This window comes from Mesoplodon mirus, assembly GCF_964341445.2.
Source record: "Mesoplodon mirus genome assembly, chromosome: 2".
Classification (NCBI taxonomy): Eukaryota; Metazoa; Chordata; class Mammalia; order Artiodactyla; family Ziphiidae; genus Mesoplodon; species Mesoplodon mirus.
Genome location: NC_138977.1, coordinates 204,833,107 through 204,975,627, shown reverse-complemented (window position 1 = coordinate 204,975,627; position 142,521 = coordinate 204,833,107). Strand labels below are relative to the sequence as shown.

Sequence of the window (142,521 nt, the reverse complement as noted above, 5' to 3'; positions counted from 1 at the left end):
ATCCAATGCACACCCTGGGAGATGCACACAAAAAGGCTGAGCCTCCAGGAGAGGTGGGAGCCCAGAGTCACAGTGACCGCAGCAGAGTCGGGACCAGAGCCCAGCTCTCCAAGACCCCTCAGCCACCGCTCCCTTTCCTCTCACCACCCCTCCTTTTCTTCCCCTGCCGCCTCTCCATGCCCCCTCCCCTCGGCTCACTGCCCCGGCCTCTGCAGTTAGCCGCTTCCCCAGAAGCCTTGGGAGATCCCCAGACCGTAGGCCACTTCCAGCCACATTCATCAGCCCTCACCCCAGCCAGCTCGCAGCCCCACCTCCACCAGCTCCGAGGCCCAAGGCGCCCAGCACAGCAGAGCGGTCTGAGAGCCAGGGAGCCAGGAGCCCTGCATGCTACACCTCCAGCTGCTTCGATCCACCCTGTGGCTCTGGGCAGGTGCCCTCTCCTATCCGAGCCTCAGTTCCTTCCCGTAAAAGGGCAGAATTGAACAATACGACTCCAAACCATCTCCATCCCGGAGGCACTGGGTGTGGCTGGTGTCCTAGGGCCAACCTCTGTGCCACAGACACCTTGGTGACCTTTGGAGGGGCCACTCAGGCCACACCCTGGGGAGAGGGTGCAGCAGGGCCTCCCCAAAACCCCACTGCCTCCCAGTGAAAAAGAATGAATTTCATTCCAAATAAGGGAACTTAGAGCAAAGTTCCCTGCCACGGCCCAGTTCCGGCTGGTTTATGTTAGCTGGACAAGACTAAACAGACCTTCACAGTCTCAGTATTAAGCACTAAAAATGAAAAAAACGACTGTTTGTCTCTGTACCATGGGGTGAGGGAGAGGTCGGTGCTCCCCTAAGGCCCCCGGAGAGGCTCAGCAGACTTGGGGGTGCCGGCCTCCTGGTGGTGTGGGTGTTTGAGGAGAGGCCCTGGGGAGGACAAGGGTTTCAACAGGCAGCAATGTGCAGCAGGCGCAGGGTGACGGCGCCAAGGGGCCTGGGGTGGAGGGGGCACGAGGCCCTGCGTTTCTGCAGAGGGGGGACTGTAGAGGGGAACCAGACAACGAGAACGTGGAGAGGGGGAGAGAGAGAGAGAAACGAGGAGAAGGAGTGATGCGGTCAGCGACAAGAAGACCCTGGAAGACTGCTCCTTACCACCGCCTCCCCCGCCAGGACCAGGAGACCGGCGGGGGGGACCCCACCACTTTCTGGATAATGCAGCACCTGATCCCAGAGGCTCCACCTGCGTCCTGCAGTGTGGACACCACAAACCTGAGATAAGAATTTAATTATTTACCAAACAGAGAAGCCTGAAGCACGACTGCCTTCCTGTTTTCCCACAGGCTCCCTCCAGACACACATGCCTTTTAGCCTGACTCGGCAGGGCCTGCCCCTCCAGCCCTCCGTTACTGGGGCCAGCTCCTTTTACAAAGTGCCTTGCCACTGCGGTCTGACAACCCCGGGTGGCAGGCATCACAGTTCCCATCTTAGAAGTAGCACTTGGGGAGTGACGTGTCCTGCTCAAGGTCTTTCGTCTGTGGGTGGCACAGCTAGGATCAGCGGTGCCCACAGCTTCTGAATCCATCTTCAGCCTGACAGTCAAGGCCTCCGCACGTACAGGCCACACTGTCATTGGTCAGCCTTGCTTTATTGCCCACACACAGGCAGCTCTGTCTGCTCCATCTGATTCCTGCCCACCCCGCAAGAGCTAGCCCGTCTCTATCAACACTTCCCTGCCATTCTTCAAAGCAAATCCCTCCTTCTGGAAGCCCTCCCTGACTCCACTCAGCCTAACTGACCACCCTCCTCTACTGTGACCTACCTCAGCCCCCGTGATCAGCTCCACAAGCACAAGGAGGGCAGGAATCGTGTCTGTCCCCAGAGGCTGGCACGAGGCCTGGTACCTGGGAGGCACCCAAAGAACATCTGTGCCATCAGGGAATGAACGAATGAACCAACGTTTCCATAGTGCTCTCACCTTCTCTTGCCTTTGCCCGAGAGCCTGGTTTGCAGGAAATGGCATTTCGACAAAGAAAAGAAAGTGGGGCTGTAGCAGCAGCCCTGAAGAGCCCATAGAAGAAAAGTCTGAATTCCCGAGAATCAGCCCATTCTTGCATTCATTTCAAAATATTTGTCAAGTGCCCACTGTGTGAGCCAGGCACTGGCGGCAGCGATACAATGGTGAGTAAGCCAGGCAGTAACAGATGCTAACAAGGAAACAGGCCCTGACAGCCAGTGTGATCAGTGCCATGAGGGGAACGCAGGCCAGCAGTAGGAGGGGATACAGAGGCTATCTAATCTAGCCAGAGTGTTCAGGGAAGGCTTCCTGGTGGAAGTGATGTCTAAGCTGGGAACTGATGACTGAGCCTAATGATGGCAACAATAACTAATATTTATTGTGCATTTATTACTAGTCAAGCTTTACCTCCAATAAAGAACTGGGGTGTGGAGAAGTGAAGCATCTGGCTCCAGGTGGCTCAGGAAGCAAAGTCTGACCCCAGAGCCTGAGCCTCAAGCAACCTGCCTGCCTCCCCTCCCTCCTCACATCTGAGGTATGACCGACTGGCCCAGGTCCCTCCAGATGCCCTGAGGGAACTCCAGAGGCCTGCTGGATGGCACCAGAGTTCAATGTCTGGGTTGGGATTCCACAGCCCAGTGGGACCCCCAGGCCTCTAAGCTTTCCATGTACCATGTACCTCTGGGCCAGGCCCAGAGAGTGGGGCTTGAGGGTCCCTGCAGACCCAGATAGAGCTACCCCTACATCCCCGGGACATACTTGGTAGTAGAGAAAACTCCATCTTCTCAGGTTTCCTGAGTTTCCTGGCCACAGGAGAAGGGCTCCTTCCCAAAGGAGAATTTCTTCTGAAACACTAGAGAATTTGCCCCCCAAGCTGGAAACTCCCTGCTGGTCTTATTCTGACAGCTCTGCAACATTCACCGCTGGCCCCCATTGGACAGAAAAGAGGAAGACCTCTAAGACCAGAAAGTCCACCTGCAACGGGGCAGATGGGGGCTAGGAGGTCACCAGCAACAACCCCTCTGCATCCCAGCCATCCTGCAGAGCACAAGGGAGAGAGCAAGACCCCTTCAGATCACAGATCATGTCTCCCTGCACCAGCCAGGATGCGTGTGAGCTGGCCCGCTAGGGAGGGAAGCCGCTGGCCCAGCCCAGCCTCGCTCCTGCCTGCCAGAGCTACGCACCAAGCCCCAGGGACCCAGATTTAACATATCCCACTCCACGTGGGCTCCCTCTCCCCAGGGGCTCCTCAGCACAAGTTAAGATCCAATTGGCACTAACTGGACCAAGCTGGCAGTGCCCAGGGTGGCTTGAGTGCTGTCATCATGGATTTGACTCACAGAGCGATGGCTGTCGGGGCCTCTGGAGCCCACCATTAGTGTCATTTTGGGAGGATCAAGCAAGCTTGGGTGGTGCTTTGTGAGTCAACACCACGGCCTGGCCAAGCTTTCAGCTAGAGACCTCGAGCTTTCAAGTGATTTATTCTCTGTCTCACATCCAGGCAAGGGCTGGAATCCAGCCTCCTGATCATCAGTGTATTGGTCCATTCCTCTGCCGGTGGTCCCAGAAAGTCTTCCCTGGAAACAGAAGTGGGTTTGAGTTCTTCCCTTCCTCCCAAGGGCAAAAGACTTCCCAACTGTTAGTAAATAAAACCCCAAGCCCAAGAAGGGAACTTCAACCCAATCGTAGAATATGGAGCCCCCAAATAGACTCTTGGCCCCAAAAATCAGTGCTCAACTGCAATCAAGAATCCTGAACCCTGAAGTAAAACTCCTCCTAGGAATAAGATTCTCACCCCAGCATGCAACTCAGACCCCCAAGACAGATGCATCAATACCAAGCCAAAATCTTGTCTGCAGAAATGGCAGCTTCACCCCTAAAATAGAACCTTTTATCCTGGGAACTAACCCTTAGCACCAGACAGCAAATCCCCACTTTCAGAACAGGCCCTGAATCTTAGGAAATTCTGTTCTCAAAGCCAATCCAGACTCCTCTTATATTTTGTTTCTTTAACACAACCTCAACTTGGGACCAGACAAGGAAACCCAAACTCCCTAAAACGGTTTCCTTCACATTTTGCAGTAGAAGAACCTGAGGACTCTCATGCAACAGGAGCCCCAGTTTTCAGGAGGGCTGCCCTCTGATGCAGAAACTTCCATGTAAGTGGCATCCTGGTCACTCATAGCCTCGTCCCACCACTTCCTCCATCCTCTTGGCTCCAAACCAGGGTCTGCGTGTCTGGCTGTTCTCAGCTCCAGAGGATCTGCCAGGCCCGGGCCGGGAAAGCGGAAACCCCCTGTGCATCTCTCAGGCACTGGCTAGGTTCTCTCTGCCCTGAAAAGAGGAGTTTTCCTTATTCTTTATTGGTCTGTTCAGATTTTTTTCTTCATGATTCAATCTTGGTAGGTTGTATGTTTCTAGGAATTAATCCATTTCTTCTAGGTTATCCAACTTGTTGGCATATCACTGTTCACAGTGTTCTCTTATGATTCTTTGTATTTATGTGGTATCAGTTGCAATGTCTCCTCTTTCATAAATGGTTCAATTTATTTGAGACTTCTCTCTTTTTTTTCTTAGTCTAGATAAAGGTTTGTCAATTTTGTTTATCTTTTTTTTTTTTGGTACGCGGGCCTCTCACTGTTGTGGCCTCTCCCGTTGCGGAGCACAGGCTCTGGACGCGCAGGCTCAGCGGCCATGGCTCATGGGCCCAGCCGCTCCACAGCATGTGGGATCCTCCCAGACCGGGGCACGAACCCACGTCCCCTGCATCAGCAGGCGGACTCCCAACCACTGCGCCACCAGGGAAGCCCCTGTTTATCTTTTTTAAAAAACAACACTTAGGGGCCTCCCTGGTGGCGCAGTGGTTGAGAGTCCGCCTGCCGATGCAGGGGACGCGGGTCCGTGCCCAGGTCCGGGAAGATCCCATATGCCGCGGAGCGGCTGGGCCCGTGAGCCATGGCCGCTGGGCCTGCGCGTCCGGAGCCTGTGCTCCGCAACGGGAGAGGCCACAGCAGTGAGAGGCCCGCATACCGCAAAAAAAGAAAAAAAAAAACAAAAAAAAAACAACACTTAGCTTTGTTGATCTTTTCTACTGTCTTTCCAACTTTCATTTATTTTCTTCCTTCTACTAACTTTGGGCTTAGTTTGTTCTTTCTCTAGTTCCTTGAGGTTGTTTATTTGAGATCATTCTTTTTTCTTAATGTGAACATTTATCACTATAAGCTTCCCTCTTAGAGCTGCTTGTGCTGCATCCCATAACATTCCATTGGTATGTTGTGTCTCCATTTTCATTTGTCTCAAGATTTTTTAAATTTCCCTTTTGATTGTTCAGAAGCACTCTGTTCAACCTCCAAATATGTGTGAATTTTCCCAATTTCCTCCTGTAATTGATTTCTAGTTTCATACCATTGTGGTCAGAAAAGATAACTGATATAATTTCAGTCTTCTTCAATATGTTAAGACTTGTTTTGTGGCTAACATATGATCTATCCTTGAGAATTTTCTGTGTGCACATAAGAAGAAGAATGTGTAGTTTGCTACTTTTGATGGAATATTCTGTATGCCTGTTAGGTCCATTTGGTCTAAGGTGTAGTTCAAGCCCAATATGTCCACACTGATTTTCTGTCTGGATGATCTACCCATTGTTGAAAGTGGAGAGGACTTCCCTGGTGGTCCACTGGTTAAAATTCCACGCTTCCAATACAGGGGGCGTGGGTTCGATCCCTGGTCGGGGAACTAAGATCCCATATGCTACGTGGCAAGGCCAAAAAAAAAAAAAGAAAGTGGAGAATTGAAGTCCCCTATTATTATAGTATTGCTATCTATTTCTCCCTTCAGATCTCCTTCAGAGTACTTGCTTTACATATTTATGTGCTCTGATGTAGGGTATATATATATTTACTATAGTTATTTCCTCTTGATGAATTGATCCCTTTATATTATCTGATATAAGTACAACTACCCCTGTACTCTTTTGGTTTCCATTTGCCCGAAATATCTTTTTCCACCTCTTCACTTACAGCTTATGTGTCCTTAGAGCTGAAGTGAGTCTCTTAGAGTTGGGTAATTTGTTGGGCCTCGTTTTTTGTTTTTTTTTTTTGATCCATTCAGTTACTTTATGTCTTTTTTGTTGTTGTTGTTGTTATCTTCTCTTAGGGATCCCTGTCCTGTGCTTCCTGACATCCACTGTCTGAAAAATCATTGTTTCTTTCTTTTTTTTTTTATTGGAGTATAATTGCTTTACAATGGTGTGTTAGTTTCTGCTTTATAACAAAGTGAATCAGTTATACATATACATATGTTCCCATATCCCTTCCCTCTTGCGTCTCCCTCCCATGTTCCCTATCCCACCCCTCCACGTGGTCACAAAGCACCCAGCTGATCTCCCTGTGCTATGCGGCTGCTTCCCACTGTCTATCTACCTTACGTTTGGTACTGTATGTATGTCCATGCCTCTCTCTCGCTTTGTCACGGCTTACCCTTCCCCCTCCCCATATCCTCAAATCCATTCTCTAGTAGGTCTGTGTCTTTATTCCTGTCTTACCCCTAGGTTCTTCATGACATTTTTTTTCTTAAATTCCATATATATGTGTCAGCATACAGTATTTGTCTTTCTCTTTCTGACTTACTTCACTCTGTATGACAGACTCTAGGTCCATCCACCTCATTACAAATAGCTCAATTTCATTTCTTTTTATGGCTGAGTAATATTCCATTGTATATATGTGCCACATCTTCCTTATCCATTCATCCGATGATGGACACTTAGGTTGTTTCCATCTCCGGGCTATTGTGAATAGAGCTGCAATGAACATTTTGGTACATGACTCTTTTTGAATTATGGTTTTCTCAGGGTATATGCCCAGTAGTGGGATTGCTGGGCCATATGGTAGTTCTATTTGTAGTTTTTTAAGGAACCTCCACACTGTTCTCCATAGTGGCTGTACCAATGCACATTCCCACCAGCAGTGCAAGAGTGTTCCCTTTTCTCCACACGCTCTCCAGCATTTATTGTTTCTAGATTTTTTGATGATGGCCATTCTGACTGGTGTGAGATGATATCTCATTGTAGTTCTGATTTGTATTTCTCTAATGATTAATGATGTTGAGCATTCTTTCATGTGTTTGTTGGCAGTCTGTATATCTTCTTTGGAGAAATGTCTCTTTAGGTCTTCTGCCCATTTTGGGATTGGGTTGTTTGTTTTTTTGTTATTGAGCTACAAGAGCTGCTTGTAAATTTTGGAGATTAATCCTTTGTCAGTTGCTTCATTTGCAAATATTTTCACCCATTCTGAGGGTTGCCTTTTGGTCTTGTTTATGGTTTCCTTTGCTGTGCAAAAGCTTTGAAGTTTCATTAGGTCCCATTTGTTTATTTTTGTTTTTATTTCCATTTCTCTAGGAGGTGGGTCAAAAAGGATCTTGCTGTGATTGACTCTATGTCTTTTGATTGGATAATTTAGACTATGTTTAAAGTAATTATTGATAGATAAGGACTTATTGCCATTTTATTCATTGTTTTCTGGATATTTTGCACATCCTTTGTTCTTTTCTTCTTCTATTACTGTCTTCCTTTGTGACTGGATGCCAAAGTGGTATGTTTTGATCCCTTTCTCATTATCTTCTGTGTATCTACTATTGGTTTTTGCTTTGTAGTTACAATGAGGTTTACATAAAACATAGTTACAACCATCTATTTTAAGCTGAAAACAACTTAATTTTGTTAACATACAAAAGCTCAACACTTTTACTCCCTCTCCCAACATTTTATGTTTTTGATGTCACAGTTTACATCTTTTTTATTATATATCCACTAACCAATTATTGTAGTTATAGCTATTTTTAATTCTTTTGTCTTTTAACCTTTATATTAGAGTTATAAGTGATTTACACACCACCATTACAATATTAGAATATCCTGGATTAGACCATATATTTACATTTACCAGGAAGTTTTACACTTTCATGTTTTCATGTTACTAGTTAGTATCCTTTCTTTTCAGCTTAAAGAACTCCTTTAGCATTTCTTGTGAGGTAGGTTTAGTAGTTATGAACTCCTTCAGCTTCTGTTTGTCTGGGAATGTCTGTATCTCACCTTCAACTCTGAAGGACAGCTTTTCTGGGTAAAGTATTCTTATATCTCCTAAAAATAAAAGTCCAGGACCAGATGGCTTCACTGGTGAATTCTACCAAACATTTAAAGAATTAATACCAATCCTTCTCAAACTCCTCCCAAAAAATGAAGAGGAGGGAACAGTTCCAAATTCATTTTATAAGGTCAGCATTACCCTGTTACCAAGGCCATACAAGGATACTACAAGAAAAGAAAATTACAGGCCAATATCCCTGGTGAAGATAGATGCAAAAATCCTCAACAAAATATTAGCAAGCCAAATTCAACAACACACTAAAAGAATCATACACCATGATCAAGTGAGATTTATCCCTAGGATGCAAGGATGGTTCAACATATGTAAATTAACAAATGTCATATAACATATTAACAAAATAAAGGCTAAAATCATATGAGCATCAGTCACAGATGCATAAAGAGCATTTGATAAAATTCAACATCTTTTCATGATAAACACTCTCCACAAATTAGGTACAGATGGAATGTACCTCAACATAATAAAGGTCAAATATAACAAGCCCACAGCTAACATCATACTAATAGTGATCAGAAGCAAGAGAAGGATGTCCTCTATTGCCACTTCAACATATTCATCATAGTACTGGAAGTCCTAGCCAGAGCAATTAGGCAAGAAAAAGAACTAAAAGGCATCCAAATCAGAAAGGACAAAGCAAAATTGTCTCTGTTTGCAGATGACACAATCTTGTATACAGAAAACTCTAATAGACTCCATCAAAAAACTGTTAGAATTGATAAATGAACTCAGTAAAGTTGCAGGATACAAAATCAACATACAAAAGTCAGTTGTGTTTCTATACACTAACAACAAACTATCTGAAATAGAAATTAAGAAACCAAACCCATTTACAAGAGCATCAGAAAGAATAAAATACTTAGGGGTAAATTTAGCCAAATCCTTACATCTGTACAAGGAAAACTATAAACTATTGATTAAAGAAATTGAAGAAGATAAAAATAAATGCAAAGATATCCCATGTCCATGGATTGAAAGAATTAATATTGTTAAAATGTCTATACCACCCAAAGCAATCTACAGATTCAATGCAATCCCTATAAAAATTCTAATGGCATTTTCCACAAATATAAAAAAAATCTCAAAATTTGTATGAGACCACAAAAGACCCTGAATGGCTAAAGTAATCTTGAGCAAGAAGAACAAAGCTGAAGGCATCACATTTCCTGATTTCAGACTATACTACAAAGCTATAATAATCAAAACAGTATGCTATTAGCATAAAAAACAGACATATAGATCAATGCAGTAGAATAGACAGCACAGAAATAAACCCACAGATATATGGTCACCTAATCTTCAACAAAGGTGCCAAGAATATACAATGGGTAAAGGATAGTCTCTTCAATAAAAGGTGCTGGAAAAACTGGATATCCACATGCAAAATAATTAAATAGACCCTCATCGCACACCATGTACAAATATCAACTCAAAATGAATTAAAGACCTAAATGTAAGACCTGAAACCATAAAATTCTTAGAAGAAAACATAAGCGGAAAGCTCCTTGCCATTGATCTTAGCAATGATTTTTGGGGTTTGACACTCAAAGCAGAAGCAACAAAAGAAAAAATAAACAAGTGAGACTACATCAAACTAAAAAGGTTTTGCACAGCAAGGGAAAAACTCAACAAAATGAAAAGGCACCCTATGGAATGGGAGAAAATATTTGCAAGCCATATATCTGATAAGGGGCTAATTTCCAAAAAAATTAAAAACTCTTACAACTCAATAGCAATAAATAAATAAATAAATAAATAACTCAATTGAAAAATGGTCAAGGGACCTGAATAGTCATTTTTCCAAAGAAGAAATACAAATGGCCAGCAGCTACATGAAAAGATGCTCAGCATCACTAATCATCAGGGAAATGCAAATCAAAACCACAATGAGATATCACCTAACCCTTGTTAGGACGTCTATAATCAAAAAGACAAGAGATAACAAATATTGATGAGGATGTGGAGAAAAGGGAACCCTTGTCATTCTTGGTGGGAATGTAAATTGATACAGCCATTTTGGAAAATAGTATGGAGATTCCTCAAGAAATTAAAAATAGAATTATCATATGACCCAACAGTCCCACTTCTGGGTATATACCCAAAGGAAACGAAATCACTATCTTGAGGAGATATTTATACATCCATGTTCATTGCCACGTTATTCACAACAGCCAAGATACGGTAACAACCTAAGTGTCTGTGGATGGATGAATGGATAAAGAAAATATGGTATATATGTATATATATACAATGGAATATTATTCAGTCATAAAAAGAAGGAAATCTTGCTATTTGGGGAAACATGAGTGAACATGGAGGGCCTTATACTAAGTGAAATAAGCCAGAGAAAAGACATAGAAAGATAAATACCATACAGTAGCACTTACACGTGGAATCCAAAAAAATGAGGGGGTGTTGAATTAAAAGAAATAGAGAGTAGAATGGTGGTTGACAAGGACTAGGGGTGGGGGAAATGAGGAAATGTTGGTTAAAAGATACAAACTTTCAGTTATAAGATAAATAAGTTCTGAGTATATAGTATACAGCATGGTGACTATGGTTCCTAATACTTGTATACTTGAAATTTGTTAAGAGTAGATCTTAGGCATTCTCAATAACAACAATGAAAAAATTAACTACGTGAGGTGATGAATGTGTTAATGAACTTGGTTGCAGGAATCATTTCACTATATATATATATATATATATATATATATATATATATATATATATATATACCTAATCATCACGTTGTACACTTTAAGTGCATTACAATTTTATTTGTCAATTATACAACAGTAAAGATGGTGGGAAAAAAGAGGCTGTTTCCTGCAAACAACTGGAGTGTGGGGCCAGGGATAGAACCTGTTGCCTCAGGCAGGGATGGGCAATCTATTGGGTCCAAGCTCTGCCTTCATGCCTGGAAGCTAAAGGAGAGTCCAGGGGGCTCCAGGCAGGAAGAGGCCCTGGCTGGTACTACTGGGATCAGGATGGGGTTCTTCATGCACTCCAGTCTAGCCTGAGAGCCAGGGTCAAGAATGGGTATTAACCTAATGTTGATTCTGGGCCCATGAAGAGGCCCAGAAAGAGGCTGGAACAGGACTCAGAAATACAGACTTTCATAATCCTGTGACAACCTGGGCCTCAGTTTCTCCTCTGTAAAGTGGGGCTATGAATCCTGGTCATGGGACCCCAATGAGAGCCCAGAGGAGGAAGCAGGAGGGAATTGTTTGAGGATATTCAAATGCAAGGTTCACAGCTCTGGGAAGTCTCCAAGCTCAGGGCAAAGACAAAGAGCTTTTTTTTCTCTCCTCTTTTCCCCTTTCCCACCCGCTGCCTCATTTCTCAGCCATTTTTCCTCATTCTCTTTTACTCTATGGCCATCCATCCAGTCCTTCCTGCTTTCCCTTCCCTTGACAGTTTAATAATTTAATAAGTACTGAGCCCCAGGGTGAGGGTCTGGGGCTTTGATCTCAACTGTGGGAAAACCAGAGCAGCCTTGGCCTGTCTGGGCTGATTTATGGCCACCTGTTACAGTTTGTGTGTGTATGCTGGGGGAATTGGCACCCACGGGGAGCAAGGAGCCACCTGAGAAAGTTTGGCTAGGTTAGGACTGAAGGCCCTGGCTCGGAGGCCTGCAGAGGCCAGATGCACATCACAACACAGGTGTCAGGGCCCCACCTCTGTCCACCTGGGAGCCACCTGTGACAGGCAGAGGGGACATTAATTATCGATGATGTCCCGGGGGGTAGGGTGGAGCCAAGAGCTCAGGGCCAGCCCTGCCCTGCTTACCTGTCTCTCCTCGTGGCTCTAAGACCTCAAGGCCTTGGGTGGGACACAGCTCTCAGGGGAACACTCACACATCAGCATGCTCACCCCCGACCTTCCAAGAGGCCCACCCTCTCAGTGTGTAGCCAAGCTCCTCCAAGCCAAGCCACCTGGATGCCTCACTGACCACTGCCCCAGAAGTCAGAATCCTCTGACACATGTCAGTACAAGTAGTCCCTCTACATCTCCCTCTGCACCTTCAAATCTTCAAGTCGACCTTCTAAAGGATTCCCCAAATCAGTCTACTTGCCTGGCTGCTCACCGCCCTGCCCAGTAGAAGCCACACCTCTCCTCCACTGGAAGACTGCAGCAGCCTCCTGCCTGGCCCTCCCCTGCCCCTCTCTTGCCCCAGAGTTTTCTAAGGCATCTAAAAGATCCTGTCACTCTTCCTTTTAAAGCCCTTCAATAGTTCCCCTCGGGACAGCACACATCACAATTGGCACGATCATTCGTCCCCCTCGGGTGTCCCTCTGGAATTAACCTCTGCCAAATCCTGAGAGCATCATCCAGCAATGTCAGAGCCTTGAGACCTCATTAGCACCTGGTCCAATCCAGCTGTATGACCTTGGACAAGTCACTTCCCCTCTCCAGGGCTGAGCACTCCAGATCTGAGCTGAGAAAGGAGGTAGGACAAAATGACCTCTGATTTGGGTCTGATGTTGGAAGTCAGTGGCCACCACCACTTCCACCAGCCCCATGCACACACCTGACCACCTGCCAGTCCTCTCCCTTCACGGAGAATATATTCAAAGGGAGCATTTGCTGGGAAGAGCAGGGTAAAAAAAGGAAAGGAAAGCAGACACAGAGAAGAAAGGCTCCAGGGCCTTTCTGTCGCTACGGACTGATGTCTGAATTGGATGAGCGATTCATGGGCCATGAGCACCTCAAGGGCAGAGACGATGCCCAGTACTCACCTCCCAATTCTCCATGCCCAGCACCAGGCCCAGCACAGAGGGAACTGACACATGACGTGAATCAGCTGGAGCATCCTCTCAGTTTCACTCAACTCTCATCAGGGCAAAGTGCCTCCTCTCCTCACTCTCAGGGGCACCTGGACACCCCCACCTGGACACACACACTGTCCCATTCCGTGGAGAAGATCAGCCTTTCAGTAGATGCCAGGGAGAGGCTGGGGCAAGCCAAGGGGAAAGGTGAAGGGGAAAGTCAGGAGCATGTGGAAGTGCCACCATCCTAATCATAAGACAGCACCTTCCCCTGGCAATGTTCTCCCTTTCCTGTCCCCACCCCAACCTCTGGAGCAGCCAGCATGGCATTCTGGGGCGAGAGAGGCCAAGAAGGCCATCCAGAAAAGCCAGTAGACATACTTCCCTCCCCTCTCCCATCATCCCAAGAGGGTCCTCTCTCCTCCTCCTGCCTCCCCCCGACACAGACAGCCTGTGGGACCAGCAACTTGCCTCCATGGACAGAGAGGCAAGGAAGTGGCCACTTAATGATTTTCTGCTGAAAGTTCCGTGGCCTGGAAGGCTGGGATGACACAGCCGGGACTCAGCCCCTGAGTCAGCAGCAGCGGTGAGCCAACACTCAGCTCCATCTTCAACAGGGGATTGTGCCAGGCCCCTTCCAGGAACAGCCTTCAATGCGCCCTCCACACCCAGCTCAGTGCTCTCAACTAGGAGTGGTACTGCCCCCTCTGGGGTGCTTTTAAAAATATGGGAAGAGTTATTTATTTTTTTTAATGACAGTGACATTTAAGCTGGCCAGTGACATTTAATAGTCAGGGATGCTACAGGGAGATCAGCTCGGTGCTTTGTGACCACCTGGGGGGGGGATAGGGAGGGTGGGAGGGAGGCACAAGAGGGAGGAGATATGGGGATATATGTGTGCGTATAGCTGATTCACTTAGTTATAAAGCAGAAATGAACACACCATTGTAAAGCAATTATACTCCAATAAAGATGTTAAAAAAAAAAAAAGAGTGGGGCTTCCCTGGTGGCGCAGTGGTTGAGAGTCCGCCTGCCGATGCAGGGGACACAAGTTCGTGCCCCAGTCTGGGAGGATCCCACATGCCACGGAGCGGCCGGGCGTGTGAGCCATGGCCGCTGAGCCTGCGCGTCCAGAGCCTGTGCTCCGCAACGGAAGAGGCCACAGCAGTGAGAGGCCCGCGTACCGCAAAAAATAAATAAATAAATAAATAAATAAATAAATAAAGAGTGGATATATGTATATGTATAGCTGATTCACTTTGTTATACAGCAGAAACTAACACACCATTGTAAAGCAATTATACTCCTATAAAGATGTTAAAGAAAAGAGTGAATATATGTATAACTGATTCACTTTGCTGTACTGCTGAAACTAACACAACATTGTAAATCAACTATACTCCAATAAAAAATTTTTTAAAAGAATTAAAAAAATAAAAATAATTTTTTAAAAAATCAGGGATGCTAAATGAATAGTTCCACAGCCAACATGGCAGGAGCACCCCCAGGAACATGAAGCCAACCCCTACTCATTTTCAGGTGACTTCCCTGGTCATTTCACTTCCCAGACCCCCAAGACCAGGTCAAGTTCCCCCCAAGTTCCCTGATCTTCTGTTTCACAACGCTTATTCAAATGTAACTGCTTGGGTAAGGAACTAAAGAAAGAGTTGACAGAACAGTTAAAGTAGTGCCCCCGCCTCAAGAAGGTAGAGCATAACTCTCTGCCCCTTAGTGTGGGCTGCACATAGGACTTCCTTCCAAAGAGCGCAATATGGGGAGAAAAGTGCACCTTTAACTTTACAGTGGAGAAACCTGACAAGCACTCCCTCAGCCTGTGATCAAGGTCAGCATTCACAGTGATAAATCAGGTTGAGAACACACACCGTTGATATAATGCAACTAAAACGGCACTTCACCTCTGTGGTCTTTCTCTCCAAAACCTATAACCACAGTCTAATCATGAGAACAGCAGAAAAATCCCAGTGAAAGGACAGTCTACAAAATACCTAACCAACACTCCTCAAAACTGTCAAGGTCATCAAAAGCAAGGAACGTGAGAAATTGTCACAACCAAGAGGAGCATAAGAAAACACAACTATATATATATAAAATGTGGCAGCTAAAAATATACTGTGGTATCCTGGATGGGATCCTAGTATAGAAAAAGAACATGAAGGAAAACTGAGGAAATCGGAGTAAAGTATAGACATTAGTTAATAACCACGTATCAGTATTGGTACGTTAATGTCACAAATGTTCCATACACATGTAAGATGCTAATAATGGAGGAAACTGGACATGGGCTATGTGAAAACTCTATTTTGCAATAATTCTGTAAATCTAAAACTGTTCTAAATGAAAAGGGGTTTTTTGGGGGTTTTTTAGTGGTAGCGCCAAAGTCAGAGAGATCTTGGCTAGAATCCCAGCTCTAACTCATACCAGCCACACGACCTTGGGCAAATTACTTAACCTCGTTAAGCCTCAGTTTATAAATGGGGCTAATAATCATACTTACTTCACATGGTTGTTTTAAAGGTTAAATGAGATAATAGGTGAAAAGAGCTTAGCACAGTTTCTATCTAGCACATAACATGTTAGTAATTATTATCATACTCTGATGCATTTGTTCATTTGCCATTTTTGTTCCCTGCTCCATGGAGGGAAAGCTCCATGGCAGCGAGCCCTCATCCTTTTGTTTTCCACCGTATCCTCACGCCTAGGAGAACGGCTGGCTCATCACTGATGCTTAGCATGTTTGTTAAACAACAGAATGAGCCTCTGCATCAGAGCATCCCTGGAACCCCAACTCTCACCCTGGGAGAACTTCAGTTCCGGAGCCCAGCACAGAGCCCAGCCTACTCCAGAGCTGCAGCTAGAGCACAGAGAAAGCCAAAGACTCCCACCTGCCTGCCTGGGACTCTTCCTCTTCTTCTAGCCCTGCTTTTCTCTTTGCCCTGCCCCCCACAGGCATCAGCACCTGCTCATTTCCCAAAGCAGCAGGATCTGGGTAACGACCTCTGATAAACATCTTTTAATAAACCCTGTAGCGGGATCTGTCATCCAGAAGCTATATTCTCCCCCCTTCCCACCCTCACCCCCATCTCCTCCCACTTCCTGGGCTGGCCCATTAGTGCCTCTGGTCTCACCAGGCAGGCCCCCAGGCCCCCAGGGCCTCTGGACTCTGGCTTGCTGGGGAATGGCCAACAGGCTGCCTGGGCTATTCCATAAGCCTGACCTTCACCACAGGCCTGCAGTCTCAGTGGCCTGGTCTGGCCTGGCTCTACCTGTGCCACCCAGCCTGACCGCTGGCCAGTCCACTTCCCTCCAGCCCTGCAGGCAGTTTTCCCAGGCGTTACCAAGGAGACCACTGCATCCTGCCCAGGGTTGCCAAAGCAACCAGATCAGGGGGAAGCAGCCTCCAGTCCCTGGGTGTGCAGGACCAGGAGTGAGAGAGTCACAAACCAACAGGAAATAGGCCCAGGCAGCTGGCATACCCAGATGGAGGCATCCCTGGCATTGCCTGGGCAGTGCCCCACTCCTGTCCTCCTTCCTCCTGCCTTTTCCTCCTTTTGTTACTGCCCTTGCCCGTACTGTCACCATCTTGCCCTCTGTGATTTAGAGCCAATGCCTGGGCCTAAATGTGCACATCTTGGAAGTGGGCACATGCCATTTCGGAAGTGGGCACATGCCATCTCAGAGGGTCAGGGAAAAGAAAGCCCCAATATGCAGAAATTCCCCCCAAGGCCAATTTTCTCCCTCATGGGCTTTGGTGTCCTAGATAGAAATCTCAGCTCTGCCATTTCCTAGTTTATTGTTTCTGGACAGCATTCTTAATATGCATGAGTCTCAGTTTTTGCACCTATAAAATGGGAATAATAATACCTACTTCACATTTATTGAGAGATTAAATGAATTAATCTATGTGAATGAACCTAGCATAGTGCCCAGCATCAGGACTTGTACTTCTTAAAAATCCATGGGCTTCCCTGGTGGCGCAGTGGTTGAGGGTCCTCCTGCCAGTGCAGGGAGCACGGGTTCGTGCCCCGGCCCGGGAGGATCCCACATGCCGCGGAGCAGCTGGGCCCGTGAGCCATGGCCGCTGGGCCTGCGCGTCCGGAGCCTGTGCTCCGCAACGGGAGAGGCCATAGCAGTGAGAGGCCCGCGTAACGCCAAAAAAAAAAAAAAAAAAAATCCTTTTTTTTTTTCCTGATGTGCAATAGCCCTGCTGACCATAGCCATTGGTCAGAAATGCTTCCAGATTCACCCATGGGAAAGCCTAGATGAGGTCGTCAACTTGGCTGGCCCACCCAGCCCTTTCAGCTTGGCCTAGGACAGAAGCCCTGTAGCTCCATTAACCTCCCAGCAGCTCAGATGCTTCATTCCCTCCTCCCCCCTCCTCTGCTGATGCTGCTGTTTAAAGGAAATCACTACACTCCTCTGCTCAAAAGCCACCCATAGCTCCCACTGCCCACAGGATCAATCTAAACTCATCCTGGAATCCAAGGCCCTGCAAGATCTGGCATCAGTCTGTCTTCAAAGATTGATCCGTTCATCTCCCCACTGGGGGGTCTCACATTCCAGGTGAGAGGGACCACTCACTGTCTCTGTCAACACCTTGCATTTTCCTGCCTCCGTGCCTTTGCTGCCATGCCCTCACCAAGATGCCCTTGAAAAGGTCCATTCCAATTCTCCATCCAACTTCAGGTTCCCCTCCTCTGAGAAGCCTGATCTCACCAACTCCCAAGAGTGCCAGAGTGGGTCTGTTCTGAGGCCCTACAGCCTTGCTAAGTCTCAGACTTTGAGGTATATCAGCATGAGCTGGGGCTCTTGTTAAACACGTAGGTTTGGGAGCCCCATCCCCAAGGTATTCTGAGACAGTAGATCTGGCCTGGGGGCTGGGAACCTGCATTTTAGATGTGCTTTCACGCTGATGCTAATGCTGATGCAGGCAGTAGAAAAACCTCACTGTGAGAAACACTGGCCCAAAGGAACAGAAAGTTCCCTTGAAAGTGTCTGATGACTGGCTGTTGGGTCTACATGGCTACAAACCCTACAGAGGAGGTGGAAGGGGCAGGCGTTGGGAAGGAGCATCAGGAACCCCATGGTACTCCCTTTCCCTCCTTCGGGGCCCTGTCCAGAGGCCAGGACATTGCTCCCCAGTTCCTTTCCTACTATGGAAGACAGAGCCCAAGAGTGAATTCTATAAGGGCAAGATATATAGTGGTCAACTCTAAAGTCAGACAGACCTGGGTTTGAATTCCAGCTCCATCAGTTACTAACTGTGTGGTCTGGGATTAGTCACTTAACCTCTCTGAGCCTTTCTTTCCCCATATATTAAATGGTGACAATGATACCTCCCCCTCAGTAGGTTGTCAGTAGGATATTAATAGAAATAATCTACATGGAAGTACTTGGCACACAGTAACCACCCAACACATGGTGGTTGTTATAAATATTATTTTTTATGATTAACAATATAGGGTTGTTAATATTCATTCAGGTCAGACTGAATGAAAACCCAACAGGGTGTTCAGGACAGATGCTCCAGGTTCAACATGGGGGCTGTCTCAGCCCAGCTTCTCTGAAGTCCTGCGGGGGCAGAGGAGGCCACCAGCCCCCACCCCTTCACAGCGCCAGGTCTGTCTGCTGCATTGCTGGGAGCAGAGAGATGGATGAGCTCACCTAACCTGCAAGTGTCATGGCAACTACGGGAGGAGCCCAGACAAGGGCTGTGGGAATATCTGTGGGTTGGCCAAAGAATGGAGGCCTTGAATTTCCGATTATGGCAGGCTGGGTCATGACATTGAAGACTGTTGATAGGGGACGGGTGAGATGAAAGGCATACTTTAGGAGGATCCCTCTGGCATCAAAGGAGGAATGGGAGGCAAAGAAGCCAGCTACTGCAAGATCTGGGAGGAGGACCCAGATCAGGAAAGTAGCAGCAAGGTTGTGAAGGCTGGAAAATGGTTAGGCCCTTGTCCTAGGAGAATGCATCCCCCACCCCTGGCCTCAGGGAGCAGTGAGGAGATTCAGGGTCTGCAGAAAGTTCCTGTAGCTCACTCCGGTCCACCTCAAAGAATCAAAACTCCTTGGCCAACCTTAGAAGCTCCTCCCTCTGCCTGCCGGGAGCCTCAGCCACCATGGAAAAGAGACTCTGAAGACAACAGGTGTCTGGCTGGTGTCACACCCAACCAAAGCTGGACGGAGACAACCTCCCTACATCTGTCACAACCAGTGGCTTTGTGAAATGTCCAATTCAAAAGCACCAGCTTTGAAAAGATGGAAGGTTCACTCCTTGGTATATACCCCAAAGAACTGAAAACAGGTGTTCAAACAAAAACTTATACACAGATCTTCACAGCACAAAAGTCCCAATAATCAAAAGGTGGAACAATCCAAATATCCATCAAAAATATCCATCAACTGGCAAGTGGATCAGCAAAATGTGGCATATCTATTTCAGCCACAGAAAGGAAAGACGATACATATTACAACACGGATGAGCCCTGAAAACATTACGCTAAGTGAAAGAAATCAGACTCAAAAGAACAAATATAGTATGATTCCATCTATATGAAATGTCCAGTATAGGCAAATGCTTAGAGGCAGAAAGTAGATTAGTGGTTGCCAGGGATTCAGGGGAGGGAGTAATAAGGAGTGACTGCTTAATGGGTACAGGCTTCCCTTTTGGGGTGATGAAAATGTTCCGGAACTAGACAGAGGTGGTGGTTGCACAACATTGTGAATGTACTAAATGCCAGTTAATTGTACACTTTAAAACGTTAAAATTGTGAATTGTATGTTATGTGAATTTTACCACAATAAAAAAAAACAATGATAGGAGGTGGCCTATCCAACCCCCATCTATGGGTGACCACTGGGACTGAGCTGTCCTCTCCATAGGCTTTCCTAGTTACCTTTCCCCCAACACTTAGCACCAAGCAGGCAGGCACTCAGAAAGAGATGGGAAAAGAGGAAGATCTTCATTCTCTGTGTTTGTCTCCATGACACATGAATCCCCTACCCCAGTCACCCTGTGCCCATCACTGAGAATATATACACACACTCACTCATCCCACCTCCAAGCCTTTGCTGCACGTCCCTTGCCCTACGCTCCTGTCCACAACCTAGGACTCCCGCTGCACCCCTTGCCATCGATCCAACTTCTACAGTTCCTTCCATGTCCAGCTCAAATTCTTCCCTGACCCCCCATTTCTGACCTCTGCCCACACATATCTGGGATTTCAACAATCCAACCAAGCATTTGATTCCATTCCTTCCCTCAGCCCTACCTTATCAAGTAGATCTTCATTCTGTGAATCTACAGAGATGTCATGAGCCCTCACCTCTGACCCAGGTACATGGCAGCTCCTCATAACTGTCTGTTGGTCCTAATCCCAGAGCTATACCTTGGACCTCTCCCGTGGACACTCCTAGACCAACACTGTTCAGACCCCAGTGGGAATCACCAGCAGTGGAGTGAGGTCAGTGTGTCTTCAGGAAGAAGACCAAAGTCTACCACCTGACAGGTGATGGACGAGCCTCATTTCATGTCAGCCTGACAGCCAGACCAATCTTAGATCTCTAATGAGTCTCAGGGTCCCTGTTAGGCCAGGACCTTTCCAGTTGTTTTAATTAAAATGGTGAGAAATCAATAGATTGCAATTATGGAAGGAGAAAAAAAAATCGAGAGTTCCCTGCCTCCCACCAGCAAATTTCTGGATGGACACTGATAAGAATCAGAGCTGAATTCTGAGTGAGTACAAAGCTGTCCCAGCAGAACTCAGGGTGGACAGTCTTAGAATCACAACCAGTATCAAGGTCATACCAATAAAATGGGGATGGAATTCTGGATGACCACTGATGTATCAGAGAAGACTCCTAGGTCAATATTGATACAGTTAGAAAGGAACTTGGAGTGAACATTAAAACAATCACAGGGGCTTCCCTGGTGGCACAGTGGTTGAGAGTCCGCCTGCCGAGGCAGGGGACACGGGTTCGTGCCCCGGTCCGGGAAGATCCCACATGCCGCGGAGCAGCTGGGCCTGTGAGCCATGGCCGCTGAGCCTGCACGTCCGGAGCCTGTGCTCCACGACGGGAGAGGCCACAACAGTGAGAGGCCCGCGTACCGCAAAAAAAAAAAAAAAAAAAAAAAAAAAAAAAAAAAAAAATCACAGAATAAAACTGATGGCTCTGTTAGGATGGGGAAAAGTCAGGCTGAGAAGCAGGATCAGGGGACCCTGGATGAAGGAACCCATAGGCAGCCTTCACGGCATGCTCTGATCCTTCATGTCAGGCTTGGAAGGAGAAGAACCAAATTCTCATGGCCACCTAGGTGTGTCGTTAGGGACAGAGGAGAGTGGATTCTGGTAAGTTGAGCCTGAAGGGAGATGGGCAGTGGGAGGGAGACTGCTGGCAGGGAGAATTTCTCCACCATTTACTCCCACTGAATAAGAACTGATCTCTGTAAACCAGGGAGACAGCAAAAAGGGGCTTTCCGGGCTTCCCTGGTGGCACAGTGGTTGAGAGTCCGCCTGCCGAAGCAGGGGACACGGGTTCATGCCCCGGTCCAGGAAGATCCCACATGCCGTGGAGCGGCTGGGCCCGTGAGCCATGGCCGTTGAGCCTGCGCGTCCGGAGCCTGTGCTCCGCAACGGGAGAGGCCACAGCAGTGAGAGGCCCGCGTACCACAAAAAAAAGGGGGGGGCTTTCCCAGGCCAGATAGGTGGGGATTCAGGCAGAGGAGGAGGCTAGGATGGGAGCAGGGACATGGGAGGGCCTCAGACCCTCTCCTGCTCACCCTCCCTTGCCAAAGACCCCAGCCACAGACACCTCACATCCCCACAATCCCAAACTTTAGGTTAAAAGGGGTGCAGTTATGGAGGTCTTCTCTGGGCTTCCCTAGGGTCATGGATGGAGCACAGCCTTCTTGGGGCAGTTGCTGAGCATTCAAGCACCAAGTCAACTCACTGGTCCCCAGCTAACCCCTGCCCTTGAAGGACTTAGTCTGGCTTTGCCACCTTCTCTTGACTGACCCACTGAGTAACTGGTCAATTCACTCTCCCTTTCCCTCATTCTTCTCCCTTGTAAGGGAGGACATTGAACTGGTTCAATGTCCTGGTTCAACCACGGGTTCCTCCATCATTAGAAATCTGTTTTCAACGCTCAGAAACAGTCTTCATACATCTAATACTTACAGCTGATTTCTGATTATAAAAAATAATACTTGTTTATTGTAGAAATTTTAGAAAAGAGCAGAATATAAAAAAGAAAAGAAAACATCTTATGTGATCTCATTACCCAGAGGAAACAACTGTTAACCTTTGAGAAACTTTCTTTCAAGGGCTGTTTGATTTTTTTTGCATTCATAACATTTTAACAAAATTGGGCTCTTACAGTCTACACAACTTTGTATGCTGCTTTTTACAACTGTCATTATGCTGCTGTGGGCACTTTCCCAAGTGATCAAATATTCTTCAAAAATATTATTTTAAAGATTGCATAATACTCCACCAAGAGGATCCACCACGATTTCAGTGCATTTAGGTTGTTTTCCTAGTATAAACAACACTACCATGAGTATCCTAGGCCTAGCACATAAGTGTTTGCCTGCATTTCCATTTTCTCAGGATCAATTCTTCAGGTGGAATCACAAGGTCAATGAAGATGATATTTTAAAAGGTCTTGACAGGTACCGCCATATTAATTTCCAGAAAGACACAACAAACCCGTTGATTTTCCTGAGCCAAGTGAGAGCTGAAGTTCTGAAAGGGTTGGAGTTAGAATGCAGGACGGCGGTCCCGCCTCTCCTCCTCTCCCCCACTCCTGAAGGTTAACCGTCCAGCAAAAGAGAGGACAGAACTCCAAGTCAGAAGATACAGGTCTGCAGCCTAGTTCTGCTCTCTGGCTTTGGGAACGTGAAACAAGCATTGGTTCTCCTCAACTGTCACATGGGCATGATTAGCTCTGAGGACTCCCCAGAGCAGTCTCCTTGCCCACTTGAAAAGGTATTTGTGAAAGTTCTTTGTAAACTTCAATGCTTTGTCAAAGGGCATTACTGGTATCCTTCTCATAACCTGGGGGTCAGTGGGGGTGGGTCTCAAGAAGTGGGCTGTTCTTTGTGAAAGCCCAAGGGCTTCCCTTCCTGACTCTTAGCCATCAGAATGCCCAGCCAGTGCTGGCTGGTTTTGAGGGTGAAAGAAAAGGAGCTTCCCGAAGGGAATCTGTGGGCTCTGAGGGCCTGGGAGGATCCAGGTGTGTCTTCCAAAGGTCAGAGACAGCACTGAAGAGTTAAAGCCAAGAATAGAGCTTGGGGCCTCCCTGAGGGTGCTGGGTGGATCGAGGGACTTGGAAGGCAAAGACCTTCTCGGTAAATGTTACTCTGTCTCAAGGCTCCCAGCCCCTCCTTTCTAGAGTTCCAACTGGACATCTAGCCTCTGGGGAACCAGAAACCAACCTGATTCAGTGGATACAAAAAGTCAGTAGCTGCAGAGGACTCCAGAGGCCACTGGCTCTGGCCCCTTCTTCCAGGCTGTTGTTCATCTGTCCTGGATTTTTAAGACCCTCCAATCGGAAATACAACTAGTGCTTCCAGCAACACCTCTCCAGCCATGGGCAGATGAAAAAGGAGACAATGGTGCTTCCCTTGGGAAGCACAACTGGCTGGCCTAAGCATCCTGCCACACTCCCCTACCCACCTGGCAAATGCCCTTCCTCACCCCTGCACGCTCGCCTAGCATCATGGCCTGAGGGGACTCCAGTGACGTTTCTGGTGCTGGCTGGGAGAACTGCGTAGACCCCACGCAACACCATCCTCCCTGATTTTCACCGTCATCACCAGCAGGCCCCCACCTCCAGCGCACCTCCTTGGCCGAGGTGCATCTCCCATCTCCAAATACGCACAACAGGTGGCACCTGCCCGGCCTCGCCAGCCACACCTCTCCACCTCTCCCTGCCCCTCCGCCTGCGCCCCAGTCCTCCAGCTGCGCCCGGCCCCGGCGGTGCCTTACCTTTGAGGTTTTGGGGGTGACCCCGCGGCGCCCGGCTCGGGTTTCCTCTAGGCAGAGAGGGGATACTGGAGAAGTTGTTACCCATGGCATCCGGCCCCAGGGGGTTCGGCGCTCGCGGGGGGCAGGCGAGGCTGAGCAGCAGAGGAGGTACGGTGTGCAAGTGTGTGCGCGCCCGGGCGCGCGCGCCGCCGGGGGAGGGCCCTGGTGGGGCTGCGGCAGGGGGCGGGCAGGCCCTCCCTCTCCTGCCTGCCCGCCGCGGGGCCCTCTACCTGCCTGCCATTTTCCGCGGCGGGCGCGCCCCTGGGCCGGGGCTGGCGGCGCCCGGGGTTCCCCTCGTCCTCCCGCTGGCGCTCGGGTTCTGGCTGGTGGCGGGCGGCGCGGTGGCTCCGGCGCGCTCCCCCGGGGCCATAGAGTCAGGGCTCCCGGCGCGGGCGCTCAGCGGCTCGGCCTGCCCGGAGTCTCGGCGGTTCGGCGCCGGCTGGGTCCCCGCCCGCGGGAACGGCCGAGGCTGCGACGTGAGTGGCGCCCTTCCGCCGGCGGCTCGGCATGGAGCGGGGCTCCGAGGAGCGCGGGGTGCGCTGGGCGCTGCCGCGGTAGTGGGTCTCCCAGGGCCGCCACGCTTCAGCCCCCGCGGGGTCTCTCGCGCAACCGCCGCCCCCGCCCCCAGCAGTCGCCAGGATTCCCTCGCTCCGGTTGTTATGGTGACAGCTGCGCCGGTGAATGAGCGTCTTAGTGACACGCGCGCGCCCGCTCAGCCAGATGTGGCCCCTGGTGCTCCGCGTTCCCGGCTGCCACTAGTCCTCCGCGGCCCGAGGGGGGCGGGGGGGGCGGTCCCTGGGCCCGAGTTGGGGTCAAATATCCGGCAGAGATTGAGGCTCCAGAGGTTGGGTTTATTCCTCTCATGGACAGTGGAACTTGGTCCTGAAAACAAGAGAAACCGTACAGCAAGAACGGTGAGCTCCCTGAGTGCCAGGCCCCGGGCGAGGTAGCCCTAAGTTCCAATTTCTCTAGCACCAGGTTCAGCGCCCGGCACATAGTAAAACTCCAGGAAAAAAACAATTTTATAGAGTGGATGGATGACTGAATAAATGAAGTGAGATGAGGAATCCCAGCCCTTGACCCTTTGCTCTCAGTCAGATCCAAGGGGCGCTGGGACAAAGGCTCAGAACAAGAACACCAGGCTGTTCAGCTACTGGACACACAGCGTCGGGGGGGCCTTTAGATGAGCACAGACTGGACCTAGGAGATGGGATGGAGGGCCAAGGTGCAGGAACAAATCTCAGGGACAAACCGTCAGAGAACCACCAAATCTGAACCAAGTGGCTCTGTCAGCTCTAAGAGGTGGGGGCCTCTGTGGCCTGCAGCAGTCAAAGAAGGCTTCCTGGAGGAAGGGGCCTTCAGCACGTCACCTGTTCACATGACTCATCCATCCTGGAGCTCAGCACTGCTACCGGGACCTGCAGGAAGGGAAAGGGAGTCATTCTCCTCCTACCTAGACATGGGGGCACTTCCTTCTGCCTGTCTTATCAGGGCTAGAAGGTGAGACAAGTTCCCCCCCCAGGACAGAGAATCTGCCTTCCTGTTCCTCTAGATCACCTCTAGCTCCCTGACTGGCTACAGCAACTCTGATCCAGAATCCAGCGAGGACGTGGGCTGGCATCAGGCATCTCGTCCATCCTCTTCTGGAAGGTTCTTTCCTCAAGTCTCCATATGACAGCTCCTCAATATTCAGGCACAGTTCTTGTGTCACCTCCTAACCTTCCCTGGCTGCCCGCCCCAGCTAGAGAACCCTCAGCACTCTCAGTCATGTTCCATAGCATTACTCTATGTTATCTTCCTGAATTAGTTTGAAAGTAGCCTTTCCGCCTGGTTTCTGTTGTGCCTCCCCCACTAGAACATAAGCTCTGTGAGGGGAGAGAACAGGACAACTCCATTCACCATGATGTCACCAGTCCCCAGGATTATGCCTAGCACATGACAGATTGTCCAAAAATGCTTGTGGAATGGGTGAATCGCCCTGCCTGCCAGCAGAACTCCACCGAGAACCCTGGGAGGAAAGCCTCTGAACCACCATTTTCTCCCTCCCCTGCCCTCCACCCTCACCCCATTGCAGGCATCACATCCTTAAATGCCTGGGACTCCAGGCGAGCTAGAAATATCCTTGACAGCTGCTCTCTGGGGTCTGGAGGGAAAGACAGCCCCCACCCCCGCCCCCAGCCTCTTAGATGCCCAGGATCATGTGCCCAGCCAGCTGCAGAATGGACGTGGCAGGTCAGGGGTGCTGTCTTTTTATGGGCGTATCTCCCCGAGGCTCACTCCAGCCAATGACTCATGCATCAGAAATCCATGGGCTCTGAATGGCAGCACACTCACACATTTGCACACACATGTCTACACTCTCACACACTCACTTCTGCACAAGTGCACACACACTCTCTTGCACTCATATACCCCCTGAAGTCTGCTGGAATGAGGTCACTGTGGGCTACTGCTGGCATCGGAATAAATCTGAAAACTCTGTATAGATGAGACTAATTCCCCCGGAGTCTGGGCCAAATGCAAGCCCTTGGTAGGATTTGCCGACAGTGGCTTGCGGGTAGGCTCATCGCCTCCTTCCCTTCCTCAGGAGGAGGGGCTGGGGCATCGGCCAGGGATGGGGGTGGGGTGAGGCCCCGAAGGTAGAGGATGGCAGGGAGGTCACAGGCCCCATGTGGTCTAAATTTGGGGCTGTGGGCCAAGCAGGGGAGAGATGGAGGAGGTCAAAGGGAAGGGGAAATGAGGGGACCAGACACCGGCGCCTGCCTGAAGAGTCCAGAGGCTCTGCAGCTCAGGACAGGCTGATCCGGGGGAGCCATACAGGAAGGTGAGAAGCATTAGGGACCAAGGCAGGGAACTGAGGGCAGGACAGAAATGTCCCCTGATCCCAGAGGGTTGAGGAGATAATGAGAGTATCAACAGGGCTGGGATTAGGATGAGACAAGGGAGGCCTCCCTGGTGTGAAATGTAAGGAGGCACTCGCTGTCAGCATCGTGCAACACCAACCCTGCACTTGCTCGAGCTTAAGCGTGATGCCCCTGAAATCTTGTACCCCATGTCACCTCCCTAGACTGGCCCTTGTTTTTCCAAGGAGTTCTGTGCTGTGGGAGGGGACACCACTGTCACGTGGCAACTGGCTGGAAGTCTCTGGCCAGGCAGGGACCTAGAGGAGGTAGGTGTGGCTGCATGGGACCCAGAGCAGTTGAGGGTGACCCCTCTGATAGGTCCTGTGCCTCAGAAACCCTTTCCTGGCAGGGGCGGTGGTTAGACCCAGCTCAGAGGAGCAAAGAACCGCAGCACACCCCTCCCCCTGGACCTTGGATGGAATCCCTGAGGCCTTCAAGCCATCCTTCACCAAGGCGGCTGCCAGGAGGCGGGGAAGCGGCCTGTGCGGCCCAGGGCCCTTCCCAGCCCCAATCAAGAAGGGAGGAGGGAGAAGGAACCAGCCAGGGAAACGGCTGGCTGGATGAAGTCACTGTTTTGGTGGCTTCAATGGAAGCTATTAATACCCATAAGGTGGTGCTCCAGCACCTGTCACCGTGGCAACCCCGCCTCCCCAGCAGTATAGATTCTGAAGGCGCTGCCCAAGGGGGTGGGTGTCAGTGCGTATGTGTTTGGCTGTGTGTACACATGTGTCCGTGTGGGTGCTGTGAGCTCTCACACCAACGCGGAGGAGAGGAAGGACCCCAGGCAGGGACTCAGTGTGGAACCGGGGCTCTTTCAGCAGCAGCTCTGGCCCCCAGTCCCCCCTTCTCTCTCCCTCGTTTCTCTCCCTTCTGGTTGGCTCCTTTCTCTCTCTCCCTCTTCCTCCCCCCTCCCCCTCTCCCGCCCTCCTTTTGTCTTTCTCCCCTTCTCCCTGCCCTTCCCTGCTTCTCTGTCCCCATCACTTTCTCTCCTGCTGTCTCTCTGCCCTTGTTGCTCCTTGCTTGGTCTCCTCCTGCTGGCTCACCTTTCCCTTCCCCTTCTTTCTCACTCTCCACAGCTCCCAGATCAGTTCAAGTCTTGAAACATCTCCATGTTGATAAAATAATAAAATATTTGACTGAGAACCTCCTTTCTTCCTTCCCTGAGCCCCTGGAGACTGAGCCCAGAATGAGCCACAAGGATGGTCCCCCACCAGGCAGGCAAGAGTGGAGTTCATCTAGGCCAAGCCAGGCTCCCCTAAACTTGAGACCACCTTCGTCAACAGCATGACACTTCCCTCCTTGTTGAGAAACTAGCCTTCTGAGGCTACCATCCTCTGAGGCCCAGCCCATAGTTATCAAGCCATCAGAAAACATGTACAGGGCTTCCCTGGTGACGCAGTGGTTGAGAGTCCGCCTGCCGATGCAGGGGACACAGGTTCGTGCCCCGATCCGGGAAGATCCCACATGCCGCGGAGCGGCTGGGCCCGTGAGCCATGGCTGCTGAGCCTGTGCGTCCAGAGCCTGTGCTCCGCAACGGGAGAGGCCACAACAGTGAGAGGCCTGCGTACCGCAAAAAACCCAAACAAACAAACAAACAAACAAAAAAAGAAAACATGTACAGAAGTTGTCCTGCTTGAACTGCAGGGGGCAGCTGGACATCTTAGATGGGGAGATCCCTGAGTTCATAGTAGATTCTTTTTTTTTTTTTTTTTTTTTTTTTTTCTTTTTGCGGTATGCGGGCCTCTCACTGTTGTGGCCTCTCCCGTTGCGGAGCACAGGCTCCGGATGCGCAGGCCCAGCGGCCATGGCTCACAGGCCCAGCCGCTCCGCGGCATATGGGATCCTCCCAGACCGGGGCACGAACCCGTATCCCCTGCATCGGCAGGCGGACTCTCAACCACTGCGCCACCAGGGAGGCCCCATAGTAGATTCTTAACAAATATTTATTCTTAACAAATATTTATTCAACAAATCAATGAATCAATAAGGCAGTGAATTAACCTATCAATACAGCCACCCAGTAAGCCCAAGAGCCTTGTCCAGAGCAGTCTCTCTGGCCAATGTCCTTCTCAACAGTACCTTTGCCACAAAGTTTTCCCTGAGGCCAGGCCTTTCCTCTGAAGGATGGGAGTCTTTGCTAACCATCATAGCATGGAATGGCCACCTTACTGCCCTGTTCCCAGGCGCTTTGGGATTCAGCTTCATTCATCGCTCCAGTGACCATATTGAGCACTACCTGTATGCCTAGAACTGTGTGAGGTGCAGTTTCATTGCCAACACTATGGGGGAGCCTGTCCTGCTCTCTTGTGTACTCCAGTCCAGTTTCCTACCTCCCAGGACTAAGTTTAGGGCTGAACACACTAGTGGTTCTCAGTATTGTCAAGATGTCAGTTATTCCCAACTTGATTTATAGATTCAATGCATCCCAAGCAAAATCCCAGCAAGTTATTTTGTGGATATCAACAAACTGATTCTAAAGTGTATAGGGAGAGGTAAAAGACCCAGAATAACCAACACAATATTGAAGGAGAAGAACAAAGTTGGAGGACTGACATTACCCAACTTCAAAGTTTACATAAAGCTACAGTAATTGAGACAGTGTGGTATTGGTGAGAGAATAGACAAATAGATCAATGCAACAGAATAAAGAGCCTGGAAATAAACATAGCCAACTGATCTTTGATGAAGGAGCAAAGGAATATAATGGAGCAAAGGTAGTCTTTTCAACAAATGGTACATGAACAACTAGACATCCACATGCAAAAAAGTGAATCTAGACACAGACCTTACACCCCCACTCACAAAAATTAACCCAAGATGGATCACAGCCCTAAATGTAAAATGAAAAACTATAAAACTCCTAGAAGATAACATAGGAGAAAATCTAGATGGCCTTAGGTTTGGTGATGACTTTTTAGATACAACACCAAAGACATGAACTATGAAAGAAATCACTGATAAGCTGAACTTCATTAAAATTAAATTTTCTGCTCTGCAAAAGACACTGTCAAGAGAATAAAAAGACAAACCACAGACTGGGAGAAAATATTTGCAAAAGACATATCTAAAACAGGCCTATTCTCCAAAATATACAAAGAACACTTAAAATCCAATAATAAGAAAACTCAATTTTTTAAACGAGCCAAAGACCTTAACAGACACCTCACCAAAGAAAACATACACATGGCAAATAAGCATTTGAAAAGATGTTCCATATCTTATGTCATCATGAAAATGTAAATCAAAACAATGATGCCAGGACTTCCCTGGTGGCTCAGTGGTTAAAAATCCACCTGCCAATGCAGGGGACACGGGTTTGAGCCCTGGTCTGGGAAGATCCCACATTCCTTGGAGCAACTAAGCCCGTGCTCCACAACTACTGAAGCCTGCGCGCCTAGAGCCCGTGCTCTGCAACAAGAGAAGCCACTGCAGTGAGAAGCCCGTGCACCGCAACAAAGAGTAGCCCCCGCTTGCTGCAACTAGAGAAAGCCCGCGTGCAGCAACGAAGACCCAATGAAGCCAAAAGTAAATAAATTTATTAATTAAAAAAAAAAACAATGATGCCACAGCACAACTATTAGAATGGCCCAAATCCAGAACACTGACAACACCAAGTGCTGGTGAGGATGCAGAGCAATGGGAACTCTCATTCACTGCTGACAGGAATAAAAACAGCACAGCCGCTTTGGAAGACATCTTGGTGGTTTATTACAAAACGAAACATTCTCTTACCATATGATCCACCAATTACACTCCTTGGTACTTACCCAAAGGAGCTGAAAACTTATGTCCACACAAGAACCTACACGTGGATGTTTATAGCCACTTTATTCATAATTGCCAAAAGTTGGAGGCAGCCAAGATGTCCTTCTGTTAGGTGAATGGATAAATAAACTGTGGTACATCCAGACAGTAGAATATTATTCAGCGCTAAAAAGAAATGAGCTATCAAGCCATGAAAAGACATGGAGGAACTTTAAATGCACACTACTTAGTGGAATAAGTCAATCTGAAAAGACCACATACTGTATGAAAAGCATAACTATGGCAGGAAAAAGATCAGTGGTTGCCAAGGGTTAGGGGGAGGGAAGGATAAATGGGTGGAACACAAAGGATTCAGGGCTGTGAAAATACTCTGTGTGATGCCATAATGTGGATACATAACATTATACACTTGTCTAAACCCATGGAATGTACATCACCAAGAATGAACCTTCATGAAAACTCTGGACTCTGGGGTATAATGATGTGTCAATGTAGGTTCATCAGTTGTAACAAATGTACCACTCTGGTGGAGGATGTTGATAATGGGGGGGAATACACATGTGTTGGGCCAGAGGGTATATGGGAAATCTCTGTACCTTCCACTCAATTTTGCTGTGAATCTAAAACTGCTCTAAAGAATAAAATCCGTTTTTTTAAAACTGGATCATCTTGCCCCCCTCCTGTAGTGCACACCCACTGTAGACTGATGAGTCTCAAACTCAGCATGCATCAGAATCATCTACAGAGGGAGGGACAGGGGAAGCACGTCTAATAAAATGCAGATTCACGGGCCTTGCCCCAAGAGACTCTGGTTCAGTAGAATCTCATGCAGGTCATTAACTGATCACACTTTGGGAGACTGTGAACATGGACATGTGTTCTAGGTGAGAGGATTTAAAGAATTTAAAGAATGCCTGCAGGCTTTCCTGGGGAAAGTTGAACACCGTATGGGGCCAGACCAGCGCAGGCTGCCACCCAGGCAGGGCTAGTCACGTTGGAAGGTAGGACAGGAGGTGGCTGTGCGGGGAGGGGCAACACCTGCCCCCTCCCCCTCCTCTGCTCCACAGACACACTTGCCTCCTGGGAGGCAGCCCCTAGGTCCGGAACTAATTGTAAGATCTTCACAGACCCCCAAACTCTTATCTTTGGTGCCTAACTGTATAAGGTCAAACATAGTAAAATAGACTACACCCCACATTAAACGTAATTTTCCTGTCTTAAACATTTTGAAAGGATTTTTGTAAATTTGGCTTTTGAAATCACTGGACTAAAAGGAACTCACTGAATTTATAATTGGTTTTGTTTCTAAACAATCTTGCATGTGTTGGAGTTCTTGCCAAGTGAGAAAAACCTACGATTGTCTTCAAATATAATGAAATATTTATGAGTACTCATTTAACAGTTAATGAAGTTGCCACAACATTGTTTTATAGACATGTAAGTAAACATTTCTTAATTTTGATTTTGAAGTTTTCCTTTCATAATTTGGAGCCAGTAATATTTTTTTCCAGTCTTAAGCAGATCCTTAGAAAGCACCTAGGCCTAAGTCCTGGGCCTATAGTGCCTATGGATAAAATCCAGGCCTGAGACCAAGCCTTCTTAAGATTGCATCTAAAAGGACAGATGGAGATCCCTGCAAGAAGCTGAAAGAAAAATGTGTAACACCGGAAAGAGGACCACATGTATCCCTGTTCGGAAAACTTGTTTAGTAATTTCAAACAGCATCCCTTGACCCATCTCAGGGCCACTGGCTTAGGTAATACTGACAGGTGATATTTATGGAGCACATAGACATACATACCAGGCCTTGGTCTAAGCAATTCATCTGTATTAATTCATTTAAGCCTGGTAATAACCCTATGAAGTAGCTACTATTATTATTATTATTAGCAGCAGCAGCAACAGTGTCCCCATTTCACAAATGAAAATCCTGAGGCTTAGGAAAGTTAAGATACTTGACTAGGAGCTGATAAGTGAAGCACTGAGGTTCAGCCCTAGGACAGTCTGAGTCCGAATCCCTGCGATGCTATGCCTGCCCCAGGATGGGATTCCTTTAGGTGCCAGCCTGAGGAAGACACCTGTTGCAGGGGAGGTGTCCTCCCTGAGTTCCTGAGCCAGCCTCCTCCCACCGTAGAGACCCTGAAGACTCCCAGGGGCTTTGGCTCAGCTCTCTGGAAGTTAGCCAGGAAGCACATAGCCACTAATGAACACGAAATAGATTTAAAAATAACAAAACTGAACTCAAAGAAAAATGCTCAAAGTGAATGTAATACCCCAGCATCCTCTTTCTCTCATAGATGTTTTAAATGACCTTTACTTGGCAGGAAAGCTTTTCTAAGAACGTTACAAAGATCAGAGAATCATAAAAGAAAAGTATGATAAATAGGACCACATAAAAATTTAAAACTCCTTCATGGTAAAAGTTGAAAGACACATAGGAGCCAGGAGGCACATCTCCAGTAAGTCAACAGCCTTCAGTCTGTTCAAATGCCCTTCATCCCTAGACCCAGAATAGGCAACAGACGTTTCTCCACTGCCGCTGCCAGGGTAGCCTCCCACTTCTATCCTCCTTTCCCAAGAGACGCCCCAGAGGCGCTCGCTTGTTCCGACCTTCACCCTTCACCCAAAGGCGCTTCAGGGGGACCTCTTTCCAATGAGAGCAGCCTGTGGAAAGTTTTCTCTCAGCCAGGTGAGCGGGCTTGTGTGTCCCACTCTCTTCCCTCCTGTCCCTCTCAAGTTCTCTCTCTAGCCACCACTAGGTGGCGCTAGACCTCCATTGGACTCCCCTTTGTCTCTGGCAAACTTTGGTGGGGGGGGTCCTCGAGTCAATCAAAACACCTTTAAAATGTTTACAGGTTGCTCTTTTCCTGTTTCAAAACGGGAAGAAAATTTGGGGGGGGGGCAAATATATCTTTATAGCTTCCATTAACCACTTCATTATAAAGAAAATATATCAATGAAGAATTAGCCCTACTCTGTAGCCACCCAGATGCTACCCTCTGGGCATGTTTGCTTCACGGAAACCACTTTCTCATCTTTCATCCTGAGACTGGATCTCCAGCAGAAGAGCCCTCCCCATCACAGACACTCTCTCCCAGAACGGAGAAAAACTCCCCAAACTTCAGGCAAGTGGAGGTCCTCTTCAGAGCACCCCAGCTCACACTGCGATGCCCCACTGCCTGCGTCTGGTACCTGAGGTAGGTACCTGTGCGTGCCCAGCACCAGCACAGCACCTAGCTGTGGGCTCTGCAGATGCCCAGTGAACAGCTGTTGTCATGTGGCCAGAGCTTGAGGGTGTGCAGCCAATGCACCCAATTACCCTCAGAACTGGGACTTGCCACTCCTGGCCCAGGGCTGTCCCAAACACGTCTCAGAAGTCTCATGAGCTTGTGGGCACGGGTAACAGGGAAAAGAGGGTGCTCAGGGTTACTCTGACTTTCGTATTTACGGAGTGAGGGTAGAATTCAGAAACTCCAGCTGGATGGGTGTCCCCTCCCCCAAGAGCACCTCACCTGTTTTTGCCCCCAAGTCTGTGCATTTGGCCTGACATTCATGTCTGATGCCACCGCTGGCAGGACCTCCACACCAGAAAACCCGCCCCCCTCACAGGGTCTGGAAACCACTTTGTTTCACTTTGGTCAGAAAATCCATTTTTATAGATTGTTAGGGATGTTTAAAAGAAGAAGGTGAAAATATTATAAAACCAGGCTTATCTGTTTCTTCTTCTGAGAAAAGGAGTTATAAATGTATTGTGAACCAATGCAACTGTTCCATATTCTGTAACCTGTAGGGTGAGAACCAAAAACTAAAGTGTAGAAGAATGTTAAGGTTTGAACTTGGTTATTTTATTTTGTGTGAGTCATATATTTCAATCCTATTTTTTTTAATGTTTATCTATTTACATATTGAAACATATTTTAAAATCCATAAATCTCCTGCCCAGAACACTTCTGTTGATCTTTTAAAAATAAATTCATATGTACATTGTTTGAAAAGTCAAACAGCACAGAAAGGTATAAACTGGAAAGAAAATAAAGGTCTCCCCTGTTCTACCACCCAATAGTATTAACTGTCTACATTTTTTATATATCTTTCCAGCAAAAAGTGCATGCACAATACCAAAACTTTTCCATATTTATATCATTTTTACTCAGAAGGGATTATGCTATGCACAGTGTACTAAACTACATTTTTTTAAAAAAAAAAACTTAGAATCTATTAGAGTTCTTTTCATATGAACACACATAGATTTGCTTCATTCTTTTAATGACTGCATAGATCCCACTTTATGGTTGTGCCATAATTTATTTAAACAAATTATTAAACATCCCCTATTGATGAAATTCAGGTTGTTTCCAGTTTTATTGCTATTAAAACAAATCTATCATGGACATTCTTGCTTGTTTATCTTGGCTATTTCTGCAAATCTATCCGTAGGGCAAATACAGAGCTATGTAATTGTTAGGTCAAAGGGCACGTATATTTAAATTTTTGCTTTAAATATATTGCCAAATTGTTCTAGGAAAATTCGTACAAATTCATACTCCACCCATCAGTGTATTAAAGTGACTATTTCCCTAAGACCTCATCAACATTGGGTAATATCTATCTTTTAGTTTCTAAAAACTTAGTTTAAAAATGCACCTGCTTGTTCAGATACATATTTAATTAAGAATGAGGACTACAATCTTCACAGGATTTGGGGCCACTTGTCTTTCCTTTTCTGTGAATAGCCTGTTCACATCTTTTGCCCATTTTTTCATAGGATTGATCATCTTTTTTATTGATTTATATGATTCCTCTGCAAATTAAGGAAATAGGGCTTTGTGTGGCTTGTGTGTGGAAAATGCCTTTTTTCAGTTTTTTGTATTTTCACTTTGCTGATTGGCATTTTTCCCACAGAAGTTATGAGGCCCACTTCATCCATCTTCTCCTTCACAGCTACTGAATTCTGTGCTCTGATCACAAAGGCCATCCCTAGCCTCTGATTGTGAATAAATTCACCTACATTTTCCCAAATGATTAGCCAGTTGTTCTAATGCCATGTGTCAGAGTCCCCCCCTTTTTCATTCTCTTTTCAGTCCCTCAGAGGCCATGTGGCTCTACACAGTCACCAGAGTGGAGCCCACAGAAGTGCCATGTTGCTTTCAGCCAGGTCTGCCAGAGAAGACCAGAAAGGCCTGTCCCCTGGATCCCACAGAGGCCTCTGTCATTTGATAGGAGAGACAGGTCTGTCAGGGACAGAGAGGGCACCACAGCTCTGAGATGCGAGGAAACAATAGCCTCCCAGTCCTGAGAGAGAAGTGGGACACGCATCCAGTGTCTTCCTTCTGAAGAAACCCCAGGGGAGAGTGCGTTCTCTATACAGAAAGAAGAAACACAGCCACTCCTGTATTTCTGAGGACACACACGCTACACACCACACACACACACTCACCACACACACACACACACACACACATCGGACACACTGACTCCTCCAGTAGGGGGCACCCTGTCCTAAGGAGCCCTCTCCATCACAGGAATTCCAAGAACAGTCAAGCCAGTATCTCTCAAATACCCAGATTCCTTTCGAAGGAAATAAAAATATGGAGGACCCCCAAGAATATATCTCCAAGACCCCAAGTTGAGAAAAAAAGAAACCAAAGACTTGCTGTATAAAGATCTTCCAACTGCAAGTTAACACGTGTTTAAAACTGCTAAATAGATTTAAGTCAGCATTAAAATGAAAATCTGATTTTTAAAAAATTTCCCAGAATTAAAAGATCTGGAGGAACACAGCTGCAGAGCCCCGAGGTAGGGTAGGGAGTTGAGAAAATCTGATCTGAGGCATTATTCTGCAGCAGATCTACAAGTTAATATTCTTTCCACACACATGAGTAACATAAATCTTTCTCCTATTTTTCTTCGATTTCTGCCTCTCCTTGTATATCAGGCCCAGCCTCCGGACAACAAAAGATGATCTTCCTTCCTTTTGCTTTGTCCCTTAATCCCTGTGAGGTTTTCCAGTAAAAGTACTTATGATTTTTATTGGAAAATTTTAAAAATCATTATTAGAAAATAGGCAATTTAGAAAATACAGAATTTTTGTTTAATGTAAAGCCACCTGCTCACCCCGAGAGGTAATAGCCCTTTAAGTTGTGGTGGGCTTCCTTCTTGCCTTTTTCTTTGCTTGAATGTTTTCCGGTAAATACCCAGCAAGGGCCAGTGCAGTCACACGACCCAGGCTGACCTGGCAGGACCATCTCGCCTCCCAGAGGTTGGAGCTGTGAACAGGCTCGCCTGGGAGAGACCTTGTCCCAGTTTTCTGCAGTGTTCCCCCAGAAACACTGTCCATTCTCTTCTGGAAAAATCCCTAGGTTAGAAGCAGCTGGGGGCCCTTTGGCCACCCTCCCCTCCGTGAGAGTAGAATAGGAGAGAGGGATGCTCAGACACCCCCAGCCCATTTCTCTCCCCTCCGTGCTCGGTGGGGGGCCCAGCCCTGGGGTTCACAGTTGAGAAGCAGGGTCTTGGGGAGGACAGCTCCCTTTCCTGGCAGCAGCCCAGAGGGTGACTAGGGCTGGAAGGCACAGAGGACGAGCAGATCCTTCCTGGGCCTGTCCACACCAGGCTGTGTGACCTCGGACAAACAGCCCGCCTGTCCAGGACCCGCGCCAGGGCTGTGCTGGTGCTGGCGGTTCTCTGCTAGCTAGGAGCCCAGGACAGGGAGCGGCTTGAAGGGCTTCTCCACTATGCCCTCGCCTCTCCTCCCCGCAGAGCCACACTCGCTGCCTCTGACGGCTCTCCCGCCCTCTCCCACTCCCTCCCCACTTTCCCTCACACAGGTCATCCTGTTTCACAGGACCTGGACTAGCACACGGACTGGGTAAAATACAAATAAGATACAAGACTCGGGTTTCCGTCTGTCACTACCTCATCGGAGGTGGAGACTGAACAGATACTTAGGAAGTTTGCAGGACATGTTGGGGATGGTCTGTCTTAAAATACAGGCTAAGTGATCTACACAAAATTCATTTGCAGGTCCCACGGGTCCCTCAAGCTGCTGGGCTGTCATCTCTCAGAGAAACGGAAACACAGTGAGTCCTGTGTCATGAAGGTTAAGAGAAGAGAGAGACTGGCCTCAGATGGGGGTCCCAGAGGCCGCCTGAGCTGCCTCTCCCCCAGCAACCCCAGGGCTACTGGGCGAGCAGGGCACCCAGTGCTTCGCTCACAGCATCCCTGGCTGTCTCCCGAGGATTCCCAGGAGGACCAACCAGCACGTGCCCATGTGGGCAGCAACAAAGGACACACACTGATGCAGTGACAGGGCGACTTGGGGGGTTGCAGTCATGGGGATACTTTTATATATTTTTTAATGTTTCATAATGGTGTGTTTAATCAGAAAAAAACAATGGCGACATTTCCATTTTCTAAAAGTGGTTTGAGAATACAGGAAGAAGGGTGGTCAGTGCAGCTGCTGCAGTCCAGGCGGGCTCTGTGGAGACCGGAGGGCATTGCTGGGCCTCTGAGCCGGAAAGGATTCAGAAGGATGCTTACCTCACATGCTCCAGAGGGCTGGGGGTGGGGAGTGGCACTCCTGACTGTGAGGACCCAGGGTCTGAGGAATCGCTGATGGCATCACTGGGAGTCCCACATGCCCACTGGCCCAGGCTGGATGGAGCAGGGCAGGGGCCAGTAGGGTCAAGGCCATCCCAGTCCCTGAGGTTTTCCTTTGTTCAAGGGTAGCATTGGGCTAGGAGTGAGGGAGCCAGAGGGATGCAGATTGAGGAGGAGCCTGAGCCTCACGCACCCCCAGCCCAGGCTCCAGACCAAGCCCATGGATCTGTGACCCAGGAACGGAGCCCTAGGTTCCTATGGCTGCTTCCACTCCTCTCCCGAGGTCAGGCTGCCAGTGTCAGGACCGGAGGCCAGTAAGACAAGGGCAGCAGAATAAAGTCGAGGAGAGGGTTGCAGGCACCCACTGAGCACCCCCTGTGCCCTCTCCCGACAACCCCTGTCAGACACTACATTCAAGCAAACCCACCCAAACTGCCTACCCACACCTGGCTGCTTCTCACCTCCATTCCCTTGCCCAGACGGTACTCTCTGTCTGGAAGCCCTTCCATTCCACGACCCTGGCAAACACTGAAACATGGTTTAAACTCTCAAGAGACTTCTCTTCCGGGAAGCCTTCGGGCAGGGTAAGGCGCCCCTGGTGGTTCATCCCAGCTTGAGAGCCAGCGTGAAATCTCCCTGGGCTCAACTGAGTCAAGTCACGTTTTTGGTTTTTTTTTTTTTGCCGTACGCGGGCCTCTCAGTGCTGTGGCCTCTCCCGTTGCGGAGCACAGGCTCCGGACGCGCAGGCTCAGCGGCCGTGACTCACGGGCCCAGCCGCTCCGCGGCATGTGGGATCTTCCCGGACCGGGGCACAAACCCGTGTCCCCTGCACCGGCAGGCGGACTCTCAACCACTCAATCACTGCACCACCAGGGAAGCTCCAAGTCATGTTTTTAACCAAAACAAGAAAATGTAATTGGCTCCATCAGCGCCGTGGCCTTACCACACCCAGAATTTGCCTGTCCCCCCACGGGAAGCCCCAGCAGCTGTCAGGCATCAGTATCCAAACCCTGAAGAGGGGAGGGATGGGGGAACAGGGTGGGGACCATCTGCCTAGAGGTGCCTTGGGCTGGCTGGTCACAGAGCAGTGACTCATCTCCCCAGAGAGGAGGGGAGTAGCAGTGGGGGGCAGTCGGGCTGTCCAGGGGGCCTTGGTGGAGAGAGCCTGCTCTGCCCTACACTCCTTGGCTAGACCCCACCTCCTCCTTGTCCCCTCACGCCCTTGGAAGACAAGGAAGAACCTCCGGCAGCCCCGGGCTCGCCCCCAGCAGGGGCTGGCATTGACCAGGAAGGCAGCTGAAACGTCCCCGCCCGCCACCCGCAGCGGCCTCTACCCAGGCCCGGCCATGGATACATTCCACGCGCTCCTCCTGCACTTCCAGTCCAGCTCCGAGTCGGTGATGAACGGCATCTGCCTGCTGCTGGCCGCGGTCACAGTCAAGCTGTACTCCTGCTTCGACTTCAACTGCCCCTGCCTGGCGTGCTACGATGCCCTCTATGGCCTGAACCTGCTGCTCAAGCCCCCAGCCGCCCTTTTCCTCTGCAGCCTCCTGGCCAACCGGCAGTCCGTAGTGATGCTGGAGGAGTGGCGCCGGCCTGCGGGGTACCAAAGAAAGGACCCAGGCATCAGCAGGTACGGTCCCACACCACCCAGGTCCCCGTGGGCATTGTCAGGGGCTCTCCCAACCACACAGGCACTGCCAGGTGCCAAAATCCCAGTGACCCCATGGGTATTGTCAGAACTCCCCCACCCACCCCCATAGGCACCCTCATTTCCCCTAGGAAATGATACCAAGGCATCATCAGTTCACAGAGACCTATCTACCAGTTTCCACTCTGGAAACAGATATTTCTGATCCTGTCATCTGTCACCTTTCCATGCCCAGTGCTGGAGACGCACTAATGATACAGGATTCCCAAGAATTATCCAGGTCACATCTGTCATGCTGGCCATGGATTATAACTCCCCACATGCATGAAGGGCCATCCCATGACGTGCATAGCCGTGTTGCCATACGAGAGGCATCATTGGCTTGAAGGCTGCATCCCCTCTCCTGCAAGCTCCCCGAGGGACACTATCACAGTGTCCTCAGAGCCTCACGCCTGGTTGGTGCCCTGATCAGCTGATTGAGTTTAGGGATTCATAATGCTCCCTGGCCCACAGGGAGCCAAGCTCTGTGCCAAGCGCTCTGTGTGCACTGCCTATGAATTCTCACCTCGGCCCTGGGTTGGCTCCCGTCTTGGACCCATTTTTAAGGACCTGAGGCACAGAGAGGGTGATTCACTAGGCTGAGTTCCCACAGCGAAGAAGAGGCTCAGATTCAAACACAGCCCAAGCCAGAACTGCTGCCCTGACTGTTTTAGACACAATAAGTGCTCTAGATCCATGGGCAGTGGCAGGAGGGGCTTGGTGGGCTTTAGCTCACTCACGATCCCCTCCTCTCCCCTATTCTCTGATATGGACAACGGAGGTGTTCTCAAGGGTAGGTAATGTAACTTCATAACAAGTCCTGGGTTCCACCTTCTAACCTCATTGCCCCCACAGAAAATGCTGGATCCGCCCCTGCCTACAACGTATTTATAATTTGTTGGCCATGCACACACACACTCAGCCAGCACACACCATCTTATGTTTTATATACAACCCAAGTTAAAAACATCTGCATTCTGTGCACAAGCGGCCCCTGTTTCATGTTCCCCAGGGGTTCCATGCTCCCTGTGATTCAGCCACGCAGGGAGGGTCACATTCACTAAGTGTGCCTTTTACCTTTTCCTCTGGGGTTTAGTGGGTACTGCTCCACTGGGCTCCTGTCCTGTGACCAACACCCAATCCAGACCACTAGACGGGCAGAGCGGGTCAAGAGCGGCACCTGGGGACAGTCAGAGGGCGGGCTCCCGGACACTGCGGGGAGGTGTTTAAGGTGCTGTCTCTGGGAGGGTTGTTCCACAGGACCCTCTTAGTTTAGTGTCCCCCCAAAAGCAGCCTCTGGGAAGAATGTGATAATATGTAGGCAACTCAGGCTCAGTCCTTCTGGGGACCCTCTAAAAAGTGGGTAGAACACACCTCAGAATCGTCCCACCAAGGGTCCTGGAAGCTGGGGTTCTTATCCACCAGGCCCTGCCCTCTTGGATTGAAGGTTGATTTGGGGATATGAACCCTCCAGCGCTTCCAGCCTACGCCTCTGGGAGCAGAAACTCCTCCAAAGTCCCAGGCGGAGCCATGCAGGTGGTTGAGGTCAGAAGCTCTCAGGCCCTCCATATGAATAGGAGCTACTCACCAAAGCTCTAGATGCTTCTGGCCGGGACGGGGCACCAACAGAGTCTGCTACAAAGCTAGAGCAGGAAGAATACCAGCTCCCCCATGTTCCAGTCCTGAGACTCCCGGGACCCTCAGCCCTGCTTCTTCCCTATCCTCTGCTGCTCGGACCTGTAGCCCTTCCTTTGGTGTAATCACACCTGGGATATCCCCCCTCCTGGGAAGTCCGTCCTTGCATCTCCCCTGTGGCCTTCCTGCTGCAGCTGAATTCCGGCTGCCCTTTGTGCCCCCTTCCTTCCTCTGCTCCCAGGTATATGTTCTCCTCTGTGTTACAGAGAGAACTGGCCACCTCCCTTGTCTGGATCCTGCTGGCTCTCCTCGATGGGAAATGCTTTGTATGTGCCTTCAGCAGCTCCGTGGACCCCGACAAGTTTCTAGACTTTGCCAACATGACCCCGAGCCAGGTGCAGCTCTTTCTGGCCAAGGTGCCCTGCAAGGAAGATGAGCTGGTCAGGGACAGCCCCGCTCGGAAGGCAGTGTCTCGCTACCTGCGGTGCCTGTCACAGGTAATTCGGGTGGTCCTCTCCCAGTCCTGGGAAATGTCCTGCATTGGTTCCAAAGGGCCTGGGGTGAGGAGGTACAAATGGTTTCTTGAGGCCCCTCCCAGTGCTGCAGGCACAACCATGGAGCATGTGGTCCCTGGGGGGATCAGGAGTGTGACTCACACACAGGACAGTGTTGGACCTTAGGAAGTGGGGACTCTGCCATCAATGCTGACTCACCCCAGGGTGGATGCCAGGTGCTCATATGCTCCGGGAGTCCACTAGGCTCATCCCCAAGTTGGATGGCAGGAAAACACTGGAGATAGACTGCTCTACCCTGCCACCACTCCATACACACATTCTGCCCACGCCTCAGAAATATGATACTAATTACCATTTATTAAGCACATATGTGTCAGGCACAGTGTTAAGCATTTCATATGCATTACTTCATTTAATTCTCAAAACAGTCCTATGAGGTGGATGCAATCATGATCATCCCATCTTGCAGATGACGAAACTGAGGCTCTGAGAGTTTAGTTCACAAGGCCAAAGTCACAGTTTGTAAGAGGCCGGGCAGGGATCTGAAGTGCCATTCCTCCAAACCCTCTCATCCACCTCCCTACAATGCAGGCTCCCCAGATGTCCAGCTCCCCACAGGGCACAGAATCCATTATCCTGGGGACAAACCCCAGCCCCATCCCCAGCCCAGGCTCCAGATTTTACCTCCACCAGTCCCAGAGCCCAGCCTGGGCTGTGTCCCCCAAAAAATGTTTACATGAACCCACCACATGCAGAGCTACAACCCAGCACTTTGGGGTGCCAGGACAGGCTTGTGGCAGATGCAGGCCTGTGGAGTGGCAGAGAGAGAACCAGTGCTCAGGATACACTTGGTTCTGCTTCAGACTGTGACCTTGGCCATGTCCCTCCCCCTCTGGGCCTCAGTTTCTCCTGCAAAGTAAATGGAGGTCTGGTCTCCTCACCTTGATGTCTCCTACGGATGTAAACACTGTAGGCTCTCACTAGTTCCCTGGAAAGAGTGTAGAATTCTCAGTCAGACCAGGGTTTAAGTCCTGACTCAGCTGCAAATGATCAGTCACACTAAATGCTCCTCCAGGTAAAATACTCACACAAGTATTTTAAATTTGGAGTGGGGGGAGGGAGGACCTTGTAAGAGGCCAAAAGAGAGAGCTTTGTCAATCACATCTGCAAATGATAAGGATTCAGATATATCTTTGTGGTTTAGAGGAGTGATATCTCTGCTCCAGGTCCACAAGGTTGCTCGGGTCTTCAGCGATGTCTCAATACCTTTGGCTGGGCAGAGGGGAGGGCGAGGGGCTGGCCAGGTGGGGTCTCCAGCCTCAGAACACTGCTTCCAGCTTCTCCTCACGCTTGGCCTGGAACAGTATTCCCTGTTCACATCTTGTAAACTATTGTCACCCTTCAGGTCTCAGCCTCAACCGCACTGTTGTCTGAGCCCTCAAGTTCAGGTTGGGTATCCCCCCTCTGATTTCCCACAACCCCCTATACATCCCTCAACATGGCGCTTAGCCATTCATCACCTATTTCATTGTATCTTCCACTAAAGTGTGAGCTCTAGGAGAGCAAGGACTGAGTCCTCAGTGTCTTCCCCAAAATATAGGATGGATGGATGCATAGATGGGATGGATACACATATATAAGCACGGATGAAGAACCAAATAAAAAGATGAAAGGATGATGGGTGGATGGACGGATGAATGGATGGGAGTGCAAAGGAGGCAAAACTTGACTTCCACCCACCTTAGGTTTTCAGCTGAGAGTAAAAAAAAGACAGTTTAACAGGAGGAAAACAAACAGTTTATTATTGTGTGCAGTGATCATCATGCAGGAGAAACCTAAAACAAAGAGTAACTCAAAAAAAAAGAAGAAGAAAGAGTAACTCAAAGCGGTGGCTTAGAAGTGTGCTTATATAGCATCTTCAACCATGAGCAATACCATTGTAGAGAAATGTCAGCAGAAGGGAAAGCCGTTTTATGCTTCCAAGGGTGGAAACTGTGGGAAGGTAAATAAATACATGGGAGGAAACGAATGGAATAAGGTTTGTTTGCAGATTCCTCTGCTGCTGTCTCTGGGCTGATGAGAGTCTGTCTCCAGCAAAAGGGGGATTTATATCCTGCCTTCAGGCAGAAGGGGAGGTTGCTCCTTCTTAATTGTCTTCAGCTCAAAATATTTTTTATGTCAAAGAGGCATATTTTGGGGTGACATATTCTGGTTCCCTTCAGGAGGAAAGTTGGGGGAAGAATGGCAGGTGGATGGATGGTTGGATAGATAAAATGAAGGAAGGATGCGAGTATGGGAACATGAATGGATGGGAGGCTAGATGGCTGGATAGGAAGGAGGATGATGGACAGATGGAAGCATGGTTGAGAGGATGGCTGGATAGAAAGATGATAGATATACAGTCAGATAAGAGGATGGATGCCTAGATGGGTGGAGAGATCGCTGGATAGAAAATGGATGCAAGGATGAAAGAATAAATGGGAGGAAGGACAGATGGAGGTGGTTGGTAGGATGGATGACTAAGTGGGAAGATGGATAGATTTGGAAAAGGATGCAAGGGATAAACAAAGGGAGAGACTTTGGAACCCCCTTGCCACATTGTACAATATCTGTGTCCCGCCACACTCAACCTCACGCTCCCCACCCTCCAGGCCATCGGCTGGGGTATCACCCTGCTGCTGGCCGTCGTGGCCTTCCTGGCCCGCTGTTTGAGGCCCTGCTTTGACCAGACAGTCCTCCTGCAGCGCAGATACTGGAGCAACTACGTGGACCTGGAGCAGAAGCCCTTCGACGAGCCATGCTGTGAGCACGTGCGGGACTTCGCGCACTGCTGCGTGCTGCACTTCTTCGCCAGCATGCAGAGCGAGATGCGGGCACGGGGGCTGCGCCGGGACTCCGCGGGCAGGGGTCCGGAGATCCCTGAGATGCCCGAGCCCCGCGAGGGCCTGGACGGTGGAAGCGGGAAAGCCCACCTGCACGCAGTCTCCAGTCAGGAGCAGGTGGACCGCCTCCTGGGCACCTGGTACTCCAGCAAACCACCACTTGACCTCATGGCATCTCCTGGGCTCTGGGTGGGGGGTGGCCCCAGGAACCAGGCCATCCCAGCACACCGACGTGTAAGGACCCTGGCCGTGTCCCCACGTAAAATGCCCGCTCTGACAAGGGTCTGGGGGGCTCTCCAGGCTATGGGGAGCCCAAGGCAGGGCAACCGAACCCCTGTTGGCCTCCTTCCCCAAAATAGCCCAATCTCTGGCCGAGTTTCTGGGTGTGGCCCCCTGTGTGCTCTACAGCTGTGCTTCCCAAGCTTCAGTGTGCTCACTGTTCACCTGGGCTCTTGTTAAATGCAGATTCTGAGTCAGTCCGTCCAGGACTGGGGCTAAGACTGCATTTTTAACAAGCTCCCAGGTGATACTGATGCTTCTGGTCAGTGAACCAAATTTTGAGTAGCAAGAGTCTAAATAGATCTGCCATGGGTTCTGGGTCCTAGATGTCCAGATTCTACATTTAAAATAATAATAATGACAATAGCACATGCTTGTATGGTGCTTATTATGTGCCAGTCATTAGTCTAAATTCTTTCCATATATAATTCATTTAATCTTCATGATAATCTAATGAAGTAGGATGATTATTAGTCCCATTTTTTCGAGGAGAAAACTGAGGCATAAAAGGTTAAGCTGGGGCTTCCCTGGTGGCGCAGTGGTTGAGAGTCTGCCTGCCGATGCAGGGGACACGGGTTTGTGCCCCGGTCCGGGAAGATCCCACATGCCGCGGAGCGGCTGGGCCCGTGAGCCGTGGCTGCTGAGCCTGTACGTCCGGAGCCTGTGATCCGCAACGGGAGAGGCCACAGCAGTGAGAGGCCCGCGTACCGCAAAAAAAAAAAAAAAAAAAAAAAAAGGTTAGTCTGCCTGAGGTAACCCATGTACGAGCTAGAACTTTATCCCAGGACGTCGGCTCTGGAGTCGGCTCTGAGCTACTGCATTAGCCTCCCCTCTGGACAGCTGGGGTGTGTGCTTGTTTTCAGTGCTCTGGTTGGGTTCCTGCAGCCTCCAGCACGGTTCTCTGAGCGAGCTCAGCAAGCCCCACTTGTTGAGTTCCTCTTAGAAGTACTAATTAGTGCCTCTTGCTGACTACTGCAGATGAATAGCTTTATATCTTCCTGGCAAGGGGATTTTTCTGTTTTTGAATGTCAAGGGGGCTGACCTTCCAGCTCCCATCTTCCCAAGTCCCAGCAATTCTACTCCTAGCCCACCAAGGCTGAGCAGCCCTTCAAGATGCAGTTGCGTTGTCAGCCCAGCCTTCTGCTCACCTCCAGCTAGCAGATGCTTCCTCCCTCACCCCTCTACTCGCCACCCTCCCCACCACCTGCAGCCTGACCCCTGAGCTTAGCCTCTCTTTCTAAGGCTACCTCATTCACCAGGCATTCCAGAGCTATCTACCCACTGCTCTCAGCAAGAAGCTGGCATCCTGGTAAGGATTTCCCCAGGGATACAGTGTATGGACCAGATCTGCAAATGAGGGTGCAAATTAGGTGTCTAGGCAGCCCTAGACATCTCCACACTGAACAGGAACCCCAGGCGGCTCTGCAGATCCCAGTGTTTAAGAACCTCTGGGCCAAGTGTGGGTGTGGGGTCTGACTCAGGGATGAAGACCCTTGAAACACCAGGGTTAAATCTTGCTGGAAGAACTGCCACTCAAGCTCTAGCAGCCCAAACCGGAAGGGCTGGGGGAGATCTAGCCTGTGAGCTCCTCTGGGTCTCTGCCGCTCTCTGATGACTCACTCACCACACACACACACACACACACACACACACACACACACACACACACACACACACATCCTGTTATTGCTGCCATCAGCAGAGTAGTGCTTGGTGGCCACAGACATGCACAGACTTGGGTTCACCCCATGCTTTTCTGGTCCTCAGGGCATGGGGGCAGCACAGGGGCCCCTGGATGCCCTCCTGGAGCCCAGCCCCCTCCATATCAGGCAATCTCTGTTCTCCTGGGTGCTTGCCAAGGGACCTTGTAGGATGGACAATCCCTGCAGCTCAGCATTTCCCCTCCCACCCTGCTGTGGTCAGGCCATGCAAATGTCTGAAATAGTACTGGGGTGGGGAAAGATTTAGGCAAAGTGTTAGCAGAGATTGGGGGAAGGGGGGAAGGGAGGAGGGAGACCTTGGACATGGTCCAGTCAGCAGGGGTGAACTCCAGCCCAGGGAAAGGAGGCTCAGGGCCCCTACCTTGGGCTGCAAGGAAGCAACATCTGAACCAGTAAAAAGCCACTGACTGCAATCTATACTCTTGCCTTCTTATACTGAGCACTTATAGGTGCCTACTGCATAGAAAGCACTATGCCAGGGAGTAGGGAAGAGAGGATACACAGATGATGTGCCCCGCCGTCAAGGAGCTCACTGTCTACTAGAGGGACACAGATGGGTATAGACATCATTATAGGGACTTCCTTGGTGGCACCGTGGTCAAGAATCTGCCTGCCAGTGCAGGGGACATGGGTTCGAGCCCTGGTCCAGGAAGATCCCACATGCCGCAGAGCAACTAAGCCCATGAGCCACAACTACTGAGCCCGCATGCCACAGCTACTGACACCTGTGTGCCTAGAGCCCATGCTCTGCAACAAGAGAAGCCACCGCAGTGAGAAACCCCCACGCACCACAACGAAGAGTAGCCCCCGCTCGCCACAACTAGAGAAAGCCCGCACGCAGCAATAAAGACCCAACACAGCCAAAAAATAAATATATTTTTTAAAAAATCATTATAATCCAAAGCAAAAGGTGTGATATGATAGAAGTTAGCCAGGTGCCACAGAGATTCGGCATGGAGAATAATGGCTCCAAGCTGGGGGATCCAGGAAGGCTTCATTGGAATGGGCCTTAAAGGATGGGGAGGGTTTTGACAAGTGGAGTGAGCGATGGGGGTGGGGGAGCAGAGTACATACAAGGAGGAAACAGAGAGAACAAAGGCAAGGAGATGGGAAAGGGGTGTGTATGGTTCATTGGTTCACTCAGCAAACATTGATGGAATGCCTAGAGTGCCAAAAAGCAGGACAGACATCGTCCAATCTTAGTGGAGCTTCCAGTCTGAAGGGAAGATAAGACATGACCTGGTGAACAAAGAACCAAATGCGGGGCGTGTGGTCCAGCCTGGCAAAAGTGAAGGACCTTGGCCAGAGGGCTGAGGAGCCTACTGCAGAAGAGTCCCACCAAGAGACGCTCCCTGAGCCTTGCACCCAGTGACACATTCTTGGATCCTTAGCCTTCGACAGTCCTCAAATTCGGCCTTACCCTCTTTAGTCCCCAGATGACATGGTTTCAAACCCCAAACCTCTTTGCCACCCTCCCTTCACACCACCATTTATTCATATCCTGTGAGAGAGAGATGCCTGGCACAGTTCATGCCACCCCGCCTGGGGGTGAAGGACACAGGTGAGAGGCTGCCACCTGCTCCCCTTCCAAGAGAGCAGCTCTCGTGGGTGCCCAAACTCATTCCCCTAGCCTCATCCAGCTCTGGGAGATAGTCCTCCTGACCACACACTATACACAGGGCCTCTCTTCTGGGAGACACAGTGGGCAGCTGGGCAAGGCAGAAATGTACTGGAAGAGTGGCTTTGGCTGCGTAAGTCCCCTGTCTCGTACAGCCTGGGCAGCTGCGGCTCTGCATGAGAAGGGGAAGATGGCGGCAGCCTTGAGGGTTTTGCTCAGGACTGAGTTTATCCTACAGGCAAGTACTTGTGGGCAGTCAGGAGGAGGGATGATTCTCGGGCTTCACCCACATGGCAGTGATGCCTGAAGCTGCCGGAATGGTAGGGCCAGCAAGAGAGAGGGAGGCTGAGTGGGAAGAGGAAGGACCGAGACCTTCAGAGTTTTGGAGGAGAAAGAGGAGGCAGCAAATGGGAGAAAGGGAAGGAATCACAGAGGAAAAGCGTCCAGAATAATGCCATGGAGGAGTGAATTTCAAGATGGGGGGAGGATGAGCAGTAAATCCAGAGCTTCAGAGGAACCCAGGAGGGAGGGGACTGGGAGAAAATCATAGGTTCTTGGTAACTGTCCAGGGCAGGAGACTGATCATCCAGGGAGGTGGTCCCGGCAAAGCAGATGGGTGGGAGTCAGATAAATCCCTGGACACCTACCCCACCCAACATTATAAAGGAAGAGTGGGAGGTTTGGAGCCTGCCCCAATTTAGGATATTGATATGGAGGACGGCACCAGGACCCAAAGACTATGATGGGAGGAGAGGAATCCACACCTCTCTGCCAAGAGGCCACCTCTGCCCAACTCTTTGAGGCCAAATGAAATGACCTCTCCTTGCGCCTTGATCAGCTCTCACACGGGGAGGGCAGAGGGGCTACGGGAAGGGGAGAGTGGCCCTGAGGGTCCAGAGAAGAGCAGTGGGAGATGGCCTAGGGTGGCCAATGGTAGCAGAGTGAAGGTGGCTGTTGCCATGGCAGTGAGCTTTGAATGTGCACCAGCACTTCCTGCCCACCGCCCCCGGCACATAAAGGAGGAACTGCTCTTCAGCCGTCCCCACGATGCTCACAGAAGCCAATCCTGAAGGCAAGCCCAGAGCCAGAGTGGCCAGGGCTGTAATATCCTGTTTGTGTTGGAATTCCTGCTTCCTCCCAAGTTTATCTTGGTCCAAGGCACACTTTTCTCTTTTATTCTCTTACTCATGCATTCATTCATTCTGCACTTACTAACTGAGCACCTACCAAACCAGGCACACTGTGCTGAGCCCTAGGAACATAACAGTAAAACAAAACAGATGTTGGCCTTCAGCCTTTATGGTCCAATGGGAGCCCCAGATATTAAATACACCCTCCAAAACAAGTAATTAACTGAAATTGGTGCTGTGAAAAGGAAGTACATGACTGGGGTGGGGGGCAGGAAAGCCTGTATCAGGGAATTCCCAGCGGTCCAGTCTGCACTTCCACCACAAGGGGCCCGGGTTCAATCCCTGGTCAGGGAACTAGGAAACTAGGATCCCACAAGCCACGCGGTGCAGCAAAAACAACCCAAAAAAGCAAAACCTGTATCAGCGGGACTCAACTAAGCTGAGTGTTCAGGAACTTCTCTCAAGAAGAGCCATTAAGCTGAGATGGTAAGGATGAACAGGAATTTCTCAGATGAAGAGTAGATGGAGAAGCATTCTAGGAATGTGCAAAGCATGTGCAAAAGTCCTGAGATGGAAGGGGTTGATCCTGTTTAAGGAACTGAAATCAGGCATGTGAGCTGGAGAGTAGACATTGGGCGGAGAGTGGCCCTGGGGCCAGCTCTCACACGGCCATATAGGCCCTGTTAAGGACTGTTGGACTTCAACCATTGAAGGGAATTAAGTATGCACTAATTTAATCAGATGTGTAAAAAGATCACACTGTCCACAGTCTGGGAACAGTTTGATAGGGGCCTGGTATGAACTGTAGAAGGCAGGAAGAACTGATGGATCCTGGGTGAGGGTAGGAGAGAAATGACAGATTAGAGATATTTGGGAGGTGGGATGGACTCTGGGGCTCTCGTTTGTTGGTGTCCTGCTTAAAATAAACGCTTAGAGCAGACCACCCTGTATTTGTCAGATTAAACCAAGATGTAGAAATAAAATGCAGTCAAAACCAAAATGTCAGTGCATTAACACAACAAAGGCATATTTCTTACGCAGGCAAAGTCTGAGGCAGGTAAACAGGGGAGGGAGGTGGGGAGGAGGGAGACTCCCCTGCTCACCTGGTGACCCAGCTGATGGAAGCTCCCCCATCTTGGGATGCCGCCATCCAGACACATGGCACTCCCCAGATCTTGAGACAAGGAGGTGAGTGGAAGCCGTTTACGTAGAAGTTGCTCCCAAGAAACACCAGGAAGGAACAGGGAAAGTGATACAGGAAAGGGAAGAAAGCCTGCAACGGGTGTGGAGCTGGTCGGTCACCGCTGTGGGAAACTCTGGGAGCCCATGCCCCACAGTCATCCCTACCCAGGGAGGAGGAAGGTGGGGGGTTTATTGTCATTGCCGGGGACCCTAACGGCGGCACCTCCAGCTTGCTTTGGGTCAAATGTCTCAGGTGTGCCATAAGCAGCCTTCAAAAGTAGAAGTGAGTGCTGACAAAAATAGGGAGGTGCAAATAAACAAAGGGACTTCATCAAACTAAAACTCTTTTGCACAGAGAAGGAAACTATCAACAAAATGAAAAGGCAACCTACTTAATAGATGATATTTGCAAATGATATATCTGATAAGGGGTTAATATCCAAAATATACAAAGAACTCATACAACTCAATGTCAAAAAAACAAACAACCTGATTAAAAAATGGGCAGAGGACCTGAATAGACATTTTTCCAAAGAATACATACAGATGGCCAACAGGCACATGAAAAGGTGCTCAACATCACTAATCATCAAGGGAAAGGCAAATTAAACTCACGGTGAGATATCACCTCACACCTGTCAGAATGGCTATTATCAAAAAGACAGTAACAAGTGTTGGTAAGGATATAGAGAAAAGGGAACACTTGTGCACCGTTGGTGAGACTATAAATTGGTGCAGCCACTATGGAAAACAGTAGGGAGATTGCTCAAAAAATTAAAAATAGAACTACCATATGATCCAGCAATTCCACTCCTGGATATTTATCTGAAAAAAACAAAAACACTAATTTGAAAGTATATATGCTTTCCTATATTCATTGCAACATTATTTACAATAGCCAAGATATGGAAGCAACCTAAATGCCCATCAACAGATGAACGGATAAAGAAGATGTGAGAGATATACATATGTATGTATATAAATATAATGGAATATTAGCCATAAAAAAGTATGAAATCTTGCCATTTGTGACAACATGGATGGACCTAGAGAGTATATAAGTCAGATAGAGAAAGGCAAATACAGTATGATTTCACTTATATGCGGAATCTAAAAAACAAAACAAATGAACAAATGTAACAAACAGAAACAGAGTCATTGATATAGGAAACAAATAGGTGGATGCCAGAGGGGAGAGGGCTTGGGGGAGGAGAGAAATAGGTGAGGGAGATTAAGAGGTACAAACTTCCAATTACAAAATAAATGAGTCACAGGTATGATATGTACAGTATGGGAAATACAGTAATTGTGTAATATCTTTTTATGGTAACAGATGGTAACAACTTGTGGTGATTGTTTTGAAATGTATAGAAATATCAAATCACTATGCTGTGTACCAGGAACTAACATAGTGTTGTAGGTCAATTATACTTCAAAAACAAACAAACAAAGAATGGGTGGGGTTCAGAGGCACCTGTTACACTGGTGTCCAGGGTCCCAGAGACAGGAATGAAAAAGAGTGGGGACAATAGTCAGAGGTGAGGGGCCTATGCCAGAACTCAATCTCATGGCCCCAACCTACATGGAACAGGGGCTGGGAACTGTAAGGAAGCACATGAAATATTTGGGGAGCACTACCATTTTTCGGCCACAATATGCAACCTCCAATATAGCTTGGCTGATGCAGAAGAGAATAGCATTGTATCCCTCTTAGTCAAAGCCCTCATACCTTGGATAACACAGCCTGACAGTACTTGAGCTGGCCCGGCAGCCCCATCTGGCTGATGGCTCCTGCCTCCTGCCCCACCCTGTTCTCTGGGCGCTCCCACAGTTGCTGGAAGACAGCAGTGCCCACTTGAGCACCACACACTCATGCCGTCCTATGCAAATTAGGTGTTTTCCTAAGGGTACAGCGTCCGCTCTCCAGAGGCCCCCTTTGCATGCTGCTTCATGACACTTAACTCTTCCAAGGAGGAGAGGACTCACCAGTGGGGTTGGTGCCCAGACAACACTCCTGAGGGCAGGAGGTGAAGGGGGTGGTGCACACCCCACAGCAGTGGCTGCGGTTGGGTTTGCCACCAATGCATCGAAAAGCCTGAGCAGGGTTGTGACATCCTGCTTTCCATTTACACGCAGTCGTGCTCTAGGATTTACAGGGAGAGGTGGAGAAGACATGAAGCACTGCTAAGTACACTTCCAAACACCCCTACCACAGTAGGCAGAATAACGGGCCCCCAGGGTCCACCAAGGGCCCCCAATTTCTGGAACCTGTGAATGTGGTACCTGCAAAAGGGACTTTGCAGATGTGATTCTGTTAAAAAGCTTGAGATGGGGAGACTATCCTGGATTAGCCAGTTGGGAGCTTCCTAACCTTCTTCATATCCTGGTGCATCATGACACTGGTAACCTTGGTACATGACATTGGGGCAAACTGAGGGGATTTGTAGACACCTATAGAGAGTCTGTTGGGAAAAAAAGCAATTACATCTTCTTGATCTTATATAATTATGAGACTAAGAGGGAAGATGTAATACAACGTATTAGGAAAGACATTAAATACTGAATTGGTGTAAAACCTCCAAATGGAATCTCCCAGACTTCTTAAAATGAGAAACTTGATCTTGCTTTGGCGAGCACAGCTTTTTAACATCAGACTTTTTGCATGAAATGACCACAGGCAATTCTTATTCAAAGATCTTTTTTTTATTGACAGATAAAATTATATTAGTTTCAAAAAAATGGTTCTGAAGAACCTAGGGGCGAGAGAGGAATAAAGACACAGACATAGAGAATAGACTTGAGGACACGGTGAGAGGGAAGGGTAAGCTGGGACGAAGTGAGAGAGTGGCATGGACATATATACACTACCGAATGTAAAATAGATAGCTAGTGGGAAGCAGCCGCATAGCACAGGAAGATCAGCTCGTGCTTTGTGACCACCTAGAGGGGTGGGATAGGGAGGGTGGGAGGGAGATGCAAGAGGGAGGAGATATGGGGATATATGTATACGTATAGTTGGTTCACTTTGTTATACAGCAGCAACTAACAAAACAATGTAAAGCAATTATACTCCAGTAAAGATGTTAAAATAACAAATAGAACTACCATATGACCCAGCAATCCCACTACTGGGCATATACCCTGAGAAAACCATAATTCAAAAAGAGTCATGTACCAAAATGTCATTGCAGCTCTATTTACAATAGCCCGGAGATGGAAACAACCTAAGTGTCCATCATCGGATGAATGGATAAAGAAGATGTGGCACATATATACAATGGAATATTACTCAGCCATAAAAAGAAACGAAGTTGAGCTATTTGTAATGAGGTGGATAGACCTAGAGTCTGTCATACAGAGTGAAGTAAGTCAGAAAGAGAAAGACAAATACCATATGCTAACACATATATATGGAATTTAAGAAAAAAAAATGTCATGAAGAAACTAGGGGTAAGACGGGAATAAAGACACAGACCTACTAGAGAATGGAATTGAGGATATGGGGAGGGGGAAGGGTAAGCTGTGACAAAGTGAGAGAGTGGCACGGACATATATACACTACCAAACGTAAGGTAGATAGCTAGTGGGAAGCAGCCGCATAGCACAGGGAGATCAGCTCGGTGCTTTGTGACCACCTGGAGGGATGGGATAGGGAGGGTGGGAGGGAGGGAGACACAAGAGGGAAGGGATATGGGAACAGATGTATATGTATAACTGATTCACTTTGTTATAAAGCAGAAACTAACACACCATTGTAAAGCAATTATACTCTAATAAAGATGTAAAAAAAGATGTTAAAATAATTATATAAGTTTCAGGTGCACAACATAATGATTAACTATTTGTATATATTGTTAAATGCCCCCCACAGTAAGTCTAGTTAATATCCATCAGCATGCATAGTTACAATTTTTTCTTGTGATGAGAACTTTTAAGATCTACTCTGGCAGCAACTTTCAAACATGCAATACAGTATTATTAACTATAATCACCAGGCTGTACATTACCTCACTAGGACTTATTTATTTTATAACTGAAAGTTTGTAACTTTTGACCCCCTTCACCCATTTCACTCACCCCGTACCCCTCAAGGCTCTTTAACGATGATCTCTTCAAATGTTTGATAAACACCACCCACAAAAATCGTGATCCAAGGAGGTGATAAAACTAATTTTTACAGCCATTCAAAAATTCGTAAGACTTCCCTGGTGGTTAAAAATCCACCTGCCAATGCAGGGGACATGGGTTCGATCCCTAGTCCAGGAAGATCCCACATGCCGTGGAGCAACTAAGCCCGTGTGCCACAACTACTGAGCCTGTGCTCTAGAGCCCACGAGCCACAACTACTGAGCCCTCATGCCACAACTACCGAAGCCCAGGCGCCTAGAGCCCGTGCTCTGCAACAAGAGAAGCCACCTTAATGAGAGGCCTACGCACCACAACGAAGAGTAGCCCCCGCTCGCCGCAACTAAAAAGAAAGCCAGCACGCAGCAACAAAGACCCAATGCAGCCAAAAATTAATTAATTTAAAAATAACTGTAATCAAAATTCTAGTGATAATGAGAATAATGGGTTGAGAATCCAATCAAGCTGTTTTATTCCACGTATTTTAAAATAACACTGAATTTAGAATTTGCAGAGAGTGTATATGTGGTTAGAGCAGACACCTGAAGCCAACTTGGGCACCACGAAAAGGGCACATCGGCTACAAACAGGGAGCCGTGTCCACTATGGATGGAAGACAGAGATTCCAGGCAGCCTTTTGGAGCAACACTCCTCCTGGACTCCTGGCCTCATTTGCTGGGTCTCTCTCATCCTGCTCTCCACCTGTGGCTGTGCCCCTTGGGAGCCCCCAACAGGGTCCTCCAGGGGCCACCAGCCTGGGTGCTCCAGTTACCCAAGGCCCAGGTTGAGGGCTAAGGGGAGCAATATCCTTCCCCACCTGTATCCTGCTTGTGACACGCTAGCATTTCTACCCAGACTCGTAGAGCAGGAGAGAGAAAGGCAAAAAACCCAAAACAAAACACACTTCCCTGCCTCCTCCTCCACCCACCCCCCTACCCCCCACTCCCACCTGGTCTGGGTTCAAATCCCACTCTTTCACCTACAAGTTGTGTAACTTTTAGCTGGTGCTGGGGAGGAAGAAAACTTTCCTCTACGCTTCTAGGTTCTTCTGGCTTGTTTAAGAATTAAATTGAAACAAGGAAGATGAACAGGAGGAAATCAAATTTAATTTCGTACGTATGGGAGTCTCACATACATTAGAGTGTCAGAGACAGAAAGGTAAAATCAGGTACTTATGCCATCCTGAGCTAAGGACTGGGATGGGGGCCTGGGGCTTCCAAGGGCAGGAGGCTCATTCACAGGATGATAAGTGTTACCAAAGCAGGTCTGTTTACCCAACACACAGCAAACCAAACTCTGAGATGCCAAGATTTGCGGCAGAGGAAGAGTGTGTTCACAGGAAGGCAATTGAGGAGAAGGGAGAACAAGCCTCAGATCCGCCTCCCCCAAGGCGAGGGGGTTGGGATAGCTATGGAACAAGCAGGTGGGCTTGGCACGGGGAAAGGTGATTGGAGGCAGGAAAAACGTGTGGTAACTGGGGTTCTGCACAGGTGTATCTGGGTTACATGCTTCTGCATATTCAAAAATACAGGCACTTACCGTGATCTGAGGGTAAAGTTTTCCAGTCCTCTGACGTCAAAAGGCCATTCATGGGCTTCCCTGGTGGCGCAGTGGTTGAGAGTCCGCCTGCCGATGCAGGGGACACAGGTTCGTGCCCCGGTCCGGGAAGATCCCACATGCCGCGGAGCGGCTGGGCCCGTGAGCCATGGCCACTGAGCCTGCGCATCCAGCAACGGGAGAGGCCACAACAGTGAGAGGCCCGCGAACCACACACACACACAAAAAGGCCATTCATCATACACCTCTGCAGGCCCAGTTTTAGGGGTGGTGGTCCCAACCAGCCTTAGCTGGCTTGCACTGGACAAGAACTGGCTCCAAGTTCCTGTAAGACAGTTGGGTTACGTGAAGCTGGGAAGCTATGCAATTAAAGAGGAAAAAAGGGAAAGACAGAAAAAATAACTAAAACAAGCTTAGTCAGTGAAGGCAGCTTACAAGCAGAGGGGTTTTTACAAGCTGTTCCCCTGTCTGTTGCCCTGAAAGACAAGCTCAAGAATTCCTCTTAGCTAACCATCAGCTTTCATTAACTCTGTGAGGTACGGTTTCACAAGAAGATGAGCAGATGTTTGGTAATTAGGTGTTTGCCCTGCCATATAGATGGTGCCACTTAGATAAAATTTACCTCTGGGAATAACTCTTTCTCTGGGAAAAATCCCCAATTTAAATTCCTGTAGTTAGTTAAGGGAGGAGCAGTAGTTTCTCTCAAGCCCATAGGGTCTCTACTGCCTTTAGCTCAAAATAACCCGCATGCCAAAGTAGCACATCTTGGGGAGGTCCGTTCTGAACCCTACACTTGTAACTTAACCTCCCTGAGCCTCAGTCTCAACCTCTGTGAAATAGGGACAATAAAACCTACCCCATGGCATTGTATGAGGATCCCGTGAGGTGATGCGTGTGGAGTGCCGGCATAGGGCCTGACCCAGGGGAAGCCCCGGTCAGTGCCAGTTCTTGTCAGTCACACAGAGACACACAGACACAAAGACCACTCATGTGGTTACGTAAGAGGATGAGGCCAGTACTGAACCCAAGTTCCACTGCTCGCCACTCAAAAGGCCAATACTGGGGTTCCCTGGTGGCGCAGTGGTTGAGAGTCCGCCTGCCGACGCAGGGGACACGGGTTCGTGCCCCGGTCTGGGAAGATCCCACATGCCGCAGAGCAGCTGGGCCTGTGAGCCATGGCCTCTGAGCCTGCGCGTCCGGAGCCTGTGCTCCACGACGGGAGAGGACACAACAGTGAGAGGCCTGCGTACCGCAAAAAAAAAAAAAAAGGCCAGTACTAGGGGGACAAGTGTTGGTGGAAAAGGAACATCTGCTTGATTCAGCAGTCTTCATCTGGCAGGGGTCGGCTTCCTGTAAAAAGAACTTAGGAACGTGTGTCAGGCCTTTATCTGTGTCTTCGGGGAACTGGGAGTTTGGTGCCTCTGCTCTGTGGCTGGTCTGTCATCTAAACTGTTACCAGTTTCCCAGCACAACAACTAGTCTTTGTTTTTACATCTTCATGTTTCCTAACCATTAACTCTGGAGCCAGCCTTCTGAGTCTCAGGGGAGGCCTGGGAGACGAAAGCTTTGCTACAAACAAGAGGCAGGTGGAGGACATGGGTTGGGGCTGGGTTGGGGAGGTCTGTCCCAGGAAGGCCCCACAGGACCCTGCTTGGTTACAGCTACACTCACACGCCGCAGAGCCACAAACACTGAAGCCCAAAGCCACAGCAAGTTCACACACAGACACACACAGAGGCACACAGATCTGAGGGTCCCAGGGAGCTGCCCTGTCCAGGCTCTTGCTCAGCCTCCACAGCCCCAACCTCACCCTCTCGCCCCAGACAGAAGCCATCTGGCTGGAGCTGGATCTGACCCAGTCTTCTGAGAGAGCTGGCGACATCAAAGGGAGCCCTTTAAGCCCCTTTCCACTTTGCTGTGCTGGTGGAGGGGGCCCTGCCTTGGTTCCTGCAGACACTCTGGAGTCCCCAGCCCCAGGCATGAAACCCTACCGCCCACTCCTTTATTTTTTGATCTGGCGGAGTAGAGGTAGGAGGTACGGCCAGGAAAGGATTTTTCATCTGTAATCCACGAAGACACAGACACACCCACCGAGACACAGGCAGACAGGACATAAAAGCATCTGCATTATACTTGTAGGCCACAGCTCTCTGCCCGGCAGGGAGGGGACCTAGCACCCTCTCAGATCCAAATCCACTGACTCCAAATTCAGGACTTTTTACTTGATTCATTTAGCACTATCTCCACCACCATCCCCATCCCCACTGGGGCCACTATCACCACCGTCATCACGATTATTACTGTGGTCACCAGCAATAATAGCATTGCCATCACCACCATCGCCATCATAACTGCCACCACCACCACCATCACCACCATTATCACCATCCCCACCACCACCATTATCACCCCCTTATAGCCACCACCACCACTGCCATCGCGGCATCATCATACCATCCTTGTCTGAACAGATGGAGGAGCCCTCTTGGATCCTGACACAGCGTGGAGGAAAGACCCAATGAGAAGGGCAGAGGGAGGGCGACATGCTTCCTAGGAGCCCAGGGGACAAGGTCCAGAAGCTCAGGCCTCTGCAGCGTCCCTAGTTTCTCCCAAACTTCAACCCTGCTGGAGACAGTGTCTTCCCGGCCAAGTCTGAGCCTCCTTCCCTGCCCTCCTCCCAGCCCACAAAGAACTGGTCCCCATCAGGCATGGTCCTCGTGGTTTCCCAGTACCAGAGCCAGCCGTGGAGAGAGAGAAATCCAGCAGGGGCGGGGCAGGGAGGGGCAGCACCCTGGCTGCACCCACAGGATTGGCCAACCTGTGCCCTCTTGGCCAGCACCTGACTTAGAAGGTTCCTCAAAGAGACAGTGGCCTCAGCCTCCGCCCTGAGCTCTGCCCATCTCAGCCATGAGGTACGCACCCAGTGGGCAGAGTGGGCCTCAGGGGCCATCCTGAGGCAGCGGTGAGGTGGGAGGAGGCCAGCAGGCCCCGTGGGGGGCACCGTGGACAAGTTCTGGATGATCTTCCAGTTCCTGCAGTCCAACCAGGATTCCTTCATGAACGGCATCTGCAGCATCGTGGCCCTGGCCAGCGCCCAGATGTACTCCGCCTTCGACTTCAACCGCCCCTGCCTGCGGGCTACAACGTGGCCTACAGCGCCAGCATTCTGCTGGCGCCACCTCTGGTGCTCTTTCTGCTCGGTCTGGTCACGAACAACAACGTGTCCATGCTGGCTGAAGAGTGGACGCGGCCACCGGGCCGCCGGGCCACGGACCCCGCCGTGCTGCGCTACATGTTCTGCTCCATGGCTCAGCGCGCCCTCATCGCACCTGTCGTCTGGGTGGCCGTCACACTGCTGGATGGCAAGTGCTTCCTCTGTGCCTTCTGCACTGCTGGCCCGTGACCATGCTGGGCAACGGCAGCCCGGCCCCCGGCCTGCCCCCGCCCGAGCTCGCCCGCCTGCTGGCCCGGGTGCCCTGCCCCAAGGTCTATGACGGCGACTGGCTGCTGGCCCGCGAGGTGGCCGTGCACTACCTGTGTGGCATCTCGCAGGTAAGGGGCCAGATGGCCTTGGGCTGGGTCTCCCCCCATCCCCCATCTCGAAATGGGGCTTCATCAGGACGCGGTCATGTTTCCCCAAATAGATGTGGGCCCCCAGCCAGGGCTGCGTCTCCCTCCTCAGATGGAGCTCCATGGGGCAGGGGCATATTTCCCCAAAGGAGGCCAGGGCTTCCGAAGGCAGAACCATGTGTCTTCCCTCAGGTCAGTGCCACCTGGGGAAGGAGCACTGTGCCGTGTGCTGAGGTCCCCAGAGGGGACCCAACTGCTCAGCCAGCCCCTCATCCTCCACCCTGAGCTCCAGTTTGGAAATCTGGGGGAATTTGCATCCATTTCCTCTTCCAGGCTGGGGCAGTGGTGACGCCAGTGTGTGGTGAGCCATTTGGGTACATTTCCCTGGTAAATGTCCCCAGCTGGCACTCCCTGCTCAGGGAGTGGGAGCTGAAGGGTCGGTGCCCCTGGAAGGGAGGCCTGAGTGAGGGGGATGCACTGTTGGGATGTGCCCCAAAGGAAGGGATGGAGGACCCACTGATGGGGAAATCTAGAGCTCAGCTCCCTCAGCCTCGCTCCCACGTCCTCCGCCCCTCTGGTCCCTCACCCGTCTGAGCCCCTCAGACCTCCTCTGCAGTTATTGTGCGTGGGGAGGAAGACCCAGGCAGGGACCCAGGCTGTCAGGGAGGGGACAGGGGGCTGGGCCTGCCTTGCAAGCCTGGAGAAACGTGCACACTCTGCTCCAGCGAATCCAGACACCCCCACTCCCCCTCCAGCCTGGGCTCTCCCCTGTGGGGCTTGTGTTGCCACCAGGCACCCATGTGAACCTCACGCTCCGAGCGTACAGTCTAAACTCTGCTTCCCCCCCAGCCTGCACCTCCTCTCCTGTGGGTACTTGTCCGTCATCCCAGGCCTCGGGGCCTGGGGCAGCTGTCCCTCCACCTGACCTTTAAACCATCAACTCATAAACTAAAAGGGCCCCCAGATGGCAGGCTGCCTGGCCTATAGATATGTTTCATTTGGCCTTCAGGGGTTGAATTCGAAATTCAATTTTACAATTAGTTGGCATCATCTAAAACCCAGACATTTTCACATGAAAATGAGATTTTCCAGCTTTGCTTGAAACTTCAGGAGATTCAGCCGAGCAGGGTCCACATTTCCTCATCCAGCACATGCTCCGCACCTCCCCACTTGATGACTACTCTGCCATAACCCACTGACCCCACTACAGGCATTTGGTTTGCCCTGCTTCCCCATCCTGATCTGGCCGAATGCTTCTCTGTGCAACTGGGGTTGACCCTGAAGCTCAAACTGGGGGAGAAGCCTTCCCCACAGTGAGTTACTGGAAGAAGAGAACTAGCACCCAAGCATCCGGTGCTCTTCAGCATGGAGTTTGAGCAATTGTCCAGTTTGTCTCTGTGACCCCTGAGCCCAGCTCAGAGCCCACACAGAGGAGGCACTGACTGAGTGCTGCTGACTGAAAGGCAGACACTAGCAGGAGCCGGAGGAGAGATACAGGACTCAGAGGAGGAAGCGTCACTATGGGAGGTCAAGGAAGGCTTCCTGAAGGAAGAGGCATGCTTACTGAGGGCTGGTTGGCCTAATAATAGTGGCTAACAGTTACTGAACACTAACTAGGTACCAGGCACTGTGCTAAGTTTATTATCACATTTAGTCCTCAGAACAACCCAATGGGATAGGTACTATCAACAGCCCCATTTTGTAGGTGGGAGATACTTTGCTCCTAGTCAACCGTTAAGGACAGGCATACTTTGTTTTATTGCAATTCACTTTATTAGGCTTTGTAGACTTTGCATTTTTCACAAGTTGAAGTTTCATGGCAACCCTGCATCGAGCAAGCCTATTGGCGCCATTTTTCCAACAGCTTTTGCTCACTTCGTGTCTCTGTGTCCCATTTTGCTTATTCTCATATTTCAAATTTTTCATTATTATATTTGTTATGGTGATCTGTGATCAATGATCTTTGATGTTACTACTATAACTCACTGAAGGCTCAAATGATGGTTAGCATTTTGTAGCAATAAAGTATTTTTTAATTAAGGTATGTATATTGTTTTTTATACATAATGCTATTGCACACTTAATAGACTATAGTGTAAACATAACTTTTATATGCATTGGGCAACAAAAAACTTCGTGTGACTCACTTTATTGCAAGACTTGCTTTATTGTAATGGCCTGGAGCAGAACCCACCATATCTCTGGGATACGCCTATAGTGGAGACAGGCAAACCCATGCAGCTTATTTCCAGGGTCTGCCTAGCTAACTCCTGTGTACTGAGTGCCAGACCTACATACAGGGCATTTTACTCACGTGGTCTCATTTCCATGAGATGGGTAGGTCTATGCCCATTTTACAGAACAGGAAGTGGAGGCCAAGAGGTGCTGTCATTTGCTCTTTGTTGTCAGTGCTCTTTTCCCTAAGGGCCCTGACATGAAGTGTGCTTTGGGGGGTTGGACAGGTTTGGGAGGCTAGAGGTCAGTGCCCAGCTGACTCTCTCTTCTCTCCCCTGCAGGCACTGGGCTGGTCCTTCGTGCTGCTGACCACACTGCTGGCATTCGTCGTGCGCTCTGTGTGGCCCTGCTTCACTCAGGCCGCCTTCCTCAAAAGCAAGTACTGGTCCCACTACATCGACACTGAGCACAAGCTCTTCGATGAGGCATGCACGGAGCACGCCAAGGCCTTTCCCAAGGTCTGTATCCAGCAGTTCTTCGAGGCCATGATCCATGACCTGGAGCTGGGTCACGGCCATGGGGCGCTGGCTGCAGTCCCTGCTGGCTCGGCTGCTCCCACTGCCACAGACGGTGCCAACGAGGAGAGGGAGAAGCTGCGTGTCATCACCGATCAAGGCACCATGAACAGGCTGCTCATGCGCTGGCACGAGCGCAAGCCGCCCCTGCGGCTGAGCCAGGAGGAGCCACTGGTGGGCAATGGCTGGGCTGGGGGCGGGTCCCGGCCTTCACTCAAGGAGGTGGCCACCTACTTCAGCAAAGTGTGAGCCGCAGCCAGGTGAAGAGGCAGGAATGGGGGTCTGAGGCCACAGCACCTCAGACCCCCAAACCAGATGGAGAAATGAAGGCTGCAAGTGCTGGCAGTAGGCCCCAGAGCACTCACCTGCCCATTTGGGGCAGGAAATTTGGAGCTGGAAGGGGACCTCTCTCCTCCAACTGTGACACTACCCTGGGTGGCCCTGGAGTAATAGGGCCATGAGCAGTATTAGTCAGAAGGGTTCAGAACTGGCTTGGGGGGGACAAGCTCCCTCCTGCCCAGCCCCTCCCAGGCCACTCCACCCCTGGTTCATTATCTCCTTTCAGGTCCTACGAGCATCCTTGCCCCAGCATCCACTCATCTGTGATTTTTTAGGATCTCTTTTCCCTTATGCTCAAGGCTCAGGGAGTGGGAGAGTGTCCAGCCATCTCATGAAGCAGGAATCCTCTGATTTTGGCCAATCTCCTGAGTGAGGCTGAACGGGCCAAGGTGGGCCATAACGACATGACACAGCCTCATGTGTCACAGGTGATAAGACAAGATGCCAGAAGCTATAGGTACACTCAGGAGAAGCCAGGGTGTGTCTCACCATGGAGTTCACGCAACATCATCAAGGTGGACTGCACATTTACTTAGCACTGGGCACAAAAGGCCCCATGTCTTAGTCTGTTTGAATTGCTATAACAAATACGCAGACTGGGTAGCTTATAAACAACAGAGACCTCTCTCGCAATTCTGGAGACTGGAAGTCCAAGATCATGACGCTGCCATGGTCATGTTCTGACGGAGGTCCTCACTGGTTGGTAGCCAGTGCCTCCTCACTGTGTCCTCACGTGGCGGAAGAGACTAGGGGGCTCTCTGGAGCCTCTTTTATAAGGCATCAATCCCATGCCTTAAGCACCTCAAAGGCCCCACTCCCTGATATCATCACTTTTGGAGGTCAAGATTCAACATATGAATTTTGGGGGACACATTCAGACCATAGCACATCCATGGAGATGTCCTTGGAGACTGCCCTGACACATCCCTCACATCAAAAATCAGACCATCCCCAGAGCTTGAGCATTTAGAAAAAGAAGCTGATGCCTTCCCATTTTCTCAGAGACTACCCCCCCCCACCCTGCCCCGGGGGAGGGAGGTCTAAAGTGCTGAGAAGCTCCGCCCTGAGGTGGGGATGAGGGTGGAGGGGTGGGAGGGGAGCTGCCTAGGGTGGAAACAGCTCAGACTCCAGAGTGAGAGAGAACTGGGTCAAATGCTGGATCCACCACTTACAAACCGTGTCCCTTGGGTCAGTTGCTTCATTTTACTGTGCCTCAGTTTCCTCATCTGTACAGTGGGGATGAGGCACCTACTTCATGGGCTTGTGTGAGCATTAAATAGGTGAGGTGTGTAAAGTGCATGGCACGTGGTGGGCACTCAGTTTCTGGCGGATAATGTGTGTATCAATTTCCAAACCTGAGGTCTTATCCTCCTCCTCCCCCTGGACGTAGGGGGAGGGGATGTAAGGAACTGGAGCTACCTTTGTCGAGGGGGAAGCTGAGGGCCGAGAAGATGAGCTTCTTGCCGCCCCCCACCCCCCAAGACATCTTTGAGACTAAGTCCCACTCATCTAAGAATTCATTTTGATCTTGATCCCTATAACATTGTGTTAATAATTTCCATTCTTCCTTAGGCATCCTTCCCTGTGGTCCCACTTCTGAGAACCAGTCTCCCTCCCTTTAATTATTTGGGAAGAGGGTGAGACCTGGAAGCCAAGGTGGGCTGGAGGGCTCCTCCAGGAGGTGGGACTTGCTCTAGGGGAAGAGTCAGATGAGTAAAGACCAGGGGTGTGTTGGCAGCTGCGGGGTGGTGGGCTCCAGTGGGAAAAGCCAGCCCAGAGGTATTGGGAGGTACAAAATATGAAGGAAAGAGTAAAGTTTGGGGTCAGACAGACCTGGGTTCAAATACTAGGGCTGTAGGACCTGTAGTTACCCAATCCCTCTGACCCCCAGTTGTCTGCCTATAAAACGGATGTTACAAAGACCTGCTTCTTAGGGTTATAGTGAGGTTAAAGGATGACTTTTGAAGAAGAATTGGGAACTTTGTTTGGCACATGGTAGGATGTGAAAAAATAAACACTGGTCCTTTTCTCTTCATTCCTGCATGTGAACAAGCCCAGCTCAGGGAGGCCAGCATGTCACTCAGCAGTTCCATGCTCCCAGAACCACAAGCAATGCAAAGCAGACAGGGGTCTGGGGGAGGGGGGGTCTCTCCCTTGATCCTGGGGGTCATCTAGACTGTCCTTGGACAGGGCTCTCCCTTTCAGCATTCCTGACCCATGGCTTTTCAGCCTCAGCTTGCATACTCCCACAGACGGGGAGCTCGTGATCACTTTCTGGGACAGGCTGGGCAGCTCTGATTGTTACAAAGGGCTTCCTTGAGGAACCTGCCTCCTCCTCGTAATTTCTACCTACCAGTCAGAGCTCTACCCACAGGGCCTTAGAACATCCCTAGAGTCCAGAATTTTCTCATCAGTGCTCCTGAGATTTGAAGCGGCACCTGGGGAGCTAGCTGAAGTACAGACAGAAGAGCCAGCAGGGGGAGGGTTTGCTCAGAGAGGGGCAGGACGGCTCTGAGGGAGAAGGGCCAGAGCAGGGGAAAGGTACCCCTGGCTTTGCGCACCCCGCTAGGAGGCAGTGTCAGTCTGGTGGCACCTCTCTCCCTTAACCCTGCTTGGGACTCGGTTCTGGCAGCTTCTGTCGGTGGGGGTCAAGCAGGGGGTGCTGCTGAAACCGACCTGGAAGGCAGGCCGGGGCCAGATCTGGCTGAGGCCCCCTTCCTGGCCTGGAACTGGTCCCACTGGCGTGGAGCCTCAGAAGGCAGGCGAGCCGCCGCCGCAGGCCCCTCCACTTCCTCTCCTCTCCCCGCGCCGCCCTCCCCCCCACTGCCTGGCGCCCGTCCGGAGGCTGTTTTTCCACTGGCTGGCGTGAACCATCCATCTCACGGGTTCTGCCTCTTTTCTGGAGTTAAAACTTTTCTGAAGACACCACAAGCCCCAGGCCCTGCTGGTCTCTCCGGAGCAGAAGCAAAGCGGAAGGGAGCCCGCCGAGGGCACGGGCTGGCCCATGCCCGGGAGCTCCAGTGTCCTCACCCCACTTGGAGAGCCCAGCTCCGTGGAGGCCAAGGCCACTGGTGCCCGCAGCTGACCCCAGGTAAGGAAGGGGAACGTGGCAGGGCCACTCCGAGGCTGCCCAGAGGAATTGTCCCGGGGAGCCAAGCCCCTCGTTGAGGCTCCCAGTCCCCAGCCACCGGTTTCCTGTCCTGACTGTTGCTGGTGGCGGTCCCATCCCGGGCCTGGGGGCCAGGGGCAGTCGTCTCAGAAGATAGCCTGTTCCCTCCTCTGCTCACCACCCACCAGTGTTCAGGCATCTTGTACCCCACTTTGGGTGGTTTCTGAACCCAGGGGAGCATATTAGGAGCCCTGAAGCCAAGAGGGGAGAAGGAAGAGGGAGAGGGGGCTGCCTTTAACCCGTTCATCCCCAGCAATATCACAAACTCTCTTTCCCGAGGAGTTAGGCTGGAGCCCCTGGGCCCCCAGGCAGTGAGTTAGGGAAGTCAGGTCTCCTCTTCCTCCTGGAAACCAGCCCATCTGGCCTCCTCGTGGCCACCCAGCTCTGCACCAGCCAGTCTGGCCGCGTTGGCAGTGATTAGGAGGGGTGGTGGTCTAGAGAGGAGGCATAGAAGGAAATATGGGCAGGTCTCCCCACCTTTGTTTGCTCCGTCCCTCCACTCCCCAGCTGCCTCTGGCCTGAGGACTTTTGTTTTTCATTCCGGGGATGGAGAGTAGAACATGGGGCCACACCCTGGCCTGTGTGGGTGGAGCCTGGGAAGGGAGTTGGGGCAGAACATGGCTGGAGCCCGAGGCCATGGCCACTTCCTGGCAGGCTGCCAGCACATCTGCTGCCCAGACCAAGGCAAAGCAGGCTCGAGAGAGGGTGGTGGGTATGGCCAAGCCTTAGCCTTCATCAGGGCTTCCTGTTGCTGGCCGGCTGGGCGGTCCCCAGGCCTAGGGACCTCGGTGGAACAGAGCTGCTGGATAAGGAAAGGGTAACAGGTGGGGAAGGGGAGGTTTGCCAGGGCTCTTGCGGATGGGCACAGAGCAATGTCAGTAGGAAACCAGGAAAACAGAGGGCTCACTTAGCTTGACCCACCCTTGTCCACTTCCCAGGCCTCCTTAGGTCATGCTCAAAAGTCCTATCCAGGCACCTCCATATCTGACTAGCTTTGAGCAGAGAACTTTATCCTCCTGAGGCCTTAGTCTCCTGATCTTTGCCAGAAGGACAGTCATCACCCATCTGCCTCACCTCTGGGAGGCACCCTCAGGACTGGACAGGGTGAGATGGAGGGTTTCATATATAGGGCAACTATCAGGCACTGTTTATTCCCTTTCATTTTCCTCCAGCGTTCCTAAGAGGAGAGCAAGGACCAGAATGACTTGTCCTCTTTTCACAGATGAGGACACTGAGGTCCAGAGAAAGGTCATGAAGTATGTTGAGAGCCAGGATCTCCTAAACCAGTCCAGAGCCTGAGGTCTCCAAAATGAAAAGGTTCTTATGAACTCCAGGGATGCTGCACCAGGCTCACCACTGACAGGAGGCCCCTTCCTCCACCCCCCCACCCCCCCCCCATATCACAGGGTCAAGTCCAAGTCCCTTATCCACCAGGACACCTACTCTGGCTTTTATACCCATGGGCTAGACACCTTGAGGACACACCCTCCAAATAGTCCTAGGTCCCCCAGCACATCAGCAGTACCTGGAATCCCAAAGGGAAAGCCAGTCAACAGCCCACAGTCCCCAGTGCCACAGGGCCAGTCCTAGTCCCCATATCAAGGGAAGCTTGTGGTGATGACAAGAACCTAAGTGTCTGAGGCAGATAGAGCTGAGCTTGAATCTCAGCTCTGCCATTCATATGTGAGCCTGATAAGCACTCACCCCAAGGAAGCCTCCACCTTCCCTACGCGCACTGGGATATCAGAGCTCAGTGCAGGATCTTGACGATGGGCAATGAGGGATGTAAAGCGCCCGATATAGTAAGAGCTCAGTGAACAGTGGCTATTCTCACTCCACCCAGGCCCTGGGGCTCCCCGAGTCTCCTTCCTTTCTCACCAGCCTGACTTGACTACAGAAGATCCCCTCCGTCCCTGTTTTTAGAGGCAAATACTCATCAGTCATCTACAGTCCCACAGGAAGCACCAGGCCAGCCACTACAAGGGATCAAATGGCAAGACTGTGCCCTGCCTTCAGGGGCCCGTAGCCTGTGCGCTTTCCTAGTCCCACCAGGAGCCACCGTCCCAGTCTCCTCCTGCCTCCACCCTTGCCATCGGTCCCCCAGCTGACCCGTCCCCATGGCAGCCCTGATCGCAGAGAACTTCCGCTTCCTATCACTCTTCTTCAAGAGCAAGGATGTGATGATTTTCAACGGGCTGGTGGCACTGGGCACGGTGGGCAGCCAGGAGCTGTTCAGTGTGGTGGCGTTCCACTGCCCTTGCTCACCAGCCCGGAACTACCTGTACGGGCTGACAGCCATCGGTGTGCCCGCCCTGGTGCTCTTCCTCATCGGCGTCATCCTCAACAACCACACCTGGAACCTGGTTGCCGAGTGCCAGTACCGGAGGACCAAGAACTGCTCGGCGGCCCCCAACTTCCTCCTTCTAAGCTCCATTGTGGGCCGCGCAGCCGTGGCCCCCATCACCTGGTCTGTCATCTCTCTGCTGCGCGGTGAGGCCTATGTCTGTGCTCTCAGCGAATTCGTGGACCCCTCTTCGCTCACAGCTGGGGAAGACAGTTTCCCACTGGCCCAGGCCACAGAAATCCTGGCCCGGTTCCCGTGTGGGGAGGGCCCTGCCCACCTGTCGGGTTTCCAGGAAGAGGTCAGCCGCAGGCTCAAGTACGAGTCCCAGGTGAGCCTGTGCCAAGGGAAGCTCCTCTTCCTTCTCTCCTACGCGGTGGCTGGTGGGGAGGTGCCGGGATGACCCATATTAACACTGGAGTCAGTCCTCAGGGGCTGAGCTCTCCAGGAAGTCACTAGATTATCAGCGTCGGGCATCAGAGTTGAGTAACTATGGGTCAGCGCTTGGTGGGGCAAGGGTGCATGCCATCCCCAATAAGAGAGTTTTAAACATTAAAGGAATGTTCTTCTTGCTCAGACCAAGCCTTGATCCCAGTCACAGAGTAAGCCCTTTGCTCCAGCCAGATTGAGCACGAACCCCTGCCATCTTATGAAATATTTGCTGTCGACCGTGAGCTGACAGTGGAGTGTGGCTGGCTCAAGGGATGAGCATGCTCCTATCCCAGGAAAGGCCCCTGTCCAGCACTGAGTCAGCCTCAGGCATTGCTGACAGGAGGCGAACCCCTTGAGACAGGAAAGGGTGTCCAGTCGGGGGGCAGCAGCTGCCGCCCTGATCCTAGCCTCAGCCTTGGCTTAGTTCTGAAGGAGCGGAGTTGTCAGGGAGAGAGGACGAGGGCAGAGACCTGGGCAGAAGCAGAAAAACAGCCGAAGTATTCACTGAAGAGAAGCAGGGCATGAGGGAGAGCTAGGAAAGAGCAAAGATTTTCTAAGGGGCTCCTCTTGGGTACAGAAGAAACACAAGTAGAAGCAGGGCTGGAGAGAGCACCAAAGGAGATGGAAGGTGGTAGAGAGAGAAATAAAATGTACTTGATGATGCTCAAATGCCCACAGCTCTCTGTACAGGCTTAAATGGGGAAACAAGGATGACCTTGACTGTCCTAGCCCTCAACAGGCTCACAGCCAAGCGAGATAAGCACATGGGTAATTTCAAAACAAGGCAGAGAATGATGATACAAGAGGAACCAGGCCATGAGGACTCAGGGAAGGCAAAATTGCTCCCAGAAGGGATTTTTGAAGGCTTCCTGGAAGTGGTATCTGGGCTGAGCCTGGTAGATTGAGCTGGATTTTGGTGGGCTCAGATGATGTGGAGGGGGCCCTTGGGGCTGCAGGAATGGCAGCTGAAACTGCAGGAGGCTAAGTCTAAGTACAGAGACGGCGGGGGTCAAGGGAGTGAGGGCAAAGAGGAGGAATTACAGTCAGAAGGGCCTGCCGCCCTTAGAGGAATAGAATCTGAGGCCAGGGAAGTGACAGAACCAGCTCTCAGGGGGTCGTGACGTCAGGTTCAGCCCAGCCCACACGCCCTGACCAGCTCCCGCTACTTCTTACGGGGGCGTTGGCGGTCCAGGCAGCTCCTTGCCTGCCTTCAACCCCGCCCTTTCTCTGGCCAGCTCTTCGGGTGGCTGCTCATCGGTGTGGTGGCCATCCTGGTGTTCCTGACCAAGTGCCTCAAGCACTACTGCTCACCACTCAGCTACCGCCAGGAGGCCTACTGGGCGCAGTACCGGGCCAACGAGGACCAGCTCTTCCAGCGCACGGCCGAGGTGCACTCGCGGGTGCTGGCTGCCAACAACGTGCGCCGCTTCTTCGGCTTCGTGGCACTCAACGAGGATGACGAGCAGCTGGTTGCCAAGTTCCCGGTGGAAGGCACACAGCCACGGCCACAGTGGAACGCCATCACCGGTGTCTATTTGTACCGCGAGAACCAGGGCCTTCCACTCTACAGCCGCCTGCACAAGTGGGCCCAGGGTCTGGTGGGCAACGGCGCGGCCCAAGACAACACAGAGATGGTCCTGCTCGCCTCCTAAGGGTCCTGTTCCCACACTCTTTGCCAATGACACTACTTGGTCCCAAACAGAACCCCATGGCCTGTTTACATCAGCACCAGAGGGGAATTGTTTTTTGTGGGGGGTGCTTGTGGGATCTTAGTTCCCCAACCAGGGACTGAACCTGCACCCTCAGCAGTGAAAGTGCGGAGTCCCAACTACCTGACTGCTAGGGAATTCCCCAGAGGGGAATTTTTTTTTTTTTTTTTTAACCATAGCTTTTGGGGAAAACAGGCCAGGAAAAAGGAACACAAAGTAAAACTGGGGAACAGATGTGACAGCCAGTAGACAACGCGGTCAGCTCTGGCAGGAAGGCTCTCTCTCATACCCGAAGAAATTCCCTCTCCTGTTGCCACCAGCCACATGGTCAACAGCTTTGGAGAAAAGACCCTTTCCCGGAACTGGTCCTTAATTAGCTGTGATGTGGATGACCTTCGACTGGTAGGACCCAGTCCCACCGGTCTGCGAAGCCCCGGACAGCAGAGCCAGGTGACGGTGAAACTCACCAGCAGGCTCCTGTGCGGAACGTTGTGTGTAACTGCATATGGACACCTGGCCCGGTGCTGCTCACCTGGGAAGCAGCCCCCAATGTACGCCTCTAGCTTTATTTTCTATAAATTTTTGATATAAAGTTCAGCCCCCAATGTATGCCTCTAGCTTTATTTTCTATAAATTTTTGATATATAAAGTTTTTCTTAGTATAAAGGACTAGCTTGGTGTCTGCACGATTGGATGGGCCATGCCACAGCAGGCTGGAGGTCATGGGGACGGGCCCAAATCCCATTCCTGGGGAGGGAAGAGGACAGAGACTCTGGGCAAGACTGAAATGGATGGAAGGGAAGGCTGGGGCACAGGGAGAGCCAGGTGTTCCCACACACAGGAAGGCCCTGGGATTGACGACGCCTTAACTGGGTTCAGTTTTCTGATTTGATCTGGGAAACAGATGGAGCCCGGCCTTTCTCAGAGGGAAGCTCGGCTAAAATGTCACGAGTCAGCAGGCCCTGCCCTTGCACTCAGTAGGGCAGCCTAGCTCTCGTAACCTAGAGCCGGTGACCAAGAACCAGGCCGAGCCCTGCTCCGCCTCCCTCCCATGCCCGCCCCTGCCTGAGCCCCTCCACCGCCTCTAAAATCTCTGATGCTCTCTCCCTTGTCCCTGTCCTGCTTCCTGGCATATGACTCAGTCACTTCCCATGGAAAAGCTCTCCAGCTCTCAGGACATTTAAAGCTCTGCCCAAGAAAACTTTAATTCCCTTAAGACCAAGCCAAAATGAACTGGCTTCAACAACTAGCTGGGTGTGTGCTGGCCTCGAGGAACTCTAGAACATACAGGATTATTACTTATCAAGGAGGAGGAGAGACAGTCTTTCTGGGAACTTTACAGGGAGGTGGGGGTATAGTAGGCCCGTCATGTCCCCTTCTCTCTCAGGACTCAAGGAACAACCAGCAAGTCAGTCGAGGCCCTCCGCCCAGCAAGCTCTTCTCAGGGGAGCTACAGGGAGCCAGAGAAACTGTGCAGCTCTCCCAAAGCCACACAGCACGTGGATCTACGTCCCCACAGCACGTGGATCTACGTCCCAGCCTCACAGCCTCCACAAAGGGGCACGAGGTACTAGCTGAGCTGAGGCTGAGGGAATGCCCAGAGACTCTGTGATCTAGGAGAGCGAACCACTTCCCAGACCCTGCTGACCCCCACTAGCTGGACCAAGAGCCTGCCAGGGCCAAAGTGGGATCCTGACCACAGAGTCCCTGGGAGTTGGCCCTCCATTCCTGCTCCCCGGGACCTCCCATGAAGGAGAGACTCTCAGCTTTTCTGGGAGCCCAGGAGCCTACTGCCTGCAACGACTGAGCAGCCCCAGAGAAGGAAAAAGATGAAATAAATTGGTTCCTAAAACAAGCAAAAAGGAATTATGAGAAATCTTAAATCCTTTTTTATCTTGACAGGATTACCCCACAGGATGCTGCAGAAAAAGCAACACTTAAACAGAGTCCTCAGGCAACACAGTTTCTCAACTGCCCAGGTGCCTGAGGGTCGGCCTGGCTGGCCCACTGCCACCAGTGCCCTCGGAGCCAGCTGGCCACTAGTCCTCCCCCATGGAGCTCTTAGCCTCCACATATTCCAGGGCCTTCGCCTTTACTGCCTGCACGTCCTTCTCGGTGCCGTGTTGCTTCTCGTAGTCCAGGTAGCGCTTGAAGAAGAACTTCATTCGCTTGGGGGCCAGGCTCAGGTGAATGACCCGCTCGAAGATGTCCCTGGGAGGGAGAACAGCCAATGTCTGCCTCTTGGTTCCCGGCCACACGATTCCTAGCTAGGCTTCACCCACTTGCGCTAAGGCTCTGGAGCCAGGCCTAGGCCTTCTGTTATCCAGCACTACCACTTCTACCTTTATTTTTTTTCCCTTTATAAACTCCCATCATGTCTGTGGAGAGGGAGAACACCACCCTCACTTTCCAGAGGAACAGAGATGTTAAAGGACTTACTGGCCTGAAGTCACACAGTGAATCAGGACAAAGCTAATGGGATGGGGACAGGCAATAAGGTGTGACTCTGTGAGAAAAGCTCTGCTTAAAACTCACTGATGGGCTTGGGTGAGGCATCAGTTCTTTCTGGACCACCACCAGGTCTCTAATCCTCCCTGCCTTGGGGGGATGCTGGCGGTGATCAGTGAGATCATGCCTGTGAACACTCTCTACCATGAGAGCCAGGCTCAGCATTAATTATGAGGAAAACCCAAGTCTCCTGATTCCCAGGCCTGGGGCTAGCCTACCTCCCACCCAAGGTTCCAGCCAGACCAGAGGCTAGCCGCTGAGGCAGAAAAGAAACTGGAAAAGTGAATGTCATAGGACATGTCATGTCAAAGCCGTTTTTCCAGACAGAGTAAGAGAACTGGGGTTCCGGGAGCTGCTGGGGGGCTAAAACGCCTCCAAGTGGCCAATGTTCCCAACCCCCCAACAGGCAATTAGGCCTCAGCCTGTCCTCCCCTCTCACCGGACTTCCTTCTGGCTGCCACGCTTGATGATCATGTCGATGTAGACCGACCAGACATCCGTGCGCTTTGGGTAGGTGCTCAGCGTGTTCTCGAAAATGGCTTTGGCGCGCTCAGCATCCCCCAGCTGGAACTCAAGCTGGGCAAACTTGGCAATCACATCCACGTCTGCAGGGAGAGGACAACTCAGACACAGAAAGCAGACAGATGCCCTCATCAAAACACACTACCCTACAGGGACAGGGTCTGATGCCTGATTCCCTGCTCTTGGGTCCTAAGACCTAGGTGATGACAAGAGGGACAGTGCGGCGGGTTTAGGGCCAAATACACAGATGGGCACTGATCTATGACTCCCAACAGCAGACATCGTACCCTCCGGACCGAGAAGGGGGAATCAGGGGATGAGAGGTGGGCCGTGGGGCAGGCAGAGGCAAAAGAATTAGTGCTAATTCCTTTCTGTTCCTCTATCTTCGGAGTTTAGAATTTTAAAATGCAACACGAGCTATGTTCATGAGCATACGATCAAGAGAGAGATAGCCACGTACGCTCCACAAGGCTTTCCTAACACCAGCCCTTGGATGAGGAGACCCCCAGCCCTCTGCCCAGATGGGAGACAGCCTACTGCGCCCTGGAATTGGGCCGGTGGGTGGGAACAAGCACTCACGTTCTTTCTTAGGCAGGCACTCGAGGGCTCGCTGCATCACGCGGTGACTGGCCCCAGCCTGGCCCCTCCGCAGAAGAAAGGCGCCGTATTTGATCCAGACAGCTTTCTCCTGCCTGAAACGTTTCAGCATCCGGTTGTAAAGTTCACCAGCTTCCTGTGGGAAAGACGACATAAGCTGAGGAGAGTGATTAAGACAGAGGGGGCGACGGCAGAGGCAGGCACCTACGCTCGTGGGAAGCTAGACCTGGGCTCAGACTCCATCAGTATCCAGGCCCAATGACAGGTACGTGGGGGGAGAGGGCAGGCGCACAGGACGAGGAGTGCACATGATGGGGAGTCTCCCTCCTAAGCCTGTGCCGTGAGAAGGTCCTAAGACTAGAAGAGAGAACGTGAGCATGACGAGGGGGAGGAGGAGAGATGAAAAAGGGCTACTGGGGTATGTCGCCTCCTGTCGGTGACACCCGTCGGCATCCCAAGGGATAGACCCCGGGGTTTGCTGTCCCTTCCCTTCCCTCATCCCGGCCCCACATTCCCAAAGCGGAGGCGGGGGAAACGACTTCTCCCACCTGGAAGGTGAGCAAGCCTGGGGCAGGACTGGGTCCAGATGCGGCTGTTCTCCCCCCGAGACTTCCCTGCTGCCTCTGGGACTCCCAGGAGCTCGTTTCTAAGTGGCTGAGGTCCCCCTGCCAGCCGGCCACCTGGCCCAGACTCCTACCTGGAATTTCTCTGACTTGGTGTAGATGTCAGCCAGATGGAGAAAGACCTTGAGAGGCTCGTTGTACTGCACGGCCCGCTCGAAGACCTTGGTCAGTGACCCCTGGGAGCCGTACATGTTTTCTAGGTTCAGCAGGGCCACCCACACATTCAGCTTCTCCTGCTCCTCTCTGGAGGGAGAGCAGTCAGCACGTGAGCTCCATCATCTTGGCCCAACGAGCCCCCCACTGCTGTCGGGGGACTGGAACTACATCCTCCTCCCCAGGCTCCACCCACGTCCTCAGTTCCCACCCCCAAGTGCAGGCCCCGAGAGGCCCTGTCCCCCACGCAGCTCACACAGTAGCAGGAACCCCAACCCCATGGCTGTGGGGCTCCCCGGGTTTCTGCCTCCACTCCTGGGAAGGAAACCTACCAAATCTCAAACCGGCCTGAGGTCTGGACTGGAAGGAATCTGTGGTCTGAATCTCCCCCCAAACTAAGAGAATGATGCAAAGGAGCACCATCCCTCTTCACTAGCCTTTGGGAAACCCACTCTACCCTCGGCCTGGAACATGGTCACCGACAGCGTTTTTGCCCAGGGATGTGGAGAGGTGTTTTCCCTCTTGTACTTCTGCTCCGAGTGGGGCACCTAACTGAGGGCCCATGCCTCGTGTAAATGTTACCCTTGGCTATCTCGGTGAAGAGGACTATAAAATATAAATGAGCAGATCTATTTCACAGACGGCACATCTCTGAAAGCCCGTGAACCCACGGGCGCCCGGTGGCAGCCACCCAAACTGCCGCCAGCCTGCCGAGGAGACACAGCCCCCCCTGGAGAAAGACAGGGCCCCAAGGCAGGAGGGCGTAGCCGAGACCTGAAGGAGATGGTCTTGAGCGCCCTCTCGGCCACGGCCCGGGCCTTCTCGATCTCCGTGGCCTGCAGGTGGAAGGCCATGTACTGCAGCCACAGGATGGAGCTGTTGGGGGAGCTCAGCATGAGCCGGTCGAAGTCATCTGCCGACTCCGGCTGCCGCCCAGGATCCATCAGTGCCTCCTCGATGCGGGACAGCTCTTTCTCTGCCTTCTGCTTCTCCAGCTCCCTTTCCTTCTTGCTTTTCTTCTTCTGCTGTGGAAGGCAAAACACCAAGTGAGCAATCTGCTGCTCAGCCCTGGGGAAGTCTGTGGTGGAAGTCAGGAGCCGACAGGGCAGCCCCCGAGCTCCGCAAATACTCCCAGCCTGAGATGGCCCCACCCCTCGGAAGAGACACCCAGGGTAGGACAGAGCACGGGAGAGCAGCGCCAAGGGTCCCTGCAGAAAGGACGAAGCCCTGGAAAATACGGCACCGTGGCCTGCTCTGTCTTCTCGTCCTCCTCGCTGTCGGAGCTCTCTTCGCGAGGTGGCAAGGCCGGGGTCAGAGTGTCCAGCTCCACATCCCAAGCGAAGCCGGAAGACAGCTGCAGCCGGGGTGCTTCTGCCGGCCTGGTCTGCTTCTCCTGGAGGATCACAGGTGCATGTGAAAAAAGCACTGAGCCCAGGCTGCCCCTGTTCCACAGCCCCTTTCCACCCGGAGGAGCAGGGACTCCCACAGTGCCCAGAGACCTTTTCTCTCCTCCAACGGCCAGGCTAGGCCCCGGTGCACTGGGGACACTTTTAGGAGTGACATGAAAGCTTCCTTTGTAAATAAGTAGATTTAAGTAATATTTTTAAAAAGCCACATAGGCAAACACATATAAACGTGCAGGCATAAAACAGCAGTAGAGCTAGGACAGAGGTATGACAGATGTTCCGAGGATGGCAGGGATGCGACACCTGAAGTCTGGGAAGCCCTTCCACACCTGCCCTCAGTCCCAGTAGCGCTGTCCTCATTTCTCAGAGCAGGACACAGGCTCAGACGGACAAGCCTCCTTTCCTTTGCCCGTCCCCCCCACCCCCACTAATTCAATTCCGCTCCAGCTACTAAACATCGACTAGAACTGACTTTCACAGCCCACTCAGCAGGTGAAGCAGCGGCCCTGTTCTCAGGAGCTGATGACCAACTGAGGAAACTAGGCACCCCACCTCCTCACATTTTACAGAAAATGAAGACAGGAGGGTGGTGCTGAGGACAGCCCAGCCCTCAGGCAGGGGAGCAGGGACTCCCTCCTGGGGCGGCCCTTCCCCCACATCCGGCGCCGCACTCACCTGGGGCCGCACATCCATCTCCTCCACGTCCTCTTCTCCTTCCCGGTAGTACACTTCCACACCGCTGTCGTCCTCCTCGGACGGGGCAGCTCTCCTCTGCCTCTTGCTCCCGCTTTCCTGGCATGACAGGCGGGGACGACGCTGAGCCTGGCTTCTTCTCGCCCCGAGCGCCCTCCGCGGTCCCGAGCGGTACCCTCTCCCCACCCAAACTCAGCCTCTCTCGGGGGTCCGCGAGGCTGAGGCAAAGCGGCTGCCGGGTGGACTCTGGAAGGCTCTCCTTTTCCTGTGAAGGAGGCCATCCTCCCTGAGGGCCCTACCTGCTCAATGCCAGACTCCGGGCGCGGCCGCTTGCCCAGCTTCTTCGCCTGGGGCTTCCGGGGCTCTTTCTTCTCCTTGCTGGGCAGCTGTGCCCCCTCCTGCCCCTTCCCAATCCTCTTCTCTTTCTGTTTCTGATTCTTCCTCTCCTCCTTCTCTTCTTCTCCTTTGTGGTCTCTCTCCTCTGCCTCTGTTTCCCTCCCCTCTTGCTTCGGAAGTGGCAGTCCCAGGGAGGCAGAAAACACGTCCGGCTTTCCAGTGTCGTCGGCGGGGATTGACAGCTCTACCAGGTTCTCCCGGCGGTTCAGGCTACAACAGGGAGACCAGACGAGCGGACCATGGGGACAGCATAAGGAGCGCAATGGTCACAGCGAGCGGCAGGCAGTGTCTGGGCCTGCCCCCACCTGCCTTGGAATCCGTGCAGTGATCTCAGGAATGATCTGCACAATTGCTTGGTAGAAAAATACAGAGGGCAGCTGTGCTATCCCTTTCTCCGTCCCCAAAGACGGGTGCCTGTGCAGAGGAAAGTCTCCACAATTGCCTTTAGGAGCTGAGGTAGAAGGCTCCACACAAAGGGAGCTCATTCATCGTTACTTACCATTGCCTAAGCCATCATGTTTATAGTTCACCTCTCCATCTCCACCCAGCGTTCCCAGAGAAAGAGGTGAGAAAGAGAGAAGAACACCTACCTTAGGACCTTGGCTGTGAGCAGCTTGCCCTCGGGGAGATACCTGTCAGAAGGGGCATCCTTGGACAGGCTGTACTGGGAGACATGTGGGTATCGGGCCAAACCTGTAACTGAGGGGCCAAGGCTGACAGGAGAGAGAGACAAGGGTCCTGTGGTCAGAAACACAGCAACAGAGTCCCCAGCCAAGCCTAATGCCTCCTCTCTCCCAGAGACTCAAGTTGTGAAGAGGATTGAGGACAGACATAAGGTTCCTGGCGCTCAACAAAATAAAGAGGGCTTTGTAAACTGGAAAAATCATCGAGCGTAATGAAGACATAATTGAAAAACACTCTTTACCCCATATCAGAGCATCCCAAAGCACTCACAAGCTGCTAGAAAGACCAGAAGAAAATGAGGAAACATAATTACAGCAGGGAAGGCTGTAGCATCTGGGGGTTCATGGAACATTTACAAATCATGACCATGGACATGCCACATTCTTTGTCAAAAACACCAAACAAGAGTAATTCAAAACTTTTTTTGAAAGTATAAAAAGACTTGGAATTTAAAACACTGGTGGGAACACAGACTCTCCTTCCTTCATGTTCCCTCCAGAGATGGTGACCGGGGGCAGCAGCAGGCCAATCAAGACAGGCCCCAGGAGAATGCTCGGGGCTGGTCCACACCCCCGGGCTCCGCCTCACTCACCCTAAGAGCACACCGGACGGCTGGACGGACTTCACGTAGCCCCTCAGGAGCTGCCCTTCCTCAATATCCTGGATGGAGTTAATCTCAGGATCTGTTATTTTGCTTTTCGTCTCCGGGTTCGTCCTAAAGGAATAAAAGGTTTACTACACATTTACCTCTGACCCCATTTCCCGACCCTGACCCCCAAAATCTCCTGTGATAATCACACTTTGCAAGAATACGACTCTGGATCTGTCAGTAGGATATCACCATCAGAGCCCAGCCCTACCCTCTCCTGAACTCCTGGCAGCTGGGGACGGCTTTAAGAGTAACAGGGAGAGGCTGAGCAAGCCCGAGGGAGGTTAAACCTCATACATCCATTTCGAACCGTGACTTCAGGCCAATCCACTTCACGGCACACTTGTCCCTACCATGGAGCCCTGGGGGCCTCAGCTTTTCTGGATAAAAAACGGGGCCGGGCATAAAGGGGGTGAGCAGAGAAGCAAGCTGGGAGGCCCAAAGCTCTGTGTCAGATCCACACAGCCTCTCCTCAGTCCTCTGGGGCCGGGGGTGGGGAGTTCTCCCCCAATTCTTCCCCCAACAACACAGACACTCACCTGGATGATCGCAGTGACAAAGTCAATACAGGGCCTGTAGTGGACAGCACATAACACCTGGAGTGAGAGCAAAAGAGAAGGAAACGCTGACGCCAGCCAGTACCTCAGGAGACGGGAGAGGGCCTCGGCTTCCTCTCCACAAGGCTGAGCAACAGGCAAGCGAGGGCTCTGTTTGTCCTGCTGACAGCCTGCTGAGGGACTCGGGACAAGTCCCCTCTCTAGGCCTCAGTTTACTAGTTCGTCAAGTAAAAATACCGCTACTTTCTCTCCTCACCCAAGAACGGTGCTGGGAGGAGGAAACAAGAGGATACATGCAAGCCCTCTGGAAGGCGCACAGGGCCACGCGGTGATTACTTAGGAGGTGAGACCAGCCCTGCATCGCGGGCTGGGAGGGTCTGGTCTCGTGGAGAGACAGGCTCGGCACAGGAAACCATGACAGGGGACAGCCTGGTACCACTGCCGACTCAGAGCAGCGGGTCAGAGGAGCCCATGAGGGAGGCCTGAGCAGGGGAGGTTTCTGGGAGGGAAACAGGATTTACTCTTTGGGGGGGGGGGTTTCCAAACCCACCACGCAATGGTGGTGTCATTTATACCACCATGCAAGGTAGAGAATCTCATCAGTAGAAAGGATCTCAGCAACAATGTAGTCCAAATTCTCCCATGACAGGCACGTGCCTTTTCTACCAGGGAATCACAGCCCTTAAAGCAGGAAAGGACCTGAAGGGATCATCTGTCTTTAGGCATTTAACTTATTATTCACATTGACAGATGAAGGAATTACAACTGAATGCTACTCATACATTTAACTACAATAATGTTATTTATTTATTTATTTATTAAGATGTTGGGGGTAGGAGTTTATTAATTAATTTATTTATTTATGCTCTGTTGGGTCTTTGTTTCTGTGCGAGGGCTTTCTCTAGTTGCGGCGAGCGGGGGCCACTCTTCATCGCGGTGCGCGGGCCTCTCACTATCGCGGCCTCTCTTGTGGCGGAGCACAGGCTCCAGACGCGCAGGCTCAGTAGTTGCGGCTCATGGGCCTAGTTGCTCTGCGGCATGTGGGATCCTCCCAGACCAGGGCTCGAACCCGTGTCCCCTGCATTAGCAGGCAGATTCTCAACCACTGCGTCACCAGGGAAGCCCAATAATGTTATTTTTTAAAAATATTTTGCTAAAAAAAAAAATCACACCTGTATTTTGTAAGCCTAAATAAGCAAAGCAGAGATGATCTTGGATTTCCCTCTGACTCATTCTTTTTCTTCTCCTAGGCCCTGGGAATTTTGTGCTGTTTAGCCCTGACAAGTGGTTGAGAATTTATGCAGGTGCTGGTGGCTGGGACACTCGAGATGGGAGGACAATTACTACTTTCCAGTCTCTGCCTCCTGAAGGTGTCTGCTCCACTGTTGGATAGCTGTGGTTGTCAGACAAGTCTGTATTGTACAAGGCTGAAATATCCCTCTCCATGCTAGTTTATTCAGGCTATAAAATGGTTTTAAAACTCTGAGGTAGGTTCATTTTTGTGCATCCAAAATAGTTCATAAAGCACCCCCCAACTGCAAAAGGTTACTGCTATCCTCTTGCAGAGAACACATACAGATCAATTTTTTTTTAATTAAAAAGATGAATGGTTCAATAGTAAAATGAGGAAGCAACTTGGCCAAGCAAAGCACAGAACAAATGTAAACAGCCAATAAACATGAAAAATGACCAGTAAGAGAAATTCAAATTAAAATGCAAGATCAATTTCAGCCTATTCAATGGCAAAGATTAAAAATTAAGAATATCCAGTGCTGACAGGGGTGTGAGGAATGAACAGTCATATTTACTGTTAATTGAGATAAAAATTAGCAAAGTCCTTTTGGAAGGCACTTTGGCAAAATGTATAACATTGTTTGACCCGTCAATTTTACTCCTAGGAATTTATTTCACAGTTATACTTTCACTAGTATACAAACATATGTGCAAACGATATTCACTTCAACATTATTGTCCATCAACAGAATTGTTTAAATAAACTGTGATTTTTAAAAAAACATATCATGCAATACTAAAAAAAATGTTAAAAATAAGGTAAAAGAACAAGGCTGATTTTAATATACTAGCACAGGAAAGAAAAAGTGTATGATAAACTGCCGTGAGAAAAAAGCAAGTTGCAGAATAGCACATAAAATGAAATTCTACTATTACATACAGGCAAATTATACCTATATATGTTAGAGTCTTGAAAGATAGAGATCAAAGTATCTAATGGCAAAAAGTGGTGGAGAAAGAGAGGAGCAACAGCAATTTTCATTTTCCATTTTATATACTATTTTTTTCTGGTACAAAATCACACATCTATAATTAAAAGAAAAACAAAAACAAAAAAACCCCCACCAATCCCACAGAGAGCTGAAAAGAGGAAGAGAACTCAGCCTACCTGACAATCTTCTGTGGGGTAAAGTTTTCCAGGGGCGTCTCTGAGTAGGAGTCACTCAAGTGAAATATACTGACTCTTCCGATCTTCCCGAAGGGGAAGGAGACGGTCAGTCCCTCCTTTGGAAGCACCTTCACCACGCGGCCCATGGCCACTTCGCCTTTCTTGAGCTTGTGAGGACCTGGCAGGAGAATGAACCAGATTCAGGGAAGAGGAAATGAGCCAAGAAAGAAGCCCAGGCACTGGCCAACCAGAGTCCAGGGGAGGTGGAGGTGTCCAGACTCGGGCTGTCTAGGCTGAGTGGACCTGAATGATCACACCACATGATCAGACCCGGATCACCATGCCATGTGGTCAAGAATGCGAGGGCCATGTGGTGGACAAACCTTTCTGAGAAACCTAAGAAAAACAACTGTGTAGGTCAAGGTGACTCAGACACAGGCCACAGAGCAAAGCCCCGAGAGAAAAACTGTTCCAAGGACATAGCCACCAGGCTAGGCTTTCTAAGGACTCCGAAACCCACAGCATCCTTCAACCTGGGCAGTGACTGAAGACCTCTTCCCGCTCCCTTCCACCCCCTCCCTTCCCTGACCAGGTCTCATTTCATCACCACACCTATGAGTGAAAGACACAAGAAGGCCTTGGAGGAATCTGGGCCGACCACGGTGGCCTTCAGGGCCTGGCCAATCCGGAACTTCTTATCTGGATGTTTCAGAACCTGGAAGGGCAAGAAAATTCTTCTGATGTTTGAGGAAAGGCCTGTCATTTATCCAAAACCACAGCATTTAAGTCTGCACGGTAAGTATCTCCCACGGTACGGTTCCCTGTACCCACTGCGAGCACACACCAGACACTAAGTTGAGCTCAGGGAGCTGGGGTTTCCTCTCCAGGGATCTCAGGCACACTGACCTTGAAGCTAAGAGAAGTGAGCAGTAAGGGAATTCTCCCCCGGATGTCTGGAGCGATGTCCACCTCAAGCCATTTCTTAACCACGTTGTACTGGAGGAAAAAAAAAAAAACAGGAGGAGAAATGGAATGGGCAGATACAAGCGTCTCTTCTCTTCCCTTCACTAAAACAGACTCTCCTAAAATCACAGGGCTCAAAGGGCCCAAAGCCTACATTGTCCCAAGGAACAGGAATGCACCCCTACGTCCCAATGCCCCTGTCCAACCTCCACTTCTCGCAGGCTTCACTCAGAGTCTAGCTCAGAGCCTTTGCCAGCCCAGCAGAACATGCATCTCTTCTGGTGCCTCAGCTGATTAGGAGGCAAAAAAGGCCTCAGAGATATCCTCAAGCAGTAGGACCAGTCCCACTGACCTCTGTCGCCTCCCCCAAACTCAGTTGTGCCCAGTGACTGTTAACCATCTTCAGGGACTAACATCTTATTTCTAAATCAATTTAGATTTTGCTATTGACACGGTGTTCTGCCCTAAATACACAACCCAATTTTCAGGTCAACTCAACAAAACATGTATCAAGCAGCCACTGTGTATATGGCATGAGAGGGGTAAGTAAAAGCCAGGCCCTGCCTTCAAAGAGATTACAGTCTGCAGAGGGTAAGTCAAATGAGTATGCAGGAGCAAGCAACAAGGAAGAGCACAGCATGTTATGGGACCCTGTAGGAGAACTAGTAAGAAGGGAGGGTTATCTGTGCTGGACCTTGAAGGGTTGTAGGCAATAAGAATAGACAGTACCCCCAGTGTAGAAATAAAGGCAAGAAGGGAAAAAAATAGAGGAGGTTTTCAGCATGACTGGTATACCAGATTCATAAAGCCAGATTATGAAGGGCTTAAACACCACTCTAAGGCATCTCGGGTTTATGAATGTCTACAGACAACAGGTAACTAAAAGGATCAAGCACCACAGACATACTCAGATACATGCTCATGGAGGAAGAATCTGGCAGCAATGAAGAGGAATTATCCTTCAGGGTCAAGCTCAGACCAACCCTCTCTCTGATGTATTCCAACTGGTATAGTTCTCACTGATCTCTTCCCTTTACTCAACTCCTGTTCCACTTGGGGTTAGAACACATAATCTGGCACCCAACTACATATGGTTTTGCACTGTTACCGAACTTTATAAAAGGCAAGAATCTAAGATCCAACATTTTATTTTAAATAAAACATTCTTATTTTTATTTAAAATATTTGTGTGTGTGTGTGTGTGTCTTCTGATAAAACTTTATTTGTGGACACTGAAATTTGAATTTTACATTATTTAAGATAAAATAAAGAACCGGATTTAAAATCTTGCTCTATGATGTATTTTTCTTGCCATTTTGTACAATTAATCTATAAATATGTAGAAGTGTGAGTTGCTTGCTAGCTGTTTTGTAGGCCATAGATTTAACTCCTTGATTAGACCAGAAGTTTTCTAGGAGCAGAGACCTTCTACTGTCTTCTACAAACCAGCATGGCAGCAAACACAGAAGCAAAGCCTAGTGCAAATGGTCATTGTCAGTTTCTCCCCGTTTTCTTCTGTAAGAGGGACAGCATCACATTGCAGGGCGTGCACTACTCACCTTCTTCAAGAAGCAAGTGACAGTCTGACCAGCCTGGTACTGTTTAATCTTCTCCAAGGGGCCAACAGAATGAGTGTTGAGAGCAGTGTGGCCATCCTTCTCCAGCTCACTGGTTGCAGAAAGGCAAGGGAAAGAGGAAACCAACCTCTGGATAAGCTTCTAGCTTGAAACCATCTCCCTCGAGTGGCCATGGATTGATTTTACAGGACTCCACTAACTCATACACACCCACCATGCACCACCCCCCGGCCATTTCTCTCCTTAAAGGGGAATGAATGTTCACAATACCTGCGTGAAAATTAATCCCTTCCAATTCACTCACCTAGGTATGAACAAGCTGTAAAGTAGGTAGCCAACAATAATCTTTATAAGTATAGGAAACAAAACTATTTTCCTTCTTTCAATGCTTTAGCTACTGCTTTACAGTTTGCAGAACTGCGTTCACAAATAATCTCTCACTGAATGTGACAACACTCTCATGTGTGAATCAAGTAGGACAGATATTATTAAACTCATTTTATGCTACAGACCCAGGAGTTGAAGTCAGAGTTCCTGATTCACAAATCCAGCGCTCTGACCCCTATGCTACCTTGGCATTATCACTTTCTTGATTCTCTTTTTCGTCTCAGAAAAGCCACAAGGAGATGTGGTCTGAAAGTTATCAGTCCACAAATCACTTCAAAGGAAGCACAGAATTCCCACCATTCCAACCAGCCCAGCTTACCAATTCAAATTTCTAAAACAAAACAACTCATCAGTAAAATGGTACAAGTAATACTGGTAAAACTGTAACATATAATAGCAAGTACTGGTGAATATAGGAACACAGGAAACTCATACACTAGTAAAGCTGAAACACACCCAGCAATTCCACCCTAGAGAAATCCCTGCACAGGCGCACAATGGAACGAGTTCAAGGATGTTCACTGTGGCATTGTGGAAACAACCGTAAACGTCCTCCATCAGCTTGAAAATATATACAGTTTGGCACAGGCGCAGGATGGGTTACTGTTTTAACTCTAGGCCCCGAAATGGAGAGATCGCAAAAACAAAATTTTGAGTGAAGAAAACAAGCTGCAGAATATTAAGCACAGCATGCAATTTATGTAAAATTTGAAAACCATACAAAATAATTTTTTGTATATATATATATATATATATATATATATATATATATATATATGTATGTATGTATATATAACGAAAGTATAAAAGCAAGAGCTGGATATATGTCAAATAATGGAGAATTCATTCTCTGGGGGTGAAGGGAGAAGCCTGAGAAGGGAACATCTGTAAAATGTCATTTCTTAAAACACACACAGAACATCCATGTGCCTGGCACTCTAACAGATAATTTACATTCATTATCTATAATGCCTTTATACATATATATATAATATATATATGTATAGTTATGATAAAAAAATTTATTCCTCAATAGCTGATACGGCAGTGCCTCTGTTATGAGCTGAATTGTCTCACCCAGCCCCCCGAATTCTTATGTTGAAGCACCGACTTCCAATACCTCAGAATGTGACTGTGTTTGGAGACACGGAATTTAAAGAGGCAATTAAGTTAAAATGAGGTCGTTGGGGTGGGACTTAATCCAACACTACCGGTATCCTTGTAAGAAATTAAGCTACAACTCAATAATAAAAAAATAAATAACCTGACTGAAAAACAGAACTGGAACAGACACTTCTCCAAAGAAGATAATACAAACACCCAGGAAGCACAGGAAAAGGTCCTCAACATCACTAACAGGGAAATATAAATCAAAACCACAGCGAGATATTAACCTCACATCTGTAAGGATGGCCATTATCAAACAGAAAATAACAAGCATTGGCTAGGATGTGGGCAAAGGGAATCCATCCCTGCACACTGCTGGTAGGACTTAGGGAGAACAGTATGGAAGTTCCTCAAAAAACTACCATATGATACAGCACTCTTACTTCTGGGTATGTATCTAAAAGAATTAAAAACAAGATCTCAAAGAGATATCTGTATATCCATGTTCAGTGCAGCACTATTCATAATAGCCAAGGTGTGGAAACAACCTAAATGTCCACTGATGGATGAATGGATAAAGACAACATATATACACACAGTGGAATATTACTCAGCTTAAAAAAGAAGGAAATCTTGCTGTATGTTACCACACGGATGAACCCTGAGGATGTTGTGCTGAGTGAAATAAGCCAGTCACAGAAGGACTGTGCAGGACTCCACTTATATGAGGTATCGAAGTAATCAAACTCAAAGAAACAGAAAGTAGAATGATGGTTGCGAGAGGCTGGGGAGTCAGGGGGAAATGAATGGCTATAGAGTTTCAGTCATGCAAGATGAAAAAGTTTAGAGATCTGTTATATAAAAATATGCATATAGAACAATACCATAATGTATACCTAAAAAGTGTTAAGAGGGCAAATTTATGTTATTTATGTTATTATTTTTTTTACATCTTTATTGGAATATAATTGCTTTGCAATGGTGTGTTAGTTTCTGCTTTATAACAAAGTGAATCAGTTATACATATACATATGTTCCCATATCTCTTCCCGCTTGCGTCTCCCTCCCTCCCACCCTCCCTATCCCACCCCTCCAGGCGGTCACAAAGCACCGAGCAGATCTCCCTGTGCTATGCGGCTGCTTCCCACTAGCTATCTGCCTTACGTTGGGTAGTGTATATATGTCCACACCTCTCTCTCGCTTTGTCACAGCTTACCCTTCCCCCTCCCCATATCCTCAAGTCCTTTCTCTAGTAGGTCTGTGTCTTTATTCCTGTCTTACCCCTAGGTTCTTCATGACATTTTTTCTTTTTTTTATGTTATGTTTTTACCACAATAAAAAAATTTTGAAAAAAGAGGAGATGAGAACATAGATAAATACAAAGAGAAGACCATATGAAGACACTGGAGAAGATGGCCACCTGCAAGCTAAGGAGACAGGCCTCAGAAGAACAAACCCTGCTGATACCTTCATCTCAGACTGAAAGCCTCCAGAATTGTGAGAAAATAGATGTCTGCTTAAGTTTAAAAAATATATAAAACACAAACACACATAACAAGTATGTGTTATCTTTTTTCTTTTCCCAAAATGATTTTAAACTGACTCTCTTAAAAAAAAAAAAAAAAAAAAGGTGGGCGCAACTACATTAATGGCAAGAGAAAACTCAGTGACTAGCCGGAACTCCAGAGATACATGTAATGACTCCTGAACTGCCCTGCTCTCTTAACTTCCCCCCCTCCAAATGGGTAAACGAGCAGGTACCGTTTCATCTAGCTCGAGTGTCCCTCACCAACCCTGAACTCGACTCGAAGACACACGACATTCTCTTTGTGCACAAGAGCTCCATATACAAGTGGGAACGAAAATATGATGGCATTTCGTAAGTAAGTCAACACCGTCAATTAAATAAATGTTTTTCCTCCTGAGTTCAAAACATGTATTTTAAAACATAAAGCATTTGGGGCTTCCCTGGTGGCGCAATTGTTGAGAGTCTGCCTGCCGATGCAGGGGACGCGAGTTCATGCCCCGGTCCGGGAAGATCCCACATGCCGCAGAGCGGCTGGGCCCGTGAGCCATGGCCGCTGAGCCTGCGTGTCTGGAGCCTGTGCTCCGCAACGGGAGAGGCCACAGCGGTGAGAGGCCAGTGTACCGCAAAAAAAACAAACAAACAAACAAAAAAAAACATAAAGCATTTGAGAAATATAGCAACGATAGTATTATGTTTATACTAAGTTTCTCGGGGGCCTTAACATAAAATAATTAACAATACAACACGGGTGCGTGGAGGAGGTGGCAGATGTGCTGGAGTTTTTTACCTGTCCATCTGTCTATCTGTCGTTATAACTCTCCATCCTCCATCTCCTCTATGGAATGAACTCATTTCCTGGCTTGGCCCGCACTGCCACTACCAAGGACCACCGCTACGGCTCACACCAGTCTCCACAGACAGGAGGGTGGACCAGCACAGCAGTGATAGTTCACGAGAGGCTCCAGACTCTGAGGGTCAAGAACCATTCAGGATGTTAGTAAGTCTTCCCACAGTGCTCACTGACTCGCCCCTTGCAGTATTCATTGATTTAACATACCTACCCTTAGCCCGGGTCAACTACTTGACCTTAACCCTTAATTAAACAAGACGTCCAGCCTCAGAGGTGAAGACACCGCAGACTAAAACAACGAATATGAGGAGGTCTCTGTTTTCACGACAAAGGGACACAATCAAATCTACAAAACTAAGGAAACCACAGATTAAGCAAATAGGAACGTGTGCATCCACCAAATCTCATCATTCTGGAACTAAAGGGCTTACTTTCACGTCCTTCAAAGTAAGCACTGTTACCATCTGGTACTTCAAGGTTCCAGGAATATTTCCCTACCTCAGACACAAGCCTTCTCAGAACTATTCCACTTCTATTCTGATCCCTTCAGGATGCTAACCAAACCTTATCCTCGGAAAGCTGCTTAAGAGGTCTTTCCATGACACCCTAGGCACATGAGACTTACAGCCTGTACGGATCTGGGCCTGACCCTGCAGAGGCACTGGCACGGTCATGTGTATCTAGCTTCATTCACTGATGGCCTATCAGTTCCTAGAGGCTGGGTTTTTTTAAATGGGGGAAGCAGAAGCAGATAGGCCCACAGATCAACATGCTTAAGATCCTCTGAAAGAGTGGCCCCAGACAAACTGGATCCACCACTTCACGGAACTACTAGTTCCACGAGTCCACCTAGAATCCCTCGTGGAACATCCCTCTGCAGAATCCACCAGAACATGACCTAAGATTTCAGTCACCAAGCAGTAGTCTATTATCAAAGAACAGGCGTTCTTGGCTATGTGGTGTTTATTTAGGGAATTACTGCGTTCTAGAAAATTAGGTTGAGAGCAAAAATGTTTCTTTTTGTTACATGCCAACAAACAGAACTGCAATCAGCCTTTAAATTGATACTTAAACCCTGAATACAGCTTTCACATTAATTCTCATATAATCCCTCTAGCCAGCTGTATGAGAACCAGACAAATATCCCTCCTGGAGGAAAAAAAAGACAACCTGGACAGAGAGAGGCAAAGTAAGTCACAACCCTGGCTGAATCAAGCCTAGAACTCAGGCTCCTGACTCCAAGCCCAGCGCTCCTTCCATGAGACCACTGGAGTTCCCCTCACCTTGGCCGAACACTCAGCTCCGGGATGGTTCGAATAAATCTGGGATGACTTATTGGGAGAAACCTGGAGAAACAAATAATGTCAAATCATTTCTCTTATTCTCTGTAACACCATAATCGGGAGACCAGAATTTCTAACTGCCCACCAAACCGAGCTTAAAAAACCGCCCACTCCACTGCCACACCGCCCACTGGTAATACCAGGCCTGAGGGCTTCCATTCTCATCGTTTTGAGTAAATGTTAAGGAACTGGCTCATCTGATCTTTTAGGGTTGTCATATTAAACCCTGAAAAGAATTTTCCAACTCTTTCATTCTAAAAATAAGGAAATTGAGGTCTAGAGAGAACAAATGACTTACTGAAGATCCCACGGTTACTGAAATTAATATGCAAATCATTGGCTAGACTTTGAATTCTCTTTTTGGTTTTCTTATAGCAAGGACTTCTGCTGAAATAACATAATGTAACTAGATTGAAAGTAAACGAGTATAATTAAGGTATGCTGTGGAGGATGGATTACAGTAACTGCTGACATATATGGAGCAATAACTATGTGTCAGACAACCCACCAGGCACACTCAGTGTTAGGTGTTCTCTCTTCCAATCTTTGCAATGGCCCTGCAAGGTGGTCACTACCATTACTCTCACTTTACAAATTAGGAAAAATAAAACTCAGAGGGCTGAGTGACTACTTAACTCCTGGTCGCATAATTTTAAGTGGCAAATCTGGAATTCGCCCCAGATCTGACTCTAAATCAACGCTCTTATCCACTACATTATACACCATTAAAAAATAAAGACATACAAAAGGATTATTTGGTGAATATTTTGGTTAACTAAAAGAAAATCTAACGTATGCACAACTTTTTGGAAACTGCCTCAGTTCCCATGCCTTCTCCCACGATTACCACCATCTCCCCTCCAAGCCAGTCCCTCCCCCAAAGCCTCCATACTTGAATGTCTTCTTGTCTCTCCCGCCAATCACTCGGGCAGTGACCTTCTTCCCAACTTTCAGCTTGGCAGTAGGAGATGTGCCCACTGGAACATCATCTAGAATGTGGGAGGCATGGATGCAGCCAACGATGCCATCTTCCAGGGTCACAACCACATGGGTGGGCTTAATGGACTTGACGGTCCCTGTGACCACGTCCCCGATGGACAGGGTGTGCTTCCTTACAGTCCCTAAAACCAGAGCTGGATCTACTTCCTCATCCTCGTCGACCGTCTCAGAGTCCTTCCGGGTCTGTCTCATGGTCCTCTTAGTAGCTGGCCCCTCAACGGCCAAAAGAAGACCCGTCACTCCCGGTTCTGTGGTCTGGAGGGTTAGGGAGACACCCTGTCCCACCTGCAACTTCTCTGAATCAAAGCGGAAGGTGTCGTTGAGGTGAGAGGTCAGGGAGAAAGCTGCTAGCTGGCCAGTCTCTACCAAGGAGGCAAGGGCAAAGGGCTCCTCCAAGTGCTGCACAATCGCCTGGTGCTCACTGCCTTTCTTCAGCTGGAAAACAGAAAACCCACCATCCCTGCTTCTTACAGAGCACAAGGACTTGTTCCTCACCCACTGCGCAGGGCGGGTCTGGGAAAGTCCTCTGAGTCCAGGGGCTCAAGGCTAATCTGAGCTGTAACAAACTAGCCTCCACTCCCTGGACCCAGCTTTCCCCTCCTGTACACTGAGGCGATGTGACCACACTCAAGGCGCCACATCAGGATCACCTGGAGTTAGCCTCTGTTTTGAATTCAGATTCCGAGATCCTATCCTGGAACTAGTGAAAGCAGAACTTTAAAGGTGACTCTGATGCACAGCCAAGTGACCTCCAATGGTTCTCCAGCTTTAAGATACTGTGGTTCCTCCTCTCTTAGTCCTGCAGCTCTCCACCCAATTTATTCAGTCACTCAACAAAGACAGTCATTACTGAGAGCTTATTGTGTGCAAGGCATGTAGCCTGTCTTTCTCCAACATCCAACTTGTGCTCATGCCCTTACATGCACTAGCTTCTCTCGGATGACAGAATGGGACAGGGACCTGCTAGAAAGCTTAGTGAGGGGTTAATACTGTTTTCTATTTCTCTTTGTCTCTCAAAGTCTTAAGATTATAAGCAACTGGAGGTTAAGGATTACATCTATATAATTCTCTGTAACATACCCTATGTGATTAGGGGATTAATAAGTACTTTAGACGATGACGAAGTATACGTGTCATCCGGAGAAAAATACCACTCATTTTAAGACTTCTCTTGAACCCATTCTTTGCCCACACAAAAGTGGACAGAAGAGGGTGTTAGATGAGCAGCCTGGAGGTCAGAACTACCCACAGACATGTTTTGTTTGGTTCACGGGATGTTTAAAAAGAAAAATAGTTTCAACATTTCCTACATTTATTTCAAATAAAAAATCCACATTCTGCTTTCTCTTCAAATTCAAAGACTTCCCAACACTAGACGCAGATGTTCTCATGTGGCAACAGTGAGATGGGACCGAGTAGTCTCTGCTCCTCGGTGGCAGTGCGTGCACTCCGCAGCCTGTCAGTCCTACTGTCGAGTCCCACTGTCACCACCCCCCAAGACACCTGGCCCGCTTCGCTCATCCAAGCACCTGCTTGGCCCTAATCAGGGTGACCACGTGATTTACAGCCCGAACCACAGTGAAAGTCACTGCAACTAACAAGCACACCAGGGAAGAATTCCCTGGAGGCCCAGTGGTTAGGACTCGGTGCGGTCACTGCCAGGGCCCGGGTTCAATCCTTGGTTGGGGAACTAAGATCCTGCAAGCCTCATGGCTCGGCCAAAAAAAAAAAAAAAACAAGCACACCAGGGTGAGCGGTACACCTGGGAATGACCCAGACAAATCCAGGCACACGGCCACCCTGTCTACAGGTATCTGTGAACCATGTGGGGTTGAAAGGGTGTGTAACACCTTTGAAACCATGGGAATGGAAGTCTTCAATCAGCAAGCTTACCTTTTTAGCTTTTCTATTCACCAAATCGTGGCAGAGGGAAACATGTACTTCCAACTTCAACATATCAACGTTTAAGATCACAACCTTCTTTTTCTGCCCAGATTCCACCTCCTGCCCTGCAGTGCAGAACCAAACACAATGTGATCACCCTCCTGGAGCAGGGGCGAAGGCAGACAGCATCTCTCCAACAGCCCTGCAGCCCACAGGCACAAAAAGGAAAAGTGGACCTATGTCCTAGGTTTATAGGCGCTAGGGAAGCCAAGGGTCTAGCTCCCATAATTCACATTCAGGTTGTGTCGATTTATGCAACCTGGTATATAAAAATCTAGATTTACCCAAATACAACAATAAAGAGATTCATACCTAAACCTTCTTTAGTATGCTGCTGTCTTGATTTGCATTTACACAAGATAAGCATGCCAAAAATTTCTGCTGGATCAGCTCATCTATGTATTTGGAAATTCTGTACCCAGAAGAGGAAGCAACGGGCAAGTGGTTTCCTCTACAAACCATGATGGGCGAGAGAGATGCACTCACCTGCCCGATGATACTTGCTGGCTCTTAGGACCAGGCCGGGCACTGGGCCCTCACTGAACAGTACAGAGCCATCTCCCAACACCTCCTGCGCCTCTAGATCAAGGACCATCCCTGGGGTCATCTCAGCCAGCGTCTGGATCAACACAGAGTCTGCCAGAGACCCAAAGGAAATAGGGATTAACAAGATGAAATGACATTCACCATTCTTTTCCTCCGGAAATACGGTGACACATGGAGGACATTTCCAACATGGAACATTGGAACCACTACGAAGGCAAAATCGCTCTTGGTAAAAATGTCTGATATCCATGAAAATTCCCAGTACAGGCAGAGACCTATGCCCCTTGCTCATCCCACATGGCCGTAATTCATGGAATAGCCAACGAATGCCAGAAACACATGCTTTCCTTTGATTTCGGAATTTTCATTCTTTCTGTTTGGAATCTACTCTCTCAAGGTTCTTATTCCCAAATCCCATCAGGGTTCCAACAAATCTACACAGTGGTTCAAAGCTTAGTGGGGTCAGATTAATAACCCCCACAAAGTCTTCCAGCAGGTCCCTGTTCCATTTTATCATCCACTACACATCTGATGACTAAAGGAACAAAAAGTGAAGAAGTGAATGGATTCACAACAAATGCAAACCTGAGCTCACAGAACTCAGGGAAATTTTGATTCTGGACTGGGAGGGAGCCCCAGGGGAACTTCTGGGATACCAAGTAATGATCTTTTACCTGAATCTGGATGACAGTTAAACAGGGATGTTCACTTTATAAATGTTTACTGAGCTGTACTCTAATAGATTTGTGCACTTTATGGAGATCCTACTCCCATTAACAAAAGTGTACCCATTTTTTTTTAACGTCGGGGAAGACCAACAACTCATTGGAATAGACTGAAGACACACACGCCCCACCCCTGGCCCTCATCCTCCGCCCTCCTGCCCCCACCTCGGTTGCTCATGAGGCTACGGACGCCCTGCCGCTCCTCCAGGCACTGGCTCAGCAGGAGGAGGCTGGTGGTGGCCAGGTCCCCCAGACTGCAGTCCGACAGCCGCAGCGACAGCAGCATCCGCTGCTTCTCCTCGTCCACGTTGGTCACCTTAGCAACCACCGTCTGCCCCTCGACAAAGTGGTCACTTGTGGAGGTCACAAACTTGTCACTCATGATCTAAAAGGGAAGAGCGGGCGCAAAATGAAGAAAGGAAAGGAAGCCTTTATTAAGACAACCCACTTGAAACACCCAGAAAGAAGTGTGTGAGGCAGGAGGTGGACCCCAGGAAGGTCCCCCCAGCCCTCTGAGCACAGCTCACCTCCCCTTTCGTAAAAACACAGGAGGCGCCCTGGCTGCCAACCCAGCTGAGAAGGCCCCAGAGCAACTCTCTGCCCCTCACTGTGCATGTTTCTGGGGCCCTCCCCCCTCTCCCATTTTAAAAATTGTTCTGGCAGGGGATGCAAATGAGACCTGCCCAGGCAAAACATCAGGGGAACACACCTACGGAAAGGACGAAACACTTATAAATTATCTGTGGCAGGAATGAGCGATGAGCCCTCTGCTCACCACCATCTTACACGGGCTTTGGTAAGACTCCTCCCCGCTCTGGGTGTCAGTTTATGCGGCAGGCCTGAGAGGGGGTTCAACTACGGGATCGCTAGGATCTTTTCCAGTCTGAAAAGTCTGCTATCCCATGACCTACCCAATGCTGTAGCATGAAGTAGAAAAGGTGCCCCTTCCTCCAGGACACAGGCTGGGCAAGAGGGCTGCAGACTGAGTCTCAGCTCCACTCCGGCTCAGCCAGGTGCCTCTGTGTCATGCCCCTGAAAACCTTTCAAGAGAATCGATTCTTTCCCACCAACCCTCAGGTTCCATGTCCCTGCTGTCTCCCCTCAAAGGCCCGTGTGCAGGGAGGTGAACTTACAGCTTTGGGAGCCAGTCCACTAAGGCCTGACGGGAACTGGACAAACACACCGTAGTCCTTGATGTTCTTCACAAAACCAGTGAGCAGCATTCCAGGATGGATTTCTGAGAAGCTCTTGGGATCCTGGCCACTCTCTACTGCAGACACCAAAGCTGGCTTCCTGCAAAGGAGCTGGTGGCACTCGTCAAGGAATGTTCCAGAAACGGCAGAGCTGTCCATCTCTCCCATCTCCGTTCTCCACTCTACACCCTCTCGACCACCGTGATTCTCTAAGTGTGCAGACCAGCAGCATTAGCGTCACCAGGAACTAGTTAGAGAGGCGAATTCTTAAGCACCAGCCCAGACCTACTGAATCAGACACTTCGGGGGCGTGGGGAGCGGGCTGTGTTGGACCAAGCCCTCCAGGGGATTCTGATTCACACTGAAGTCTGGGAATCACTGTTTCGCTCCTGCCCTTATTAACTCACCTCCAGATTACTGGAGGGGACCTGAGGGGAAGGCTCATCCCTGTGGTTTGGCAGCTGGATCGGCCGTGACACCATCCTCCTGCCTATCTTCACACTAACCAACCCTATTTCCCCTCCTCTGCCTATCTCCACCCTAAGGAGAATCGATTTTATATTCTGCAAGAAAGGAGGCAGTGTCTTCCTTCTAAGCGCCCACACGAAGACCGAAAGCAATATTCTGAGACCTATATCCCAGCAGGGGGAGGCAGAGGAGAGAAAAGAGGACAGCAGGTACTTATTAACTGTTCCAACTCAGGGGGGTGAGCACTGAGTGCCCCAAGAAGGCTGGATGTGCCACTGGGAGTGTCCCGCTGGGCCTGGAGTGCACGTGGCCCTCTCCCCAACACCCTGGGCTCCCCCTCTGCCCTGACCACCAGCATCTGCCAGCAGCACCTCGATCCTGCTCTAACGCCCACCAGGGGAACAGACGCAAAGTGCAGGCTTGCCCACTGGTTTGGTCTGTGGAGGTATTTCTGCAGTCAGAGGGACGACTTATTTCCCATGGAGTTTCCAACTAAGAGCAGAGCCTGACCCGGAGTTCCCCAGCGCCCCCCTTCCCGCCGAGGGCCCACAGCTCCCACACCTCCACCTCCGCGGCCCCCCAGAGACCAGTAAAGGATACAACACGCCCCTCACCCTCGCTCAGACACAGGACTCTGTGAAGGGTGTCGCCTGCCTGGAGCCAGCTATGCAACAGTGGGCCGTTGGTGACGTGGTCTGACAGATGAGGCGTGGGAAGGAAGCCGGGGACGTTGTGAGGCAGGACAGCCACCTGCAGCCCATCCTTGGTCTTCTCCAGAACCTTCACATCCACCAACTACTCAGGGAAAAGGAAGACAAAGAAGAGCGCTTGTCTCGAGCAGAGAGCAACTCGTGTGGCTCGGGCACAGATCAGAGGCATCGAATATCCAGCACCAGGGATGACTGAGAGGTCGAGATCAGAGAAGCAGCTTTCTCCCACTCCCTACCCCACGCTCCCGAAGACCCAACAGGCACACACACCCGCACACACAGCAGGACCCATCTGGTGCTCACATCACTCCTCTCCCAGGTCCCTCCACTGGGTCCCAAAGGAAAGACAGTTTTGCAGGCTGGTCCTAGGGACCAGAAAGGAAAGAGAGCAGCAGCACACCGCTGACAAGCCACATCGTAACAGCACTTTCCTTCCTAGACAGTCCACCTGCTCTGACACACAGCCCCAGAGCCTTATCTAGCTTCCTTCATCTTCCCCATGCATGGTTTCCAGCACCCCAGGTGTCAGTGGCGCCCTGCTCTCTACCACCGTAACTAAAATAATTTGTCTGGAGAAGTCCAGGTACCTGCCCAGCGGTAATGGCTTTTTTTTTCTTCTGACTGTGTCCCGCACATTCTTTCTTGGGCTCACTTGACAGCTTGAAGGACAAGAGCATCCTCTCTTTGGATGGCTCACAGTTCAGCACTGCAACCTTCACCACCTGGTGAGAAACCATACCTGCTTGGCCCTGGAGAGAGGTGCCCCCCACCAGCACCACAGAGGCCTTGGGTGGTTCACCAAGACCCTGGATCAGATCAGAAGGCAGTGAAGAGAAACGTACTGAGAGCTACACAGAGTCCCCACAAGTCAGCCTTTCGGGTGACAAAAGACATGAATGAATTTTGGGGTATAATCCCAAGTTTTAAAAAATCATTTTTTCCTAGACACACCCAGACTCATCAGACGTAGCGCACTGCCCCCTTGTGGTGATAGTGGCCTCAGAACAATTTCTGATGTGAGGGACACTAGTGTATTACAGGTGAAGATTAATTTCTTCTAGGTTGAGGGCCTAAGTTCCGTTAGTTTGCTAGCATCCATTGAGCCCCCTTGAGGGTTTCTCTCTGTTCTGTTCCATCTCCTCCACTTAGCTGCCTCAGGCCCGCTACCCCACATGCTCTCTTCTGTGACCCTTAAAAAGTAGCCTTCCTACTCCTTCAAATCTGTGTTCATGGGGTCACCAACGGTAGGAGCCTATCCAGGGGAAGGGTTACCTGGCCAGTGTAAAAGACACTCTCTGGGTCAGGGATATACTCGGCACTGAGCTCATGCCTGGGCACCAGTCCCTGCACGTCATTGTAGAACTTCACAATGCAGCCGTAGTCCTTGACCCTCAGGATAAAGCCGTGTGTCTGCAGACCAGGCTTAGCATCGGCATAGCTGGTAATGGCAGGAAGTTTAGACTCAACCAGGGTTTTCTTCAGGGTCATCATCAGCTTCCTGGCTTCAGGGTCACAAAGCAAAACCTAGGGAAAGGATACTGGCCATGACCAAGTCATCCATTACCAAGAGAGCCACTGAGATGGTCTCTGCATCCCCCTGAGAGCCATGGTCAGTCCCTAAAAACCTGCTATCTCTTTCCCTCTGAGAATAATAGCTGCAGACTGTCCCCGCTTCCTGCTGAACGACGACCTAGGGAGCATTTATCTCTATTTCAAATGTACTACCTCCCAAAAGTCCCCTCCTGGGCCTAGAGCAACACTCACCATCCCGGTGCACCTCCAGAGTCCTGTGTCGGTTACTCCTACTCTGCCTCCACTCCCTCTCCCTCCTGGACCGCTGCATCTCATCTAATAGAATGAATGACTGAACCAGTTTACCCCCTCAACAGTGTTGTGGACTAGCTGTAAGCTAAGACTGAGTGCGTCAACCACCTCTCATTCCTCAAAAAGTCATCTCCTCGGGGGCAGAGAAATTCCTCTATTTCTAACTTCCTGACCCCACCACTATAAAACTTTGTACCAATGGGTAATCAATACCTTTGTTGAGTCCATAATGAAACAAAATGAAAATAAGAAAATCCAACATTCTAAGTGTCTGCACACACCAGGCCCTAAGCACTGTATATTATCATGTTTAATCTTCACAACTCTGTGAAGTTTCTCTCAGCATCCAAGCCTTTGTTATAAAACACTCAAGTTTTGGCAGCTCTGGTTGGGCTATTTCTGTGCCTAACACAACCCCTGCTCCTCCTCAACCTTCTAAATCCTACCCATCCTTTCCAGTTCAAGCCCCACCTCTGCCAGAAATCTAGAAGACATTGTAAGAGCTCAACTGAGCTCAAATAGAGCTCAATTTGAAAACTGGTTCTGCCATTTATTAGCTGTGTGACTCTGGGCAAGATACTCTGCTTTCCTAAGCTTTCATTTCCCCATCTGCAAAATGAGGATAACAGTACTTCCTTCATAGGGCCATTTTCAGGATGAAATGAAGTAAGGCGTGTTACGATGTGCCTAGCACAGCAACTGGCACAGAATACACGTTACATGGTAGTTGCTATTGATCATATTGATCATCATTGATTATCAATAATTCTTGCTGCCCCAGCCTACCCTCACCTCCCCGTTCTGAGATATGACCACAGCATACAGCCTGCACCAAACCACCTGGCCTGCTCTCTTCATGTATGGATATTTTAACTACCAATCATACCATACAATTATCAAGGGCAGGGACCCAGTTTTCTCTTCCCAATGCCAAGCGCAGGACTGAGGATATTATGTGGTCACTTTGTGGAAAAAGGCAGAAACTTCAGCTGAGAAGCATCATTCTCTTCCCATATGGCCAAAACCCCACCAGCGACCCTTCAGGAGGCTCACCCGGCACTTGACCTCATCTCCAGCGTGGTACTTCTTCTCCGGATTCTTCATAAGGATGTCGGCCAGGTGCATGGGAGGTATCAGGGCCCTGATTTGCTTGCCCACCTTCACCAGCATCCCGTATGGCTTTATGGTCATCACTTTGCCCTAGGAAAAGATGCCATGATGCCTCAAGAATATCTTTCCTATACTTCTTACCACAAAGCATCTCACACCTCTCTTTCGAAGCTCAGCTTCCTGAGGTAACTGTGCCTGTTATTCCAGATCTCATAGGGACAAAGCACATACCCCACAGTGATCTGGATGCAGTAGGGTTTATTTATGAGAACCTTCACATCTTTTTGTGTGAGGATCTTCTTTCTATCTGCCTTACAAATTCATTATCCAACGGAAAGGACTATGTCTCCTAAGGAATGAACTCTACATATAAAGGGGAGCTGCTCAATTGGGGCTGAGTGGCTGGACAGGAGCAGCAACTGGCTTCTTACTAATATCCCAGCTGGCTCAATTATCAAAGAACTAACTTTTGACCTGGTCTAATCAACACCATCAAATCCCAGGACTGATGACCTACTTCCTCTGTGTAGTGGGGTGGTACCAGCAAGACCTTACCTTGAAATTAATTACAAGTTACCCAAGGGAAGAAAAAGAAATCCCAGTTAGCAGGCAAAGAGAAGGAATATGACTTTAAACGTGTTCACATGAGGACTAATGAGCTGACAGTTAGCCTGTGAACTAAAGACTATCTGAAGGTCGTAGAGTATCTAATTATATGCTTGAGATCTTACCTTTACCAAGGCCCCAGGTTTGATGTCATGATAACTAAGGAACTGAGCTTCAATAACGGACCTAGAACAAAAGGCAAATACAAGATTCAATAAATTAGGACAGAGGCTGCCTAAAATTCAGGGCTACCAAAATCATGTTGGCAAGAAAGGAAACCCTCACCAAGCAAGACCACGAGACACTGTGGGCGTGCGCTGCACAGGAGCACACCTCTACACCCCGCACAAGTTAGTGACAGACTTACGTCCTCAGAGAGAGCAAAGCCAGTTCATCCATTTGGCTGTAGTCGATGATTCTACACTTGTGAGTGTTCCCTGGCTTGAAGGTCTCAGGTTTGAAGACTTTCTTAGAATTGGAGAGATGGCTGAGCTACAAAGTACCAAGTGATTAAGGACCAGCCAGAAGCAACAGATCTGAGGCAATCAGACATTAAATCAGACAAGGAGTTGACTCAGTACATTTGTCACCTACCATAAAAAGAGCACTGTGATTACCTGTTAAAATAATTGCTCTAACTAAAGAACTGCTTTATACTACCACAGAATCTCTATAAAGTCAGAGAAGAGTCTAGATCATGGGTCGATAAATTACAGCTCATGATTAAGTCTCTATATTTGTAAGTAAAAGTTTGACTGGACCACAGCCGTGCCCTTTCATTTACATACTGTCCTTGCTGCTTTCAGGCTATAACAACAAAACTGAGTAGTTAGGACGGAGTCTGTATGATCCATAAGCCTAAAATATTTACTATCTGGCCCTTTAAAATAACTTTCCCAAGCCCTGGTGTAGATCCTAACTCATTCTTGTACCTAGCATCAACCAGGTATCAATTAAGGCAAGTCAATCTTAAGGCACTCTAATATAACAAACAGACCTTGTTCTAGTCCTTATGAACTGTCTGCCACGTTTGGGGAAATTCAAAAACAGGAAACTATAACCAAGGATGAAGGAAGCAGAAAAGAACTTGTGTCCCCAAAGTCCTTCTGGTGATAAGATCGTGATGAAACAAAGAGCCTCCTTACCCGGGCATAGGCCAGAGCCCCATCCGTCAGCCTGAAGGTGGCCCCGGCTTTGCCGAAAAAGCCCTGGACAGGAACATCATCCAGTACAGCTCCCAGCTGCTGGCAAGAAAGCCGGGTGAGTGGACGCCCGGGCTGCAGGAAGACAGCGCGCAGGCTCAGCCGTACAGCTCTAGTCCGAGGATGGACGCAGAGGACACAGGCCCGTACCTAGACAAGGGAAAGGGCATAATGAGCAAGACAAGGCACACCAGAGACAAGGCACCCTGGAGCAGACTTTCAGGGGTCAAGACTCTCCATGTGTTGACCAAGCTATAGATGTAAGTACTAAAATCAGCTTGTGCAATCAAACAGAATGTCCCAGAGGAACTATGTCCGACTGAATCAATGCTTACACAAGGCCAGGAAAACATATACCAGGGTCCCCTCAACACCATGAGGCTAATAATACATATGCAACAGGAGCCATGTACTGGCATCACTATATCAGAAGCTCATCTGAAACACACCAGAAACAGCCTGCTCTGATCACAAGGCCATAGCATGTAAAATGTCTCAACTCTGCAGACAAATATGGCTACAAGGAGAAAAAAATTACTAGAAAGAGGTTCACCAAAAAATTAACAATATTATTACTAGGTGGTGGGAAAACCTACTTTTACTTAAAAAAATAAAACAACAGAAAAAACCAACAGTCTCTATAGCTTCCATTAGTATGTGTTACTGTTAAAAACAAAAAATAAATCATTTTAGGATTTTTAATAAAAAACAATGATTACCACATATTGGGATTTTCTTCCCAAATATCCACGTTCATTGCAGAAAATCTTAATAGTTAGACAAGGGTAGAAAAATCACCCAGACTTAATCACTAACACCTGATTGCATAATCAGCCAGCATTTTGACCAGATGTACTTTTTAAGACTTTTTTCCTCCAAAATTGAATCTATATTATAGCACTTTGTAAACTACATTTGTGTATTTAAACATATATCTTGTTCTATGTTAAACACTCTACTAGAACACTTTAAATTATAAAAGCAAAAGATTTACTACCAAGAAAAAAAAATCAAAGAGTATGAAATAAAAACTACAAGTTGCGTTCTTCTCCACAGGCTCCTCCTCTAATCTCAATCCCCAGAAAGAACCACTGGCAGTTTCTTGTGGCCTTTCCAAGACACTTTTCATTCCCCTCATCACCCCTCTGACACCTGTACACATGCAGTCCTAGGACCTGCCTGTAGCAGCTGTGACACTGGATGGCTGGTTGAGACACAACTGAAATCCAGAAAAGATAAGTGCAACATTTCTTACTGGCTGATTTGAGAAATATGTTCTGGCTTTCTTAGGGTCCAGGTGCATAAAGTCAACCACGCCACTGAAGAACGAGAGGAATTTTAGCGTAAGGCCAAATGGAGTCACCTAGAAATAAAAAGAATCAGTTATGAAAAACATCTCTCTGAAGGAACCAGGAATGAGACTGTTCATAAAGCCACATTATCCATGATGATAACTGTGTGTCTCTCCTCCCCCAGCTAACCCTTATCATCTTTCTTCCCATAAAATGAAATGGCAGCACATCTCCTGGCACTGGCTGTTCCTTCATTCAGTAAGCTCATCGCGCCCAGGCCTGAGAGGACATCAGTCCTCCACCCTCAGGATTTCCCAATGGGATGGAAGGCACTTTACACAAGGAACCTCGGGGAACTGCCAGCCTGACAACTGGGACAAATTGTTGCTAACTTGGTGATGTGCTCAGACTAAGAAGGTAAAAACCCACATGCTTGCCAGAGGGAGATACTGACCGGAGCAATTCACCCTACAGAGCCCCACAAAGCTAAGAAAGTAGAGGTGACAAGCCTCTCAAAAGAGAGCAGGGAGGCAGGTGACTGAAATAAGGGAAACTAAGTCAGATCCCCAGGTCCTCTCCTCAAAACTATAGGATCCACCCTTCTCTCATCTCCACAGAAAATGGGAGAGTTATTCTCTGGGAAACTGTACCAGACTCAAAACACAGGAACAGTGCAAACCATGAAAATGTGAATTAAGAAAAATTCTGAATATCATATATAGATATGGAGACCGCCAGGCCCTCTCTGCCATCTAGCTCTTTGGCAGCCAGGCTTATATGCTCCTGATTCGGGTGTCAGTAGATCCTTTCCAGAGAAATCTAACATGCCAGAGAAGACTTCTAACAGTGACATCTGGAGGTTGCCACTAGTTCCTGACCCTGACAGGGAAGTCAGCCAGTCAGCAAGTCGCACCCAGGCACACAGACTTCCCAGCAGTTTTTTAGCGCCTCTCTCATAACATGGCAGTAAAAACAAAAACTCAATAGAGAATGTGAAGTTTAAGTTGAGAGACTTTCCCAGAGGTAGGATATAGACAAATACATGCATGTACCAAACCAAAGAAGAGAGGAAAAAATAAGAAAATTAGAACTGATCCATTAAGTCCAACATCATACTAACAGGAGTTCTAGAAAAATAAAAGAAAATTATATTAAAAATTTTAGGGCTTCCCTGGTGGCACAGTGGTTAAGAATCTGCCTGCCAATGCAGGGGACATGGGTTCGAGCCCTGGTCTGGGAAGATCCCACATGCTACGGAGCAACAAGGCCCATGAGCCACAACTACTGAGCCTGCGCATCTGGAGCCTGTGCTCCGCAACGGGAGAGGCCACAACAATGAGAGGCCCATGCACCGCGATGAAGAGGGGCCCCTGCTCACTGCAATTGGAGAAAGCCCTCGCACAGAAATGAAGACCCAACACAGCCAAATGAATGGATAAATAAATAAATAAATTATTTTATTTTATTTATTTTTTTTTTTGCGGTACGCGGGCCTCTCACTGTTGTGGCCTCTCCCATTGCGGAGCAACAGGCTCCGGACGCGCAGGCTCAGCATCCATGGCTCACGGGCCCAGCCGCTCCACGGCATGTGGGATCTTCCCAGACCGGGTCACGAACCCGTGTCCCCTGCATCGGCAGGTGGACTCTCAACCACTGCACCACCAGGGAAGCCCAATAAATTTATTTAAAAAAAAATTTTTTTTAAGATCTGATAAGGGGCTAGTATCCAGAAGATACAAAGAACCCTTACACCATTCACACTAAAAAGATAATCTAACTTGTAAATGGATAAAGACTTCTGATTCAATATTTCTCCAAGGAAGATTTATAAATGGCTAATAAGCACATGAAAAGATGCTCAACATCACTAATCATTAGAGAAATGCAAATCAAAATCACAAAATACCACTTCACACCCACACCCACTAGAGTGGCTATAATAAAAAGAATAATAATAAGTGTTTGTGAGAATGTGGCGAAATTGGAACCCTTATATTGCTGGTGGGGATGTAAAATGTTGCAGCCACTTTGGCTGTTCCTCAGAAAGTTAAAACACAGAGTTACCATATGACCCAGCAAGTCCACTCCTAGATATACACTCAAGAGAAATGAAAACATATGTCCCTACAAAAACTTATATACAAATTTCATAGCAGCATTACCCATAACAAGACAAAAGTGGAAACAACCCAAATGTCTACCAACTCTATATGATGGAGTATTATTCAGCCATAAAAAGGAATGAATCACTGATAAATGCTACAATATGGATGAATTTTGAAAACATGCTAAGTACAAGAAACCAGACATAAAAGGCTACATACTGTATGGTTCAATCTATATGAAATATCCACAACAGGCAAAGCTAGAGAAAAAAAGTAGATTCGTGGTTGCCAGGGGCTTGAGGGAGGGAATCAATGGAGAGTGACAACCAATGGGTACGGGGTTTCTTACTGGGGTGATGAAAATGTTCTGGAATTAAATAGTGATGACAGCTGTACACCCTTGTGAATACACTGAAACACCACTAAGCTGTACACTTTAAAAGGGTGAATCTTACTATATGTGAATTATATCTCAACTTAAAAATTGGAAAAAGAAAAAACCCCACAGTGATACAGAAAACTTTCCCAGAACTTAAGGATCTACATTTCTGGATTACAGGAGGTCAGCACAAATAAATGGAAAGAGAGTCATATAAAAGCACATCATTGTGAAATTTTAAAATGAAAGGGATAAAGACAAGATCCTTGAACATACAAAGAAAAGGAAATCAAGATAACATCAGGCTTTTCAACAGCAGTAGAGGCCAGGTGACAATGGGAAAAAGATCTTCAAAATTCTGAGGTATTTTTTACCTAGAATTCTAACCCCAGATTAACTACCAATCTCACGTTAGAGCAGAATAAAGGTATTTTCAGATATACTAGGTGTGCAGAAAACAGTTAACATAGGAGGCCTGAGACTGCGATCCTTGGAAAAGCATGCTTGCGGTGTTGGCCCTGGCCTGGTGTCTGGGAACTTAGACTTCAAGAGGGTTCCCACCACTCTCAGAACTGAGTGGCTCACTGTACCTAAACTATTTGTGCAAACAATATGGTTTATGCTAAACACTCGAATTCCTTAGGAGAGTCAGGAATTTTGGTACATGCCAGGTAGCGGGTGCCTATGTGACCAGCTGCAAATAAAAACCCTCAATGAGCTTTGCTGGTAGACAACATTCACCCATGTTGTCATAACCTGCTGCTGGAGGAATTAAATACACCCTGTGTGACTCCACTGGAAGAGGATTCTTGGAGGCTTGTGCCTGGTTTCTTTCAGACTTCATTCCATGGGCCTTTTCCCTTTGCTGATTTTGCTTTGCCTCCTTTCACTGCAATAAATCACAGCCGTGAGGACCACTATATGCTGATGGTGTGAGTCCTCCTAGTGAATCATCGAACCTGGGAGCGGTCTTGGGAATTTTAAGACACATGAGGTGAAGAAATTAACCTCCCGTGTACTTTTCTGAGGGTGCTTCTGGCGAATGTGACACATTAAAATGAGTGAGTAAACCAAAAAAGAGGAATACATGGAATCAAAGAAGATTCTATCCAATACAGAAGAGTGGGGAAGGATCCGGGATGACAGGGAAGGGAGCCCTACAGAGCAACCAGTCCAGACTGGAGCCGGATGACAGTACAAGGGGCTCCGGGTAAGGGGAAAAAGTAGCAAAGATTATTTAAAGGGTTTGAAAACACAGAAAATAGTGAGAGAAAAATAACTACAAGATGTATGAAGAAATAGTAAAAGGTAGGAAGAGAATTCAGCAAATGACAAAAACAAAGCTGATTAGCAACTCCAGGAAAAAAAGCTGTTCAAGAAACAAATTATATTATCTAGCCCAGCAAATAAATGATATCTATGTAGTCATATAATTTAAACACTGAATAATGATTTAGCCAAAATTTTAATATTCCTTTGTTGAAAGGTTGGGAGAAGGTAAGGATAAGAGAGCCAAAACTTCATCTACCTTGATAAGAAGTTAAAACTCAATGCCTCAAAGTGATAGGATGCAGCAGAAGCTTATTATTATACTTCGAAACACAGAGGTAAATTTCAAAAGATAAGCTAAGAGTTAAAGATGGGGGTTAGATGGGATGAGCGTTCTTCATCATAAGCCTTTTAATACTATTTGATCTTTTAGATCAGCACTGTCCAAAAGAAATATAAGCCACATATGTAATTTTAAGTTTCCTAGCAGTCACACTGTAAAAATTACAAAGAAACAGCTGAAATTTATTTTAATAGTTTATTTAACCCAGTATAGGCAAAATATTATCATTTCAACACGTGGTACTGGCTACATTTCCAGTGCTTAATGGTCACATGGGACCAGGGGCTACCCTACTGGACAGCACTCTTTTAGACTGTGTGCACGTACTATTTTAATAAAAATTTTAATAAAAATTATTTTTATTTTAGAAAATAGTAGTAACAATGAACGGCTTACCTTCTGTACCTGGGCTTTGACTACCAGTCCTGGTAACAAGCTGTTGAGGGTCCAGTTTTGCTCCTCAGTAGCAATGGCAGCAGAAACTTCTGAGTAACCAACAGACAGACTAACAACTCCTCCGTTGCCTTTCACCTCTTCAATAAGGCAGTTCAGGTACTGACCTACCTTCAATTTAGCACCTGCAAGTCCAGCCCCCAAAATGAAAAATAGCTATTATGAGAAGGACTTTGAACTTGGGCTCGAGTGATACCTGAGAGATCCATGGCCTACTTGCCCAGTTACCATGCAATACTCCCCATACTCCCAATTTCTCAGGGACCAACTACAAGAAGGGCGTGAAATGACCCTGAATGATCTGGAATCAACTACCACACAAAAATACGAAAACCTCAACAAGGCGGGAGAGTACTGGTTCAGAGGCTCCGGGGGCCCAATTTCAGCGGAATCTTCTAAGTGAGAAAAAGTGAAACTGGTCCATCAGATCTTAATGAGACTGCCACTCCCTGACCCTTCACACATCTCCCTTTTTGTATCACCTAAGATTAACAGTTGATTTTAGCAAAGCCAAACATGCTTCAGGGTCAGCATTCTGCATTTTACTCACCAAAGTGGCATTTAAATATAACCCCCCCATATACCACCTCACTACCATGGACTGGTCACTCTTCTTCCTCTTACCTTTGTTCTTCTGTTGGATGTACTCCTGGGCTTTCTGCAGTGGCAGAAAAGCTCTGGCCCCACTAACACCAATGTCCACTAGATAGCCATGGTCTTCCAGGCTGGACACAGTGCCCGTGAGCAGCTGGAGGAAGGCAAAGCATTCCCAAAAGTTCAAAAGTCAAAGGTCATGGGACACATAACAAACATCCACTACCAAACATGACTGTTCCCACCATGCCATAATCCCACACATCCTCTCACTTTTAACTTTAAACCTCAATCCCTACAACACAGGGAATATAGCCAATATTTTATTATAACTATAAATGGAGTATAACCGTTAAAAATTGTGAATCACTGTAACGTACACCTGTAACTTGTATAATATTGTACATTAATTATACTTAAAAAAAATTTTTTTTTAAAGAGAAGAAAAGAAACCTCAGTCCCACTACAGGATAGAAGAGGGAAAGACATCAACTTTAATTCTCCCAGGGTTTGAAGGATCTTATGGTTTCCAGACAGAGAGGAGTTGAATAATGGAATGACAGAGAGGGGATTCTCCCCTGGAGGATTTTCAAAAGATAGGAAAGACTTTCATGTTATGCAAAGAGATAAACCAGATGGCCTTGCAGTGCCAGCAGTCTCAGCACCGTGACTAATGAGACTCCAGAACTACCCTTCTAGCTGTCATCAAGTCTTTTCTAAGCACCTCCAAGATGTCTCCCCCCACAATCCTGCCAATCTCCTTTACCTTTCACGGGAAGCACTGTGGCATTCAAATCCGGCTCTGACACTTACTAGCTGTTTGGTGTTTGGCCACTTAAGTCACTTAAACCTTGTTCAGTCTGTTTTCTCAAATGTACAAGGGGGATACCTACCAGCCTCACAGGGTTGCTATGAAAATTTCTTCAGAGAAAGTGTCTAAAACAGCACCTGTCAAACAGCGGCCTCTCTTGGGCTTCCCTGGTGGCGCAGTGGTTGACAGTCCGCCTGCCGATGCAGGGGACGCGGGTTCGTGCCCCGGTCCGGGAAGAGCCCACATGCCGTGGAGCGGCTGGGCCCGTGAGCCATGGCCGCTGAGCCTGTGCTCCGCAACGGGAGAGGCCACAACAGTGAGAGGCCCGCGTACCGCAAAAAAAACCAAAACCAAAACCAAAAAAAACAGCGGCCTCTCAATACCTGTCAATTTCCTACAACTTGGCTTACTGTTATTCCCCACTCTACCCAACGTTCAGGGCCTGGTCCAAACTCCACCGCTTCTAATCAAACGTTCCAAGATCATACTGATCTCCTTCCTCTTAAGTGAGCATAGTTTATATGAGTGTGTTTTGTACCTACTTGACTTGGAGGCACTGAGTGGGGATACATTTCTGCTGAACCTGCATGGGACTAGGAGACTCAGTAGTGGATCATCCATTAGTACGGCTGACAGGCTAATTGCCCTGTCTACCCTGTCTCTCACTCTCAGAGAGCAGCCCTCAAGCTCTCCCCACAAATGCCAGTGGCCTCTGAAAAAGACTTAATCTGTGAAGAAGTCTCGGTAAAGAAGGCACTTCAAGGAACTCCTTCTTACCCTTGCTAAGATTCCTTGGAAGCATTTTTTTTCCCCTACCAGCAAATCTTGGACTTGCTTTCCCTTTCTCCCCTCCAGGGTAATGTGATTAGGTTCAAGTCTTCAATTTCCATTAAGTACCCAAAGTACCCTGGCGACCTTCCCCCCAGGAAAACACGCACCGCCATGTGTAACAGTTAAGCTGAAAGTGAAAGGTAGTCTAGACACACCCCAGGAGGCAGGACAGGGAGAAGGCATAGTTGCCTGCTTCTCTGCCCTGGCCCCAGAGACGTACCATGCCGGGTTTCAGGGCCTCAGCACTCAGCACTTTGTTGACATTTCTGGGGTTCAGAGACAGCTTGACATTCTTTTTGCCCCTCTTTGTCATGTCCAGACTGCTCACCACACATCTCACCAGCATCCCAGGTGAGAAGAGCTCAGGCAGGCTGACCAGGTCCTGCAGAATATAAATGAGAAAAACCTGATACGTACCCTTCCCCTGCACTGAGAATTCATTGCCTGGTCCTGGCTCAGCGGTTTCTCATCCTCAGATCCCAAAGAGCCCAAAAGGCAGATGAAGAGAGTAACTGCTCACCTACAAAGGAAGCGGCCTGTGGCCATGTCACAGTCTTGGATTACAGCTTAAGGTCTCCAAACATCTCCACGCAATGGGCAGATGTAAAATGACGTGTTAAAAGAATCGTCTACAATTACGGTCTCTACTTCCTCACCTTCTCCTCACTCTTCAGCTCACTGCAATCTGAGTTCCACCCCAATCACTCCATACTTGATCTCCCAACAAAATCTCCAATGACTTCCATGTCGCTAAACCCAACAGTCCACTTTACAGTCCTTCTCTCACGTGACCTTTACAAAGCATTTAACTCTGGTGCTGCTTCCTTAAGCATTTCCTCCCGGCTTCCAACCCTTCGTTCACCTTTCTTCCTTCTGTGTCTCTGGTCCCACCTTCTTCTGACAGCAACTCTCCTTTTATTCAGCAACTAAAATATAGTATTTGCCCCAGGCTCGGTCTTTCAGTCTCTTCTCCCTCTATGTGCTCCCTCTAAGCAACTTCTTCCCCCTCCACAGCTTCAATTACCACCTATACAAAGAAGTCTCACCCATTCATGTTTCTAATCCAAACGTCCCTGAGCTCCAGCATCACCTATCTACTGGTTGTCTCAACTGTACCTCAAACTCAACATAACAGAAAATCATATCACAATCATCTCTCCTAATCCAGGTCCCCTTTCAGGGTTTCCTGTCTCAGGATGGCATGGCCAACTGTCAAGCCGTGCTCAGCAGAAACCTAGGACTCACCTCTGACACGTCTCTCGGCCTTGCCACCCATATGGAATTCGTCACTAAGCACTGACTTTACCTCCTCAGCCCTCAGTAAATCCATCAATCTCAGAGCCTAGACTACGACAACAGCCTCCTAACTGGTCTCTAAGCAGCTACACATGCCTCTTCAATTCATTCTCTGTGCTGTCTACATGGCACCCACCCCAGTGAGAACATTTCAAGGGCTTCCCACTGATTCTAGAAAAACAACCCTAAACGTGGTCTGGCCTCCACCCAGCCCTCCAGCCCCATCCCACTCCACTCTCCCCGGCTCTCTCTGCTCTAGCCACACTGGCCTTCTGCTGCATGTCGGGCTCCTTCTGCCTGAACCCCCTTCCTTCCTTCCTTCTCTAGCATACCCTCATCCTTCCTACCTCAGCTCAGGCATCCCTTCCTCAGGCAAGTCTTCCAGGTTCCCTGGGCTAAGTCAAAATCCCCTTATTTAAAAAAAAAAAAAAAAAAGAAGAAGAAGAAGAAAAGAAAAAAAATTTTCCCTATTATAAACTCTCTTGGTACCTTGTACCCTTCCTTCTTAACACTTAGCAAAGTTGTCATTTTACATTTGTTGGTGTACTACTTATTTCCAGTTACAGATTTCATGCGGGTTTCCCTTACCTGCAGGGGTTCTTCTTGTGCCACCTGCTCATTCAGCTTTGCAGTGTAGGCATCACAGATTTCAGTCACTTGCACACACCCCTGGAGGCCGTTGGGGAGACTAATCACCAGTTCCAGTTCATTTACCTCTTTCACGCAACCCAAAATCCGCATCCCCTCACACAGGGACTAGAAGAGAAGAGTGAAATGTATACAACAGGGAAGAGAACAATGATTGGGGAGGTTGGGGCGGGTTCTGGCTTCTAGTCCCAACTCTGACATATAAAAGCTACGAGACACATATGTGTACATGTCAGTACACTCATCATACATCTGAGCACGACGAAAGATCGAAATTATACAACAGTGTTTCCAGCAGGGTGCTGGAGGGCACTCTTGCCTTTTCCTTTATTCCAAGCAGCCCAAACTCAAAGGCCTAGCAGGCAACACAATGCAGGACAGAAGTCAGTGGAGACAACGGCAATCTGGAGGGTGCATGGCAGGTCTAAAGGGCGCAACCACTATGCAGCTCTGTGTGTCTACAAACATGAGGGAGTGCGAGCTTGTATTGTCAGCACTTTCAAATTTTTACAAAAAAAGCCGGAAATCACATTTTTATGGAAAATTTTTTAGTTTCCTAATGTTGGCATGAAGTTAAACAATTATTTTTTTAAGTAGCACACAGGACAAAGAAAATACTTCTGCAGGCTGAATCTATATCTTTCCCTTCACTATCATTTGACTTTTTTTTTCTTTTTTTACAACTAATGTGTATCAGAGTTATCTAAAAATTTAAGGAACATAATAAGACTGCTTCACTTCTCTGAGATAATTTCCACATCTATGAAATGAAAGGGAAGAATTAGAGTGATTGCTAAAGTTATTGCCAGTTCTAACCTACAACTCTACTAAAACACAAGTTCCATGAGGGCATCGGCGGGATGAGGGACTCAGCAGCTAAAAAGAAAAACTAAAAAAACAACACATGATCACAGGCACTGGTTAATAATTGAAGGAAATAATGCTCAATTCTGAACAAAACTGGAAGAAGTTCTAGAGACATAAGCTACACACACATATTTATATGAAAAGAATGAAGGAAAAAAGGAAAGAGGAAAGGAAGAAGACATACACAGACTTAAGCAACTCAGAGAGTATGTTTAAAACAAAACCAGTTATAAAGCAGAAACTAACACACCACTGTAAAGCAATTATACTCCAAAAAAGATGTTAAAAATAAGAAAAAAAAACTTTGACAAACCTCCACACTAAGGATTTCAAACTTCTCTCTTACAAACTTGCTGCTTTCTCTCTTTTCAACTTTCAACTTTTTTGTTTTTGCTGGCTCTTTCTGGATCTTTTTCCTTTTGGTGGATTCCTCTTCAGTAGAAATCTAAAGGGGGCAAAAGATCCAAAAGAATAAAAACCAGTAATCCTAGCCTTTCCCTCCAACTTTAGGTCATCTGTCACCTTGCTTTGTTTCCCTTCTACTCCACCCCACTCCCAATTGTTCCTTTCATTCCTGCCTCAACGCCAATCTCCTGTTCTGACACCAATTCTCCCTTTGACCAAAATCCGAGCTCTGTTTTCAAAGCCCCTTCTCTCCTGTGTTCTTCTTCCCTTGACTGGGATGAGCACTGGGGTTCCCCGCTGGGAGAAGCAATTTGGAACAGTGCAAGAAAATAAAAGGTGGAGTTACGAAGACCCGAGTTAAATTCCTATCCCCACCATTACAAGCTGTGTGATTTCAGCTAAATTATATAACCTCTCTGGGCCTCAGTTCCTCACCATGGAATGATGATCTCTACTACACAGTACAGCTGGAAAGATTACATAAAATAGACATGAGACCATACAATCAAATGTTAGTTACCGTCCCTCTAGCATTTGAAGCACAACCTACTCTAGGTGAAGATTTCAAATTCTACTGCAAATTATGATCACTTTATACAGCAAGAACCTCATTCAAAAATGCAGTGATCAGGGCTTCCCTGGTGGTGCAGTCGTTGAGAGTCCGCCTGCCGATGCAGGGGACATGGGTTCATGCCCCGGTCTGGGAAGATCCCACGTGCCGTGGAGTGGCTAGGCCCGTGAGCCATGGCCGCTGAGCCTGTGCGTCCGGAGCCTGTGCTCCGCAACGAGAGAGGCCACAACAGTGAGAGGCCCGCGTACCGCCAAAAAAAAAAAAAAAATGCAGTGATCAAACTGTTTTCTCTCCATCCTTAATCAACATGGTAAGTTTCTAAGAATAAGAAACAGGGAATTCCCCAGCGGTCCAGTGGTTAGGACTCCGTGCTTTCACTGCCAAGGACGCGGGTTGGATCCCTGGTCAGGGAATTAAGATCCCACAAGCCGGGCGACGTGGCCAAAGAAAGAAAGAAAGGAACAATGGCACTGCAAACTCAAATACTAAATGCCATACTGCAAAAGATATAGCCTTGTGGTGGCAAGGACTCTCTAACAAGTTTAATTTATAAAAGTAGACTTCAACAAGAATCCAATCTGGAAAACCACACATTCTCAAACGAGGCTCATTCTCCATAAGGACACTAGAGAGAAAGTGTTCAGTGAGTCTTATCAAAAAAGCACACCATACGGGTTCGTGCCCCGGTCTGGGAGGATCCCATATGCCGCGGAGCGGCTGGGCCCGTGAGCCATGGCCGCTGGGCCTGCGCATCCGGGGCCTGTGCTCCGCAACGGGAGAGGCCACAACAGTGAGAGGCCCGCATACCGCAAAAAGGAAAAAAAAAAAAAAAAAAAAAAAAAAAAAAAAGCACACCACTTACATTAAATAAGTTATCTTGTTCAAATGACTGCTGGAAAGCTTTCTCTTTCTCTGATTTGTGGGTCTTTCTTGTACCCCCTCGGGGGAAGCTTTCTTCCATGGTTGCCGTGTTTGGGTGTCCTAAAAACAATGCAAAGAATAGGTGAGTTGTATCCTTAGTGTCAAGGTTGTGATCAATGGGCAAGAGATAGAGCCTTCTAGCACGAATGTGCTGGACAGCATTCAGGACTAAGAAATGGATGGTTTGATGCCAGGCAACAGATAACCCATAATTCATCTTTCCAAAGGTCTTTGCTTCAAAACCACAAGTCCACACATTTTTCTCCAGTAAAAGAAGTTAGTTTCAATGTAGTAAATATCATTAAGCAGCTTCAGTTAAGTCACAGATACACAGATGAATACATAACCCCCTACCTTCAAAGAATACACACACTTTTAAGAAGATAAAACAATTACGCAAACTATCTAAAATACAAATCAGATTATAAACTATCAACAAGGAGGTAGGAAATAATGAGGCTTCAGCAAAGGAGGAAAGCTTCCTAAAAAAGATGCGTTTGAGCTGAATGTTAAAAGATGAATAAAATTTTGACAGGTGGAAAGGGAAAAACAGAAGGAATACGAGAAAAAGCATGGAAATAGGAAAAAAAACACAATTATTTCGATAAGCACCAGCAATGTCTGTCAAGCTGCTCAAAAGCTTGATCTTGCCTTTCTTTGAAGAACTGTTCAACTAGATTACAAGGCGAATAAAGCATAATAATTGGAGTTAAATTTTAAAAGACACGTTGGGCTTTTTGTGTCAGATCTTTCATCAGGTGTGAATAGATTAACGTTCACTTTGGCAAGTCAGAGCCTTAAGAAGAGGGAAAGACAGAAAGTAACAAAAAATATATATACTTCAGGCTATAGATTGGACAGGGAAATAGGACAGAAGGAAGGTACACCGGGTACAAGGATTCAACTGCGGTACAACAGAGAAATCATAAGAACCAGAACTACTGAATAGCTAAAAGTGAGAATAGAAGATAGGGGTTGGTTCTGAGAGACACTTGGGAATAGGAATCTAAAAAGGCTTGAGACTGTGAAAGAGGTGAAGACCTAGAGGGAGCCTAGGAGTTGGAATCAGGAATGGATGTGTTTGGTAGAAATAGAACAAGCAATGCCGTCCAGTTTATTAGGAATTTGACCCTTAATCTCATTTCAGACAAGGCGAAACTGAAGCTTCAAAGAGTAAACTGATCCCGCGACAAAGAAGGGCCTTGAGCTACTTCCTGGGGACATATTCTGACGTTACAGGGACCACTCCAGCAGAGCCGGCTTCGGAGCCCAACCACTCACCCGGCACTGCGGGTGCATGGCAGGGATCCAGAGGACCTAGTACTGGGACAGACCTGGAAGCCACTCAGTTTCCACCCTTGTCGCCTTTTACCCCCACTCACCAGCCCCAGGACGCCAGCACTTCTACTTCGGAGGCCGAGCCACTGTAATCACACACGCGGAGTCTAGACACCAGCAGCCCAAAGCTGCTCTTCCGGAAGCGTGGGCGGGCTCAAAGCCTCCTACCGAGTCCTATAGGGCGGGGCGGGGTGGGGGGGGGCGAGCCATTTAGAGACAGGAAGCGGAAGGGCGGGACTTAGAGCCGTAGCCAGTCGGCACGGAGGGCCGAATCCGTAAGGCCCGTTGAACGTTTGCGGGGGAGGCGGCTTCTTCCGGCGGGGCTGAGGAGCAGCTTCGTCAGTTGAAGGACACTTGCAGCGGGGTCTGCTCGTTTTGGAAGGTGGGTGTGGAGGGGAACCCGGGCTCGAACCTGGCGGCTCCGCTTTGTGGGGCTGGCCTAGAATCCGACCGTTTCCTGGTTCGGGCACACCGCGAGGTCTTCGCTTTGGGTGGGGGGCGTTGGGCGGGGGAGAGTGATGGTGAATGGAAAAGAAATTAGAGAAAATGAGGGCCGGGCTTGAGGGTTCGGACAGTGGCTGGGAAGCTTTGGTGCGAGGTAAAGGCCCCTTTCCCCCAGCTCATAGAAGCCCTTAGAATGCATTTTCCAGTGGAGAAAAAGGCCCGCAGCGAAGGGAGTGTCCCAAGGTCACCCAGTGACGTAATATTGGATGAGAACTCGGGCTTTTGACCCCCTCTGGTCATGTTAACCTCTTTCCCACTGTATGCGCAAAGCAGTTTGTTTGCACTGAGCTGTGCTTAGGAAGCTGTCCAGCTAGGCCTCCTTTAGCTGCGCTGCAGCCTTTGTCAAGCGCGAGTGAGTGTAGCCCGCCTTCTGCGCTTCGCCGAGCCCGCGATAAGCGGGTTAGATTTCAATCTGTTCGATCAGTGGGGAAGGCCTTTCCTAGGAGGTAGCCAGAATAGAGAGCTGTAAACTCCTTTAAGTGCAAGAGGCTGCTTCTGGTACGTGAGCGGCTCTCCCTCGTCTTTGCCTCCTTTACCGCGTCATCTCACCAATCCAGGTGGGTGTCCGGTCCGACACAACAGCAGTACCCAGAAACAGAAAGTAGCGAGGGTAGTTTCTGAAGGGCCCATTTTACAGGTGAAGAGAGGCGTGGAAAGATTAATTATACTTAATAGCAGTTCGCCCCTTAATTAGAAACAAGCGAAGACCCCATCGCTTAGACTCTGCCATAGGCTACAGTTTAGCAGTTAGTACAGTTTAGTCTAGGTATTTTTCATTAATGTCTTTCTAAACTGAAGTATGACTCAGAAGGAAAGCAAGTTTCAGTTCAGTTATTCCACAAAGTACCCTCTAACACGAGGATTCCTGATGTTTGCCCAAAAGTAACCTGCAATTTGCTGAGGAAGCAGACCCAAGTGCTTGCAGGCTTTGCTCCCGTTGTTTATCTCTGTTTCCCCTCCATCGCAGCGTTTTTTAAGAGTCTTTCTTTACAGCCTAGACTAAATTGCAGTTCCTGTACTGTGCCTTTCCCTGCAGTCAGAATTAGTCCTCTGTGTAATATTGCAAACATCAGCCTTCCTTCTATATTGTGTGGAGAGAAGTTCAAAGCACCTTAATATTGTTTCAATTGTACACCATTTCACCTTCTGAAAATGTTTGTTAAACACAAGGTAGTCGGAATTATCAGTTAATAATTGGACAAAGTTAAGCCCTTGTTTTCTGTAGGGTTTCTCCGAGAAACCTACTTGACACTATGAGAATCCAAAAATCTGTCCTGAAGATGAATGGGAAAGCATGTGTTTAATAAGTTTACTAAAATAAAACAATTAATATGAAAGCTATATCATAAAGATTTCTTTTAATGGAGATTTTCCTACTGGGCCTGAACTGGCCAAGGCCCCTAAGGTGGCCCAGGGAAGTTTGGAATCCTTCATTGCTACAAGAACTTTCTTGAAACAGTTTTCAAAATTAAGGTCATTTGTCCAAAGTTTCATTGCCAATTCTATGCACGGGAATGCCTCTGAAGGCCTTTGAATGGTAAACTGGAGAGTGCCAGTTTCCATAGCAACAACTTCCTCGCAGGTCTCTCCCGCTTCCATTTCATCAAGAGCCAACTGAGTCACTGCCACTGCCTACCAATCTCGACCGGACCTCGACCGGCTCGTTTATATTGCCAATCGACTCGGCGTGGCGTCGGTCGTGGTAGATAGGCGGTCATACAGACGAATTTTCGAGTGTTGTTCTGGTGACCTTTGAATGTGCCTTTACTATTTTTTATTATAAAAGAAATACACGCCTTTGTGAAATACATAGGTTCTATAAATGTAACCCCGTTTTAAAGTTTGCTATATATTCTTCCAGGTTTTTTTCCCAATATAATTACTAATAAGCATCTCGTTTTGTCTCTGTTACTGCAGTGTTTTTCAAACTTTTAACATACATCAGAATCACCTAGAGGGCATATTAAAACAGATTGTTGGGACTCAGGGTTTCTGATTCAATAGGCCTGAGAATTTTCATTTCTAACAAGTTTCCATGAATAGTGACAGTGTGGGGACCAGACTTTGAGAACCATTGATGTGCTCTATAATGTCCAGAAATAGGATTTTTAAAATATTTAACATGACATTGGGACGTGTTTCCATGTCAGTACATAAAGACCTGCGTGCATGAGGACATCATTCCATGTCTATATATAAAGATCTCCATGCATTCTGTTTCCTTCAGTGGAAACCATCACTTATCAGTCTCCTGTAGACGGACTTCTAGTTCTTCTTTATTTTCATAAACTATTTCATTTACCATTTTTGAACCATACTATATGTTTCTACTTTGTAATATTTCTATAAGGATAAATTCCTGGCGAACAAACGAACCAGCTAGGTAAAAGGGTATGCTAAGTTTTTAATTTGATAGCTATTGCAGAAGAATTGCATATTAGGGAGGTTGTACCAGTTTACACTCCCTCCAGGCAACAGAGAGAATCCTTATTTTCCCACATTCCCACTACTACTGCTAATTATCATAAATTTATCTTTGTAGCCTGATGGCTAAATATTGGTCTCATTTTACATTTCTTTGATCATTAGGTGATGTATGTTTCACCTTTTTGCATTTGGCCACCTTTATATTTTCCCTTCCCTAAGATGATTAAAATATTTGCCCATGTTTTCTTCAGGATATTTTGGCTTCACTTTTACATTTAAATCTTTTGATCTGTTTTGGTGTAAGGAGTAAGGATTTCAGCTCCCCGCCCCCACCAATAGTTAGTATGTATCAACTCCATTTAGTAAATGACCCCTTCTCCTCCTTCCCATGGAGGTCCTAAATTTATAAGAAAAACTGTAAAAAGAGGGGTTGCAAGGTGAGCTGTTTAGTTGGTGGCTACCCCTCTGAGGAACTTTGAAAAGTATCACAAGCTCCAGCTTTCAGCTAGTCTTAAAACTGATTAATTCCAGGTACAGTGTACTGTGGTATAGATAGAGCCAGGAATGAAAACATCAACCAATATTGAGTCAGAGGATGGACTTAAAGACTACTGTGTTCTCTTCCTGTGCCGAGTGATTTGATATATATTCTGGAGTGTTGTGTGATAACAACCAAGATAAAGTCCTCCTTCCAAACGTTTCTCTTATCAGCAAGGTTTTTTCCACCGTTTTTCTGCTGCTTTGTTGGGTGAGGCATACATAAAATTTACAACATTTATATGTAATGAATTTTTTTGAAATTTTTAATTAAAAAATTTTTTTCTTTTAAATTGCATCCAAACCAATTTGTTGCTTTCTTTCTTTTTTTAAAAGATTGAAATCATGGCAGGTCCAGAAACTGATGCCCAGTTCCAATTCACTGGTATCAAAAAATATTTCAACTCTTACACTCTCACAGGGAGAATGAATGTAAGTATTAATGATACCTTTAAGCAGTTGTTTTAGAATAAAATAGATGTGACAACTCTTGTTTACTTTTTCCTTTCTTTTTCAGTGTGTACTGGCCACATATGGAGGTATTGCTTTGATAGTTTTATACTTTAAGTTAAGGTCTAAAAAAACTCCAGCTGTGAAAGCAACATAAACGGTAAGAAATTAACATTTAAGACTTTATATAACTTTGCCATTTTGATCTTAGGGTTTTCCCCCCCACTATACAAGTATATTGTTCAAATTTTATTACATTCAAGAAAAAAAAAAGAAAGAAAAATATTGTCCATGTCCCCATTACCCTGACAATTTTCGTTAACATTTCGGTTTAGCTCTTTTTTAATATATTTGTTTGGTTTCTAGTGGCTATGATCCATATCTGTAATTTTGTCTTGTAACATGCATGTTCTCTATAATTTGAATGCATGAGTGCTCATGGGTATATGATTTATTTCACAGAGGAAATGTCTCCTACTAGAATTTTTTCTTAATATAAATAACATTACAGTGAATGCCTTTGAGCATGAAATGTTTGTATCTGTGACTGTTTTCTTAAGGTGAAGCGCCTTCCCAGAGGGTTGTGGGGTGCCTAGCTTTCTTCCCCAGGCAGTGTTGAATAACATCAGTTTCTGATTTTTGTTAATTTGAGGAGTAAAAATAATTTCTTTTTGATAAAGTTGTATATTTTTTCCATTTGTTTACCACTTGTATTTTTCTTAACATTCTGTGTTCTTCTCATTTAACATTTGGGACCTTCTCTTTGTGAAGACCTTCTCTCTCTTGTATAAGCTCTCTTAATAGTTATTAACCAGCCTTTTAAATCAGTTGCAAATATATCTTGGTTTTTGCTAGTTTCAATTTTTATGTAAGCCATTCTGTCTTTTCCTTAAATCCCCCTAGACTTCATTTTCTTCTTATAGTGCCACCCAACCCCCATTTGCCCTTGCTTGAGTAAATATTTGTTGTGTTGGCGGTAGATGAGGTGCAGAAAACACAAAACCCCAAACCCAGATCTTTATCTAATGTAGCCCTCCATGACAGAAAATTTTTTCCTTTCCTCTTAAAAACTTTTCCAATCACAAAACTATTGACCTTAAGGGACTGACTGCATATCCCGGAATGCAGTGGCCCATGGCTTGTTCCTGACAGGCAGTTTTTTGCCCAATTTTTCATGTTAGGTTCCTCCTAACTTTGTTTTTACAATGGGGATAATACACCCTCCCTGTTTTCTACTGTTTAAAATACTACTTTATGAAAAAAGATGTTATTCTATGTACTAGGCTTTTCTAATGGTATACGTTTAGCATCATACTGAATTATTGGCAGCTCTTTTGTTAAAGGGGGAGTGTTAAATTGTATTAAGCTGAGAGACACCTAAATTTTGGGGGGTTACTGACTCCTTTGAGAATCTAATGAATTTGCATTCAATTTCAGGGGGGTTCACGGATAGTCTTGTACTAGTAATTACTGAATGTCTTAAAAGTAGAGTTGAACACATTGGTGTCTAAACAATTTTTGTTTTGTTTATAGGATTCTCAACTGCACCTCATCTGTTAAGTTCCCATGCCTGAAGAAGCTAATGTCAACTCATCATGTGATACCCAATTTGTACAATAAATTATGAACCTGGAAAAGCTGGTTGTCTTTATTTACAAGATATCAAAAATATAAAAACTGTACAAAATGCAACAAAGGCAAAAAACTGGCAGTGACTTGGTCTAAATCTTTTAGTTTCCCAAAGCAAGGCTCAGTACTGGAGGTAAGCAATTGAAATGTCTGACTTCAAGTGTACTAGGTTGTATGTAGCCATTTTAGCTGAAGTAGAACATGGAAGTTAATTTCTTCACCTGGTTTACAGAGTGTGTGCGTGCACTCGATCCAACCGGTATAAATTCAGATGTCGGTGGGTGGTTGTACTTCATCTATTTCTCAGAAAGGAATTGTAGTTCACCTCACCCAGTTCACGTACATTCCACTAATCATGGGCCAAGCAAACATGCTAGTGAACCATGTAACATAGTACTTGAGTGCCATACGGTAACTACATTTGTACAGCAGGAACATACATGCTCACAGAATTCTTCAGCTAAAATTCAGGATGGTATTATATTACTCAATTTGAACCTTGAAGCAGGATGAATTACTGAAATCTACTGATTTTTTTCTAAACATAATAAATTAAAATAGCATTCGAACAGGTGATGCATAGTTTCCACAAAATCCAAAGCACCATAAATGTCCCCTCCATGAACATAATACCTCTTATTCAACTAACGGAAATTAGTTAAATGTGGTTGCTATAGAAATGTGGAACTATCCTGTTCAGATTTTCCAAGCAGCATACTTCCAGATCCATATAGACAAAACATTCTTTGTAGCTTAAATATTAATCACTGAGGTATTTGCTTTTAGTCTCCCTTTTTCAAACAGTAGCTTCCAAAGGTCTTTATCGATGGTTTATTGCGGACTATAAGCTCCTGCAGCTAGAACCAAGTTTCTTCTAGTAAAATGGAGGTGTACAACTGGTGTTGATTTGGTCATATATGTTCCCAACAATAACTCCTGTGAATTCTCAGGTAAATTTATATGCCCAGTGGCTGTAGTAAAGTCATCAGTCTCTAAATCTTCAAATGCTTTGATAGCATCCCATAACCGTACTGTATTATCCATTGAACCTAAGGGGAGATCAAAGGAAATCATTTAGTAGCATCTGCCCTATTTAGATTCTGAGATTCTGTCAAGTATGCTTTATGCATTTGCTTTTTATTCCTGGTGAAAAAAATCTAAACTTGATTAATAACTCTTCCCTCTAAAGAAGCACTTCAAGCAGTAGTTTTAACCTGAAAAGTCAACATACATATAGGATAACAATCTGGAATCATGGCTAAGGAGAAGCAAAACTTAAAAAACAGCAGGACTTAATTTTACAATGGTCAACATTCAGTGCTTCCTTTAAATATACCATTGACCCTTTACCACAAAGCCATTTCTAGTCATTTACCTGATGCCAAAATTTCACCATCTCTACTAAATCTAAGTGAACAGACTGTATCACTGTGGCCTTTTAATTCTCCAACCATCAAACCATGTCCAATATCCCAAAGGAGTACTCTGCCATCTGTTGCTCCTGTAGCCAGGAATCTCCCATTGGGAGAAAATGTCAAGGAATGAATTGGTCCCTAGAAAAGAAGTCCATGGAAAGAATCAAAAATAGGGTTAAAAATACCTAAGAAAATAAGACAAAAGAATTATAAAGTCTAGTGGTGCGAATAGTATCTTTAAAATGTGTCACTGGTTAATTTTTTTTTTAACATCTTTATTGGGGTATATAATTGCTTTACAATGTTGTGTTAGTTTCTGCTGTATAACAAAGTGAATCAGCTATACATATACATATATCCCCATATCCCCTCCCTCTTGCGCCTCCCTCCCACCACTCTAGGTGGTCACAAAGCACCGAGCTGATCTCCCTGTGCTATGCAGCTGCTTCCCACTACCTATTTTACATTTGGTAGTGTATATATGTCAATGCTACTCTCTCACTCCGTCCCAGCTTACCCTTCCCCCTCCCCGTGTTCTCAAGTCCATTCCCTACGTCTGCGTCTTTATTCCTGTCCTGCCCCTAGGTTCATCAGAACCATTTTTTTTTAGATTCCATATATATGTGTTAGCATATGGTATTTGTTTTTCTCTTTCAGACTTACTTCACTCTGTATGACAGACTCTAGGTCCATCCATCTGGTTAATTTTTAAACTATTTTTATCTCAAAAGAACCTTGTGTGCTGGAATAATGAAGGTATAAAATACCTTGTGTCCAGTGAAGATCCTTACACAGTTCCCATTCAGGACATCCCAGAGCCGCACAGTTCTGTCTGCAGAGCCCGTAGCAACATAATTAGAATTGGGATGGAATCTGGTACAATTCACATCAGCAAGATGGCCAGCAAATATCCTTAAAGGCTGATAGTGATCTGTAGCCCAGAGCCTTTTAAAAAAAATTATTGAAAACAAAAGAAGGTAATTAGATAACTGTGAAATGCCAAAATTCTATCCAAAATAAATATAGAAACCACCATGTGAACTGTTAGCTCCAAATGGGTCCCACTCACTAGTTACCTGAGGGAAAGAAGATGGAATGACTGAGACTAAACATTCTTTTTTTTTTTGGCCGCAGTGCGGCTTGTGGGATCTTAGTTCCCTGACCAGGGATTGAACTCGTGCCCTCGGCAGTGAAAGCGCAGAGTCCTAACCACTGGACCGCCAGGGAATTCCCTAAACATTCTTAAGAAAAACTAACTGATACGGTACAAAAATTTTTTAATTCTATAATCCTTTAGCTCTCTGTATGTACACCCCCCACTCCAACTCCTAGTCTAACTTATAGAAGAGTATTTTTCCCTAGTTTTGGCCACCACATAATTAGTTTCTAACCCAAGACACCTCATCCTCAACTTCTAAGGAGATGACAGGGAAATAAACATGCTCACAGTGGTTGTAAAAGACAAGGTTTAGCATCCAGTTGGGGAAGGGGAGGGCATGGACTCTTGGTATAGACATAATTGCAGACAGTAATATTCCTGTCCCAAATTCGTTTTCAAATAAGGACCTATAAATGCTGACGTTCTCAAAATGTTGATCCTGAATAATAGAAGCAAAAAATGAGTTTGGCTGGAGTTTCTAATTCCCAACAAGAAACCATTCTGTTCCTTGAATAGGCCCAGTCCTAAGCTCATAATGTTCTTACCGAGCTACTCGGTCGTGGCCCCCTGACACAAAATAATATCCATATGGAGAAAACTGTGTGTCCCACACTGGATAGTTGTGTCCTTTATATCCCACCAAGCAGGTAAATGTTTGAAGACTCCACAATCTAACAGTTCCATCTTCTGAAGAGGAAAGCAGGTAGTTCCTGAGAGAAAAGAAGGTAGTACATTCGATTCCTAGAATAACTTAGTTACCTGTCCAGTTTCTATGTACATTTGTATATATTAAACATAGCTAACTGACATGCTACATCTCACTTTTAATTTATACATGAAATTCACAGTAGATAACAAGAGTTGAAAGTACTAACTAATGTTAGCCGTGACACTCTACATCTACCGAGCACCTACTGAATGAGGCTAGATTATTTTTAAAACATTATCTATTAAGAGGAAAATCACAGTTCTTTGAAAAAAAAATACCAAAGATGTAATGACAAAAAGTATGATCAAATAAGGTCACCTGAGAAAGGCTTCTAAGAAATGTGATATGTCACTTAAAACTTAATTTTTTACTTCAAAATGGAGATGCTATTTTCATATCCTGTAAAAGTTGTGTAAGAATTTAGAAGTAAACATCTTTTGGACCCAAAAAAAAAAAAAAGCCAAAACAAAAAACACTATAACGAGAGAATAATACTCTACCTTCTTCAGAAATGAACAGAAAAGCTGAATTACTCAGAAAGTACTACGGTTTTCAATGAAATCAGAAGTTTCCCTCAAGTAAAAATGTACCATCTGGCTAAATCCTATAAAATAACAAAAATCCTCATTCTCAAAGTTTCATAAGGATGAAAATCTTGATGGATTGAAAGCTATTATCTATCAAATAAGATACAGATGGTATTATTATAACAAAATACCCTCCCTGCATTTCTACAGAATGTTAGAGATCATGAGAAATAGGCAAACACATTTGTGGGTTTCAAATTCCCTTTTCAGTATTCTCTTAGTTCTTTTGATTATACAAAGATAAATCTTCAATTGATAGGTAATATGCCTTTAATATCAGTAATCTGTTGTGAATTTGGAGATGACAGAAGACAGCAGTAGCCACAAAACCCAAAGAAAGAACCCAAAGAAGAAATTCAACCCCTACTGGAGTTACACAAAACTAAAGCTGATTTTTATAACCAGCAAACCCAAAGCTATGTATCCTGATTCTGTAAATTTGGGTATTATACACCAGTACCCCAATATAAATCAGCAGAGGGCAAGATGCTAAAAGATAATGCACTACTATGTATAAAATAGATAACTAATGAGAACCTACTGTATAGCACAGGGAACTCTACTCAGTGCTCTGTGGTGACCTAAATAGGAAGGAAATCCAAAAAAGGGGATACATGTATACATATAGCTGATTCACTTTGCTGTACAGCAGAAACTAACACAACAATGTAAAGCAACTATACTCCAATAAAAATGAATTTTAAAAAAATTTTGAAGGATAATAAAATAATTCTCTACAAAAAATTAGTAATAATAAAAGATAACGGGGCTTCCCTGGTGGCACAGTGGTTGAGAGTCCGCCTACCGATGCACGGGACACGGGTATGTGCCCCGGTCCGGGAAGATCCCACATGCCGCGGAGCGGCTGGGCCCATGAGCCAAGGCCGCTGAGCCTGTGCATCCGGAGCCTGTGCTCCACAACGGGAGAGGCCACAACAGTGAGAGGCCCGCGTACCGCAAAAAAAAAAAGAATGAATGATAGGCAACCACAAGATTTTTCTAAAGGAATTTTCCCCAACATTCTCATAATGTTCCCAGTAGTTAACTTTCATATAATCTCAATGTAATACAGCAGTATTTAATTCTTTTGTTTGTATTTTACCTATCTGGACTGAAGCTGGCTCCATAGACGGGCCCACTGTGACCATACAAAATCTTCAACTCACTTGCTGTTTTCTCATCCATGATTCTTTCTAAGACATCATCAGATTCTTTATCTATGAGGCTAAGATCTAAAATGGTCCAGAAATGTTAATTTTTTAAAGTACATTCATTAAAACATTTTAAGGCAATTACATCACAGTTCAGGAGAAGAACTAACATTTGAACTGTTCCTCCCGCATACCAACCACTGTGCTAATGCCTCTAAATTAGGTGCTATCATCCCAGTGTATAAGAGAAGAAAGTGAGGTTCAGAACAGTTAATAATATGCCAGAGTGCACACAGCTACTTAGTGTTGGAACTAGGGCTGAAACTCAAATTTATCCATTATATCACCATGTTTCACAAAAGGAAACTACAGAAATATTAAAAGAAATTATTGAAAATGTATTATCTTGTTTAACAATACAGTTAGCAAGAAACTTTCTTTAAAATGTAACCCTGGTCTTAGTTCATTTTAGCCATTTTTATGGCTAAAACAGAAAGTACTCTCCCACTATTTAAAGTTTTTTTTTTTTTAATTCACAAGCAAACAATCATAAAATGTTAGATTTTTTAACCTTAGGGAGTTTTCTAGCCTAATGCCCTCATTCTACAGATGAGAAAACTGAGGACCAGTGAAATTAAACCAGACTAGCACCCCAGTCTCCTGATTGCCACTCCAATGCACTTTTCACTGTTGGCAATGTTATTAGTAAAATCAAGTGAAATTCTGCTAAGATCACAATGTCTTCTGTATACTTCTTGGAATCAAGATTGGTGTAAACTAACAATGAGCTTATATCCTGACAGGTCATCTCAGTTACCTGCTGCTTGTTTGACACTACGAAGCTTTTTGGGTGTCACAGACCACACTCTGACAGTTGAATCTGCAAAACCTCCAGCAATCAAACTAGAATCATCAGTGACATCCACTGCAGTGAGGCCCTGCCAATTAAAAAAAAAAAAAGTATATACACACACACACACACACACACACACACACACACACACACACACACACACACTAAACGATACTGTTTTAGGGAAAAAATTATAATCACATATTAGAGAATATATAATGATAGCTATTTTTCTCATATAAAAGATCATTTGAGATTTCATTCTCCTTTGAAATCAACTGTTCAAAAGCACTTACTTTGAGAACACGTCATTTACCCTTTTGCCCTCTGAATTTGGAGTGCATCATATAAAGCAAATGTTAATCATTTTTGTACTCTACTAAATATATCCTCAGCAGCCTATTATAAAGCCTTATGTCTATAGAGGCTTACAGACATAAAGATGTGAAGAATTCTTAATAAAAAATATTAAGTTTACGTAAGTACTTAAGTTCAAGGGAGATGAACCACATAGCTTCCTCCTTTTTCAAAGGCTAGCAGAATTCTGATCAGTGAAATGAAGGACACATACAAGCAAGATTCTGGTACCTACAAGTCGCTAAAGGTCTTTTAAACATTGCCTTCTATCTATTCTGAGCAATGTCCAATTCTGCTTTCCTAACTGCTGTCTTTAAGCCATATTTGTATCAAGAGTTTAAAGAAGAAATCTTCATTTTAGTTAAGACATCTAAGTTACTTTTAATGGTAATCACTATTTTTCATGACTCCTAATTTTCTCCCAGAAATTGCCAAATCATTTTACCAACCTGGTAAGCATTGAGGAATGTATAGAAACAAATTGAGGGTAAACAATCTGGCCCAAGGCGTACTCGTTTGGTGGTTTCTTTCATATTCATGATCTTATCCAATTTATCTGAATCTTTCAACTCAGGAAGAGGGATTCTGTGAAAGAAAAACAGACTGGAAATTACTCTGAATATTAAATAACTTGAACCATCTATAACATTGTCTTAAACTTCCACACATGTTCCTGAGGTTTTTTTCCTCACCTGTTTTGAGGTGGAGCATTGGGATCTTGTTTTTTGCTTTTGGATCCGATACTATCTTTTTTAGGCTTCTTCTTTTTAGGTTTTCCTTCTTCATTTTCTCCTTCTTCATCCTCATCATCCAAAGGCACCTCAATTTCTGGCTCTTTTAATAAACCAAAAAATACCTACAAGTCAAAGGAGCCAATTTTTTAAATTACTTTTTTATTCATTAATACATCCTTTTCATATCTTGATAGGAGGAATCACAATTACAATAGGGTCATGTATATCCTGAAGCAGATTCTGTACTTGTCTACCCAGTAGCCAATCTCCCCTTCTTCCTTACTAACAGAACCCTGATTTTGTTGGAGCAGCAGTATGCTCAGTTAAAATCATTTCTGTTCCCGGGCTCCCGTGAAGCCATACAATGGCCATATAATATCATTCTGGCCAATAGATGTACACACAGATATACTGGGTAGTGTTTTAGAAAAAAATACTGTTTTCCTGATAAAAAGGGAGAGATTCAGCAGGTATGTCTTTCATCCTCCCCCTTCTGCCTTCCTGGAATACAGATGCAAAGCTGGCACTGCAATAGCCACCTGTGAGCACAATGAAGAAAGCCACGTTCTGAAGATGGCAGAGCAGAAAGTAGAAGGACCCAGGGTCCTTGATGGCACTGTGGAACCCTCACACCAGCCTAGGAGGGCCTTCTGCTTTAATTCATTTTATGTGAGAAAAACCCTTACTTGCTTCTGCCAATGTAGTCAGGGTTCTGTTAAATACATCCATTCCCAAATTCTCACTAATATATACATCATCCTTAGAACATGAAACTTGGTATACAGTGTAAAATTATTCCCAAACTAGCTATAAGAAAAATGTGTAAATTATGTAGATGGAAATGCTACAATTTTTCATAATCTGCATTATATAGTTCTTAGGTTTATTCCCATACCTTTGATTTGTTTGCCTCTCGTTTAGCCTCTCCTGCCAAACTTCCCACCATCGCATCTATCTGTTGCTTACTACGCGGCATCCCATCAAAGATGTCAATGTAGAGGTGCTCCTGAACTATGTTCCATATCTGATTGTTCTGTTTCTCCTGAAGATGCCTCTTCAAGAGTTGGTACGAGTCTCGGGAAATACGCAGAACAAATTTACTTGTTCGAAAATCCAACATGGTCTCATTCCCTTTCATGTGTTCCTTTTTGGTAAGACTAGATAATACTCGAAGGTCATCCTGGTAATAACATTCCTGATCTCCATGGAACCTGTTTCAGTGATTTTAAAAAGTCATTTTTCAATGTAATCGTTAAGGGATCTGCCTCTCCCCCATATATTTATAAACATCCCAGAATATTTTCAACGTAGTAGTCTGAATAATCGTGGACTAAGCTGTAGGATAAGAAGTAACGCATTTCAAAATGATTACAATTCAGTTCTGAATTCATCCTAAAAATGACCAATTTAATTCTCTAATAAATAAATGCATCATAAACATTTTAAGAGGATTTGAAATAAATACCATAAATGAATGAAAGATAAGCTATCCACCATTGGCAGACAGTCTCGTTTGAATGCCACCATTGGTAGACATTTGAAAATGTTAGAAACTTTGCTCTACTAAATTTTATGTTCTCTCAAAACTCACTTTTTAAAACTTTTTATTATGGGAAATTTCACACACATACAAAAGTAGAAACTATTATAAGGAATTCAGTGTACCTATCACCCAGCCTCTCAACAATAATCAACACATGACATTCTCACAAAACCCTTCATTTTTAGTGATTTCGCATATTCTTAATACCAGATATAAAGAATAAACATCCGTACTTTAATAACATGACTAAAGAACAAACGTGTTGATACCAAACAGTGAGCACTCCATTTACTCACCGTTACCAAAGGCAATTAAATAAAGCTTTCAGCCTTGATGACAATTACTAAATTTAAATGTATTTTTGTTTCTACAAATCTTAATTATCCTAATAAAATAAAATGTAAGGATCATATATTGACACTCACAAAGAGCAGCAAACAATGCAAACACATTTAGAAAACAAATGATTAAACATACTAGGACTCTGGCTCTGACACACAGCCAGTAGATTCCGAAACTGTTACCTGTGCTACCCTATTATGACTCATCAAGACATGAGTTAAGAGTTTCTGTCTAAGATTTGAATGAAATTAGAAATCTCAGCCTCCTGATGTTGTATTAGTCGCCACCGATAAGCTCATCTGAGCATGGGGTCCTGGCAAGGGCTGAGACTGTCCATGACAAGGACACAGAAAGTCAGTCCCCTACGATATTCCAGCTTCCTATGTGAGGAGATGGCTACACCATGAGACTGGAAGAAGAGGTTTTTTGATGACAGTACTGTAAGAAAAATGAGCTTACAAATTCTGTCACCATCAGCCTTAATCTTCTCTTTCAGAAACAGTGAGCTACAGGACATTTGCCTTATATACCTCCTATTAGGCACTGTAGAATAATGAATGAATATAATGACACAGAAGCCAGGAGTCCTGAGTTCTATTGTTCCTCTATTATCACCACCTGTGTTACCTGACAAGTTCTAGCTTCTGGGTCTATTGCTTGTACCAAAGAGCTCTCATTTAAACCGTTCAGCACTGCCTCCTTCAAAACACTCCTTTTCTTTGGCTTCTATAACTCAACACTCTCCTGGTTTTCTTCCTGCTTCTCTGGCCTCTCCTTTTATATCTCTTCTACTTGGTCATCTCTTCTACTCCAAATGTTGGAGTTCCTTGAGGCCCAGGCCTAGCCCTCCCACTGACTTAGTTCATACTCCTTCCTAGACAGTCTCATCCCTATCCATCAATATTGCACACACTCCAATTTATGGCTCCAGTCCCTACCTCTCCTCTAAGCTCAGAGCCTTATATATCCTCCATCTATCAACTTGACATCTCTTAAATAAGTCAAAGGCATAAACAAATCTGAACTCAAGATTATTCTACAACCTGACAGAACCGGTCCTCTTCTAGGGTTTTCTACCTCAGTGATGAGCACCCCTATAAAGCTAGGGGAGCCAGAAACCTAGGGATTATCAATTATACTTTCATCTCCCTTACACCTCCATATCCAATCACTCACCAAGTGCCTCACGAATATGTCTACTTCCCTTCACCAACGCTCTCACACCCTAGTCCAGTGTTTCTCAACAGGGTTGCAACTAGTATTTGGGGCAAAAAATTCATTGCTAAGTGGGACTACCTGCACGTATTGGAACTTTTGGAATCCCTAAGACACCTGACCCTCCAGCCTAGTCATTACGACAACCAAAAACACCTCCAGTTTCAAACAGCCCAGAGGAAGGAGGCATAATATTACCTTCCGTTGAGAACCAGTACAATAACCCCCAAAATGGTCAATCTATAATCACTCTGTCCCCCACCATCTGTTTTCCCCACTGCATAAAGGTCCTTTCAAAATGTAAATCTAATAATAACATGGTCCTTCAATGACTTCTCTGGCAAAGATGTCTCACTGTCCCCAAATATCCATTTTTTTCTTTCTTCCTCCACAATAAAACACCTGAATACTAGCTGTCACATAGACACCTAGGTAAAGACCATATTTCCTACCTCCCTTGGCCATTGACTAATGACATAAAAAAGGGAGAAATATATGTCACTTCCAGGAAGGATGTGTGCCCTCCCTGCTGACTGTAACGCTGATATGATTTCTTAGAGCCAGAGAATCACCTTGTACCACAGGTGGAAAACGCATGCCAAGGATGTCAGAGCTACAAAATAAATCAACAGAGCCTGGGTCCTTGATAATCAAGGACTCCATACCAGTCCTAGACTGCCTACATTCATGAGAGAGAGAAATAAACTTTTATCGTATCCAAGCCTCTACTGTTTGGGGTCCAGTCACTCTCAGTCTAATCTAATCCTAACACAGCTTCATATTGCTCTTAGGATAAAAGTAAACATAAACTTTTATTTACGCCAACATTGTTTTGACTTTTCAGTGCATCTCAGCCAAATCTAATCCCATCCAATACAACCTCCTACTGCTCTGAGGATAAACAAAGACCCTCAATAAGGCCCAAGAACCGCCTGCTCCAGCCCCTAATCAACCGGCCAGCTTCCTGTTGTACCACACCCCACCCTCACACTCTGCTCCAGCCACACTTGCCTTTCATCTCTGTACCTACCATGATCCTTCCTGCCACAGAGCTGTCACACATGCTTCTCCCTCTTCTCTTCCCCTGGTTAACTCCTGTTCAATCTTCAGATCCTACCTCAAGCATCACTTCCTCTGGGAGCCTTCCCTGACTTCTGCAACTAGATCAAATCCCTCATTTTAGGTTCTCATAGCACCAGGTACCTCTCCTTCATAAAGTACTTTTTGAGTTGCAATCTTACATTTGTGTAGTTACAGATGCGTGCATTCATTATATATATATAGCTATATATACATATTATATATATACATAAATTCACATACTTCTCAAAGAATGATTTTGCTTCATTCTCATGTTGATTGTAGACTAGTTCCAAATACATGTGTACAAATAGGGGATAAAAGAGTTGGGATAACTCTGCCCGATGGCAGTCCAAGGAACATTCAATGAAGTGTTTCAGTCCACTATAGTATTCTTCATACATTGTGGGGTCTCCTTGTTGGTTGTAGGCTGATAGCACGGCACTGACATCCGGCTGGTCTTCCACAGCTACACTTCCAACTGTTTAAAAAACGAAAAATAACTTTCAGGAAAGTGACCTGACATGCACCAAGAGACTAAGGCTGTTTTTGCTAAGGTCCAGAGGTGAACTGTTTCTCAGATGTTTGTCCTTCTCCTCTCAAATGCTCTTCCCCAACTCAATCACATAATCTTTTAATGGGATTCACTTTGTTTCAGTCACCCATCCAAAATTCCTTCGGTTTGTCCATATCTTAAAATAAAAATTTCAAATCAATAACAGAAAGATTCAATATTTTTCCTAGAGGTACCTTATTTTAAAGACAAATTTTATAAAACATGGTATGTGCAGATCAAACAACTATCTTAATCTTCTCTCAAGGCTCAGTGCAAATGGCACCCACCACCACCAAGCTATGCCCTGGAGTAACATTTCCAGCTCTCTGAACTACCTAAATATTTTGTAACTGTCCAGCAACACATCCTATCCTGTTACCTTCACATATGTACATCTATCACTCCCTATAAAATATAAGCATGTTAATGGTGGGAAGGACTTGCCTTATTTATATTTCCAAAAGACAAATCTATTTTATATGCTTAAAACAATTTCCATAACCATCATTTCAAGGCAAAAAGCATGAGTATTTATTTGTAATACTTCAATACCAAACAATGATACACCTGTCAATTGAATCAGAGTTTGTTGGAAATTTTTAAGTTGCAATTATAATACTGTTATGCTCTTTACTGCACAAATTTTAGAGAAGTTCTTTAGAAGTTTACTCTGATGGCTCTTTTCCTCCCTACTGGTTTCTGAGTTACAATCTAAAAAATAGGTCAAGTTTCTGAAGAGATGAGGGATTACAACAAAATAACCAACAACATAATTCATCTATCTTATAGTTCATTCACAAAATTCAGCATTCAAAAAAGATTCCTCTCAATCACATTTGCATACATTTCTACTTATGGGGTACAATGCTACATATTCATACTTCACTTCTGGCAATGCTGCAAAGATTAGGTCTCATAAATACAAAAGGGGAGGGGGGAAGCCTCAGGTGTCAGGGATGGATACCTAGGCATAAACTTATCAGTGCCAGACATTTTACGTATATTATATATAAATCTCACAATAACCCATTTAATAGAGGGGAAAAAAAAAACTCTCAAGCTTAGGAAGAATAACAATCAGCATCACACAAGTAAAAGCAACAGAGACAGAAACTGAACTCAGGTCTGCCCAACGCCTGTTCCTAAGTGAATGATTCTCAAACTTTGCCCTACACCAGTACCCCTTGGAAGCATTTATTTTAAAACGCAGATTCCCGGACTCCACCTGCACAGGGTCTGATTCACTAAGTCTGAAGTGACGCCCAAGAATCTGCATTCCTTTAAAAGATTTAAAACCAATGTTAGTTAGCCTATATTTTGAGAGAGACTGGCTGCACTATATTCATCATTCCCTGGCTGTGTGGTCCAAAGCAAGTCCCTTGGCCTTTCTCAGTCTGTTTTCTCATCTCTAAAATAGAAGTACTGTCTACCTCACAGTGGAACTGAGAAAATTAAGATACATAACAAAGTATTTATAGTAAAAGTACGCTAGTACAAAACTGTACAAATATTGCTAGTGTTAATGTATCCCTGACCAAGGCTCAAGAGCCCAAATGAGAGGAAAGGGACCAAAAGCTTGAAAGTCCCCGCCTCTCCGCGCCCACCGTCCCCATACATCCCTCAGCTCAACAGCTCTCCACAGCCTCTCGCTGGAACTGACAGCTCGGAAGAGGGTTTGACTGCGCAGCCGGCGCACCAGGGAAAGGGGCGGGCATGTGGCCCTAGAGGCGGGCCCAGGAAATTCAAAACAAGCCCGCAGAGGTGCAGGCCTGCCAGCCTCTGCCTTCCCGGCTCGCTCCCTTTCGTGCCGGCCCTGCCTCCTCGGGACCCCGCGGCTCACCTTTCCCCGGAGCCGCAGGACCTGTCGCTAAGCCCGAGACGGCGGCGGACCCCGAAGCACCGCTGACCGGAGGGTCGGGGGCCGCAGGGCCGGGGGCCGAGGCGGTGACCCGACTAAGAAGCGCGCTAGCCGTCTCAGCGCCGGCGCCGTCCGCCTCTCCCGGGGCTCCGGAGCCCGCCACTGCCTCCTCCAGCAGCCGGGCCTCACGGCGCAGCGCCTCTTCGGCCTCGCGGAGGTTGCTCTGCCGTAGAAACTGCAGCACGGCCAGCAGAGTCTGTCGATCGTGGGGAGCGCCGGCCTCCGGAGCAGCGGCGGGCACCGGGGCCGCCCCCGCCGGGGCAACGGCGGAGACAGCCACCGAGGGTTTGGGGGTCCCACCATCCCCGCCGGTCGACGACGACGCCGCAACGTTCCCACCGCCGCCGTTGGGGCCGTTGTTGGTTGTGCCGCCGCCACCCTCGCCAGCGCCGTCCCCCGCCTGCGGAGGTAGCAGCGTCGGCGGTCCCTCAGGCTCTAACTTGACCGCCACCTCCGTCTGCTCCTCCGCCAGCGCCGCCATCTTGCGGCTGAGCCACCTTGCGCCGTCAAGCGTGATTGCGTTTTCGCCACATGGAGGGCGGGGAGGAGCATTTTACGACAGCTCTGGAGGGCCATTTACGGCAGTAGGAGGGGCGAGAAAGGAGGAGAAAAAGGAATAGGAGCAAGAGCAACTTTCAAAAGTGAGTGACAAAAAGACAGGAAGTGGGAGTTAGGGACCGCCTCGTGCTTTTGCCCGATAATAATTACCTTTATTACAGACCAGATATATTCAGGCACTGCGATAGACATTTTACATTATGTGACCTTTAATTCAACAGTTTTTTAAGGTACTATTATCTTCACGTTACAGATGACTCAACCAAGACCTAAAGACAAAATGCCAGATCAATATTCGAATCCAGGTCTTTAATTTAAAAGCATATACTATTTACCAGAGGGAGGCTTCTGAGATACTGGTAAAGTTTTATGTTTTGATCTGGGGGCGGTTACTTGTTTTTTTTCAATTTATGCTTTGTAAAAATTAATTGAGCTGCACGCTTACGTTTTGTGAACTTTATAGCATGTATGTTATATTTCAATAAAAAGTTTTTAAGGACCTGAATTTTGTGATTGTGAAATGTATATGTTCTGTATTCGTGTTATGTTACCCATTATTACAAATAGACTGCATTTTAATTGTATATTTTAAAATAGTATGTGCCATTTTGCAATACGCTTCATAGGTTTAAAAACCTGCTGCATATTTTATCTCGTTTGAATCTCACAACGCTGTGAGATAGGTGCAGACAAGAAAAGTGAGCCTAGGACACCGGGAAAATCTAGCAGTTATTCAGGTTGTTGGTTTTGAGGTCTTACTGGCTTCCTTTGACCCTGCTTACTAGCTGAATGACCTGGAGCAAGTTACTTAACTTACACTACCCCAGTTGCCCAACTTCTAAAATAGGGACAATAACAGTACCTACCTCATAGAGTTGTGTGAGGATTAAATGACATAATGTACATATGATACCTAACACGTAATAACTATTGGTTATTTTTACTTAACCAACCTAAAGAGGTGTCCTGCAAATGTTTGATAAGAAAGTCCAATCATGATGTTCATGGTTATCTCAAGACTGAAATATAAAACTAATCTAATTTGACATAATGTAAGATTGTGAAACATGGGGGGGGGCAGGGAGTGGAGAGTGGCGGGGAGATGAGCAAGAATTGGTTAACATTTAAGCATCAGTGGCCAAGAGAAAAACTGAAATCGGATGATAACACTAAAGAGATGGGGAAATTAATCATTTTCCTCACGATCATTCAACTAATTTTTCTGACTCAGTATTCACTAATTGATATGTAATTAATTGGTAATTAATTGAGAACCGAGATGAGAAATGCTGTGAATAACAAGCCCAGGTGTATTTATAATTCCCTGGAAAGATGTTTTACCCATTATGAATAGTAAATTAACATCTTGATGCATACATCAGTCTCGTGAATCAGGTCCTAGGAACTGGATCCATCTGTACAGCTGAAGCCCAAATACTGGGACTACAAAAGTACAGCCACCCCGTTTCCTTCCGTGGAATCTAACTTTTTACCTGGCTTTGTGTCTTAAGTGCCAAAGAGTCTGGGTTGGGACTTCAGCCAAGGTTTCTTACACCAAGCTTAGTGGTTTTTCTGTTACACTGCAGTAGAGGTAAGTTTATTGAATGATTGCAAAGCCCACTTTTAATTCTTGTTTCTCTTTTCCCCTTCCTTCCTGATCCCTACTTCCTTTCTCCTACTCTCTCCTTAGAATGCTTTAAGAAGTCTAGTGTCAATCTCTATCTTGTTCCTTCATAGGAAAGCTGCTCTTTCTCTCTGGATGTTGCTCTTTCTCTTTGATGTTCTTTCATTTCACTCTAATGTGTCTAAGATTAGATTTTTCCTGTCTCTCCTGATTGGCCCTTTATGTACCCATTCAATCTGAGAATTTTTTTTTTTAGTTCTGGGAATTTAGCAAACATTGTATCTACAAATATTTCCTCCCCTCTATTTTTCCCCTTCCTGTACTCTTATGATGTAGATATTGATACTTCTATCCTCCAGGTTTGTTAACTTTCATATTTTCATGTTTACCCCTTCCTAATACCTTCTAGAAGACTTCCTGTACCTGATTTTTCAATGCGATAATTCATTCTTGGCCTAGATCCATATTGCTACATAACCCATTTATTGAGTTATTTACTTCAACCATTATATTTTTCACAGTGTTTTGAATTGGTTCTTCATGATTTATTGTTCCTGCTTCATGAAATCCAGTTGGGTGACTTTGTTGCCCCCACCATCGGAACATTCAGCAATGTTTGGACACTTTTGGTTGTCACAACGTGGGGTAGTGCTACTGGCATCTAGTGGGTAGAAGCCAGAGCTGCTGCTAAACATCCCATAATGTACAGGACAGCCCACCCCACCACAACAAAGAATTATCTAGCCCAAAATGTCAAGGGTGCCAAGGTTGAGAAACCCTCATGTAACCAATATGAACTCTTTTCACTTTGAGAATATTTATTTAAATTATCTTTCCGTATGATGCATTTAATCTGTTTCATCTATTCTAGGTTGTCCAGTTTCTTGCTTTCCTAGGAGGTGCACCTCCTTCTACATCTCATTACTTTTCTACATGAATTTGTATTTCCCAGAAGGTATCAGCTACCTTGACTGATATGTATACCCATAGGGAGAGGCTGAAGCCCAGCATTGGGAAAAGGTGAAGGATGCACCAAAAACAAGAAAACCTGTGCTGTCATTGGCCCCATCACTCCCTGTTTGTCAACATACATGCACACATGTGCACAGACACATATCCTCAGGGTTTTCACAGTTTTTACAGATCGATTCAATTTCTGTGCCATCTCTAGGGTTGGATGTGATGGGGGATCCAGCCACTGGTGTGAGTTTACAATCTTGTTTAGTTCCTAAGTTTAAATTCACACTGCTAAGAGTGGATTTAGAGTTTGCCGCCTAAGGTAGGTAGTTGCAAAACCTGACCTGCACTACCTACTGCAGGAGCTACCAGTGTGGCTCTTGACCACTGCCACTGAATGTGGCTAGTCTGAGCTGAGATGTTCTGTAAGTGTGAAATACGTCCTGGATTTCAAAGACTTAGTATAAAAAGAATGTAAAATGGCTCAATAATTTTTATATTGATAACATGTTAAAAGGATATTATTTTTGATATGAGTTAAATATTTTATTAAAATTAATTTCCTATTTTTTTTTACTTTTTTCATGTGGCTTATGGAACTTTTTCTTTACATATGTGGCTCACCTTATATTTCTGTTGGACAGCACTGATCTAGACCAGTAGCTTTCAAGCATTTTTGGCCATGATTCACAGTAAGAAATATATTTAACATCAGAACCCAGGACTCACATATGTATGTGGATATTTATTATAAGTGAGGCAGAAGTTGTAACAATAATATGTATAATTATTACATGAAATGCACTCTGATATTTGATATTCTTTAAATAAAATGTTCAGTATGACTCATTAAATTTATTTTAGTTTAATTAATTTTAGATTGATCTGCAGTTTGAAAACCCCAGACCAGACTAATTATTATTAGCAGTATTAATATTGGAGGAGATGTGAATAAATTCATAAAATAATTGGTTTTGGAAACACAGGACTTCATAGTTAGATTTGGGGGATGAGGGCAAAGATTGGATTTGGCAGACATCCAGGCATCTGGCTTGGGTGTCTGAGAGGATGGAAATACAATTCCCTGAGAATTGAACCCAGATGGGGAGGAAGATTATAAATTCAATTTTTGACTTGTTGAGTTTGAGATCCCTGGAAGTGTACAAGGGAGCTAGCCAGTAGACAGAAACACATATGGTTTAGGGGTAAGGAAAAAACGTCTGGACAAGAGAGAGAGATTTGGAAATTAGCATATAGGTGGTAATTGAAGTCATATGAGTGAATAAGATTATCCCAGATAGTGTATAGGGCAAGAAATGAAGATCTAGAATAGAATTCTGAGGAACAACCACACTTAAAGACAAATCCAGGGACCACTCACTCACACATTCTTGAAACTATCTTTTCTCTTGGATTTTGGAACCCAAACCTTTCCATGTTTTCCTCCTTCTTCTGACCACTCCTTGACTTTTCCCTTGCCACTGCCTTCTCTTCTACCTCACTTTAATTTTTTTTTCCAGATTTAATCTATTTTTAAAACTTTTAAAATTAACAATTTCAGATTTATAGGAAAGTTGCAAAAGTGGTACAAAGAATTCCCAATTACCCTTCACCCACATTCCCCAAATGTTAACATTTCCTACATATACTTTATCCTTCGATAGATAAGATAGATGGATAGGTCTCTCTCTATATAGATATAGAGTTCAGACTTACTCTCAGTGGTTCGGTTCAGTTCAACGTACTCTTCGTAGTTCAGAAAAAAATATATATATATATATACACAAAAAGTTGTAGACATGATGTCCCTTTGCCCTTTAAATATCAATACTTCAGTGTGTATTTGCTCAAAACAAGGCATTCTCTTACACGACCACAGGACAATTACCAAAGTTAATAAATAAACATTAATGCAACACTACTGACTCAATAATTGTCTACACACCTTATTTTGATTTTTCCAGTTGTCCAAATAACATCCTTTATAGCAAAAGAAAATCCAAGATAATTGATTACATGCAGTTGTCATATCTCTCTAGCCTCCTTTAATTTGAATCTTTGGTTATATTTCAAAAGTTTGACATTTTTTAAGACTATGGGTCAGTTAATTTGTAGATTGATCTCCAGTTAGAGTTTGTCTTATGTTTCCTTATGGATAGATTCAGGTTATGCATCTTTGGCAGGAATATTATAGAAGTCATGCTGAGTTCTTCTAGTGCATCACATCAGGAAGCACGTGCTGTGGATTACTGCCATTACTGTCAATGTTAACTTTAATAATTTGGTTAAAGTGGTGACTGCCAGGTTTCTCCACTGTAAGCATGTTATAGGGAGATATTTTGAAGCTATGTAAATATCCTGTTATCTCTCAAACTTTCACTCACTAGTTTCAGCATCCATTGATGATTCTCGCCTACATAAATTATTAATATGATGGTCACTAAATGGTGATTTTCTAGTTCCATCATTCCTTTTACTTCTTTTTTTTTTTTTTTTTGGCGATGCTGTGCTACTCGGCATATGGGATCTTAGTTCCCTGACCAGGGATGGAACCCACACCCCCTGCATTGGAAGCTTGGAGTCTTAACCACTGGACTGCCAGGGAAATCCCTCCTTTTACATTTATCAGTTGGCTTTCTAATATAAGAAAGAGCTTTCTCTTCTCCCATTTATTTAGTTAGTTATATCAATGTGGACTGATAGATTCTTAGTATATTCAATACATTATCATCTGTTACTATCATCGTTTTTATTTTGGTGTTCAATTTATTCAAGATGTAACCATTAAAAACTCCTTCGAACTGGCTCCTTTGTTCTTTTGACATAGCCCATCTTACTTTTTAGCACAATAAGAGGTTCTCGGTTCCCTTTGTATTTTCCCTGCTCCAGAGCTGGAATCAGCCATTTCTCCAAGGAAACTTGGTTCCTTTTAGTGGTATTAGAAACCACGAACAGGGTGCTAGGTGTGTCACTGCTTCTAGGCCCTCTCAGTTGACAAAGCTGAGAAATACACATATGCATGTACATATACGCATACACATATCTATATTCATTTATATCTGTAGTTGTGGCGCACGGGCTTAGTTGCTCCGCGGCTTGTGGGATCTTCCTGGACCTGGGCTCGAACCCATATCCCCTGCATTGGCAGACAAATTCTTAACCACTACGCCACCAGGGAAGTCCCCTAGCATTTATTCTTGTTGGCTAAGAAGACAATGAATGTGGAGCAGTCCTAGACACAACCTGGGTTAGAACTGAGTGCAGACGAGCCCAGCAAGAGCTACAGTCCTCACTGCTCTAAAGAGCTGTGTTCTGCACCACGTGTTTCTCACACTGCTCTGTGCCTCAGCTGAGGTGAACTGAAGTGGCCTTGGGCTGGAGAGCATCCTGTCTGGTAAGCTGTGACTTATGCTTAAAAAACTTGTTAGCAAAACTGAGCTGTGCCAATCCAGATTCTTCTTTTTGGAACAAGAACAAGACAGTAGCTGCTAGAGCTGACAGAAAGGTCTTGAGGCAGACCTGGGGCTGCGGTGTCTGCTTGGGACCATAGGTACCCGGAGGCTAGGAGGATGCTGGGTGATAGAGAGCGAGGAACCTGACATGGATGGATGGTTGGTCAAAACACACAAAAGATCTGCCAAAGGTAGCCTCACACCCCTGGCCTCCGCAGTGTCCTCCAGCATCGTGCCCATCCCGGGGACCTTCTCCTGGCCACTGGTGTCCCGCAGCAAGCCTCGTAGGGGCATGCTGCGTCTAGCCGTGTTCTCCGACGTGCAGTGCAAGGTGCTGGAGAAGATGTTCCAGAAGCAGAAGTACATCAGCAAGCCTGACTGCAAGAAGCTAGCGGCCAAGTTGGGCTTGAAAGACTCACAGCTCAGCTTCCAACATTTTATCTTTCGATGTAAAATATCTCTGAGAGTTCCTTTAGTGTAAAATTTTATCCTGGTGTCACTTCCTCTGGGATATCACCCTTTTCATCACAACTATATTCCTCATTTCTGTCCATAAGTTTGCGTTCACTAACTCCATTTATGGGAATTTCCCTTCTAGTTTTATCACTTTTCCTTTTTTGTTGTACTTTCATCTTTGTTGGCCAATTCCTTCTTTCAATTATCCAGTTTTGTAAACTGTCAAGTTAGTTTATCACTGGCAGACAAGGAGACAAGGCAACTACTGCTGATAACAAAATTGCAGTGACCAATGACCAGCCAACTTTAAAAGTAGTGAGGTGATGGTCACTGATCACAGTGTGCCTCTGTTGTTTACTTAGAAATTTGTGGACTGGAGAATTGTATAGCAAAGCTTATACAATTACTCATGGTTCTTATACTATGGTAACTTGAAATTTGAACCTTGTTATTGGGGGACTGTTGTTATTTGACTAAAATATGGTAATTGAAATTCATGGATATCAGAACGGAGCAAATGTGAGGACTTTCTGTGCTTTTTTGTCTTTACTCTGAAGGCATATAGTCCAAATTCTGTACTCAAAAGTAATTTGATAACCATTCACAGTGGTTATCTTTTTCATTTGAAATATGCTTTGGTTCATTTATTTCTCCTTGTATTCAGTTTTAAAAGTTTCCCCCATCCTTGTTGATTTCTTTCTTTCTTTCTTTCTTTTTTTTTGATGTGAAAGGACTATGTGAAAAGGTATATAGAGAGAAGTGTTATGTCCACTCCCTCTATCCTTTCCACCCCACTCTTACCAAACCCAGAGGTTCCAATCATAGCCTGAGTGTGATGGTGGTTATGCAAATCATTTTTTAAAAATATTTATTTATTTATTTGGCTGTGTTGGGTCTTCATTGCAGCATGTGGGATCTTTCATTAAGGCACATGGGTTTCTCTCTAGTTGTGGCTTACAGGTTTTCTCTTCTCTAGTTGAGGCTCATGGGCTTAGTTGCCCCAAGGCATGTGGGATCTTAG

At 47.2% G+C, this 142,521-nt stretch overlaps 6 protein-coding genes across 13 annotated transcripts in view; 3 read left to right on the top strand and 3 right to left on the bottom strand.

Annotated features, from left to right (window-relative positions):
• NEURL1 (neuralized E3 ubiquitin protein ligase 1) overlaps positions 1 to 24,031 on the bottom strand; it is a gene marked incomplete at its 5' end in the record, with an annotated part of 83,014 nt that extends 58,983 nt beyond the window's left edge. Inside the window, one exon of the mRNA XM_082601571.1 lies at positions 23,947 to 24,031. Within this exon, the coding sequence (XP_082457697.1) occupies positions 23,947 to 24,031 (85 nt within the window). The remainder of the gene's footprint in view (positions 1 to 23,946) is intronic.
• A 35,459-nt stretch (positions 24,032 to 59,490) lies between these two features.
• Positions 59,491 to 63,152, top strand: LOC309816329 (calcium homeostasis modulator protein 1-like; the record flags this gene model as incomplete). The annotated part of the gene is given in 5 exon segments (XM_082643675.1): positions 59,491 to 59,495; positions 59,561 to 59,715; positions 59,718 to 59,975; positions 59,978 to 60,135; positions 62,670 to 63,152. Coding segments are annotated over 5 exon segments (1,059 nt in total).
• A 2,697-nt stretch (positions 63,153 to 65,849) lies between these two features.
• On the top strand, positions 65,850 to 71,562 carry CALHM2 (calcium homeostasis modulator family member 2). Of its 7 annotated transcripts, none has more exons than XM_082611371.1 (4): positions 65,850 to 66,333; positions 67,634 to 67,728; positions 68,362 to 69,083; positions 70,420 to 71,562. In XM_082611371.1, the coding sequence occupies exons 3-4, from the start codon at positions 68,529 to 68,531 to the stop codon at positions 70,834 to 70,836; spliced, it is 972 nt and encodes a 323-aa protein (XP_082467497.1). In that variant the 5' UTR covers positions 65,850 to 66,333; positions 67,634 to 67,728; positions 68,362 to 68,528; the 3' UTR covers positions 70,837 to 71,562. The 7 variants fall into 7 exon arrangements, with proteins under 7 accessions (XP_082467497.1, XP_082467496.1, XP_082467498.1 ...); XM_082611370.1 differs by having other exon boundaries at positions 68,335 to 69,083; XM_082611372.1 differs by lacking the exon at positions 67,634 to 67,728.
• A 1,204-nt stretch (positions 71,563 to 72,766) lies between these two features.
• PDCD11 (programmed cell death 11) lies at positions 72,767 to 115,434 on the bottom strand. Of its 2 annotated transcripts, none has more exons than XM_082611365.1 (36): positions 115,332 to 115,434; positions 113,891 to 114,009; positions 112,366 to 112,497; positions 111,126 to 111,293; positions 109,462 to 109,623; positions 107,630 to 107,753; positions 106,949 to 107,130; positions 102,420 to 102,527; positions 101,108 to 101,314; positions 100,330 to 100,454; positions 100,088 to 100,148; positions 99,300 to 99,446; positions 97,695 to 97,946; positions 97,010 to 97,144; positions 96,313 to 96,507; positions 95,185 to 95,355; positions 94,217 to 94,436; positions 93,267 to 93,416; positions 92,730 to 92,845; positions 90,730 to 91,271; positions 89,778 to 89,840; positions 84,605 to 84,713; positions 82,989 to 83,078; positions 82,695 to 82,797; positions 82,083 to 82,260; positions 79,664 to 79,720; positions 79,068 to 79,190; positions 78,382 to 78,504; positions 77,695 to 78,001; positions 77,378 to 77,494; positions 76,540 to 76,689; positions 76,071 to 76,321; positions 75,218 to 75,386; positions 74,503 to 74,656; positions 73,841 to 74,006; positions 72,767 to 73,104 (listed from the first exon to the last, which is right to left on the bottom strand). In XM_082611365.1, the coding sequence occupies exons 2-36, from the start codon at positions 113,987 to 113,989 to the stop codon at positions 72,933 to 72,935; spliced, it is 5,628 nt and encodes a 1,875-aa protein (XP_082467491.1). In that variant the 5' UTR covers positions 113,990 to 114,009; positions 115,332 to 115,434; the 3' UTR covers positions 72,767 to 72,932. The 2 variants fall into 2 exon arrangements, with proteins under 2 accessions (XP_082467491.1, XP_082467492.1); XM_082611366.1 differs by having other exon boundaries at positions 76,071 to 76,318.
• A 91-nt stretch (positions 115,435 to 115,525) lies between these two features.
• Positions 115,526 to 120,842, top strand: ATP5MK (ATP synthase membrane subunit k). The gene is made up of 4 exons (XM_082644354.1): positions 115,526 to 115,669; positions 119,092 to 119,187; positions 119,273 to 119,365; positions 120,739 to 120,842. Exons 2-3 carry the CDS (start codon positions 119,101 to 119,103, stop codon positions 119,360 to 119,362), a joined length of 177 nt encoding a protein of 58 aa, XP_082500480.1. The 5' UTR covers positions 115,526 to 115,669; positions 119,092 to 119,100; the 3' UTR covers positions 119,363 to 119,365; positions 120,739 to 120,842.
• On the bottom strand, positions 120,839 to 135,014 carry TAF5 (TATA-box binding protein associated factor 5). The gene is made up of 11 exons (XM_082644343.1): positions 134,376 to 135,014; positions 132,223 to 132,460; positions 128,695 to 129,010; positions 127,758 to 127,921; positions 127,515 to 127,650; positions 126,673 to 126,793; positions 125,807 to 125,936; positions 123,954 to 124,118; positions 123,017 to 123,194; positions 122,210 to 122,387; positions 120,839 to 121,883 (listed from the first exon to the last, which is right to left on the bottom strand). Exons 1-11 carry the CDS (start codon positions 134,932 to 134,934, stop codon positions 121,666 to 121,668), a joined length of 2,403 nt encoding a protein of 800 aa, XP_082500469.1. The 5' UTR covers positions 134,935 to 135,014; the 3' UTR covers positions 120,839 to 121,665.
• Positions 135,015 to 142,521: the final 7,507 nt, after the last annotated feature.

Coding starts and splice junctions, on each gene's coding strand:
- PDCD11 (XM_082611365.1), bottom strand. CDS start 113,989: ATGGAAGAAAGCTTCCCCCGAGGGGGTACAAGAAAGACCCACAAATCA. Junction 100,455..101,107: donor GGGCTCTGGCCTATGCCCGG/GTAAGGAGGCTC, acceptor GGTACTTTGTAG/CTCAGCCATCTCTCCAATTC. Junction 79,191..79,663: donor TTGTCACTGCGATCATCCAG/GTGAGTGTCTGT, acceptor TTATTCCTTTAG/GACGAACCCGGAGACGAAAA.
- CALHM2 (XM_082611372.1), top strand. CDS start 68,529: ATGGCAGCCCTGATCGCAGAGAACTTCCGCTTCCTATCACTCTTCTTC. Junction 69,084..70,419: donor GGCTCAAGTACGAGTCCCAG/GTGAGCCTGTGC, acceptor TTCTCTGGCCAG/CTCTTCGGGTGGCTGCTCAT.
- TAF5 (XM_082644343.1), bottom strand. CDS start 134,934: ATGGCGGCGCTGGCGGAGGAGCAGACGGAGGTGGCGGTCAAGTTAGAG. Junction 129,011..132,222: donor GCAAAATCATTCTTTGAGAA/GTATGTGAATTT, acceptor TCACTGAAACAG/GTTCCATGGAGATCAGGAAT. Junction 125,937..126,672: donor TAGTGTCAAACAAGCAGCAG/GTAACTGAGATG, acceptor GGACCATTTTAG/ATCTTAGCCTCATAGATAAA.
- ATP5MK (XM_082644354.1), top strand. CDS start 119,101: ATGGCAGGTCCAGAAACTGATGCCCAGTTCCAATTCACTGGTATCAAA. Junction 119,188..119,272: donor CTCTCACAGGGAGAATGAAT/GTAAGTATTAAT, acceptor TTTCTTTTTCAG/TGTGTACTGGCCACATATGG.